The sequence below is a fragment of the Tachyglossus aculeatus genome, chromosome 18, assembly GCF_015852505.1.
Source record: "Tachyglossus aculeatus isolate mTacAcu1 chromosome 18, mTacAcu1.pri, whole genome shotgun sequence".
NCBI classification, from domain to species: domain Eukaryota; kingdom Metazoa; phylum Chordata; class Mammalia; order Monotremata; family Tachyglossidae; genus Tachyglossus; species Tachyglossus aculeatus.
Genome location: NC_052083.1, coordinates 34,118,829 through 34,226,739, shown reverse-complemented (window position 1 = coordinate 34,226,739; position 107,911 = coordinate 34,118,829). Strand labels below are relative to the sequence as shown.

General features: G+C 41.5%; 2 protein-coding genes and 1 long non-coding RNA gene across 3 annotated transcripts; 1 reads left to right on the top strand and 2 right to left on the bottom strand.

The window, feature by feature from the left end:
* Positions 1 to 804: 804 nt before the first annotated feature.
* Positions 805 to 13,281, bottom strand: PSMG1 (proteasome assembly chaperone 1). The gene is made up of 7 exons (XM_038760245.1): positions 13,065 to 13,281; positions 8,618 to 8,727; positions 6,349 to 6,500; positions 5,391 to 5,453; positions 4,467 to 4,665; positions 3,513 to 3,649; positions 805 to 1,034 (listed from the first exon to the last, which is right to left on the bottom strand). Exons 1-7 carry the CDS (start codon positions 13,244 to 13,246, stop codon positions 960 to 962), a joined length of 918 nt encoding a protein of 305 aa, XP_038616173.1. The 5' UTR covers positions 13,247 to 13,281; the 3' UTR covers positions 805 to 959.
* Positions 13,282 to 16,768: 3,487 nt separating this feature from the next.
* On the bottom strand, positions 16,769 to 102,186 carry BRWD1 (bromodomain and WD repeat domain containing 1). The gene is made up of 42 exons (XM_038760134.1): positions 101,798 to 102,186; positions 101,618 to 101,753; positions 101,426 to 101,455; positions 97,532 to 97,591; positions 81,617 to 81,767; positions 81,354 to 81,452; positions 80,872 to 81,032; positions 79,974 to 80,195; positions 76,355 to 76,455; positions 74,309 to 74,379; positions 73,063 to 73,163; positions 72,214 to 72,254; positions 71,456 to 71,554; positions 70,704 to 70,851; positions 70,278 to 70,412; positions 69,716 to 69,844; positions 69,217 to 69,442; positions 67,311 to 67,496; positions 65,959 to 66,142; positions 65,048 to 65,141; positions 64,240 to 64,380; positions 62,979 to 63,076; positions 61,703 to 61,889; positions 60,696 to 60,821; positions 60,462 to 60,569; positions 60,049 to 60,173; positions 59,822 to 59,904; positions 55,315 to 55,426; positions 53,145 to 53,206; positions 52,208 to 52,363; positions 51,387 to 51,507; positions 50,066 to 50,191; positions 48,593 to 48,668; positions 47,177 to 47,218; positions 46,448 to 46,594; positions 44,486 to 44,638; positions 43,311 to 43,477; positions 41,141 to 41,367; positions 40,214 to 40,390; positions 38,019 to 38,972; positions 35,195 to 36,166; positions 16,769 to 19,363 (listed from the first exon to the last, which is right to left on the bottom strand). The coding sequence occupies exons 1-42, from the start codon at positions 102,184 to 102,186 to the stop codon at positions 18,246 to 18,248; spliced, it is 8,241 nt and encodes a 2,746-aa protein (XP_038616062.1). The 3' UTR covers positions 16,769 to 18,245.
* A 4,457-nt stretch (positions 102,187 to 106,643) lies between these two features.
* Positions 106,644 to 107,583, top strand: LOC119940241. Its single transcript, XR_005454898.1, has 2 exons — positions 106,644 to 106,814; positions 107,355 to 107,583. It is a non-coding gene; the product is annotated as an uncharacterized LOC119940241 (long non-coding RNA).
* The last annotated feature ends 328 nt before the right edge of the window (positions 107,584 to 107,911 follow it).

Sequence of the window (107,911 nt, the reverse complement as noted above, 5' to 3'; positions counted from 1 at the left end):
CGGGGTGAGAATGGAGGGGATGTAAAGGAGGGAAACAGGACCTTTGCTGGATATTTCCTGGAGGGGGCAAGAATTTATGAAGGAGTAGGTCTGTAGGGGGATGGACATACATGGTTAAATGAAAAGGGGGAAAAAAGTGCCACCTTATAGGGCATTTATCCACAAAATGTGTAAAATGTGATGTGTCTCAGTGGAATCCTCCCACAAGAGTGACCATACCCTCTCTTTAGAAAGCTGAAGTTCATTAAACGTACTCCCGAAAATGATGTTCCTGGTGTGCAAGGACTGGACAAAGAAAAAATGAAGACCACGCAAAAAAGGTTCCCACAAAAGTGAACTACTGGGTGAAACGGAATGGAAGAAAGAAAATTGTACTGGAAGATGTGGAAAAATCCTTTGGAACATGTTTAACTGACCTTTTCACTATCTGATTCAGATAGAACAAAGTGAGGTTAGATTTTTTTGCTTGAACAACATGTGGCAAGTGTGCTGGTGAATTTAAAACAGATGGCTATACAGCAGTACTTTAATTCTGGTGCTTTGAGTCACAATTATACAAAGTGATCTCCAAATTTCACTCCCTTCGTCTTCAAATTTAAACATATCTGCTGATGAAAATGTGTTATATTAACGAAGATTTCACAGAATGATGTAGCTCTTTACTATTCAAAGTGTATTTAATGAAATTCAGTCAGTCATGGAAAACTCCCATGAAACAGTTCATTGATTTTAAGGAATTTGATCAGAGTAGAAGAGACCCTGTGATCCCAGTTCTACTCAGAAACAAATGAAGAAAACTAAACATTTAAAAAAAACCACAGCATTTATTCTGCTTTCTCTCACCAAGTACAGTAGTTACAACTATTTTCAACAAAAATCCATTTTTTAAAAGTGCAAACTGTCACGCTTGAGTGGGTGGAGGCTTGGCAGATATCGCCCGTAAACACTGTATACCTGGATCACGTATAGATGTTATTCTGAATTTCATTGGTGGTCATCAATTTCTTCAGCATTTCTGTGCTTTTAGAGATATTCTAGTTTAAAAAGAAAAATGGATTAAAACAGTGGGACTAATATAAACTTCTAGAAAAGATCTCCCAGGCGCTTAGTAGAGTGCTCTGCACATACTAAGCGCTCAATAAATACCAGCGATTGATTGACTGATTTCCCCCAAGAGGCCAGTAAATTTTTCATACACTCTCCTTAATAATTATGGTATTTGTCAAGTACCATGTACTAAACACTGGGGTGGATACAAGTAAATCATGCTGGACGCAGTCCCAGTCCTGCATGGGGCTCACAGTCTTAATCCCCATTTACAGATGAGGTGACTGAGGCCCAGAGAAGTGACCTGTCCAAGGCCACACAGCAGACAAGTGGCAGTACCAGGATTAGAATCCGTGATCTTTGGACTCTCAGGCCCTTGCTCTACCCGTCTGACCTGAAGAGTGGAGCAGGGGTGGGAAGGGAGAGTCAGAGAGATGCAACAGTAGTTGTGGTTCTGTCTACTCAAGGCTCCTGGGCAGTAACAGGGCTGGTCAATTCTTCCCCTGAAATGCTAAGCTGGCTGCATCCTCAACCCTCACGCCACCCTCAAAGCACAGGTTGACAAAGCCAAGCAACAACGGCAATCAATCAACACCCTTCGCGGTGCTTTGTTTTTGTCTCTTGGAGAAACATGACGAAAGACACTTGGTGGAGACGTCTGTAATGCTCACTTTCCAAACTAAGTCCTTTCTTTAATAAGAGTCAACTCCCCAGTAATAATCTCCAGCTCCCATGGTATGGTTACAGCTTTTTTCTGTCAGTCTCCCCCTTACACACGCTCTTTTTAAGCTGGGACTGTGTCTTTCACTTCTACTATACTCTCCCATGCAGGTAGCGCAGTGCTGTGCACACAGTAGATGCTCAAAGTGAGTAAACCCTGACCTTCATCACCTTGTCCAAGGTAAGAGACAATGGAGTGAAATGAAAAACGGACCAACCCAACATTTTTTTTTTTTTAATTCCTCCTTCAGAGAGCATTCTTGAGCCCAGACTTTTTCTGAATCCATTAGCCCTTGAGGGTGCAATAGGGGTACCTGTGGCTACCTGGCAAAAGCCAGGATTAATAGCTCAAAAAAGATGAAACCCATACAGCTGATTTTCTGACAAAGCAGAAATCAATTTTAAGTAGGCACTGGTAACTTTGATGACAAAACACTGCAAAATAATGTCTCAGTTTTATTCTGAAATGAACAATTACTCTGTTGGGGATAATGCTTGGAGCATACTGATGTCAGTTCATGCTTCTGGATAAACAGATGGCAAATGCCAGTTTTTAATACTATAGCTCCAAAACTCTATTTATTGCTGAAAACGTTATTTAGGTTAATTTAAGAAAAGAATCCCTGGAAATTACAACACTAAAAAAGGAATATTACTCCGTCCCCTTCCTAGGAAGTCTCCTCTCTGGTCTCCTTGAGGGCCTCCACAGCTTTAAATTACTGCCAAAATTTTCCCAGTCAGGCGATAGCATTTACTGAGTGCCTACTGTGAACGAAACACTTCTACTAAGCCCTTGGGAAGAGTATAATAGGAACAAGACAAACTAACTGGGGGGGCGGGGGAACGAGGACAGGGAAGAAAGAAAATTGACTTTCCAATAGCAAGAGGAAGTCTAGGAGCCTCTAATTCTGACCTTTCTGGAAAAGGCAAGAAAAGAGGTCTGAGATGAAAGCCTTGCACTAGATAGACATGAGAACAGAAGCAGGAGAGAGTAGGCAAGCAAGGGCATCTGAGGTTCGAAGAGTGAAGCCATGGTGGAGAAGCCCAAGGAGGGAGCTGCCACCTTTCCTTCCTTGGTCTGGTCCCCATGAGACTGTTTCAATCAATCAATCAATCAATTGTATTTACTGAGCGCTTACTGTGTGCAGAGCACTGTACTAAGCACTTGGGAAGTACAAGCCTCAGCAGGAGAGGTGACAGTCGGCTTCACAGAGAAGACGACAGGAAGACACCAATTGAATGATGGTAATCTAGGAATAGCTTGCGTGGCAAGGTTGTCTAGTAATGGCCTGCAAAGGCAAGGTTGAATGTAATCAAAGCCACTGCCTCAGTCATCTACTCAGTGGTTTTGTTTTTTCGTCCCCCCTCCATCCCCAAATAAAAGGTGCTGGATGGGCAATGCCTAAAATACTTGACTAAACCAGGAACAACTTCGTTTTGGGAGTTGTGGATTATCTGGACTAAAACCATTACATTTAAAATAAATGGCAAATAAGTGAAAAACAGAGCTCCTAAGATGTTCTGGAAAAACAATGAGCAAAATCAGGTTCTAAAATACGATGATTCTCTTTGGAATGAAAATTGGATAGAGGTTATTACTGCTAGTGAAATGGCTGGAAGAAAAGTCATTATCCTAAGCAAATTCAATTCTTACCTTGGCTAAGCTTTTCAAGCTTCTGGAGGTTATTACTGCTAGTGAAATGGCTGGGAGAAAAGCCATTATCCTAAGCAAATTCAATTCTTACCTTGGCTAAGCTTTTCAAGCTTCTGGAAGACAGCACGGGCTTGAAAGCTTCAACTGTGACAGGATCTAACTTCATAACATCACTATAACACTGGTACAGAACTGCAGGAATCTGCCACACTTGACAGTAACTCAGAACTAGAAACAAGGAAATAGAGATGTTAGCTCACAAAAAACGTAATAGTGAGTCCACCACCTTTAAATTCAGCCCCTTTCCTTACACCAGTCAACTTAACATTAAAAAGAGGAGGATTGATTTCTTTGAACAAAACACTTAAAGATGATTAACAGATATTTGAAAGATAAATATCAATCAACACACAGTTAGGAGCAACTAGCAGGCGCAATGTGCAAGCTTCTGAAAATGTAAATACTGATTTACGTTGCAACCATTATTCCAAACTAATAAAAATTTAAAAGTACTTTGTGAACAGAAGAGCAATTACCTAAATTTCAACCCTGACCACTATTCTTCTAATGGGCTCCATCACTGCAGTTCCAAGCAGACAGGCAACCGAACAGATCTCAACACTATTCTACCGGGCATCTAGCCCTAGCTCCCACAGAGAAGTCACATACAAAACTGGAAATTGGTGGCAGAGGTGAAGCACATTAGTGGAACATGGAAAAGTCAGCTACATTTGAAGAAAGAGATGACTTCCAGTGAAATCATCCTGGAAACTGAAAACGGGTATTCATACAGCACATTTCTGGTTAATAGTTATCTTATTAGGGATTTTCTGCAATTAGGCCTTCAGGGAATAAACATCGCCATGAACTGTTTATTCTTGGCTACCTCATTATTACCTAGATTAGTGAGGCACATTACCAATTTAGTGCTTGCTGATTCCAATAGCCAGCAATTACAGGCCAAGAGCAATAATGCAATGCTATCCCTCAGATATCAATACTGAACGAACAAAAACAAAGCCAAAACAACATATTTTAACAATACCTGCAGCAGGGAGACCGTGTACAATGTTTGGCTGCTCTAACAATGGGCAACAGGCAGGACCGTTGAATGCTTTTGTCTTTAGGGCTTTCAGGAAAGGAGAAGGAAGGTTGAGAGTGGATTCTGTAGTTTTGTAGTCGGTTACGTGGCAAGTTGTGAGGATCGTTATTTGCAAATCCTTCTTCTGCAGAGAACCTAAAACCTGAAAGAAGTGTGCTATTTCAGTCTGCATAAGCAGCATGTCTCCAGCGCGTGGTTAGGTTCTGTGAGGCTGGGGAGGGAGAGAAGGGGTTAGGGCTGTGGAGCTGGGCAGTAGTGAAGGATGGGAAATTTAGATTGATTCTACTCCCTAACCGCCAGCCTTAATGCGTTCTTAACCGGTCCCTCACCTGTGGAGGCTGGGAGAGAAGGGGCTGCTATACCTGGGCGTAGGAGACATGTGCAGCTCCGGAGGCCCCCCGAGGCCAGGCTCCCTGCCGCTTAGCCAGGCAGTCAACCGATCCATGGGCCTGAAGCCCCCCGGGATGGCGGGTGAGCCGATCCAAATTCCTGGAGCTGGTATCCCAGGTGGTTTACTAAGGCCCACTTTCCTTTCTACGTGTGTCTGGATCTACGCCTCAACCTTGCGAGATATAAATCATTTACCCAGATTCATTTCTTACTTGCCCCTCTACCCTCCGGTGGTTCCTTATGCAAAGCATAAATCAAAAGCATAAATCGTCCCCCCTGAAGCTTGAAGGAAAGGCTGTTCAGAAGGCTGGGTCATCAAATTATGTGAAGACTAATCACGGAACAAATATGTTTGGAAATGGAGTGGAGATTTTTCTTCACTCAGAGATCTGATGAAAGCAAAGGACAAATGATAAAGGAGGCGATGTAAATCGGGGGCCTTGTGAAATCTGATAAAATAATTCACTGCCATTTTACCTTCTCGAGCCACTGGTACTGTTGATCCTCAGCAACATAGCAATTGCACTGGCAGAGGAAAACCTGAAAAATAAAATTTTAATTGGATTTTCAAAGCCCTTTTGTATTACAGAATATCACATACTGCTGCACAGTGATTAGTGTTCTTAATTGGCTCCTTGAAAATAAATGGTAGACTGCTAAATGAAGTATAGTTTCCCATAAGGACGCATCACTGTATTCCCAAGACCTAGAAATCGACCAAAACAATATAAATATTTTAAAAACAGAGATAAGAAATACAAGACAGCCACATGATGATAGAAATAGGCAACAATGACAGAGTTGGCTTTTTTGTGAACTCATTTAAATACACGGTTGAATTTTCCAAATATTATCTTTTACCCTGTTCAGAAGAAAGACATCTTGTGCTAACAGCCCTGCCTTTGCTATGCAATTTTTCAATGGGGTTTAATCTCTATCAAATCAGCCAGGATGTTTCTGTCAATCTGAAGAGATCCTTATACATCCCAGTTCTCCCATCAAACTGCAAATGAGGTTCCTATTCCCTATGTACCTCATCACAGAGCCTCTTCCTTGTTGTACCTGCAAAGAACACTAAAATGTTGAATGCCACTTCCCTTATTCACCTAATAGTCCAAGGGCTCCATGGGATAATAAGAGGAGGGAAGGTGCAGCAGAAGCAGCAAGAAAGGCAGCAGGGGAGAGACCAGTGGCCCAAGGAAACTTGAGAGAGGAGAGACGGGAGGGCCAGTGAAAGATTTAGCCATGGCGAACCCCGGTGGGTGTCCAGCCGGGAGCTCAGAAAATAAACATTCCCAAAGACTCTTTCCCTTTACACCTTTGTCCAGGAGTAAATATGGGTGGATGCAAAATCCGAGAATATACAAGCCAAATAATTCAACACATTTCTGCTTTACTGCCTGGGTTAAATCCACTTAAATGTAACCTCACTTACTGTGGGATCTGACTTTAGGCAGTAGAATTTGCAGAAGGAATCTGTCGGGGAAGGGTTGGGTGAATTTGTTGTCTTACACCATTCATTCCACAGCTTAACTGAACCAGCTACTTTCCAGGTTTCTGAATTCAAAACAAATGAGGACAGGAATGCTGCAAAGAAAAATGGAAGAATTTGGTTATTACAATCACTCCAGCATTTAGCTGAATGGAAAAATGATAACAGTAAACTTGATAATTACTAAGAACCCATAAACTTTTTCCAATAGAGTAACCAGACAATAAGACCAGTACATTTCATTTCTCAGCAAGACACCATTTGATTGATTGAATACGACTGATTGATTTGGTTAGCAACCCTGTACACTGACATCTATTTAGAAATCGGGTTCCAACTTTTAAAATGTGGGCATCTCAAGAAGCTTCGTATTTTTCAGCTCCTACCAAAACTTCACACTAAAGAGCTAATATCATACTGGACCTATGTGCCCAGCTGGGAAGGGCTGTCAATCGTGTGCTGTTCTTTTCTGTGATACTCAAAAATTTAATCATTAGCACGTCATTTATGAACAAGAAGTGGCAGGGCCTCCCGTCAAGAACAACCAATGAACTTTAGTCCTGACACCTCAAACCTGGGAATATGCATGGAGAAATTGATTATAGAGTCCAAGCACTTTGGGCAGAACCACCTGCCCTCCCTCATCTCTGATCACTGTGTTCCCACTAGGGCATGGAGTGCAATGAGTAAACGGGTGGGCTGAGATGCAGCACATGTACAAATGCACTCAAAGGTGTCTTTCTAGGCAGGACCCACTTCTGGCCTAAGGGTCCAGATCACATTTTTCAGGATTGCTGCAGGCCCTGGGTGCCTTGTGGAATACTCTGGGTGGTCCTGCAGGCATTCCCCACCTTTGTGGAGCTGAGGCTGGGAACCCAGATCTCCCGATTCCCTGAGCCATGCTCTTTCTGCTGGACCAACAGAAAGGTGCAAATCTGGTAATCAGTTTTATAGCCTGAATATCAATCAATCGCATTTATTGAGCGCTTACTGTGTGCAGAGCACCATACTAAGCGCTTGGGAAGTACAAGTTGGCAACATATAGATAGAGACGGTCCCAACAGTGGGCTCACAGTCTAAAAGGGGGAGACAGAGAACAAAACCAAACATATTAACAAAATAAAATAAATAGAATAGATATGTACAAGTAAAATAAACAGAGTAATAAATATGTACAAACATATATACATATATACAGGTGCTGTGGGGAAGTGAAGGAGGTAAGGCAGGGGGGATGAAGAGGGGGAAGAGGGGGAGAGAAAGGAGGGGGCTCACTCTGGGAAGGCCTCCTGGAGTATATTTTGTAATAAGAAATGGAAATCCACACGTTTCTGTGGAGTGTACATTTGTTGTGGCTAGGGACTGCGTCTACCAACTTTATTGTATTGTACTTTCCCACGTGCTCTGCACCCAGTAAGCACTCAATAAATACCACCGATTGATTACACAGAATATTTTAAAATGTGAATTTTTACATTTTTTGAAATGCAGTGGTCTGTACTCCCACCCTTTCCCGCATCACACAGAAACTCCTTACCAAAGACTTAAAAAAGCGCTCAATCCCCTTGCCCCCTCCTACCTTACGTCACCTCACTGATTTCGTCCTACAACACAGGCCACATACTTCGCTCCTCTAAAGCCAACCTCTCTCTGGACCTCAATCATGACTATTTCACCGCTGACCCCTTTCCTGCATCCAACGTCTGGCCTGGACGCCTGTCTATATGTTTTGTTTTGTTGTCCGTCTCCCCCTTCTAGACTGTGAGCCCATTGTTGAGTAGGGACCGTCTCTATATGCTGCCAACTTGTACTTCCCAAGCGCTTAGTACAGTGCTCTGCTTTCAATAAATACGACTGAATGAATGAATACCCTCCCTCCTCATATCCAACACTCTCCCCACCATCAAAGCCTTATTAAAAGCCCATCTCCTCCAAGAGGCCTTGCCTAACTTAGCCCTCATTTCCTCTTTTCCTATTCCCTTCTGCCCTTGAATCTGCACCCTTTATTCACCCCTACCTCAGCACTAATGCACATGTCTGTAATTTATTTACTTATATTAATGCCTGTCTTCCTCTCCAGGCTATAAGTTCATTGTGGGCAGGGAATGTGTCCGTTAATTCTTTTGTACTGTCCTCTCTCAAGTGCTTAGCAGAGTGCAGTGCACAGAATAAGCACTCAACAAATACAACTGATTAATTACCATTTACTTACCTACAGGACTCTGTCCTACAGCCAGTATAAATTGAGAGCACGGAAATTGTTTTAATGCAGGGCCTTCTGAAACAGCGGCTGGCTTTAGATCCCAAAAGACCTCGACCTCTCTAGTAGGAGAAAAAAAAAAGGATGAAATTTGTATAGTTGTACAGATAATCATCAGCAACAAATATTATTCATGACCTTGGGCTAATTTAATGCAAAAATGTAAGATGTCTTTTCAAATAAATAATAATAATTAATTATAGTATTTGTTAAGTGCAAATACTTAATACATTGTGTCAGACACCGTTCTAAGCGCTGAGGTAGATCCAAACTAATCGGGTTGGACACAGTCCCTGTCCCATACAGGATTCGCAGTCTTAATCCCCATTTTTACAAATGAGGTAACTGAGGCACAGAGAAGTGAAGTGACTTGCTCAAAGTCATAGATCAGGCGAGTAGCAGAGCTGTAATTAGAACCCAGGTCCTTCTGACTTCCAAATCCCTTGCTCTACCCACTAGGCCACGTTGCTTGAGGGGGGCGACTGGCTCCTGGGCTGGTCATGGGTGGGTGGGGGGATTCATTCACTCGTATTTATTGAGCACTCACTGTGTGCAGAGCACTATACTAAGCACTTGGAAAGTACAATTTAGCAACTGACAGAGACAACCCCTGTCAATCAATCAATCAATCGTATTTATTGAGCGCTTACTATGTGCAGAGCACTGTACTAAGCGCTTGGGAAGTACAAATTGGCAACATATAGAGACAGTCCCTACCCAACAGGGGGCTCACAGTCTAAAAGGGGGAGACAGAGAACAAAACCAAACATACTAACAAAATAAAATAAATAGAATAGATATGTACAAGTAAAATAGAGTAATAAATATGTACAAACATATATACATATATACAGGTGCTGTGGGGAAGGTAAGGAGGTAAGAAGGGGGGGATGGAGAGGGGGACGAGGGGGAGAGGAAAGAAGGGGCTCAGTCTGGGAAGGCCTCCTGGAGGAGGTGAGCTCTCAGTAGGGCCTTGAAGGGAGGAAGAGAGTGAGCTTGGCGGATGGGCAGAGGGATTGGGGGCATTCCAGGCCGGGGGTCGATGGCGGGACAGGCGGGTTGACATTTCCTGGCTCTCCAAGAGAGAGAAGCACCGTGGCTTGGTGGCAAGAGCCCAGGTTCGGGAGACGGGTGTCCTGGGTTCTAATCCCACCTCCGCCACTTGTCAGCTGGGTGACTTTGGGCAAGTCGCTTCACTTCTCTGGGCCTCAGTTCCCTCATCTCTAAAATGAGGATGAAGACTGTGAGCCCCGCGTGGGACAACCAGATTATCTTGTAATGATGATAATAATAATAATGATGATGGTTTTTGTTAAGCACTTACTATGTGCCAAGCTCCCCGTGCTTAGAACAGCGCTTAGCACGTACTAAGCGCTTAACAAATACCAGCATTACTATCATTAGAGAAGCAGCGTGGCTCAGTGGAAAGACCACGGGCTTTTGGAGTCCAAGGTCATGGGTTCATATCCCGGCTCTGCCAATTGTCAGCTGGGTGACTTTGGGCAAGTCACTTACCTTCTCTGGGCCTCAGTTCCCTCATCTCTAAAATGGGGATGAAGACTGTGAGCCCCCTGTGGGACAACCTGTTCACTTTGTAATGATGATGATAATAATAATGATGATGGCCTTTGTTAAGCACTTACTATGTGCCAAGCTCCCCGTGCTTAGAACAGCGCTTAGCACATAGTAAGTGCTTAACAAATACCAGCATTACTATTATTAGAGAAGCAGCGTGGCTCAGTGGAAAGATCACAGGCTTTGGAGTCCAAGGTCATGGGTTCATATCCCGGCTCCGCCAATTGTCAGCTGGGTGACTTTGGGCAAGTCACTTCACTTCTCTGGGCCTCACTTCCCTCATCTCTAAAATGAGGATGAAGACTGTGAGCCCCACGTGGGACAACCAGATTATCTTGTAATGATGACGATAATAATAATGATGATGGCCTTTGTTAAGCACTTACTATGTGCCAAGCTCCCCGTGCTTAGAACAGCGCTTAGCACATAGTAAGCGCTTAACAAATACCAGCATTATTATTATTAGAGAAGCAGCGTGGCTCAGTGGAAAGATCATGGGCTTTGGAGTCCAAGGTCATGGGTTCATATCCTGGCTCCGCCAATTGTCGGCTGTGTGACTTTGGGCAAGTCACTTCACTTCTCTGGGCCTCACTTCCCTCATCTCTAAAATGAGGATGAAGACTGTGAGCCCCACGTGGGACAACCAGATTATCTTGTAATGATGATAATAATAATAATGATGATGGCCTTTGTTAAGCACTTACTATGTGCCAAGCTCCCCATGCTTAAAACAGCGCTTAGCACGTAGTAAGCGCTTAACAAATACCAGCATTACTATTATTAGAGAAGCAGCGTGGCTCAGTGGAAAGATCACGGGCTTTTGGAGTCCAAGGTCATGGGTTCATATCCCGGCTCCGCCAACTGTCAGCTGTGTGACTTCGGGCAAGTCACTTAACTTCTCTGGGCCTCAGTTCCCTCATCTCTAAAATGGGGATGAAGACTGTGAGCCCCGCGTGGGACAACCAGATTATGTTGTAATGATGATGATAATAATAATGATGATGGCCTTTGTTAAGCACTTACTATGTGCCAAGCTCCCCGTGCTTAGAACAGCGCTTAGCACGTACTAAGCGCTTAACAAATACCAGCATTACTATCATTAGAGAAGCAGCGTGGCTCAGTGGAAAGACCACGGGCTTTTGGAGTCCAAGGTCATGGGTTCATATCCCGGCTCCGCCAACTGTCAGCTGGGTGACTTTGGGCAAGTCACTTAACTTCTCTGGGCCTCAGTTCCCTCATCTCTAAAATGAGGATGAAGACTGTGAGCCCCCTGTGGGACAACCTGTTCACCTTGTAATGATGATGATAATAATAATGATGATGGCCTTTGTTAAGCACTTACTATGTGCCAAGCTCCCCGTGCTTAGAACAGCGCTTAGCACATAGTAAGCGCTTAACAAATACCAGCATTACTATTATTAGAGAAGCAGCGTGGCTCAGTGGAAAGATCACAGGCTTTGGAGTCCAAGGTCATGGGTTCATATCCCGGCTCCGCCAATTGTCGGCTGTGTGACTTTGGGCAAGTCACTTCACTTCTCTGGGCCTCACTTCCCTCATCTCTAAAATGAGGATGAAGACTGTGAGCCCCACGTGGGACAACCTGATTACCTTGTAATGATGATAATAATAATAATGATGATGGCCTTTGTTAAGCACTTACTATGTGCCAAGCTCCCCGTGCTTAGAACAGCGCTTAGCACATAGTAAGCGCTTAACAAATACCAGCATTACTATTATTAGAGAAGCAGCGTGGCTCAGTGGAAAGATCACGGGCTTTGGAGTCCAAGGTCTTGGGTTCATATCCCGGCTCCGCCAATTGTCAGCTGGGTGACTTTGGGCAAGTCACTTAACTTCTCTGGGCCTCAGTTCCCTCATCTCTAAAATGGGGATGAAGACTGTAAGCCCCCTGTGGGACAACCTGTTCACCTTGTAATGATGATGATAATAATAATGATGATGGCCTTTGTTAAGCACTTACTATGTGCCAAGCTCCCCGTGCTTAGAACAGCGCTTAGCACGTAGTAAGCGCTTAACAAATACCAGCATTACTATTATTAGAGAAGCAGCGTGGCTCAGTGGAAAGATCACGGGCTTTGGAGTCCAAGGTCATGGGTTCATATCCCGGCTCCGCCAATTGTCAGCTGTGTGCCTTTGGGCAAGTCACTTAACTTCTCTGGGCCTCACTTCCCTCATCTCTAAAATGAGAATGAAGACTGTGAGCCCCGCGTGGGACAACCAGATTATCTTGTAATGATGATAATAATAATAATGATGATAATAATAATAATAATAATGGCATTTGTTAAGCGCTTACTATGTGGAAAGCACTGTTCTAAGCGCTGGGGGGATACAATGTGATCAATGATGGCCTTCGTTAAGCACTTACTATGTGCCAAGCTCCCCGTGCTTCTCTGGGCCTCAGTTATCATCATCAATCGCATTTACTGAGCGCTTACTATGTGCAGAGCACTGTACTAAGCGCTTGGGAAGTACAAATTGGCAACATATAGAGACAGTCCCTACCCAACAGTGGGCTCACAGTCTAAATCTCATCTGTAAAATGGGGATGAAGACTGCGAGCCCCCTGTGGGACAACCTGTTCACCTTGTAACCTCCCCGGCGCTTAGAACAGTGCTTTGCACATAGTAAGCGCTTAATAAATGCCATTATTATTATTATTTTACATATGAGGTCGCTGAGGCACAGATAAAAAGTGTATCCCCCCCCCAGTGCTTAGAACAGTGCTTGGCACATAGTAAGCGCTTAACAAGCTTGAATGAATGAATGAAAGAGCCGGGGGCGGGGGGGGGGGCCGGTGGGTCACCTCTTCCTCTGGAGGCCTCGGCGGATCTCCGCGTCCTCGGCGGCCTCCGCCTGCCAGGAGCACTTGTTGAGCAGGTTTTCCTCCTCCTCCTCCTCCCCATCGTCGTCGTCGTCGTCGTCCTCCTCATCCAGCCCGGCGCGGGACGACACCTCCATCACCTCACCGAAGAACGTGGCCGCCATGACGGTTCTCCTCAGCGACCGCCGGCCGTCTCCTCACGGCCCGAGGGCGCGCGCATGCGCCGTCCCCGCCCGAGCGCTCGCGCGGGCGCATGCGCCGTCCCTGCTTGAGCGCGCGCGAGCGCGAGCGCCCTCCCCGCCCGAGCTCAAGCGCGCGCGCGAGCGCATGCGCCCTCCCCGCCCGAGCGCAAGCGCCCTCCCCGCCCGAGCTCGCGCGAGCGCATGCGCCCTCCCCGCCCGAGAGCAAGCGCCCTCCCCGCCCGAGCTCGCGCGAGCGCATGCGCCCTCCCCGCCCGAGCGCAACCGCCCTCCCCGCCCGAGCTCGCGCGAGCGCATGCGCCCTCCCCGCCCGAGAGCAAGCGCCCTCCCCGCCCGAGCTCGCGCGAGCGCATGCGCCCTCCCCGCCCGAGCGCAAGCGCGCGCGCGAGCGCATACGCCCTCCCCGCCCGAGCGCATGCGCCCTCCCCGCCCGAGCGCATGCGCCCTCCCCGCCCGAGAGCAAGCGCCCTCCCCGCCCGAGCTCGCGCGACCGCATGCGCCCTCCCCCTCCGAGCGCGCGCGCGCGGCTCAGTCAGTCACGCGCTTGCAGGGCGCGTGGGCGGGGGGGGCCCGAGGCCAAGGCCGCCGCACCAACGAGTCCGGACGGGCGGCTAGAGAGGCGGCGGAAGGGTCGCCGCGTCCGGGCGTGGCGCCCCCCCCCCGGCACCGAAGCGCTCCGGTTGTTTTTAGACTGTGAGCCCACTGTTGGGTAGGGACCGTCTCTATAGTCATTCATTCAATCGTATTTATTGAGCGCTTACTGTGTGCGAAGCACTGGACTAAGCGGTTGGGAAGGACAAGTTGGCAACATATATTCATTCATTCATTCAATCATATTTATTGAGCGCTTACTGGGTGCAGAGCACTGGACTAAGCGCTTGGGAAGGACAAGTTGGCAACATATATTCATTCATTCATTCAATCATATTTATTGAGCGCTTACTGGGTGCGGAGCACTGTACTAAGCGCTTGGGAAGGACAAGTTGGCAACATGTATTCATTCATTCATTCAATCATATTTATTGAGCGCTAACTGCGTGCAGAGCACTGGACTAAGTGCTTGGGAAGGACAAGTTGGCAACATATATTCATTCATTCATTCAATCATATTTATTGAGCGCTTACTGTGTGCGAAGCACTGGACTAAGCGCTTGGGAAGGACAAGTTGGCAACATATATTCATTCACTCATTCAATCATATTTATTGAGCGCTTACTGCGTGCAGAGCACTGGACTAAGCGCTTGGGAAGGACAAGTTAGCAACATATATTCATTCATTCATTCAATCATATTTATTGAGCGCTTACTGGGTGCGGAGCACTGGACTAAGCGGTTGGGAAGGACAAGTTGGCAACATATATTCATTCATTCAATCAATCATATTTATTGAGCGCATACTGTGTGCAGAGCACTGGACTAAGCGCTTGGGAAGGACAAGTTGGCAACATATATTCATTCATTCATTCAATCATATTTATTGAGCGCAAACTGTGTGCAGAGCACTGGACTAAGCGCTTGGGAAGGACAAGTTGGCAACATATATTCATTCATTCATTCAATCATACTTATTGAGCGCTTACTGCGTGCGGAGCACTGGACTAAGCGCTTGGGAAGGACAAGTTGGCAACATATATTCACTCATTCAATCTTATTTATTGAGCGCTTACTGTGTGCAGAGCACTGGACTAAGCGCTTGGGAAGGACAAGTTGGCAACATATATTCATTCATTCATTCAATCATATTTATTGAGCGCTAAGTGTGTGCGGAGCACTGGACTAAGTGCTTGGGAAGGACAAGTTGGCAACATATATTCATTCATTCAATCTTATTTATTGAGCGCTTACTGTGTGCGGAGCACTGGACTAAGCAGTTGGGAAGGACAAGTTGGCAACATATATTCATTCATTCATTCAATCGTATTTATTGAGCGCTTACTGCGTGCGGAGCACTGGACTAAGCGCTTGGGAAGGACAAGTTGGCAACATATATTCATTCATTCATTCAATCATACTTATTGAGCGCTTACTGCGTGCGGAGCACTGGACTAAGCGCTTGGGAAGTACAAGTTGGCAACAGGTTGTCACGCTGTAACCTTCCCAGCGCTTAGAACAGTGCTTTGCACATAGTAAGCGCTTAACAAATACTACCATCATCAATAATGATAACAATAATCAATCAATCGTATTTATTGAGCGCTTACTGTGTGCAGAACACTGTACTAAGCGCTTGGGAAGTCCAAGTTGGCAACATATAGAGACAGTCCCTACCCAACAGTGGGCTCACAGTCTAAAAGGGGGAGACAGAGAACAAAACCAAACATACTAAATAATAAACAATACAATAGCAATAATAATAATGGCATTTATTAAGCGCTTACTATGCGCAAAGCACTGTTCTAAGCGCTGGGAAGGTTACAGCGTGACAGTTGAAAGAGCCTGGACTTTGGAGTCAGAAGTCATGGGTTCAAATTCCGACTCCGCCAATTGTCAGCTGAGTGACTTTGGGCAAGTCACTTAACTTCTCTGTGCCTCAGTTCCCTCATCTGTAAAATGGGGGTTAAAACCGTGGGACAACCTGATCAACCTGTAACCTCCCTAGCGCTGTCAGGCTGTAAGGAGGTCACTGACCGCTATGTAAACTTGGGCAACTCTCTAAACCTCCTCTGTCTCCTAATCTAATAATAATTATTGACATTCGTTAAGGGCTTCTGATGAGAGTCTGCCTCAAGGGATCTGTCTATCAAATGGGTAGAAGCGATGAAAAGTTTTGCAAATAGTTATCGCTGCGGACACCATAGGCCGTAAGGCTCAGTGGGCAATGAACGTTTTACCAACTCCGTTGTATCGTACTCTCCCAAGCAGCGTGGCTCAGTGGAAAGAGCCCGGGCTTTGGAGTCCGAGGTCATGGGTTCGAATCCCGACTCCGCCACATGTCTGCTGTGTGATCTTGGGCAAGTCACTTAACTTCTTTGGGCCTCAGTTCATCTGTAAAAATGGGGATTAAGACTGTGAGCACCACGTGGGCCAACCTGATCACCCTGTATCCTCCCCAGCGCTTAGAACGGTGCTTTGCACATAGTAAGCGCTTAACAAATGCCAATTATTATTATTAATATTATTATTTACGACGGTGCTTCTCTCCATACAGTAAAGAGCTCAATGAATACCATTGATTGAACTGTCTCGGATTATTTCTGGGCAATCTTGAGTGATTTTTTATTTTGGATACTACACCTCCTAGGGAGACCCAGGGCTCTGGCCGGACACAAGTGGTCTTAGGTCTTGCCGTTGTTGGGGTATTTGGCTAAATTCTCATTACTGGAAGGGCAACTTTAAGAGATAGGGCAATCAAATTTTACATTATAGCGTTTCAAATCCTCTGTTGGATCGCCTAATTTACGCCGTTCTGTCTAAACCACCTCCTGAAGGTTTCAGCATGTGACATCTTAAAACGTGTCTTTTCAGAAACTCTGCATGAAATCCGGCTTATCTTGGAAATGTGTTTTTATTAGGGATTTATATATTAGGTCAGGATAAATTCAACAGAAATCTCATAGGGGAGCAAGTCATTGCACAAATTTACATAAGCCTAATATAAGCATGTTAATCTTTCAACTAAACAGAAATATATAAGGCATTCAAGTTGACAGACAATTTAAGGCTCAGCACTTAATCAAGACATGAATGATATATCTGTTCAAATCAGAGTCTGTAACATACTAAAATCAGAGGGAAGACTTGGGAGAGAGGCTGATGAGTGCAGAAAAAAATATATATACGTAACTTTCTTCCTGAGATTCCTGATGCATCCAATCTAAAACGTATTAATTCTTGTTCAAAAAAGGGTAAACTCTTTCACCCCTTCCCACAAAAAGAACCATAAACTGAAAAAATTCAAATACAAGTGCCAAAAAATTAGCACTTTTGGAAGAGTTTATCGATCATTCTTTTTCTCTCTCGGATGCCACCAATCCACACCTACCTTCATTTTAGGTGGAATTCTGCCGAGTGAAAACAAACATAAATCCTCCTTGAGGGGGATTATTTTGTAAGAGCGTTGATGAGAATTAATGTACCATCCTCACTGATAGTTATGCAACGTATCCTCAAACATGAGATCTTGGAAGAAGCGACAATGAAAAACCGTTCTGGAATGTTGGCCTCCTAGGGCTAAGAAAGTCGTAACTTTTCATTTTAAATAAGCATTGACCCCAAAATTTCTGAACTGGATTTCAAGTGAAAAAACCAAGTCCCACAGTGTAGGGCCTGCATTTTCTGTTGTGAATTTCCAGGATATAAATCAAAATGGAGATGATAGTAATTCCTTACAGCAAAATACCTAACCTGAACCACTGGGTGTCTTTTGTTTTTGTTTTTTAAGAATAGTACACGTCATCTTTCAGCTCGATCACCAGCAGCTAGCTACTTAAATTAATCTTGGTTGGAGAAAGCCAAGTAATGGGTTTCATAATCTTAGATATTTTCCAGTGATCTTAATGGCCAACCACTAGTCACCTTTTAATACCTTATATAAGATGTCTGCTGTGTGCACATCTAAGTTACTGCTGAATAAAGTTTTGTAACATTTACTGTACTAGAATTCACTTCCTAAAAGCACTAAAAATGGATGACCTAGGTAGTATTCAATGTAGCACCCATGGCAATAATGTCTGCTGTTCGATGTTAGCGGATTTGTAAATTTCAAATTAGCAAAGACTAAATCTTGTCCCCCAAAGAGCCGTATCTTGACATCTCACTAACTGCTGCTCCGGGAGGGACACAAGTGCAAGTAGAAACAAGAAAAGGACAGTTATGATTCAGTCACACTCATAACTTTTTCATAGAAAAATAGAAATATATTCCCTGAATTGGAGGACAGATCAAGCAGCCAGCATTCAGCACAAATTCCAATGCCGTTACTGTCAAGTACATAACTGGCTCAATAACTAGTTTTCAAAATCATCTACTTCCAACACACTACCTCTAGACCTCTGTCGTCATCATCCCCATCATTGTACCTCACAGTCCTTCTACCTTGATTTCTAGTTCTTATTTTTGATCGTCGGGGAACTCTTCTGTATTTGATATAGTCCAGATCCTCCCAATGGTTATTGTCCTGGTTGAATCTGGGCCGTCTCTTTCGCCTAGAACGCCGAGTAGGCTTAAGTGCCTTCTTCGCAACACCGGCTTGAGCCCTTCTTTTCCTCTTGCTTATTCCTCCAGGATTACCACAGTTATTGATGGTGTCCGAATTATTTCCAGATTCCAACTGGGAACAGCACTTAGCCTCGGGCTGAGAGCTGGAAGTCCTTGCGGTAGCTTTCTTCCGCGTGCGCCAGGAATACCTTCTGTCTTTGAAATTGGTGGAGTCCAAACATTTATTCAAGGCTTTTGCTCTTCTCCTGGAAGGAGTAGCAGCCTTCCGTCGGGGCATTCGCCTTGTTTTCCTGTCACTCCAGATCTCTGGTCCACACTCGTCCTCTCCAGAATTGGTTTCCAGGGTAGATTTTTGCGCCGAAGTGGACTGGCAGGGGGCTTTCTTCCCACTTTCGTCCTCTGAAGGGTAGTTTTTGGCCGCTGGCTCTTTCACCTGAGCACTCGGTGACTTCTGACCATTAGCGGGCCAACTCTTCTGGGTCCCCTTCAAAGCGCTTTTAGAGTCAGACCTTTCCCTCTCAGAGCCACTACTGCATCTTTTGCTTCCAGGATCGGAAGCAGACAGAGAATGCATTTCCCTATTAGTGTCCTCTTGTTCTCGTTCACTGTCGTATCTAAAGGCGGAGTCATTCTCCTCTGAGATAGTCAGGAGTCTTCTCCTCGCTGCCGCAGAGGCAGTGCGATGGGGCAGTTTTCGGCTACTCCTTTTCACGCAGATGCTTTCTGGGCTCGAGTTCTCTTCCTTCACGTCGCTCATTTTTCTGATTTTATTTGCCGCGATAGTAGCACATCTTCGAGGAACTTTCTCAGTAAACGTTCTGGCTTTCAATCTTTCATTAGTCATTTGCACACTGGCCTCCTGGTTCAGCACACATTTTCTTTTCCTCATTTTTCTAGGGACTGCCTTTTCTTCAACACCAGATTCTGAGAAGTGGAGAGTAAAAATTGCTGTTAGTACAAGGGCTAAATTCTCCAGAAGTGAAAGGACATTTACTAGTTATTTACATACCCCACCGTGAATCCTAAAATTCCTATACATAAGCGATGCTTATGTCAGTGTTTGGCTTTTTTTGCAGGCAGAACACAGAAAGTGTTTCCACTTAAATCCAGATGGAATTCTTTTGTGCAAAGAATACACGGATTGCTCTTCTAGAATAGTATAACATAAAAGGATATTTGAACTTAAAACTCAGCCTGTCTTTTATGCTAATATTCAAAGGTGAAGGAGTCCCAAATTTTAAGCCATTAAAAAATAGCAGTACAGTTGGAAATGGCATTCCTAGTATAGCTAAACCAGGAAAAGTAAAAGCATAAGTGATCAAATCCTCTCCAGAGAAATAGGCATTCCAATACCACCAACCATGATTTCAGCCTCTATGTACAGGACCAGGAGAAAGATAACCAATACTTGAAACAATGGTTATTTCTCTATTACCCTTCAAGGATTAGGGTATTCCTGGATATTGGGATTCTTTGGCAGGTATCCCTTGAAAGCATATCGAACGTAGTTCAAAGTTTCCTACCTACACAACTCAACCCTCCCATTATATTACCGGTCAGTGAGTGTTAGCGGCAAATGATACTAATATTAAAAGGGGAAAATCAGGCCAAAACAGTCTGGCTTTTGAGACTCACTCATTGCTTGTGTTACATTTAGGCAGCTGTTTTTTTTTTTAATAGAAATATAATTGAAGTGTGTCCCATGTCAGCTATGGTAATACATCATCCCCTCCAGACCATAACCTCTTTGAGGTCAGGGAATGTGTTTGTTGTATCATACGTACCCGAGTCCTTGGAACAGTGCTCTGCACACAGTAAGAACTCAAATACCACTGATTGATTGATCAACTAGCATATCCCGTAGTAAGCCAGCAAGGATGTTCATCAGTTACCATGGAATTCTAACCAATCAACACCTATCCTGCAGCCCTCTGATGTGTAGCTGAAGGATTGAGGAGGGAGGCGGTTTAAGAGTAGCAGGGATATGGGGTGAAGGCTAACACTGGAGAGTTTGGGAAAAGGCTGGCAGTCATATTCTTCAGGATCCCCCCCGCCTCAAACAGCCAACTCTCTCAGGTTTCTTCTCCTACTCTGGCCCTTGCCCCTGCCACCACGATTCCTTGTGGGCAGAGATGGTAAAATGGAGATTCAATCCATTCTCCCTCTTAACAAATATTAATCAATCAATGGTACTTATTGAGTGCTTACTCTTCATTCAGTCAGCCGTATTTATTGAGCGCTTACTATGTGTGAGCCCACTGTTGGGTAGGGACTGTCTCTATATGTTGCCAATTTGTACTTCCCAAGCGCTTAGTACAGTGCTCTGCACATAGTAAGCGCTCAATAAATACGATTGATGATGATGTGCAGCGCACTGTTCTAAGTGCCTAGGAGAGAGAGTACAGTACAAAGAATTAGTAGACACGTTCCCTCTCCGTAATGAACCTAAAGTCTAAAGGGGGAGACAGACATTAATATGAGTGATTTATAATAATTTAAAGATACAAACATAAGTGTGGTGGGGTTGGGGCGAATAAATACCATCGTTTGACTGATATCCCCTCTACCATGCTATCTCCCCTAATGCTATGGGGTCCATAGCGTACATACACATGAAAGGGCTAGCTCTCAATTGAAAGACTAAATATAATACTCCATGTATAAATCCAAGAACAGGTTGAAAAACAGCTCCTGGGAGACAGACATATTGGGGTAGCTGGGATTGCAGACACTAAGATGAAGCCTAAAAGCATTTCTGTTCCTGGTCTTTGTTACACTTTAGGGCAATGAAAATAATCACTGTTCCACAAAGGTGAGGTATTGTAAACGTGCACACCCACACAATGATGGTAAAGAACCTTAAATTGAGGGAGGAGCTGACAGAGGTAGGAAAAAAGGCCAATCATCTACTTGGCAATTAAGGTTTGGGGATAGTCCAAACGCTTTAAAGTATCTGAGACCTTCCCACTCTACTTATTCATCCTACCCACAACCCCACAACACTTAGCAATCTATCCTTATAATCTATGTCCCCTACCTGTAATTTATTTTAATGAGTCTTCCGCTCTAGACGGTTAAGCTCCTTAAGGGCAGGGATCCTGTATACCAACTCTATTGGATTGAACTCTAAGTATGCACTCGATAAGTAGCATTGATTAGGAAGGTGGAATTTCCAGACCCCTGTCACATAAGCAGTTTTTTTTTTTAAATTTCACCAGTAGTTACATTGTATTTGGCAAACATTCCCATTACTAAAGAACAGATTCGACTGAAAAATAAAGATACGGTACAAATGAGTCCAACCCGCTCATTACTACAGCATAAGACCTCCGAGACCCTACGTGGACAATAAGCTCCCTCCTCTCAACCCCAGCTCCCCAGATTCCCTCCTCGAAGCAGTCAATCAGTGACCAGGCACTCAGCTAAGTGCCTTAAAGTCTTTTTGCTCAGGGATCAAAAGGGCACAGAAGTTCGTTGGCTGCACACAGAAGCCCATGAGTCCACGAACAGATTGCAAATACATTCGGTCCCATTTTCCCACCCCTCCTCTGCCAGCCCGTGGAGATGTCCCTTTGTGTTTTCTTCAGCTCACCCGCCTTTCTGGGGAGAAAGGGCTGGATTCATCCCACCACCGTAGATTTTTGTAACATGTCCCATTTTCTTCTCATTACTAGGGGAGAAAGGCAAAGGCCACAGGGGTTGTGTTACCCAGACAACAGCAGGGCAGGAACAAGAACACTAGGCCGCCAGCACTTCGGGGCCCTGCTCAGCTGCCTCTTCCGTCAAAGAGCCGTTGACGTCCCATTCTATATTTCAACTGATTTGATTCCTCCCTATTGTGGAAAGTGGGTACTCAGCTCTGAATAGACAGAGGCAAGGATGTTACAAGTGTGCACGGATCGCCACCACAGTCTAGTTGAGATCATTCTCCTGCTCTTTAAAACCGTACACAAAATAGGGTGAGTTACGGCACTCAAGTGGCAGCCCTCCTGAGGGTTTCTTCAGAGAGGACCAGAACATAAACTGGAGATAGGACTTAGGGACATGCAATAGTAGGTAAGTAGGCTGTTGGTAATAACAATAATGATGGTATTTAAGCCCTTACTATGTGCAAAGCACTGTTCTAAGCGCCGGGGAGCTTACAAGGTGATCAGATTGTCCCAGGGGGGGGCTCACAGTTTAATCCCCATTTTACAGATGAGGTAATTGAGGCACAGAGAAGTTAAGTGACTTGCTCAAAGACACAGCTGACAGTTGGCGGAGCCGGGATTTGAACCCATGACCTCTGACTCCAAAGCCCATGCTCTTTCCACTGAGCCACGCTGCTTCTGGTAGTTCCGGTAGCCACGCTGGCAGTTGAAGCTTCTCTTTCAAATAAACTTGTTACGAAGGTGGAGAGATGGCATTACTAATGCTAGTATCCCCACCATACCCAAAGTCATTATTAATGTAAAATGTTGTTACATTAATTGCCAGAGCCTTTTTCATAAATTAAGCAGTTACGCTATATCTCCATTCTCTTGTGAGGTATGGATATCTGGCAAGTCTTCTGTGTCACCCACATTCCCTTCATAAAATTGATCTTAAAGAGAGCCACAAAAAACTATGTTTATTTAGAATTTATTTAGAACGTCAGTCCTAGCTCAAGTCCCCAAGAAGCAGTACTAACTTTCAGTCTTTTAGGGGGAGAGAATGGGTATAATACTGAACTGAATTTATGACCCATCCTCCTCAGTGTTGAAAAAGCAGTGTTGAGAAGCAGCACGGCAATACTAACTTTAGGGGGAGAGAATGGGTATAATACTGCACTGAATTTATGACCCATTCTCCTCAGTATTGAAAAAGCAGTGTTGAGAAGCAGCATGGCCTAGTGGACAGTGGACCTGGGATTCATGGATTCAATCGTATTTATTGAGTGCTTACTGTATGTAGAGCACTGTACTAACCCCTTGGGAGAATATAATAGTCTGCTCTGTGACTGTGACCTCGGGCAAGTCATTTAGCTTCTCTCTGCCCAATTTACCTCATCTGTAAAATGGGGATTAAGTATGAGCCCCATGTGGGACATGGCCTGTATCCAACCTGATTAGCTTGTATCGACCCCAGCGCTTAGTACAATGCCTGACACAGGGTAAGCGCCTAATACCATAAAATGTGTAAATACATAGAAATATTAGGAAAAGCTGCAAATTGCGTTTAAATCTTGGTGTTGATTTAGGAAATGTAAACCCAACTGGCTGTAGAAAAAAAATGCTTTGTGAAAATAAACTCCCTTGCAAGATGTGAAGACCTACTGGTAAAATCTAAGGGATTCCTGAATGTTTTGTTTCTTCCATAGGCTTTTTCTCCCTGACTTCCAACCCTTCAGTAGTCCTCAAGTTTCTCCAGTCACAATTTCCTCTCCTTCCAATTTCACTTTTGGGGAGGCATATAAGAGAAGAGGTGAGGCTTTTTCTCCCTGCCTTCCAACCCTTCAGAAGTTCTCAAGTTTCTCCAGTCACAATTTCCTCTCCTTCCAGTTTCACTTTTGGGGAGGCATATAAGAGAAGAGGTGAGGCTTTTTCTCCCTGCCTTCCAACCCTTCAGTAGTTCTCAAGTTTCTCCAGTCACAATTTCCTCTCCTCCCAGTATCACTTTTGGGGAGGCATATAAGAGAAGAGGTGAGGCTTTTTCTCCCTGCCTTCCAACCCTTCAGTAGTTCTCAAGTTTCTCCAGTCACAATTTCCTCTCCTCCCAGTTTCACTTTTGGGGAGGCATATAAGAGAAGAGGTGAGGCTTTTTCTCCCTGCCTTCCAACCCTTCAGTAGTTCTCAAGTTTCTCCAGTCACAACTTCCTCTCCTTCCAATTTCACTTTTGGGGAGGCATTTAAGAGAAGAGGTGAGGCTTTTTCTCCCTGCCTTCCAACCCTTCAGTAGTTCTCAAGTTTCTCCAGTCACAATTTCCTCTCCTTCCAGTTTCACTTTTGGGGAGGCATGTAAGAGAAGAGGTGAGGCTTTTTCTCCCTGCCTTCCCACCCTTCAGTAGTTCTCAAGTTTCTCCAGTCACAGTTTCCTCTCCTTCCAATTTCACTTTTGGGGAGGCATACAAGAGAAGAGGTGCCATTAGCACCCCCAGTTCCCTGACCCTTGCCTTTCGAGGTAGTCGGCCCCAGCCCCACTCTAAAAGGCAGCAGACCAGCCCTAAAGCTGGTTCAGGTTCAGCGAAGAGGCCAACATCAATCACCAGCAGGGATCTTGGGAACTTGCAGAAACCCCAAACCAAATTTGATAAAAGCGCTGCAGCTATTCAGCCTTCCATATTTCCTACATTCAGGCCTGTTACTGTGCTTTTGCCAGTTTTCATTTCACTGTACTTATTATTTTGGAAACCACTTCCATTCAGTGTCTACACATGTAAAATAAACGAATTCATTTTCCCTATTTCTTCAGGGAAAACGGACGATTCATTTGCCCTGCTTAATACGGAATACTTCCACTTTCCTTCCACTGTTTAAGACACACACCTAAAATACTAAATATGGTCCTTTATGGCACTGCAGTACATCTTTGGAAGAATCACAAGCAGGAAAATGTAGGAATCCACTAGATTATAAAATCCTTTATTGTGTCTAACTACTGAACTCAACCAACCTTTTAATAGAGTGCTCTATACAGAGTACGTGCCCAATAAATACTATTGATTGACTATAGGAAAGGTGGTCTAGAAGGCTCTCATTTCAGTTTAAGATGAGTCTGTGAAGGGGACATAAGATATTCATGCTTAATTAGCAAGGACATTCTCTCTCCCTCTCCAATATGCATGTCTTTTTACTACAATATTTATCCAAGTATTCCATATCTGAGTAAAACCTGTATGTCTGGAAACTCAAATCTGGAAAAAGAAAATCAGCTGAGGCTTAATTATTATTATAAAGCCTCAACAGTGCTTGGTACATAGTAAATACCTAAATAACACCTCAACTGCCATAATAGTGATATTAAGTACTTGCTATGTGCCAAGCATTGTACTATGTGCTGGGGTAGATATGCTAATCCGATCAGACAGGCCCTGTCCCAGATGGAGTTTGCAGTCTGAGGGAATAACAGGTTTGATCCTCATTTTATATTTGAAGAAACTGAGGCACAAAGAATTTTTAAATAACTTGCCCAAGATCATAGCACATAAGCAGAGGTGACAGGATTAGAATCCCGATATCTCGGGGTAGTTACCACGCCCATGCTCTTTCCATTAGGCAGCACTGTTTCTTATAAAACCCTAAAACTAGTGTGTATGGCTTGGAATGAGATAGACTGATGGAAGCCAAGGTGGTGGGGTGCTGGGGGTGATATTGAGACCCGAATGGATCCTGATTCACCTGGAGTCCCAGACTGTGTGAGTTTTCCCTCATCTTGGCTTGGCTTGGCTCCTGTTCCCTCCCTTCAACCCATCCCTACAGTGAAAATGGTTACCCCTCAAACTCTACGCGCACCCTAGTTTTCCAAACAAATGGGACTCATAGTGCACTTGACATTCAAATAGATATGCCTAGAACATCTCATATGATCAAAGTGGACACAATTTCAGATCTGAAATTCCTCCACCTCTCCAATCTATAGACAACTCTCAATGTTTTCGTTAATACAGAGTAAGGACAGCATGCAAACACCCAAATGGAATCACTACTACAGTTTCAACCTCATTTCCAAAATAAACAAACAGCAAGTCTCGACTAATAGACATATCATCTTGTATGTGTTCAGAAGATGCCACAATGAGCAAAAGCCCACAAACTAAAAACACTAATTTTTTTGTTGCTGTTTCTCAGAGCTGGATAAATATAATCAGGATGGACACAACCCATGTTCCACATGGGGCTCACAGCCTGAATCTCTATTTTACAGATGAGGTTACTGAGTCCCAGAGAAGTTAAGTGACTTACCCAAGGTCACACGGCAGTAAGTGGAGTCAGGATTATAACCCTGGTCCTTTTGATGCCCAGGCCCACGCTCTATCCACTAGGCCATACTGCTTCACTGAAAAGTTGTTTTTTTTCATTGGTGGGGTTAAGGCAGCTAAATGCATTTACTCCGTATTTTCAAAATATAAGGAGGATGAAAAACTGAAGTTCAGGTGTGAATATGGAGCTAGCCCTGTCAGTTGAGAGAGATGTCATTACATTGTAAAAGGTAACTCTCATCATTTAGAAACATGACCAAAATCTGCAGGAGAGTATTAAAAGAGCTGAAATTTTTCAAGATGAAAATGACAATTTCAGTAAAGTGTCAATGTAGGTGGCTAACAATGTAATGGCAAGAATAGAACCATAAGCTTATTATGCACTTATTGCTTAAAATTAAATTCTCCTGGTAGACTGGGTCTTGCAAAGATCAGTTCATTTTTGGCCAAGCTTCCAACTTGGTGGTGGCAAGAGACGTCTGCAGGTGTTTCATTGAAGCAGTGTGTCTTGTGCACATAAGCGAGAGAGGCAGCAGAGATGTGTCCTCCTTTATGGCAGCAAGAATGGGGTGTAGCCAACGATCCCAAAGGATAAGCTAATAGTGGCATATCACAACAATCCATTCTATGTGAGTTTCCTCACCTGTATTTTGGGGGATGATATACATCTCCCTACTTGTTAGACTGTGAGCTCAGTATGGGACAGAGACCAAGTCTAATCTGATTATCTTTTACCTACCTTGATGTTTAGCATGCTACTTAGCACCTTGTAAGCACTCAATGCCCTCATGATTATTACTAAGACTACTATTAAGACTTGGGAAAATACAACAGAAACCCCAGAAAAATTCCTCTGCCCTTGGGTTTACACTCTTTAACAGGATGATTTGTGTTCTCCCATTTAGAAGAGTTATAGGGGTTCTCTGGAGGCAAATTTTGTGAGCCAGAAAAGTGGCGCTATTTTAAAAATAATGACAATGATAATAGTAATTATTGTTAAGTGCTATGTTCCAAGCACTAGGATAGACACGAGATAATCAGATACGACAGTCCCTGTCCCACTTGGGGCTTACAATCCTAAGTATGAGGGAGAAAAGGAATTTGCACCACCTTTACCTAGAACTTAGAACAGTGCTCTGCACATAGTAAGTGCTTAACAAATGCCATCATTATTATTATCCAATACAATTTAATTAAAACAAAGTTCTACATCTCCAGCCTGAGCTAACTCCGCCAGCCTTGTTAGTAAAATTCAGCCCATTTTCCTGGCATCCAAGATCACCCCCCAACTAGTCACAATTCAGACAAGTTGGACCCCTAGCAAATTAAAAGATTTAATATTCCTCCCATTTACTGCACTGCCCTATTCATTATTCACACATGGATGCAATGTATAAACTAGTGCCCTGGTGGCCTGAAATAATTCACGCTTATCCTGAAATACTTAACTTCTATCAAGGGCAAACATGGGGCCTGGGAAATTGATCCTATTGTTTGAATCTACCAGAAATCCTATTCCATCTCAAGTACTCTAAAACCTACAGTGTTTTCATCACTTGGTGAAGATAAAGAAAAATATTTGGGAAATTGTTTTAGGATTCATGGCATTTACACTTTTATTAGCTTTGATGGTATTTAGAAGCAGCATGGACTAGTGGGTAGAGCACAGACTTGGGAGTCCAAAGGATAATCCCAGTTCTGCCACTTGTCTGCTGTGACCTTGGGCAACTCACTTTTCTGCCTCAGTTACCTCATTTGTAAAATGGGGATTAAGACTGTGAGCCCTATGTTCAACCTGATTAGCTTGTATCTGCCCCAGCACTTAGTATTGTGCACGGTCCATGGTAAGAGCTTAAATACCATGGAAAACAAATCAAGAAAAAGAAACATAATGGAAAGAGCACAGGCCTAAAAGTCCAAGTGGCTCTGCCACTTGCCATTCATTCAATCGTATTTATTGAGCACTTACTGTGTGCAGAGCACTGTACTAAGTGCTTGGGAAGTACAAGTCGACAACATATGGAGACAGTCCCTACCTAACAATGGGCTCACAATCTAGAGGGGCTCTTGCCTGCTGTGTGAGCAAACTACTTAACTCCTCTGTGGAATTTGGAAGACAGATTGTGTCCGATCTCATTACTTTGTATCCAGCCCAGCACTCGGTAAAGTGCATGGCCCAAAGGAATTGCGGTAGTTACGGAGAGGACGCTCAGTAATCCCAAACTTGCCTCCCATAATGCAAACAGTCTATTGCTATACACGTGAAAATTGCTAACAGTTACCCGTCAGACTTGGCTCTTGCATATGCTTAGTATTTATAGCCTTACTAGATTTGCTAATTACACCTAAGTTTAATCACTCGGCCACCTTGCCTTCTTACCGTATTGACGGGTAGGCAAGTGTGCTGGTGGCTTTTCAGTCATAACAGAAACAGCCATCAATTGTGGTGCAGGGGGGTGCTTTTTGTACGGCTGCTTCAGGAGACCCTTCACGTTTCACTGGACATTGACTCGATGGGCAATTGCATATTTCCGCACATAGTGCTTCACCAGTGGCAGCAACTTCAGCCACAGTGACCGTGGCTACTAGGTTTGAACAACCCCTCTCTGAGCCCATGCAAATATCATTTGGTTTGCTACTTCAATTGCCACTTGTAGAGGTCTCTGTTTTCAGCCCTGCCCCATCTCACAATGCAGCTGGAGCCTCTGTTCAAAAAGCACTGCCCTACTTCTGCCAAACTATGGCTGCTCTATTCACCACTACCGGCTCCTAGAAGCCCACATCCATAGCCCTGTGAATCAGCAGTTCTCTCATAATAATAATAATAATAATAATGGCATTTCTTAAGCGCTTACTATGTGCAAAGCACTGTTCTAAGCGCTGGGGAGGTTACAAGGGGATCAGGTTGTCCCACAGGGGGCTCACAGTCTCAATCCTCATTTTACAGACGAGGGAACTGAGGCACAGAGAAGTGACTTGCGCAAAGTCACACAGCTGACAACTGGCAGAGTCGGCATTTGAACCCATGACCTCTGACTCCAAAGCCCGTGCTCTTTCAACTGAGATGCGAGCTGCTGGACAGAATGGGGGCCGCGGCATTGGTGACCGCAACGTGAACAGGTTTGGAAGCAGCTGAAGCACTGCCCTTTTCAGTTTTTATATTCCCCAATTGCATTTCAGCTGGATGATCTGTGAAATGGGGATTCAATATCCGTTCTCCCTCCTTACCGGCTCTCCAGGACTGGATCTGACCTGATTACCTTTAATCTCCCCTAGTCCTTTGTAATAATAATAATGATGGCATTTGTTAAGCGCTTACTATGTGCAAAGCACTGTTCTAAGCGCTGGGGAGGATACAAGGTGATCAGGTTGTCCCACATGGGGCTCACAGTCCTAATCCCCATTTTACAAATGAGGTAACTAAGGCACAGAGAAGTTAAATGACTTGCCCAAAATCACACAGCTTTATAGAACTTGGCACATAGGTTCTTAAATCCCACAGTTATGATGACGAATAAAAGTTTGAGACTGCTATTCAGGAGCTCCTCTACCATTTATTAAGTGTTTATTATAGGCAGAACACTGCACTAATTGCTTGAGGGAGAACGGAAAGAGCAGGAGCCTATGAGTCAGACGACCTGGGTTCTCATCTCATCTCCACCACTGGCCTGTTGGGCAAATCACTTTATTTCCCTGTGCCTCAGCTTCCTCATCTGTAAAATGGGGACTAAATCCTACTCCCTCCTAATTAGGCTGTGAGCCTCAAATGGGACAGGGACTATGTCTGACCTAATTACCTTGTATAAAATGGGGACTAAATCCTACTCCCTCCTAATTAGGCTGTGAGCCCCAAATGGGACAGGGACAAATGGGTCAGACTATGTCTGACCTAATCACCTTGTATCAACCCCAGTGCTTAGCACATAGAAAATGCTTAATACCATTATTATTCAACAAGCTAACCAGCCCCAAAAGCCACCATGTGGAGTCTTTCAGCCCAGATCAGACAAGTCAAAATTTGTCAGAGACCTGGGAATCCCAACTCCTCAAGCCAGGGAGGACCCTTGATTTCACCCACCCCACTCCCCAGAGTGAGCCTACCTACGAGCCCCTGTTGCCAAGAGAAACAGCACAAACTTCATTCATCCATCTCCCCTAGACTCTACACTGGAATGGTGTGATGTGGTCAGAGAGGGACAAGCAGAAAACTTGAAAGACTGTTTCAGAGAGAACTAGAGTCTTTGAGAACAACGACTTTACCAATCTCAGCTGATTTCCAAGATATCAATAGTATTATCCAAGAATAATGATCCAGTTCTCAGAAACAGACTTAGGTGTTACTTCAAGCTTTTAAGGAGTCATACGAGTTGTCAGCAGCTAAGGCTTGTATTATTTTCTGGCATTTTTGAATATAGCGCCTGACATTTATTATAGGGAAGGGTGGGACCAAAGAGAAACAGCACAAACTTCATTCATCCATCTCCCCTAGACTCTACACTGGAATGGTGTGATGTGGTCAGAGAGGGACAAGCAGAAAACTTGAAAGACTGTTTCAGAGAGAACTAGAGTCTTTGAGAACAAAGACTTCACCAATCTCAGCTGATTTCCAAGATATCAATAGTATTATCCAAGAATAATGATCCAGTTCAGACTCAGGTGTTACTTCAAACTTTAAAGGAGTCATATGAGTTGTCAGCAGCTAGCTAAGGCCTGTATTATTTTCTGGCATTTTTGAATATAGCGCCTGACATTTATTATAGGGAAGGGTGGGACCAAAGAGAAACAGCACAAACTTCATTCATCCATCTCCCCTAGACTCTACACTGGAATGGTGTGACGTGGTCAGAGAGGGACAAGCAGAAAACTTGAAAGACTGTTTCAGAGAGAACTAGAGTCTTTGAGAACAACGACTTTACCAATCTCAGCTGATTTCCAAGATATCAATAGTATTATCCAAGAATAATGATCCAGTTCTCAGAAACAGACTTAGGTGTTACTTCAAACTTTTAAGGAGTCATATGAGTTGTCAGCAGCTAGCTAAGGCTTGTATTATTTTCTGGCATTTTTGAATATAGCGCCTGACATTTATTATAGGGAAGGGTGGGACCAAAGAGAAACAGCACAAACTTCATTCATCCATCTCCCCTAGACTCTACACTGGAATGGTGTGACGTGGTCAGAGAGGGACAAGCAGAAAACTTGAAAGACTGTTTCAGAGAGAACTAGAGTCTTTGAGAACAACGACTTTACCAATCTCAGCTGATTTCCAAGATATCAATAGTATTATCCAAGAATAATGATCCAGTTCTCAGAAACAGACTTAGGTGTTACTTCAAACTTTTAAGGAGTCATATGAGTTGTCAGCAGCTAGCTAAGGCTTGTATTATTTTCTGGCATTTTTGAATATAGCGTCTGACGTTTATTATAGGGAAGGGTGGGACCAAATAGCTTGCGAAGATAAAAAAAAAAAGTATGGAATTCAAGAAGTCACACAGCAATGCCCTGATCATGAATCTTCCTCTCTAGATTGTGATCATGTGGGCTGGGTCTGCCTTCAATTTATATCTTCTCAATTGCTTTATTAAGCACTCGTAATGGGCCTAGAAGTCAGTACAGTACTAGGCCCACTACAAGTGCTTAACAAACTTTAGCAATAATAACAACAAAAACAACACCTGAAATACTGTCTGTAAACACTAATACTTATACTACAATACAAGGAATGAAGTGAATCTTTCCAGGAATGGGTATAAAATTCACATGACACTGTGTTAAGCTCTACCAGAAGTTGACTTTCCACAGCACAACCCACCAGTCTACGTCTGGGACGGGGCATGATCACAGCTCCTTCTGGAAGCCTGGGATGTTAGGCCACTTTCCTGAGCCCGTTTGTTATTTGGCCTGGCACCTACTTCTGGGTGTTGGAACCTAATCCAGATCACGTTCACTGCAGCCAACCCTAGGAAAGTTTCCATTTTTATCTTTCTTAAGGAGAAGACTTAACAATGAAACTTTCTGGGAAAGCTTCGAGCTAAACAGCTTGGACCTCACGGATGAAAATGAAACAATCCTCAAACCGTTATTTTGCATTTGACGTTTATGATTTCAATCACTTGAAACAAAGCAAATTACGGTCCTCACATAGAAAAGTCAAGTTTGGGGGGAAAAAAAAAAAAGCCACACAACATTTTTTTTTAAAGTTAGAAAAAAAATAAAATTAAAGCCTGAACCTGTTCATAGCACCATTTTCTTCTCTTTTCAATTACAACAGTTTAGTCTGCAATTTCAAGTTTACAGTACTGTTGCTCTTGGATCACTTCATGTCTGACACACCACATTCGTTTATTTCTTTTTTTAAAAAAAGGAAAACCTAAAAACCAAGAATACACAATCCTGCTTAGTTTAAATTTCAAGTTTCACGTAAAAAGAGGTTGGGGTGGTATAAGATAATGTACGGGAATTCAAGTCTGCTCTACAAGAACAATTTTTTTTTAAAATCTCTACTTTAGAGATCTGATCAACAAAGCAGTGTGTGCAACTCGCCTAAAGTTTAAAATAGAACAGTAACAGAAAGACTAAACCAAGCCCTGAGTATTAACTCCACAGTGGTTTAGAACTGATACTTCTTGGCTATCATTTTGTTCAACTTAACTATGTACTTCATAACTTACCTTTGCCAGACACATCTGCATGATCACAGAATGAAATAAAACACAGTTTAGTGCTTCTTACTACAGCATTCTTCTAGTTAAAACCTTTAAGAGGTAGTAAGAAACATTTTGGTTTGTAAAGGAATCTGAGTCCACAGAACATTTAATTCGGAATATTGTCTGGGAGAGTCCTTATTTGCATTTGCAAATAAGCACTCTTGATGCAGTGGTAACGAAAGCTAGGAAGTGAGATGGTGCCTAGCTTAGGTTGGTGGACACCAGGAGATGCAACCCCTTCGACCCGCAGTGGTGTTGGCTGGAGGTAAGTGACCCAAATGGTATCCGGGAATCCGGAAGATCTAAAATAGAATGCTCTTCCCTTTTTTCAGCTCCTGGTTATTAATTACTCTCATTAGGCCCTCGCTCCCCCTCAGCTGTCATCCCTCATGCACAGTGAGAAGACTACCCCCTTCTAGCTCCTCAGGAGAAATTTAAAAGCCCAGAGCTGAAGAGACAAATATTTTTGGACAGCTTGTGAGGCCCCATGAGAGCCTCTGAAACAGGAAGAGCTCAGGAAAAACTCTGCCAAAGGACCCAAACCATGTGGAGCAGAGAAAAAAATACATTTAGGATGCTCACCTTGAAGACTCAGGTCTTTAATAATGCACACCGATAGCAACCTTTGGATCTAAAGATTAATCTGTCTGAGGGTGCTTGGAGCAGTTACCAAATTAATCTCATCAGCGTACGGTGACTGGCATTTGTCTTGGGTCCAAATGAGTGTCAGACACCACTTCTCCTGCCAACACCAAAACTAGGATGTCACCACAGGTGAACCACCCGTTCATTAGATGTAGCACTACTAAGAGGTTGCCAAGAGAGTTCTGGGGAGACACCTCAGAGACCGATAGTGGAGAGTGCCGTTTTCCGAAAGCAAAGTCACCCAGAGTTTTCTGCGTGCTGGATAATTACCTTAAAGTCAACTACCAGAAGATCTCGTGTGGCTAAGACACGCTATATAGCATTTGGTTGGGTACCCAAAGGAAGCTGCATAATAATCGAGGATTGTTTCAGAATGAAAACATCCAACAGGCTCAACAAATACGTTTAAACAAAACAGACTACGACCAATAATTTACTAGTATTTTATAAGTTCAAGTTCAAAGCATGGATGTGATAATGTAGCTCTTAAAAATGCCAACACCATTAAAGGAAAATGGAAACTAATTTCTTCAACTATATTACTGGAGCTGATCTTATGTATCAGCTGTGATAGCATCAGGTTTTCAACGGAAACCAAAACGAAAGGTTAAATGACTTGCCAACAGCCTTTAGGTTAGTCACCTCTTGATCTTAACGTCCATATGTATCTACTAACCAGTTATGGAGTTATTTGTAAACATAAAGTCAGTCATATGAAATAGCTAGGCTATTAAACATCAGGTGTTAAGACAACCACCTCCCTTAAAATTTTTGAAAACAGTAACCGAAGAACATGGGTAGCAACTGCCAGGCTACTGTGAAAATAATGCTCGTGATAGAGCATCAGATGCCTAGTGTTTAAAATAGGGATTTTTTTTGTTTTGTTTTGTTGTTGTGGTTAAAATAAAAATCTGACTACGTGTGGCCAAAAGCCAATCGAGACTGAAATCTGGCCCCCCGCCCTCCCTCACCCCACCCCTTTCCCACCCCGGATGAAGCGCATTTTGGCACCTGTGCTAAATGCTTCTACTCGGGCAAGTGAGTGCAACTTGAAACAAGAAAAGGACAGTCATGATTTAGTCACATTCAAAACTTTTTCATAGAAAAATATAAATATATTCCCTGAATTGAAGGACACAAGATAGATTCGGAACAGCCAGCATTCACCATGAATTCCAGCCCCGTTACTTATAGAAATGGACTGGTTTTTCTCTCAAGGTCATAAGGTGCAATCACCCGGATCTAATTCGTTATCTACCTCCAGACATCTATCATCATCCCCCTCATTATCGTATCTCACGGTCCTTCTACCCTGATTTCTAGTTCTTATTTTTGAACGTCGAGGAGCTCTCTTATATTTTGCATAGTCCAAATCCTCCCAGTCATTATCATCCAGACTTAACCTAGGTCGCTTTTTCTGTCTAGGCAGTCTCACGGGTTTAGATAGGTTAGCTTTAAAAGTTTTACCTTTTCTAACTACTTTTGCTTTTCCTCTTATTTTCCTCTTTTTTGCTTTCGTGTTATCACTAGAGTTAGTGTCTGAATCAGTGGCTGATTCCACAACTGAAATGCCCTTGGGACTAGTATCGGGTCCAGACTTGGAGCTCCCTGCTGTTTCAGACACTTCCACGCTTTCTGATTCAGAAGGTCTCTTCTCTCTCTCCCCTTTCTCAGAATCGGCCGGGGCCGGCAGATCGCCGGCAACCTTGGCTTTTCTTAAAGTCACCGCCGCCTTCCGCCGAGCCATCTTTTTGATTCTTCTACCTCGCCACCTGCTTGGCCCAGGAACCGCTCCCTCCTCCTCCTTGCTGTTCTTTGCAGCAGGTTTCTTCCCAGAAGTGCCCGGGCAGGAAGCCCCATTCTCATTTTCGTCTCCAGGGGCATGGCTTTTGGAATCTTCCTCAGAAGACGCAATGGAGAAGTGTTTGGCTTTAAAGGACACGGGAGTACACTTGGGACCGCTGGCATGCCGATTCTTCCGTCGGGTCCCTTTCAAATGACTTTCAGAGTCTGAGTCTTCATTTTCAGACTCACGAACGCTTTTCTTTTCGACCTCTGAACCAGCCTCGGATGCCCGATCTCGGGAGGCAGACTGTTCTACCGGCTCTTTTTCACTTTCACCTTCAAAGTTTGTGTCACCCTCAGAATCATACAGTATCATCTTCTTCGGGATCGTGGCGGCCCCGCGAGGAAGCGGTTTCCGGCCCTTCCTACCCCTGGGGCCCACGTTTCCAGAGCTGGAGTTTTCTTCTTCCTCCACATCGCTCATCAACTTAATCTTACTTGCAGCCACGGTAGCGCACCTACGTGGGATTCTCAAGCCACCACGTTTGGGCCTTAACGGTCTGCTAACCACTTCTGAGTTGCTGTCTGAGTCACTTGCATGAACCCTTTTCCTGGCAGTTTTTCTGATGAGTCCATTTTCTTGAGAGGCAGTGCCTGGGTGGAGGGGGCGGAAAAACAAAAGGGAGTTTAATACGTTTCCAACAGTAATAATACGCAGAATGCAGAAATGTCTGTGTTAAAAAAAAAAGATATATAAACTGAAATTAAATGATTTTCGGACCATCTTCAAGCATGGGTAGGACTATGCTGTCCTGATCAGAGTCCTGGACTTCCCTCTTACTGAAATATGACAGAGAATCAGGTTCTGAAGTACCAACTACGATATAAACCATAACTAGGATGAACCCAGTTACAGTATCGTTTAAGACAAACACTCTGGGCTGCCATTAGAGTGGGACTAATGAGGGCCCCTGCCCTGGACCTCTCTATTAGCGGGACTTGGGAGTGCTGCTGCTGTTGCAGCATAGAAACTTTTAAAGAATAATCAAATTTGAACCCGTACGATTCTGGTGGGAGTTGAATTTTAAAATGAGTAACACAGAGATTTAAATACTTCTGGTCTGAACTCACTCATATACAGGGTGGGATTAACTCTGTGAGCCTGAGCCTACTTCATTCAGGGGCACCACAAATATCTAAATCTTTCCCCCACAACAAAACATTTGTGATTCTGCTATGGAAGCTGTTAACACTACATTACACATACCTTTTCATTAAAATAAAACAGGCCCGTGATTACACTTCAGTCTTAAAACACCCCCGGGATTGGTGTGGAGATCCAACAGAAGCAACAAGAATTAGCTCATGATTAGATTTTAATCAAGCGATAATTACGATCAGGAAACTCTTTCAAAGACTGGAGCAGACAAGAGGTTTGAAAGCCATGTGGATGATGGAGGAAGGGGGAAGGAGGGGAAGAACAGAGACAATCCCCTTACTAAATTCACCTTTTCTATCACGGGTCACTACATTATTTAGAGCAGTGACATCTATAAAAGATTATTCTCCTGAGATAAATACAGAAGCAGCGTGGCTCAGTGGAAAGAGCACAGGCTTTGGAGTCACAGGTTGTGGGTTCAAATCCCAACTCCACCAATTGTCAGTTGTGTGACTTTGGGCAAGTCACTTGACTTCTCTGGGCCTCAGTTACCTCATCTGTAAAATGGGGATTAAGATTGTGAGCCCCTGTGGGACAACCTGATCACCTTGTAACCTCCCCAGTGCTTAGAACAATGCTTTGCACACAGTAAGCACGTAATAAATGCCATCATTATAATGATTATTATTAAATAAACCATAACTCTCCTTTATTTAGTTATCAAAAAATTTTAACAAGATGTACTTGGCTCTGAGTATTTTTTTTTAACTTGGGAGAAAAACATATATGAGCTATACCATCTCTTCTGGGAAGGAGCCCGGTTGAAGTGTCAACAAAATGGAATCCGAAGTCAAGAGACCTGGATGCTAGTTTCAATCAATCAGTTGTATTCATTGAGTACTTCATTTAGTACAGTGCTCTGCACACACTCTTAGGAGAGTACAACAGAGTTGGTCAACACATTTCCTGCCCATAACGAACTGTCAGTCTAGAGGGGAAGAAGGACATTAAATAAATATTTTAAAATAGAAATAGATATTCATTCAATCGTATTTATTGAGCTCTTATTGTGTGCAGAGCACTGTATTAAACGCTTAGCACTGTACTAAGTGTTGTGGTCCTCTTTTTGCCATTGGCCAGCTGGGTGATGAGGGCAAGTCATTTATTCCCGTTTACAGAGGAAGAAACTGAAGTGCAGTGAGGTTAATATCTACCTCTCCGTACCTCACAGGGATGTGTCCCTTCCCCACCACCGAAAAAATGAGATTAGTGAAGTGAAAGCACTTTGGAAAGTGAAAAAAGGATGCCAGAAATTCATGGAAATTCATGTTACATACTATAGTTTACCTTTTACGACCTTCTTTTTCCTCTTATTTGGTTTTGTGTTATTACAGTTCGAATCAGAATCCAAATCTGTTTCAGACACATATTTCAAAGTGCACTCGGAGGCAGCGTCAGAACCAGATTTTGAACACTTTGGCGCCTGTGCAGATGCTTCTCTTTTGACCAAATGTCTTCCAGTCCCACTCTCTTCCTCTTCAGACTCTGCTGAGTCATCTGAATCGCTCAAGACCTTTGCTTTTCTAGAGAGTGTGGCAACCTTACGACAGGTGGTTCTCATGGGTTTTCTACCATTCCACTTGCCTGGCCCTGAGTCTCCTTCCTCCTCAGACCTGTTCCTTACTGGAGGCTCTTGCATAGAAGTTGACAGGCAAGAAGACTGCCTTTTGCTCTCATCCTCTGAATTATGGCTTTTTGACTCTTCCTCAGAGGATTCTATTGAGGGAAATTTTGCCTTAAAAGATGCAGCAGTGCACAGCTTGTGCCCATTTGCGCGCCAGTTCTTCCGGACCACTTTCAGGTCACCTTCTGATTCCGAGCCGCCGTTGTCAGACTCGCTAACGCTTGTCCCACGAGCGTAGGAACAGGTCTCGGACGGGTGATTTCCACTAGTAGATTGTTCTTTTTCATCTTTGTCGCTTCCTGACTTCAGACTCTTCTCATCCTCCGAGTTGTACAACAGCTTTTTTCTAGCTGCAGCGGAGGCATTCCGATGAGGCAGCTTCCTGCTGTTTCGGCTTCCAGAGCACACACTTTCCGAGCTTGAGCGCTCTTCCGCATCACTCATCAGCTTGATCTTATTGGCAGCCGCAGTCGCGCACTTGCGTGGGATTTTGCGGGCACATCCGGTTTGGGCTATCAGTTTGTCACCTGCCCCTGTCGAATTGTTGTCAGAGTCGCTTAGATAAACCCTTTTCCTGACAGCTTTCCGGATATATCCATTTTCTTGAGAGGTAGAACCTACGAGTAATAAGAAAGAATGAGGTCGGCAAGGAATCTGTAACACTGCCACTTCTGAAAAATCTCAAATGACAAGGTACTCTTCTCCGGCACGTGTGCCAGGTCCTTACTGCCACTTCCATTCTGCGATCTTTTCTATCTTGTCGGGGTGATGTAAAGTTGTTCTGGCATGGCGTCAGCTTGGTAATCCTTCCTAGTCTCAAATCCTGCAGCCAGTCCCTCACTCACAATAAACAAAGGAGCCAGCTAAGAAGATTAATCAATCAGGCCATGAGGATTTTAAGAACTCACTGACTGGCTCAAGTCAATGGCATAAGTTACCATTTGTACCTTTAGATGTCACAAGGAAGAATGAGGTAGGAAATCCAACAAATGCAAAGAGTAGCAATGGGTCAAAGACTGGCGAGGGAGTCCATGGGAGCTTCTGCACTGGCTAGGTCAAGGTGATGCCACCTCCGGGAGGATCCACCATGAGGACTACAAGCAGGCCCATAAAGGAATCAAACTGTTAACTTACCCAAGAGACATGAACGGAAAAGAAAGGGCTAGCGACAACCTTAGTCAACAACCACGTGGGCCAAGAACCTCACAGTTTGATTAACCTGTCCCATTAACTTGTACTATAATTGATTGCTTTGTGCAGATTCTCAGCCTTGAAGCCTCAGGACTACGGCTCATCCACCATGCCCAGTGGGAAACTCTGTCATCACCATCACCACATCAGCATCTCTTGCTTAACTTCTTGTAGTTAGGTAAATTCACGTAAAGCTAGTCTACGAAAATTTTGGTGTTTTTTTTTTTCTTGAATCAATATAATGACTTGGGACAATTTTTCGTTGTTCACTTCTCTCAAATCTGGAGTTTACATTAAATATTCTGTATCCAGGGCCGTCAAAGTACTTCTTTTCATGAGAGAATGAAGCACACTAAAACAGTGGCAGAACTTTCTGCGTTCAAAGGAAAGAGACAGGTTAAGATGTGCTGAAGAAACACAAAGGGGATAGGAAGGTGGGTCATGCCATTGAACAACCATGGGATGTTTGGGATCCAACTCTTGCGCTAGAGTTACTCCTCTGTATTAAAGAAAACTAAGTGTAACACATTTCTACCTATAAATCATTAGCTCAATTTCTGCCTTAGACAATAAGTTTGTAGAATGAAAATTACAGAATGACACTGTTTACTTTTAATGTAATGCGGGCAACTACACATTTCTCACAAAGTACACAATCAGCTCTTACCTGCTTTTCTCTGAGCAGCTCTATTTCTAGTAACCCTGAAGTTGTCATTGTTGCCTCTGAAGATCCCGTTGCGTAATGAGGATTCAGTCACTACAGAACTCTCTCTACTTTCCTCTGAACTACTTGAAGAAGCTGAAGAGGAGGAAGAGGAAGCTGAGGAATCTTCCATTTCACTCTCTGACAAAAATTAGAATGTTGAATTGTTAAATATAGTTAACTAAAATCAATGCTTTACTCTGTGAACATACATGGGTTGTTCTATAAGGATATATACATACCTTTACAACACTGTAAACTATATTTGATTTCAAGAGCAAAGTGTGCTTGTAAGATATGTTGATTCCAAAGCAAATATTTTTCTGGGTGCACTTTAAAGCTTTGGATAATAGTTGCAGTACTTACTGAGCACCCCCTTGAACTGAACTTGACTTCCCTAGTACTTCTGGGAAGTACAGAACAATGAAGTGACGTGTTCCCAGCCCACAAGGGGATCAGCTTGTCAGGACATGTTAAACTTTGTTGAAGCAGTAAAAAAATTCCAATTAGCCCTACCCCTTTTCAACCTTGGAAACAACTGTTTAGTGTGAGAAAGACAGAGAATGCTAGAATCGCTTTGAAAAAAAAAAACTTCAAATTTTCTATTAGTTAAGTCTTTTCCCTATGAGAAATTTCCACCCAAGACTCCAATCCCAAATTATTTTAATGCGTGCGTGCATTTGCAATAATCAGAAAAAGAAATGAACATATTTAACCAAAGTTTCTGTACAAATACTTTTTACCTAGTGGAAATCTTAGCAACGTTACTTCTTACGGTGGCAGTCACTTATTAATAGCATTGCTTCCGAAGAATTCTGAAGACCACTACTTCTATATTACACAGTTCAATATGACACAGACATTCCTTTTTATAAAGGCACCATTTCTCACCAGATAATGGAGAACGCTTTGCTAGTGTTAAAGGTCTAGCCCGTCCAATCTTTCTAGATGATGCTGCCGAATCTGACGATTCACCAGAAGTTGCGTTGGCAGAGATGTCCACACTGACTTTATGGCTTGTCACAAAAGTTGCCCTGCTTGAGGTAGACTGTTGAGGAGAATCTTCCACTTCGGGTAAGACTCTGGCCTGAGATTTTAACTGTTTCTGCTTCACGTGTCTAAATGAGCGAGAAATATCAGAGGAAATCATGGGTAATTCGACAGAATAAATTTTAGCATAACTGGGCTCTGCTTCATTATCATCATCAATCGTATTTATTGAGCGCTTACTATGTGCAGAGCACTGTACTAAGCGCTTGGGAAGTACAAATTGGCAACATATAGAGACAGTCCCTACCCAACAGTGGGCTCACAGTCTAAAAGGGGGAGACAGAGAACAAAACCAAACATACTAACAAAATACAATAAATAGAATAGATATGTACAAATAAATAAATAGAGTAAAAAATATGTACAAACATATATACAGGTGTTGTGGGGAAGGGAAGGAGGTAAGACGGGGGGATGGAGGGGGGACGAGGGGGAGAGGAAGGAAGGGGCTCAGTCTGGGAAGGCCTCCTGGAGGAGGTGAGCTCTCAGCAGGGCTTCAGTTGTTCTCAAATTTAAAATGTAACTATACTTGGAATCAGATTACCAATATTTCAGAATAAGTGTGGAAACCTAAGTTTACATGAACAAAACCATATTCAAATGCTAATTCTACCCTATTTTTCCTCTCCCTTTCATCTGCATTTGATGTTCGCCAAATGCTATGCCTCACTGTCAGTCCAGAGTCCGATGGGACCAAAGCCTGCAGGGCTGGCTGGGCCAATAGCAACCTAAAGCCAGCTGGACTAAGGCAGCCTACATTTCCCCCAAACCAATCCAAAATAAAACCAACAACAATAAACCCGAAAAACCCACAATTATTTACACCAGTTCTGGTTGTCCAGTGCAGCTGCACTGGCCAGTAAAGAGCAGTTTGCAGTTCTCAATGGTGGCAAGGCACTTCAGTGCTCCTCAATGGGCATATAAGACTATACAATCCCCAGTGAGCTCAGTTTCAGCTGGGCATGCTGCTAGGATCCACATATCTAGAGGTGCCTCAGAGCCACTCAACACTGTTTAGAACAGTACTTGGCATATAGTAGTCTTAACAAACACCAGGATTGTGTTATTAGGTGTCCAATCCCTTTAAGGAGCTGATCACTTGATGGGAATTGAACTCGTAAAAACACTGCCAGTACGCATCTGGACCAGGCTCCCCAAAACCCAGCCTATGTAGCGCTTCTGTTCAAATACATTTATCGTTTTAAATATCAGGGTTCTAACATTTACTGAATACACAGTTAGGTAACAGACTAGATGAAGGTAAAGATTAAAAGTATATTTTAGTTCCAAAATACTCTGCCTTTATTTACTTTTGAGATTTTTAAGTGGAGGGTTAGTTTGCTGCCCTCTACTCATTTAAACAACCTGGATATTAAGTGTATTAAAATATATGAAGAATGAAGCAAATTCTAAGTGTACAATGATTTTCAAGGTGCAAGTTATGGACCACAGGAAAAGAATCCTGACTGCCTAAATTTTCCTCAACTTAGTTTTCTTTGCTGAAGAAAGTACCTCGCCCTTTAACAATTTTATAAAAATTCCTCAAGGTGCCCTGAAACCTCAATGCCATAATTCGACCATCCAAATCAATCAATGGTACTGAGAGCTTACCTTTTAGACTGTGAGCCCACTGTTGGGTAGGGACCGTCTCTATATGTTGCCAACTTGTACTTCCCAAGCGCTTAGTACAGTGCTCTGCACACAGTAAGCACTCAATAAATATGATTGATTGATTGATTGATTACTGTGTGCAGGGCACTGTCTTAAGCACTTGGGAGAGTACAACAACAGAATTGGTAGGCATAACTCCCTCCCCTCAAGGAGTTTACAATCTAGTGGAATTGAACAGACAACATTCTGATCTGATAGCAGTATTCCTATTGTTCTCACCTTGATTTTAGAGTTACTTAAGAGAATGAATGAAAATTATATGGATGTTCGATTGGGGGGCGGGGTACGCCTGAGAAACAAGAAAAGTTACGAATGCAACTCATCACCCCAGTCAATTTACCTGAACTGTTTCTCAGATTGGTGGGCTTGGTTAGAATTCTGCCGCCTCTTATACCTCTGACTTCTTCGGAGTCGCTCTTGGTATTTTTGGCTAATTCTAAAATCAGAAGAGATTCTCCTCATTTTTTCCTCAAATAGAGCAGACAACCTCAAGGTCATGCTGTATATCTGTGTTAAAAAGAAAAACAAAGGGGTTACATTACAATCCTTCAAGATACACATCTTTCCCTCAAAGAACTCCGAACAGGCATCAGGCACGGTTCTTCAGAACAGGCTCATGTGGTTACGTGTCGGGCCAGATATTATCTATTAAGTCACTTTATAAGTGCATTCTGCCTTTTTCTCTGGAAGATAGTGAATTACTGTTTTAACAGTAGGCAACCATAGATTTGTGTCCCAGTCTCGAATAGGCTCATTTATGGTTAGGGTCACGTTCAAACACTAAAATGTTGTAATACCAAAACGTTTGCTGTTGCAAGGACAAAAATGAGGGCTCTTGTTCCTATATATTCTCATACTTCACTCAATCTGAAATGTATTAATCCCTATTTATACTCTGATTCCCCTAGACCATCTTCTTAAAAATAAATGTGGTTTGGTAACTGGTATGTGCCAAGCACTCACTCTACTAAGCACTTGGCTAGAGACAAGATCATCAGGTAGGGCAGTCCCTGTCCCACACAGGGCTCCCAGTCCAAGTAGGTGGAAGAACATGTATTTAATTTCCATTTTATAGATGAGGAAATTGAGGCCCAGGCAAGTCAAGTCAAGTGACTTGCCTAAGGTCAACCTACAGGCCAGTGGTAGATCTGGGAAAAGTCCATTATTATTATTATTAATAGAACCTAATAGTCTAAACTCCCAAGCCTGTACTCTTTCCACTGCACCATGCTGCTTCTCCACTGTTTTCTGGTTGTTGTTTTTCAAATGCTATTTATTAAGCTTACTGTGTGCCAAGTACTATACTAAGAACTGGATTTACAACAACCTTTATGTTCACCAGGGCCTGGGACACAGATTAGTGGTTTGAGCAGCATCAGCTCTTGACTCACTTCCCTGTCCCCCAATTTTTTTCTTCATTAGAGATACTTCATACTACCCCAATCAATGGGGCACAGCTAACCTGTAGGCATGATGCATACATACCTGTGTGTGTACAGATTTACAATAACCTACCTTTGACCTTTTGTTCGGTGTATAAGCTTTTGCATTGCTAAATATTAAACGGATATCTTTGCACAACTCCAATGGGCTGTCGTAATTTCCAGCTTCTAGAGTTTCTCTCACTGTTCCAAAATCCATTGGAGTATCTATAATGTCTCGATAGTCCTAGGTAAAAGATGTTACGCAAACATGCTTAGCAGTGTGAAAGAAGAAAATTACAACAATAATAATAACAGTGTTGTGTCAAGCACTTTACTAAGCAATGGGGTAGAGCAAAATAATCAGGTCATACATTCACTGCAGAGAAGTATTAGAGTAATAGGCCTGGGAAGAAATCAATTAGTCCATTCATCCATTCAATAGTATTTATTGAGCGCTTACTGTGTGCACAGCACTGTACTAAGCGCTTGGAAAGTACAAGTTGGCAACATATAGAGATGGTCCCTACCCAACAACAGACTCACAGTCTAGAAGGGGGAGACAGACAACAAAACAAAACATGTATACAGGTGTCAAAACTATCAGAATAAATAGACATCATCGATAAAATAGAGTAGGAAATATGTACAAGTAAAATACGGTAATAAATATGTACAAATGCATATATCCCTTTGCTCCTAGGGCAGGACAACATCTAAGTCATTCTAAACAAAGGATTATCTGCATCAGGCCCGTGCAACCCTGTGACCGACTTTATCATATGTCTGTGGCTTGTTTAGCGTTCACAACAAGCAGCTAGAGTATAGAAATTGGGAAACTGCCAAGGGACTGTGTGCTACGGCAGTGTTGTGACAATCCATCCCTCAGCACTACTTTTAATGGGTCCCCAAAACAAAAGGCTCCCACCTCCCCCAAAGGCTGAGAAAAAGTCTTCCTCCCATGTCCAAGAAAGGCAATAACAAAAGGGAGGCTCATTGTCAAGACCAAACCCTTCTCCTTTACCATTACCATTTCTATGGCAGCTTCATCATCATCATCAATCGTATTTACTGAGCGCTTACTATGTGCAGAGAACTGTACTAAGCGCTTGGGAAGTACAAATTGGCAACATATACAGTCCCTACCCAACAGTGGGCTCACAGTCTAAAAGGGGGAGACAGAGACCAAAACCAAACATACTAACAAAATAAAATAAATAGAATAGATATGTAGAAGTAAAATAAATAAATAAATAAATAAATAAATAAATAAATAAATAAATAAATAAATAAATAAATAAATAGAGTAATAAATATGTACAAAGGGGCCAAATAGCCTGATTTGCTTGTCCTTTGCTCCCAGTAGGCCAGGCTTCTTCTCCACCTCCCCTCTCTAGGGGGAGGGTGCCAAATGGGTAGACCAAGACTCTTCTTCTAGGGTCAACTCCCTAGGCGTTGCTGTCACTACTGCCAAAATAAAAAGCCCTGTCTCCTGAGGGAGGAGGGGGGGGGTCAGATAGAGGACATTTGGGAGCCTGCCAGATGTAGTCCCTTGGTCCCTGCTGCTGCCCTTTCAGGAACTCCCACTGACTTGGGAGAGACAGGCCCCAATGGGGCCTGGAGAGACTGGCCTACCTCACCTTCCCAGATCCAACTTTCCCTCCTGCTTCCAGGGTGGCAGAGACCCTGCTCCCAGTGATGGGATGGGAAAACTTTCACCCAAGCAATGCTTTCCTCCAGTCAAACCATCCATACAAAGCCACAGCCTTGAAAAGCCATGAGCAAGCAAGAATGCTGAGACCTGTCTCTTTCAGTAGCATGGCTCCCTGGCTTCCCTTTTAACTCGGGTTCAGCTAGAACTCAGTGGGAGTAACAGGGAGAGTGAGAAGACGAATCTTACCTATATTAGAGGGGAAATAGTGAACTTAAGCAGCTATAAAATACGAAACATTGAAGAGGCATATTGTGCATTAAACAGATGCATTAAAAGCTCTTTGCTCTCTCCTCCCACCAAACAAAAACCAAAGGAAGAAATGATTAATGGCAATGGACTTACGGGATACTCAACCAAATCAACAGGTTGTCTAAATGGCTCAGAATCTTCACACTGGAAAATTAAGTTCATGAGTTCCTTACACTGCTTTTTCCAGTTATTCTCATATTTAGAAGCTACATTACTGTTGCTTTTCTTCCAATGATGAACCTACCAAAAAAAAATTTAAACAAAAACGTTTATATATTAAGTAAATTGTGTCCCCCATGCTTCTTCTGCATTTCCCTAACTTAGCATTTTCTTGATCACTAAGGCAGTCACTGTCTACCAACTTTGTCATATTTTACTCTCCCAAGTGCTTAGTACAGTGCTCTTCATATAGTAAACGCTCAATTCAATTGATAGCACCACTTCATCTAAAAAGGCTGATTCTGCTTCAGTTTGATTAAAGCACCTGATAAAAGAGTTAAAATAAATCTATTTTTTGACATTATGTTACAAGAACTTGGAGGGAAGAAAAAACATTTACCAGCACTAATTGAAGATTAAGTCATCTAATTACACTTGGAACAATAAGGAAATTGTCATACAAGAGATTTTTAAAACATCTCCCTTTTCTGGCTGTCAAACATCTGAGCTTCAATAGTTCATGACTGTCCAAATCAATGTTGAAAACAAAGATGAGTAATTGTTGTTTGTTTTTTTTTTAAGTACCTATTTTAAAGTTAGGTGATCTTTACAAAATGTCAAGCATAAGTTACACATAGGCAATGGACAAATAGCTTGACTTACTTTAGCTTTTCTTCCAGAAGTTCTGGGACGATCACTGTCATCCTACAAAACCAGAGCAAATCCCTTTAACAATGCAGGTGAAAACATAATTCTCACTTACAAGCTATGCTAATTTATCATTTGAAGCCAATGGTTAGAAGTCTGGACCTGACAATCAAAAATTAAGTTGGCTCTCAATTCCTCTCAATTTTTAATTGAGCATCAACACTGACAATGGTGGTTTTTGAACCCTCCCTATGACAATTGGATCAGCTCACAAATACAGAGGAAAGCTCTTCATTACAACCATTTATGGGAAAACAACTAGATTCCATAAACTCTTCACACAAGAGTACAGGCTTACCGTTCAAAGGCAAGATTTATGGTTGAAAGTATGACAGAGAATGCTGATTTACTTTACTACTGTAGACCCAACCTGGGGCAAGGATGGGCTGGTGATTGTATTTCATTCGTATAGCTGATTTTCCTCAAAGATATGCGTTTTGATGAATCAGTCCATAATGAAAGACTATACTATGGGGCGGAGGATAATTCAAGCAACAAGTCAACAGCAGTGAGGCACAATCACATCTCTACGAGGACTTCCCTTACTAAACCCTCATTTCCCCTACTCCCTCTCCGTTCTGCATCACCTATGCACCGGGAACTGTACCCTTTAAGCACTTAATAGTCACCCCACCTTCAGCCCCACAGAACATTTTCAAAGTTCTGTGATTTTTAAAAAAATTATACGGCATTTTTTAAGCAGTTTAAGTGTTGTGGTAGATACAAGTAAATCAGGTCAGACCCAGTCCCTGTCCCACTTGGGGCTCACAGTCTGAGTGGGAGGGAGAACAGGTACTGAATCCCCATTTTACAGATGATGAAACTGAGGCACCAAGAAGTTAAGTGACTTGGCCAGTATCACACAGCAGAAGTGGAAGAACCAAGATTAAAACCCAGGTTCATATTTTTCCCTTTAAGTTTCCCTCTAGTCTCTGTAACCACCTTGTGGGATGGGAATATGCCTACCAACTCTTACTGTATTCTCTTAATCAATCAATCATATTTATTGAGCGCCTACTGTGTGCAGAGCACTGTACTAAGCGCTTGGGAAGTACAAGCTGGCAACATAAGAAGTTAGTATAGTGCACAGAGTAAGTGCTCAATTAATATCACTGATTGATGCTATGAAACCACATCTAATTAAAAACCTTTTTAAAAATTGGTTTTCTGGCAAATGTGACAAATACGACTGCATGAATGACTGCATGAATGTTGCCAACTTGTACTTCCCAAGCGCTTAGTACAGTGCTCTGCACACAGTAAGTGCTCAATAAATACAATTGATTGACTGATTGATTGAATGAATGAATAATGTTTGATAACTGAGTTTTCCCCAAAGTAACTGCAACAACTACTATTAAGGTTTCATACCTTATCAGCAGAAAAGAAATCTTGCTCATCATCCGTAGTACAACACAGCTCAGACATATTAGTACAGTTTTGATCGCTGAAAAACAATTTTGAAATTTTTTTCAGTGAACATGCTATCACACACAGAACACTAACTCAACTTTAGCACAGATGGGCTTGTGAGATTCTCTACAACGATTTTGAAAAGAAGCTTTAAAATGAAAAACACTATTTGAAGATCTGTGCGACCAAAAGGAAAATGCCTTTAATCTTCAAATAATGTATCTAACTTGGTAGGAAATTCAGACCTATGAAGAACAAAGTGAATCATCAATCATCATTCCTTTGTTACATTAATAATGACAGTCAGTGTCAACCCATGAGTGAAAAGAAGCTTAAAAAAAGTCAACCTGGACACCGAGGTAGGCAGTAGGAATAGCCCTCCGAGAGGCTGGAATTGGGGTGGAGGAGAAAAGGACAGGGAGAAAGAAAGAGGAGAAGAGAGCTGGTGAAGACAAGGAGAATAGAGAAGATGTGCTGGGACCTTTTGGGGTTAATGGAGAAGATAAACTGGGGAAGAGAAATTGCAGAAAAGATGGGAGAAAATGAGGAAGAGAGACTAGAGTGATGAGGTAAAAAAAAATCTGTTAATGATTTCTTAGGTCTCGGTATTTAATCTAAAGCCTGCCAGTTAAAATAAATGAAATACATCTTTTTCCCCCCTCCTTTCAATCCCCTTCTTCACTGATTTAACACAAACCACATGGGACACAGAGAAATACAGTTCAATCATGACAAAGCACAATCATGACAGACAGAGGCCTACCTAGCTCTTGAACTGGCAGTAGCCCTGAAGAAATATTTATAAGGGCATCTGGTCTAATTGAAAAATGGCTACTTAAGAAAAGTATAAAAATCTTTATGCAAATTTTAATCCATTTTAAAATACACAAACCCAATTATTTAAAACTTACCAGGGATGGAGAGACAGATTACCTTTGGTAGTTTCACCCTCATTCTAAAATTCAACTTCGCACTTTTCATATGGCAAAGAAGCATTAGCAAGCTTAACAAGGAATAGATTTCCTTATGGAGATTTTTCTGGGTAATCAGATACAGTTTCAAAAGTATACAAAAACTGCTGTTTTCATCTGTATTTTTGGCTCTGGCAAACGACCCACAGAATGGACCCAAGCATTCCTGCCCCATACAGATACACTTTTGTCCCACAATTACAGAAAGTAGCATATGCCCAGTACAGTGCTATGTTCCTCTCCAATACTAGGTGACATTGAGGAAGTTGGAAAGGACTGAAAATGAATGAGCAGACTGGACAGGGAAAGGTCCAGGAATTGGGAGAGTTTGGTAAGGAGACCCAGATGCCAATAACCTACAGACTGATGAAAATTTCCCGTACAAGTCACTGAGCAAAATGAAACAAGCAGCAGCTGAACAAAAGGTATATTACAGCATGAATACTAAGACAATACATACTTAATATACTTTAAAAGCTGGTCCGTGATCTTCTTTGCTGACCTAGCAATCACACTCTCAGGTTCGTTAAAGGTTCTGGCGTTGTTTTCTATATACCTGACTTCCCAAACCAATGCAGAGATCCTCCTGCAAATTAGGCAAGAAATGAACTGGTCTTAAACATTAGTGGAATAAAAGGTCAAGAATGTGACGGAGGAAAAGCAGCACAAAAAGCAAAAAGATCTTTATCTGAATGCAGCAATGTTACCTAGAATGTAAAGACCCACTGAGCACGGTGGAATAGGTGTTAGGAATACCTGGTTCACGTGCCACTAAGAATGGCTTTAACTCCAGCCTTCATGAAACATGCGGAGACCTGGCACATAGAAAACACTTAACACGAACCATAATTATAATTATTATTAGTTCCGTTGCTGCTGCTTGCTACTGCTCCCTCTCCCATCTGTGTTGCCTATGCACTTGGATTTGTTTCTTTTGAGCATGTAATATTCTCCCTACTCACAGCTTCATAGCACTTGTGTACATATTTCCGTGTCTCCCCCTCTAGATTGGGTGTTCCCCCTTGTAGTCAGGGAATGTGCCTACCAACTCTGTTGTATTCTCCCCAGCACTTAGCACAGTGCTCTGCACACAGTAGAGTGGTATTCAGTAAATACCACTGATCAGATTTCTTGCCATCGCTCTGCCTTGTCCATATATTTTCTTCCCCTCTCCAGCCTCTCTCCTTCATTTTCCCTTCTCCGCTTGTCTACTAGGAGGTTTACAAAGCTTCATATCTTGCCTCAGATTCAAACAGATGCAGCAATACCTCAAATCTCTTACATTTACCTAGGCATAAATATCATGAATATGACTGACATCTCCCTCATTATCCTTTCATAACAAAGTCATGCACAAGTAATAATTGAAGGTATCTGAAAAAGTGAGTATACTTGACCAGTTCTCAAAACTGACCAAAAACCCAGACTGAGGTGAGGATTATGGGAAAAAGTCTTCTATTCTGCAGGAATTGATGCCTGAAAGCATGATTAATCCCTAATCAAAGGAATAACTGCCTATCACTGAACAGCAAGGCAAAACTATCTGAATATTTTCACGCCAAATCTTCTTGTGCTATTTGACAAAACACATAAACACAGGATTTTCCTACACTGAAATCTACTTGTACCAATTTGGAGATTGGATTCAGGGTAGAAGAACTGGGAAACATTCTTCCTCCACTGTCTGCTACACAAATCAAGTAATGATTGTGTAAGGTGAAAAGTGAGGATTAATAAAAATAATATGCAGAAGAGCCAATCCTTTTTTTGGCCTGATTTACCTGTAGAATCGGTTGATGAGTCTCATCCGAATTGTGTAAAGGTCGGTTGGATAAGCTACCACTGTACAGTACTTGGGATAGGTGCATAGATCAACGGGGCCCGCAAAGGCTGCTGCAATATCTGTTAGAAAAAAATCAAAATATTTCACCAAAGCTAAAAATCTCAGTTGCAAGATTTTTTTCCTAAAATTATTATTTCAAGGAGATGGCCAGATGAACAAATGGACTAGCTACATCGAGCCTAGCAGAAGTGCTTGGGCAGTGGAGGAAGCTGGAATTGTCCAGATGAAATCTGGCCCATATCAGCTTTAACAGGAACTTAAAGAGAAAAGAACAGAGACTTTATCTTATTAAATTATTTTATAATATGAGCAATGACCTATTGGATTAGCTCACACGTCTATCTAGTCTAGTTCTGGCTGACACGGTGGAAACCACCACAAAAAAATACAATAGAAAAGCAAATACTTGGAGAAATAATGGGGGTGATTGGCTCTCATCTTCATTATTACAGTCAGACCAAATAACCCTAAATCTGCTTCTCTAGTGTCCCCTACATTCCCTTTAGCATTTACAAACCCAGGAGTTCAAAACCTTTAACATATTGACATTTCCCACCTCCTCTTTGTGGAAGTATCATTTATTGGTTCTGAAACTTCAAATTTCAAGGTATATCCCTAGGTCTAAGCATTTGGGGATTTGGAAGAGCAAATTATGTTTGCAATGTCCACATCACACCTCTCATGATTTTGCAAGTGTTCATCATGTCCTTACTCAGCCTTCACCTTTCCAATGAAAACGTTTTGAATAAACTTTCTTACCAAGATTCAGAAGTTGGTCAATACCATTAATAATTCGCTCACATTCTTCATCGCGGGATTTTTGCCCCCATTCACCCTTCTGGGGTTTATATAGCAACTTCTCAAGTTCGTCTGAAGTCACAGAAATGCTAGCCCCCAATTCTTCGGGTGGATCAACTACGTATTCCATAATGACACAAAGGGGGAAAAAAGGATGAACAGAAAAGAATAATTAAGACTACTAAATGTCCATTGCTTTTTCAAACTGCTCATCTTCCAAATACTAGACTAAAGTACTGCATATATTTTCTTGTTATTTAACTTATTTATATCTATTTTCATTAAACTAATGCATTTTTGTGAAATTTTTCTTATCTTCTCCTGGATTATAAACTCTAAGGGCAGGTCCATTCCTTAAAAACCTCTTTAAGCCACCAAACGCAGTGATCTTCACACAGTAATCTATCAGTGTGGTGACACGGCTTTTAGTTTTCAGAGATGTACTTTCCGATATTAAACTCTTTTGGCAATAAGCAGACTTTCCAAAGGTGGAAAAGTAGATCAACTCAGACATGCGTTGCTTCAAAACTTTTTTGTCTTGAAAAAATTACATCTTTGAAGAGGCTATATTACATGAGAAACAACGAGCCATTTGACAACAGAAAGCAAAGTAAGGAAGATCACACAAACCAAAACCAATACGACCGCTGCTTTATGAAAAACGGAATGGCTACCAATGTAAAACATCGGGTGGTGACCAAGTTAGCGCACCAATTTAATGTTCTTTTGCTGACAATTGGATTCTTACAAAATTAGTTCTGCTTTAATTTTGGTCACTGAGATACACATTAATAATACATTTGATATTTATGCCAAAGCAAAGCTGCTTCTAATCCTCTTCTACACCTTAAGTGACTGGTGCACGAGGAGTAAAGTTGTCAAAGGGCTCTCCACATACCATTTTCAGGAATTGGCTCCATGTCCCATGGGCTCAGTTTTTCTACTTCGGTATTGTCCCATCTGTGTAATCAGTAGGCCGAAGGAAAGGGCATGGTTAAACTTTAGTACAATCTAATTTTGGCTTATGGTAATAACCATTTACTAGCAAGAATAAGAGAGAAACAGGATAGTTACAACTTAAGATACACTAACCATTTATTTTTTTCTAACAAATTTTAATCCCATCTCCTCCAGGAGGCATTCCCCAATTCCCTTCCCCCCCAGAAACATCTTGCTAATAGCCACTCAGCATGCATGTACTCAGTCAGCGGGTGCATTTACGTACTTAGTGTGTTATGCACTTATTTACTCACCTGTTTTCCCTCCAATCTGTAAATAATCATGTATGCCTGACTTCCTTGTTAGAGAACTGCAAGCACTACAAAGGGCAGGGGCACGTCTTTTACTTCTATTGTACTCTCCGAAGAGTTTACAACAGTTCTCTGTCCATAGGAAGTGCCTATCGAATACTACTGATTGAACATTAATGGGTGTTGTTATATTTGAGACCAGTAATCTGCTTACAAATCTTTTCTGAAAGATGAAGGCTTGTGAACATTTCAAGTGTTTTGCTTGGCCTGGAGTGAGCACCACCAGGTAGACTTCAATTCCAAAGTAATAATAATAATAACAACTGTGTTATTTGTTAAGCGCTTCCTCCGTGCCAAGCACTGTTCTAAGTACTGGGGTAGATACAAGGTAATCAGTTGGACAGAGTTCCTGTCCTATATTGGGCTCACATTGTTAATCCTCATTTTACAGATGAGGTAACCTAGGCCCAGAGAAGTTAAGTGACATGCCCAAGTTCACACATCAGACATGTGGCAGAGCTGGGATTAGAACCCATGTCCTCTGATTCTCAGGACTGTGCTCTTTCCACTAGGCCAAGCTGACCCTACCTAGTCTGGAAATTGGCTCCAACATCTCCACCTCCTTACTTCCCCAAGCTTCTCACACAAGGTATAATCCACCATGAGCAATGGGCTGGTGAGATTGCAGGGCCTCTGCTCTCACGTGAACACCGCACACATGAGTAGTAGTCTCCCCACCAACCTCCGAAAGCAAGCTGGAGTCCCTTCCAGGTCCAGTTAGACCCAGGCAGAGCTGAGTTTCAGCACTCAATGTGGATCAGTGCTAAACTGAAATATTTTGAACCTGAGTGTCATACTACAACAAGCAACACACTGTGGTTGTGGTTTCTGCAGGTGAGGGCAGGAACCAGCTTTGCATGCCTCAGTCTCTTGAGTCCCGACTTGTTAATGCTTCCTCTATTCTAGCCAGGTGGGCAACCGTGAGGGGTGTTAAAATGGCTAATTCTGGTTATTTGCATTTTGCAGGAGGGGACGCACTGGAGAGAGGTTCGTTTGGCAATGTACCAGTTTTCTGCCCAGGGGACTTTATTGAAAGTTTATAATTACGCAGGATGATGGCAGTGATGTATTTTAAAATGAAAATACACCAGCCCAAAACAACTGGATTGTTGTACACCGAGAGTCATAGAAAGTTCTACCTTTGCCACAAATTGGAACAGAAGTCAATACATGGAAAGCCACTTTCTCCTCGATATCCTTTCCCAACAATATTCCTTAACAACTGCTCTGTGGGCTGCCCTACGCAGAGCAGATGGCAGGGCTTGTCAGAATATAACATACATTATAGGAGAAACGAGTGTTCATTTAAAGAATCAAATGTCCAAAGCAAATCATGAAAACCCATATTGAAGTGTTACTCTAGTGGGAGATGGGACATGTTTTTACTGAATGATTTAACATGAGGCCACATTCTAAATAAGGGAAACCAAATCCCTGAGATCTAGATTCACTAAGTGACCTGCTGTGTGATTATACGAAAAGTCACTGCTATTAAATATCTGCAAAGGGATGAAAGAGAGATACTACAGAAAAGACTCGGAGAGGAGAAAAAAGACTTGGATATTCTCAGAAAAAAGGTGTTTAAAAATAAATTCAAAGTACCACTTCAGGATATTAGGAAAATATGTTGCTAAACTGACAGCAAGCCTAAGTTTAATGATTATTTTAAAACACACTTTTACACGCTAAGGTCTAGCACATTTCTTGGTGTCAACTTTAAATTATCAAAATTGAAAAAATATATATATTTGTACATACTTAACACTGTAACACTGAAAATGACTATCTGGATACTGGGGCTGATACGGCTCTTGACTTAATACTGTTCCAAACCACCAAGCATCATCAATTATGGATCGAAATCTGTCACCTGCAACAGAAACAGTCATCTCTTAGATTCACTCTCCTCATTTGGCAGTAATTGATAATTTTGAAGAAACTGACAAGAGAAAAGTACGAACGACTAATACTTTGATTACTGGAGAAAATGACAGAGTAAAATCTTGAACTTGGAAGTTCAAATCAGAGTTCCCTAAACACTGGATACAAAGTAAACATTCAAAGTGTAAAATAATACCATATAAAACCACCTAATGAGGAAGGAGGGCACCGCAAAGTTTACACAATACTCCAGTCACTTGGAGGGTCTGAGTCATAGTGGTCTCAGTCATGAGTATATACAAGTATCAGGAACCTCTAAAACTGTATATTTTCATTGAAAAATGAAATGTTAATATTACTACATGTTTGGGCCTAAACTTTGTCACTAATACACCATCACCCATTCCTAGGCTCAAACACATGATAAGCCAAAAGAAAAAGCATTGTTAAAAACATGATATTTCATGTAGCCTACCTATTTCCTCCATGGCATCTTTCTCTAGTCTAGTTACCAAATTTTTTGGTACCTGAAATTAGCAATGGAAAAATGCACCTCTGCTCAGGACACTAGATGTCAGGACCAATCACGCCAAAACAGAGTGTGATTAGACACACAAAAGTGTGATTACTCAAATTTCAATCAAATGTTAAAGAACCAAACGCAGGAGTTATGCACAGGACAAAGCTGACTGAACTTTGATACATGGTTCAAACTGCTCTCCCTGGAAAACACAGGTGGAGGAAAAGGAGAAACGAAGTAAGAGTTTAATTACAGTGCTAAAAGAAATGAACTTTTGTTGGGTCAGATTTCTCACGAGTTTATACGAGGAATTGAATTACCTGTGATTTTTCTATTACGGAGACAACTTTTATCTACCAGTGGGTATGATAAGTTCTGATAAACTACATGGAATAAATACTGAGAGAACTCGTCCCTCAAAAACAAACAAAAAAGTTACTGCTAAAACATTCCTACAGCAATCCAAATTTTACTTTGAAAAATTGCCACCAAAAACTACAAGAAAAGATGATCTTCTGGATCCTGTGCTTCCAGAATCAGATGCATTACCTATCCACAATTCATGGAAAAGTGGGAAAAAGCACAGAAATCAGACTAATGTGAACAGGGAAGGTAGATCACGCATCAAGGCGGCTTGGCCTAGATTTTCACCAAATAGTCTTCCTGGAGGAAAAAAATTAGATAATTATACCTCATTCATTCATTCAATCGCATTTATTGAGCGCTTACTGTGTGCAGAGCACTACTAGGCACTTGGGAAGTACAAGTCAGCAACATATAGAGACAGTCCCTACCCAACAACGGGCTCACAGTCTAGAAGGGGGAGACAGACAACAAAACAAGACATTTAGACGGGTGTCAAAACCATCAGGATAAATAGAATTATACATTTTCAGTCCTTGTAACATCCCCAAATTCTGGGTCTGCTTCAGCATTCATATGTGTGTGTGCACACAACTATACTAGATTCTATATATCATTCTGTTCACTGTTAATATATTTATATCAATCTCCCCCATTAGAATGCTAACTTGTTGCAGGCAGGGAATGCAACTCTTGTTTCGGGTGTACCCAGGGCAATCGATGCACCCACTAGGAGCTCAATGGATATTCTTATAATGATTCTTAAAAAGCTTGTTTCTCTCCAGGGCTAATCTAAATAATCAGAAACCAAGCCACACTCTGCTGAGTAGCGATCCTTTAGCTTCGCACTTAACAAAAACTCTACTTATATTTTATAGATCATTTGAACTAAGTACAGAATTGTCAAACACCAAATCCCCAGTCATACCTATAACCAAAAGGAAGAAAAAATGGCACAACTGAATGTATAACAAACATTTTTCCAGTACTTGGTACAGTGCTCTGCACACACATTAATAAATACTATTACTACCACTAATTTTAATTGCATTTATTAAGAACTTACTATGTGCCAGGCAATGTACTAAGTACTGGAGTACAGACAAGTTAATCAGATTGGACACAGTCCATGGCCCACCTGGGGCTCACATTCTTAATCCCTATTTTACCGATGGAGGAACTGAAGCCCAGTGAAGTTAAGTGACTTGCCCAAGGTCACACAGCAAGTACGTGGTGGAGCTGGGATCAGAACCCAGGTCCTGACTCTCAGGCCCATCATATCCACTACGTTATGATGCTTCTTGGAACAATGAAAGATGACATTTCTAATGTACTGACACTAGGTCAATTCAAACTACTCCACTACTTTCCTACACTAATCCTAATAAAGCCCTAAGTGTACACTTTTTGTGACTTCTAAAGAAAAAATTTGCTGACAGCATACTATGGATGAGATGGTACCCTAAAAGTGCTGAAAGCTTTGGAAATCACCACTTCTGAGGCACAGACTTAATCAAAAAGGTTCAAGCTGAGGAAAAAACTACTCTTTCAATATTTGTCACCTCCTTTAATTTGTGCATGACAGGAGAGCAATACCCAGGATGAGAATCATCATCATCATCAATCGTATTTATTGAGCGCTTACTGTGTGCAGAGCACTGTACTAAGCGCATGGGAAGTACAAGTTGGCAACATATAGAGACAGTCCCTACCCAATAGTGGGCTCACAGTCTAAAAGTCAGGCAAGAGTGGCTCTTCAACCAACACAGGAAAAGTGCCTTTCCACTTTGGTCATGTGCCTGTTGGCCTGGTCTTTATTTACCACTTGGATTTTTGATAACTCAGGTCCTTCAATGGGGATTGTAAAAAAAATGAGAACCACCCAATTAGGACAGGAAAGCAAAATGGCTCAGGACTTTTCTCAAGCCACAGGTGACAGTGCATGACAGCTATCACTTCTCTGAACCCCAGACAGCTGGCCTTTAGGGAATAAAAAGATCCAAAATTTGAATTTTAATCTTCAGAAAAGTCATGTGGTACAAGAATCTCAACCACAGAGAGTAGTTTCGGTTTAAAATTTCAAGGGAGTGGAAACAAATGCAATATAAGATTGGGAAACAGTCTCCACATGCTTAGCTGTAGTTTCAAAAAGTAAAATGGACACATTGGGAGAATAAAAATGAGAGCTTCTAACTTACGTCTTGTTGGGGTTCCCAAAAGCATAAGAGGACGGAAGCCTTAAAGTTCTTTGAGACTTGGCTGTGTGACTGGTTAAACACCCCACATAGTCCAGCTGCCTCAGTTTCTCTCCTTCTGGCCCGACGCTTTCCTTCAAGAAAAACTTCCTCTACCTCTAGTCCCAGAATAATCCTGATTACCTGTACGGACATTACCGTTAAGAATAGTATATTAAGAGCAGCCAGGCTCTTGGATAATTTTGCATTTCAGAGGATGCTGATCAAGGGTTTCTCCAGATTGTCCATCCACTTAGTGCCAAAGTGTTTGCAGAAATGGGGAAGATTTGCTAGAATAGAGGACTGACAATTATGGAATAGGTAAAAGCGCAGGACATTCATGTTTACAATAAGAACAGACCAAGACTTGAGGCCAAAAAGGATGGACTGTCCCATGAGCCAACAGACTTACTGTAGAATGAACTTTTAAACTGTCTATTTCATGAAAATGCAGAATTTGACCTTGACAGAAAAAAAATTTCAGAGGACGTAGCTTGAAACTAAATATACTCAATGCTCTTTTTCTGATTACACTTTGGGTGTCAGATCAAATTACAAGACTTGTTTACGTTAAAGTTCCACCTACACAGAGTAGAAAAGAGAGAAGCGAGCAATACACAAAAAATGAGAAAGTGGATTGTGCAAAGCTGGACACATTTCAACCTCTAATTTAGGGAAAAGCGACTCCTAAATTGTTTGCAAGAAGAATCTAATAAAGGCATTTCCAGCCCCCTGGCCCAACTTTAGTGACTATTTAAATATGTTGTTCACCACACATTGCTGCTTTCTAGACCAGAAAGTTTTTATTTAAAAAACTTTTCCCCCCAGTCTTTTCTGAATTTAAATTAATAAAGATAGCACACAGCTTGAAAAAATTTAGAGTATTCTGGATTTTGTTGGACAGGAATTTTTTGGCCTTCTGATGTGAAGTAGAAGTCTGGGGCTTCAGCTATGATGCTCTTTATGTACAGTAAAGCAAGTAGGGGGGAAAATGTGTATGGAAACAAGAGATCCAACCCTCAGAAAATGAGTCAAAAATAATTCAACCTTACAAGTCACAATCTAAATTATGAGAAGAAAATTGGAGCCATTACTTTACAATCAGGTAAATCAGAATATGTATCCACTTAAGGCTAAAACCTATGCCACCTATGAAAAGACTTCTTAAGTTTAATTTGCAATTTTTAAAATAATGTTTAATACCTAGGCTAATGTGATCATGTTAATTTGAGATTACTTGAAAAAATTCATAAAGGTGGCAACTTACGAGCTTGCCAATTCCTCTGTCGTGCTTCATCATAAAACTGACGCAACACCAGAAAGTCGATAACATCTGGCATATCATGGTATCTAAACAAAGAATAAAATGTCTTCAATTCCTTTAATATTCAGAATATACCACCACCTAGAATATTTTTTGGCCACCACACCCAAAAATATGAACTGGTATAAAATTTACTTAGGTCAAAATTTTATAAGGAGAGAATTACATACTTAAGAGAGAAGGACTTGTCCATGATTTTTCCAGTTGCAGGATCTATAAAAGCGAGCTTGAGGCAACAGAGTGTAGGGGGACCAACCTCATACCGCAAACCAACTATCTTTACCAGTTCTTGATCCTTGAATAAATGTTTAAAAAGAGTTACAGAAAAATCAGTTCTCATATACCAGATAAGAGTGTCTTGAAGAGTCTTATACATGGTGCCACTTCCCTGGAAATCCAACCCGCTCTTACCGAACTAGATTTTACATTGTTTTAAATGTCTTTTTAAATAAAGGTCAGTAACCATTGAAATCACACGTTGAAGGGTTAGGAAATTTTCTAATCCATTTTAAAAATGCCTTTTAAAATAGAACCAAAAATGACAATTCCAAACATTCTAAAATGTAAAATGATCACATCTTACCCTAAGATCCATTTTTTTCCATGGTTCTTTACTGGGGTTCAGTTCATATATATTGTTTCTTTTGACTGCCTCAACATAAGCTTCATGGCCCTGTCGAAAATATATTACCTACCAAAAAAAAAAAAAAAACAGTCAATCTACTTGAAAAATGTACTTGAAAGGTAGTAGGGAATGATCTATATGGCTTTAATACTTAGTTTCAAAGTATTCCACATTAAAAAAAAGTAATCTCACCTCATCACCCATTTGAGGAACAAATGGAGATTTTCTAAGTGTAGTATCAGTTATCCAAACAGGAGGATGGAATTCATATAAAAATTCTATATTTGCCAATTCTGCTGTAGACAGTCTCTGTAAATTCTGTTAGGAAAGAGACAAGTTCCATATGTAAGTGCGCTGAATGAGTCAAACAACATTTCACCTGGTAGGGTGGCCAGCTCCTTGAGGGCAGAGATTGTGTCTGCTTACTCTCCTAAGAGCTTAATTCAGGGTTCTGCACCGAATAAGGTCTCAAAGAGTACCACTTATTGATTTTTAGGTGGCTACAGGTATCCTTAGTGAGCTAAATCTTATTTGATAAATTATACCATGACCAGGTATCATTAGGAGAACCGGTTCTCCTAATTTATTCTCCCCAGGGCCCAGTTCAATATACACTAATCTTGTACTCTCTATGTCCCTAATTTACATGTTCCAGTGCCTCTGTAGGAGCAAGTCTTATTAAAAAGGCTTTCTTTTTGGTACTCTGTATATACAGTTAAGCCTTTTTCCAGTAAAATTAAAACACGAACTCCTTGCCTGCTGGATATTGTTAGGCATATCAAACAGCGCCTATCTGTACTGGGGACCTAAAATATAGAACCTGAGCAGGTGGATTAACACTTGTAAATATTGGCGGGGTGGGCAGTTGGCAATTTTAAAATATAAGAATGGAACCAGGGACAATTTCCTCAAGGAGCACCTGCAGCTTCTGGATATCAAGGGAAATAGCTGCCCTGCAATTTAAAGCTTAGCCCCAGTTCCAAGATCATTTACATATAAAGAGTCTAGCAACTGCAGCTAGAAAGAAAAGACCTATATAAGAAGAGGGCAAGGTGGTGTGTGGGTTTGTTTTTGTTTTAATATTCTAAACAATTTTTTTAAAATCCAAAAGAAATAAAAACTGAGTGCAGTAAGTGGAGAAAGCTAGAGAAAGTTTAACAAAAGGTATAGACAGAATTAATCTTTAAAATTTTTAGTACCTCCTTCTTAGGTTTACGTTTTTTTCTCCGCTTCCTTCTTCTCTTTGGAGCAGATGACTTTGCAGCAGATACTTCATCTTCTGAACTACTGCAATATCGAATAGCTCTACGCCGAGAAGTCCGTAAAGGAGGCTGAAGATTAATTCCTGCATTAGCTGTCCAATCAGAATATCTATTGGAAGTGTCACTGCATTAGAGGAAAGGGGAAAAAAAGAATTTAACATAATGAAGCCTACGAATCAAAACATTCACTGCAAGAATGCATAGAAAAAGAAAACTAGAGGTAATTTATACAAGATTAATTTCATTCAGGACAACACTTTCTTATATAGAGTTCTCTGCTGAGTGCTTTCAATTAGAAGGGCAGGGAAGAAAAATAAGTAAATCCACCAAGCCATATTATGAAAGAAAAAAAATAGTAAAGCAATCTTACATTTTTATAACAATCTTATCTGGTTACAAGTATTAGATTATTTTTGCAGAAAGAACTATGAAATAAATTGGAAGGCAAAGTAATTCATTCATTCAGTCAATCGTATTTATTGAGCGCTTACTGTGTGCAGAGCACTGTACTAAGCGCTTGGGAAGTACAAGTTGGCAACATAAAGAGACAGTCCCTACCCAAAAGCGGGCTCACAGTCTAGGAGGGGGAGACAGAGAACAAAATGAAACATATTAACAAAATAATATAAATAGAATAGTAAATATGTACAAGTAAAATAGAGTAATAAATCTGTACAAGCATATATACAGGTGTTGTGGGGAGGGGAAGGAGGTAGGGTGGGGGGGATGGGGAGGGGGAGAGGAAGGAGGGGGCTCAGTCTGGGAAGGCCTCCTGGAGGAGGTGAGCTCTCAATAGGGCTTTGAAGGGAGGAAGAGAGCTAGCTTGGCGGATGTGCGGAGGGAGGCCATTCCAGGCCAGGGGGAGGACGTGGGCCGGGGGTCAACGGCGGGACAGGCGAGAAACGAGGCACAGTGAGGAGGTTAGCGGCAGAGGAGCAGAGGGTGCGGGATGAGCTGTAGAAGTAATTGCCAGGAGTTTTAATTAACCTGAACTATATTTTCAGGCTCATCTCCCTATTAGTAAAGTAAACATGCATTTACTGTTTTTGGACCCAAGTGATCTTAAAAGAACCAAAATGTTTCCTTCCCCTCAACTACTATGAAATGATCTGAGCTGGAACTTTTATCAGATTTTTAAAGAATTCTTTCTTACTCAGGCTTACAATAATGCTAAAGTATACGTGGTATCCTTTAAAATGTAATCTGCACACACCTGGAACTATCACTATCGCTTTCACTTTTTCGGTCACTTTTCCATTCTTCCTCATCTGAGGAGCAAGAACCTTCACTTTGATCTGGCGTTGAACTCTCCTGTATTTGATGGAAGGGGGGAAAAAGAAGGCTTACTCTTTAAGGAAGCAAACTGAAAGCCTGAAGAATCCAATACACAGAGTACTTGTTCAATTGTAAAGTGATGTGTGAAATCAAGCAAACCCCCTCCCCCTCAGCAAAAAAAGGTACATGCAAGTCGCAGTATGACAAAAAAATTACAAGTACACTGGGTTACTTTTGTGAAGTATCCCAATAATTCATTAAAATGCCTTGAAAGTTGTCCTCTTCCCATACTTTTTGAAATACCACTTTAAACATGCCACAAGCTTAGTACAGTGATCCACATCCAGGAAGCCCTGAATAAATGCCAATGATTGACAAGAACAAGTTTAAGTTGATGCAAGATGGTCAGTCAGAAAATAGGATGCACTTCTCATGTTCCCCTTGGCTGCTGACCAGACTTAAGTGGGACTGAAACCCCAGTTCAGTTCATCCATCGAACCCTGATTCCAATCAGCAGGTGGAAGTTGAAAATCCCCACAAATGCTCTGGGAATTATTAGTGGTTTGAGTGTTTACTTTTTGCAGAGCACTGTACTAAGTGCTTGGGAGAGTACAATACGAGAGAGTTGGCAGACATGTTCCCTGCCCATAACAAGCTCACAGTCTAGAAAATGCCAATACTCTGACCCTATCACCTCTTCCAAGCAGGAAAATCATGAACTTAAGCCCAAAAACCTCTAGGCAGGAGTGAGAAAGAAGTCTGCTTCTGGTTCCTAGTTCAAAGCCAGCCAGGCCCTTCAATTTCCCAACCCATTTAACCAGTAGTATTTCTTGAGCAACTACTTGGCACAAAGCTCTGGTACTAAGCTCTTGGGTGTTCAACAGAAAATGTGATATCCACCTGCATGGAGCTTACATAGCTAGCAGCCCATCACTCTTTGCTGCCAGATTCATTATAGTATTTTAAAAAGTATTCTAAAAGGCAAAATAAAAGGTAGTTCAGCACAGGAAAATCTTTATATGGACACAGTATGGAAGGGATTATTATCTTCAGATACAAATGCTGTTCACTTTCTGTGGCATCATCTTCAGGAATGAAGCAAATAAGAGGCAAAACGTGTCCATTAAAGACAACAGTACTCAAACTTATTCCTAACATTTTAGTACATGTCCATGTTTTGGACAAATTGCAATGCTCACCGGTTTTATTAAGCTAACAGATTCATCTTCCTCCTCACAAGATGACTCAAGCGGCTCTAAATTCTTCCGTGTTCCATAAATTGGGTATTTACGTCTTTTCATTCTTTGTTTGCACCGTGCCTCTGAAGCTTCAGAGTCAGCCTGTACATATATGGAAGAAGAAATAGCCCAGGGTTAACAATTAATGCCAAATATTATACTGAGAAGTCATCATTTACCTAAAAACATTTCTGCCACGGTGTTCGAGTAGAACTTTTGATTCCCAACTAAAAATTTCTGGAAACCAATTAACCTTTTATAAGACAATTACTTTGGGGATTTGGGAAGTATCTTTTCAAGTGATTTGAGAAATGGCAGAACTTTTATAGTCATTTGTTTATCAATTCAAAACAGTCCCACCTGAAATGAAATTTGCCAATTTCCATCCTTAAAGTCAAATAAAAATCAATTTGCTACCATTTTCTCAAAAATGACGTGAATTACTGGGGAGTGGGGGAGATGTGGTTACTGGAAACAGAACAGAGACTCAAAAAGTTAAAGCCTCTGTGCACAATTTAGAATATATATAACATCTTTGTAGTTGAAAAAAATTCCAGGAGTTTCCAAGCTGTCCCATCTCCCACAAACTCCTTAACAAGAAAAATACGAAAGAAGAAGATGAAATGGTAGCAAGACAGCTCCACCATACTAATAGCTGCATTTTACTGAGCTTCTATTTCTTTAATATTAAATATAACTTTCTAAGAAATTACCAGATGTCTGTCTCCTTTCTCCCACAAAAATGCTATTCGATTATTTCCTTTAATACCTTTGGTGCTGGTTGACTAGGCTTCCTTTTCCTTTCTTTGATGTAAAGATTTCTCTCCTCCTCACCTTTTTCGATTCTAAAGTTTTCCATATTTCTGTGGAGTTTTTGAAAATGTGGTTAAAATCACAAGTAAGAATATTGTAATTATGTAGCACAATCGCAATTCAATTTGCTTAGGCTCAACACATACACGGCTTTAAATATACATGATGCTTAGGAGTTACAGAATTTTTAAAAACTATTTTAAACAATTTTAGTTCCTTAGATTTTCCAGTTCCAAGTCAGCAGAAAATTATTTTTAACTTCCAGGTTATTACAAGAAATACCCTTTCATTCCATCATCCTAATGCCACAACAACCTTCCCAACAATCTCGAAGATGTGATACTATACAACCAGATACCTACCACTATCAATCGTATTTATTAAGCACTTAGTGTGTGCAGCGCACTGTACTAAGTTCTTAGGAGAGTATAACAAAATATAGCTATTTTGATGCTATTTATGCCTGCCTACTTGTTTTATGTTCTTGTCTGTCTCCCCCTTCTAGTCTGTGAGCCCGCTGTGGGTACGGATTGTCTCTATCTGTTGCCAAATTGTACTTTCCAAGTGCTTAGTGCAGTGCTTTGCACACAATAAGCGCTGAATAAAGATTGAATGAATGAATAGCAGACATTCCCTGCCCACAACAATTTTACACCATATAATTACAAAATTAAGAAACGCTTCAAAGATTCAAATGAATTAAAGACCAGTTCCAAGGCGACTGAATTTATTTTTATACAAAACTCATTCATTTTGAAGTTACAAATTCTAGCTATGCTCTAAAATTTAGTTATTGGGGCCATTCAATGTAGAAAAAGTGCATGAGCGTGTGCCAACTCTTGTCATCAAATTGCTTTCAAGACCAACCTGAAAATGCTGGGCGGAACTTCTGGTACAACCACTCTTCGTTTCCAAGCTTGCAAGTCACGCTCTGTAGCTATTTGACTTCTTGGAGCATTCTGATGCATCTGGCGAACTCCTTCAACTTGCCCACTGCGGCGTAAGCCAATGTTTGGGGGGGACTGAATTTCTAAACTCAATCTTCTAAATCCTGAACAAGAACATTAACAACAGAATTGAAATTTCCATTCTAAAAATCAGTGATAGTCAAATGAAGGTAAGAGGGGAAGAAAACTAAAAAGCCTCAGCAAAACTAAATGGGAAATGAAGGTGTATAATTGGCCTTTCTTAAGTCTATTAAAGAGGCTTTATTAAAAGAGTGGATTTTTAGGTTAAAATGGCAGCTTTTGAACTAAAAATTTAGAAAAATCATCTTTTTCCAAGCCAGAATAAAAAAGATTATTTTGAATTCTAATGAACTTCTTCTGGAAACTAAAATTAAATCCAGGCACAAGTCCTCAGAGATTTGGTTAACATGACGCATCAAAAAAAAACTTGTCTTTTTTAAAAAGTTATATGCTTAACTGATCATTCCATTCTACAGACTTCAAATATTTGACCACCGAAATCTTATATAAGAGACTGAATGGTGCAATTTTTAACTTATAAAGGAGGCCCTGTAAGTGGATATTCAGAATAGATAGACCCTGAAATGGAGACGTTTCACCACCTCCATGGATGTGAACAGTAAAAACCCCTTTGCTAAACCCAGTTATCTAAAGCCAATGGATCAATTGTACTCTCTGCATTGTAGGGAGGCAGTGGGGTAGTGGAAAGATCATGGGAACCAGTTCCAGCCTCACTTCTGCCACTGGTCTAGCTACCATATGACCATAAAAGTCATAACTTATCTGGGCCTCGATTTCCTCATCTGTAAAATGGGAAGAGGATATTGAGACCAAGTGGGACAGGGACTCAATCTTGAATTTATCACAGGGCTCACCATATAGTTAAGCGCATATTAAATGCCATAAATTATATTCCCTCCGCAAGGCAAACTGCTTCAGCACTTTGTTTAAAGACCATGGGCCAGGTACCCTCTGAACTATTAGTGAAGGTAGTAGCCACAAATAAGAACTAGATTAAACCACAGCTAAAGTGCATCTTTTTTTTTATCAGTTTGAGGGTTTGCAGACAGAAGTACTGGCTCATTAATTTTCATCCCTACTCCTATATATAAAATTCAAAACACTCAGAAATTTGTATTTTCACTAAAACTAAATTTTGATTTGCTGTGAGTGGTCCGAAGTCATACAACCGCAAATACTACAATCAATAGTGCTATAAAGAGCAACTCCTCTTATACCACACAGAATTACCTCTTCTTGGTGTTCCTTCCTCATTTGGAATTCCATTTGAAACAGCTTCCTGATCTATTCCCATTCTTTGGTCCTGCTGTTGCTGCAACTGTCTTATCATTCCATCAAGAATGCTGGCTTCTGGGTTTTGTTCCTCGTGATCATTGGTTTGTTGGCTTATGATCTGTTCAACTACTTCTCCATCACCTTAGAAATGAACAGGACATACAAGTGTTATTTTTGAACCCAGAACCAAAGATGATCGGAAGTCTCCTGATTAAACAAAAAACAATAAAACCCCACTCCTACCATTCCCCCAAATTAATAGGAGCACATTATTTTACTTTTTATCAGTTTCAAATGCATGATAATTTCAATCAATCGCATTTGTTGAGCACTTACTGTATGCAGAGCACTACACTGAGGGACTTGAAAGTGCTCAATTAAGATTGTTATATTGTACTCTCAATATAGCGCAGAGTTGGTAGATCTGCTCCATGCCCATAAGGAGCAATAATTCAATCCCTTTCTTTCTTTTCTACTATAAAAGACAGGTTTTGATCTAAAACTAAGGAAACGTTTTTGCTACCTTGTGGTTAAGAAAGCTCAGTGAAACTGCAAAGGACAAAAATATTTGGCAGAAGCAGAGGAGAGCATGAAGAGAGACCTAAATCTCCACATGTTGTAGGCAGATGGAAAGGGAGTAATATAAAGGAGACAGACCAGTTCATCAGTGTAGAACCGTATTATTCTAAAAAAGTGGTTGCAATCTGAGCCTATCCTCCCCCATTTACAAATTCATTTAAACTAGTGAGGTTTCACTATATTTGGAAGAAAGCTCTTGAGCTGAAGTTGTGAGCAATAACTACTTTCCCCAAAAAGGGCACTCCAGATGGTAGTCACTAGCACTCATATGTCCATCCTGACAGCTCTTCTCTGTGGGACTTTACCGGTCACCCAGAAGGGAGCTCAGGCAGACCACTTCGACACTCATTCGCAAGCAGGACACTTGACAGTGAAGAGACGAAGACCTGGGGAAAAGCATTGCCCTTGGGATCAAGGACGACTTTTAGCTGAGTTACATCAAGGTCACCAGCCTAAAATTTAAAATCCACCGCAAAATGATTTGTGAATGACTGGTTCCCTCCTATATTTGCTTTTCCTTTGGCACTGCTACTGTCACACAGATTTCATGGCAGGCAGCTGGAGTCTGTAAGTGCTGATTTTCTGCTTTGTCAATCTGGGTCACCTAGGAAGAACCTTTCTGTTTAGAAAGTGAGAGGTGCCAATATGTCAAAAGTAACAAAGGTAGAAAATGACTCGACTATTTCTCCATCAAACTTTGTTCAATATTCCCTTTATGCCTTCCAGAAACACATTCAAGAAGAGACTTGAGCCAGGGGTCTATGCTTTAAGTCATCAAAGATCACTACAGAGATCTTTCAACTACTCCTTATGAAAAATAAGGAAAGTCAAAATTGGAAATTTGAGCTAATCAATTTCCAGAGTCGCTTTTACTGAGTTGGGATTTAACATGGAAGTAATACAGCTGGAAAGCTGGAAGTGGTACTTTATCAGCACTACAAAAGTACCTTGGCTCAAGCTTAAGAGCTGCAAAATCATTTGTCAGCAAAACTAGACAAACTTCGGAGTGTTTCCTCTGTTTAACGTCATACCTTATGAGTCAGTTCTCAAGAACAAGACAATCAGTTTTATGGAATTAGGCATACTACTGCATGCATATGCAAGCTTAAATGCTAAATATATTGAGTAACATTACTCTGGATCATTTTGCCACATAATAAAAATAAAAGATAAAAATACAATGATTTCCTGCAACCGATTGGAGAGAGAACTAGAGGAGGAAGAGGGAGGGAAATGGACAAAAATGTGTGCTGATTTAAGTGTGAAAATTTGCTTTCCTTACTTGTGGCCACATATCCTAGCTGTGGGATCAAATGTTCATCTGCAGAATTCTCTCGGCCTGGAACTAGTCTCTGGTACTTAGTTGGATGAGGGTTTCCATCTACATCCACCAAGAATGGTGGGGGCATAAGATGAGGTGCTTGCTGCGTCTGTTCATCCAGTACATAGTTGTTTGAATCGCGAATCAATGGGCGGTAGTCAGTGTGGAAGAACATCTGATCAGGAATCTAGAAAACCAAGTTTAAAAGTTGGCATTCTGAAAGTTATACAAGATCACAGACAGAAACAATCATGCTAATAAAAATATCCTCTAGAATCAAAGAAAATGCATTTTCATAAGGAAAATGAGGAAAATTTACCTCTTCCCACCAAGAAGGAACTTCAAAAATTCAAGAGTTAAAAGCTTATATTAGGAAGTAGGAGGGCCAAGAAATCAAAGCCTATATCTCTACTGCAATGCTACTTAGCTTACAAGTGTCAAATACAAAGTTAAAAATGACCTTTTCATAAGGTTTATTGCAGCCAAAACCAAATATCAGTAGATGCCCATGAGAATCTGTACAGGCAAAATGCTGTCCATCCGATGAAAACTTACAATCAAACACAGCTCCGTGTCCTTGCCCTTCAATCTAAAATACAAAAACAGAGGAGGGAATTTTACTAACTGTACTAGTAAATGAAACCAGGGCTCCTTTGCCAGGAATCTTCAAGAAGCAACCAAATCACCCTAGGAACTCTGCGCCCACAACAAGCAAGTATACCCCCTCCATTAGGATGGCTGCAAACCAAGGGTACTGAGGTAGATGGTCCACCCACTTGAATCTGGGAAGACCCCATTTCTGCTGGGTAAATTTACAGTTTCACCAGGAAGGACCAAACGGACCTCTTCGAAGTCTACTCTAGAACTGACACCTTCACATACATCAGAAAGTTGTTTTGAACAGAACATTTCAATTTGTACAAATATAATTTGACATCCCACAGCCACACGTTTCTTTTATCATTTTAAAAAAATGTAGACTTTTGTACTTGGTTCATGTTAAAAAATGATTTTGTACTCACCATATTAAAATAATGCTTTGTTCTTGTGCCTTTTGTAATATCCCATATAAAGATGTTACCATCATGCCCAGCAGACAACATAATTCTGGAATCAAAAGGATGTGTCTCCAAAACAAATACTTCATCTGCATGTCCCTTTTACAAAGGCAAAAAATGACATTAGGCAGCAGTTTTGCAGCATTAGATGTAAAAGATACTCAAATAGTAACATATGCTAGCCATTCAAAAGTGAATGCAAAAGCTGAAGTTTGTCATTTGGTAAGCCTTTCATCTAAACAAAAATCCAGAGTATGCGGCTGACCACACCGGTAACAGTCAGTTTAACAAAGAGTATTTTGAAAACCTTTGAACTTATTTTAACATTTAAAGAATTAAAACCAACTACACAAAATGCATTTTCTGGGTTTCTTCAGACGTTCCACCTACCACCAAGTTGTGAAGGAGTTGTCCAGTATGAGAATTCCACACTTTAAGGAGGTGATCATTCACGGCTGTGACTACGAGGCTATCATTTTGATTCCAAGCGATCATTGTTACCTTGGGCTTCATAAATTTCTCCTCCTCTGACTGGTCGCTAACAAAATGTTAAAGTGTTATATGTAATAACAGCAAAGGCATTTATTAAGCCCTTTCTATGCACTAGACACTGGGGGAGATACAAGCTCTTGAGAACAGAAAATAAGGTTCACAATCTGTACTGTCCCCATTTACAAATGGGGAAACCAAGGTCTAGAGTGGTAAAGTGACTTGGCCAGGGTCACATGGCAGATCAGTGGCAAAGCTAGGCCTTGAACCCTGAGTCTTCTGACTCCCATTCCCATGTCCATTACAGTAAACCATGCTCATATACCTCATCCTCTAGAGAAAATTCATAAAATCTCAGGTCAAAACAAAAATTAAATTGAAATCTGTCACCTGGGTGCAGACAGCTGCACAGCCACCTGCACAGAGGCTTTGCTATTACTTGTCGACTGAGATGAGGCACTGAGTCCTTTTTAAAAAAACATTACATAAGTCCCTTGGTGATCAGACAGGACAGAAGAAGTGGAGAGGATACTAACTGAAGTGAAGACTAGACTGCCATGCTCTCCTACCCTCTCGCTTCCTCTTCACTGTTTTTCTACCACTCTTTTCCACCTGTTATTCCCAAGTTAAAAAGAAACATGCTCTGAACTTACTCTGACAGTCTAGTAGCCATATCCAGTAAAATGCTCCTCCATTCGGGTTGCTCGAATCTCCAGATCCGGGCTGTTCCATCTCTGCTACCACTTAAGAATCTTAAAATAAGCGTTAAGAAAGAACACTCACATATCCACTGAATAGTCAGTTCACCTTAATTTTATTTTTCAACAAATTAAAGCAGCCCTTGTCAATTGGTTGCTTGCTCACATCAAGAAGAAAAATAATTCCTGTTTGTGTATTTTCTGCAGGGAAGGGTAACAGGTAATAGTTTAACTCGCTTGCAAAACTAAAGCTAGTCAAAAAAAATGTGCAGAATGGTTTTAAGAATTGGAATACTGATATTTTATTACTGATATGCCATCATGATACCCTTACAAGGCGCTAGCTTTTCATTTTGAGCATGGGAGTGAAAAGGGATCAAGGATTTACGGAGGCTGAGGACAGCGAGGAAATAAAGTCTTTGAAACCTAACGGGCCAGATGATGGCTATTTGGGGTTTTTTTTTCAGTTTTAAGTCTCAGATACTTTCAGAAATAAGCAAATGAGGGAGTTCAACTCAAAAAAGCTGTGAGGAGGCAGGCGATCACTCCCGTGGAGGGGAGTCTCATGGTCTCAACTTTAAAATACTATTTTCTTCATGGCTATTCTATAAGATTCTACCTATTTAGGTTTTAATGCAACCCAGCAATTAAGTTAGCTGGGACTTAAAGTGTAGAACAGATTACATTAATACAATAATTAGAGTTTCACATACCGATCACCGGTGTTGGAAAATTGGATGCTGTCAACTTTGTCCTATTATTTAAAAAAAAGAAACAACAACACTAAGTTTTAAATATTAGATTTTTAGTTTTCACTATACAGAGAAATTAAATTGCCGGAAGAAAGACTTCTAGCTAAGCCTCGAGGTCTTTACGCAAAATCTTGTTTTCGTTGTTCACTTAGGAAGATGAGTGGCTGTACAAGTTAGCTAAGGCCACCAGGAGACTTGCCCGTGCTCAGGTAGACATGAACTTTTTCAGTTTTTCCTTTAGACCCAGTAAATCAAAGTAGGCTAAGAATGATCAACATATGCGTATTTGCTTATAGATTTATCTGAATATGCCGTTATTTGTTCAACCATTTCATCCCGATATACATGCACTGGTACTATTCTTCCTCCTGCTTCTACTGTTTGTAAATAATTATTGTCTGACATCTTACACATTAGGTGGTAATGCATATTTTGATAAAATACAAAAATCTGAATTCTCCCCCTCTAGACTGTAAGCTCGTTATGGGCAAGGAACGTGCCTGCTAATTCTGTTGTATTGTAGTCTCCCAAACACTTAGTACAGTGCTCTGCACACAGTAAGTACTCAATAAATATGACTGACTGATTTTACAAAAATATCCATTAGAAGGCAAAAATTGTTACTGAACACCTATTTTAATAAAGTGAATTAAGGAAATGTCACAAGAAAGTTTTCATCCTATTGAATATCCTCAAATCATAAAGTAAAAAGCACACATATTGACAAATGTCCCGAAGCCAATCCTTTGAGTCTATACTACTGTGAATTATGTCAACATTTAGGTTTTTAAACATTTTAACATTACTTACTGTGTGACTTTCAAGTTCTGCTATTTTTTCAGGGGTCTCAAAGCCAAAAAAATACATCCTGATTACATGATCTGTACTTCCTGTTGCTAAAAACATGCCACCTGCAAATTTGAATAAGTAGTTGAAATAATGCACTGCAAAAACTGAATATATAAGTTACCACATTAAGGTTAAAAGAAACCCCAAACTTCGCTGTTTTAAAGTTACTTTCAAAATGTGTACTTTCCTGATAGTGTGGGCTCTCTGCTTCCACTTAAAATAATTGGGTCCAGAACAGAAATATTCAACAGTATCCATAAATACTTGCTTGCTCGCAATTCAGCTAATGCTTCAAAGCCCTTTACCAAGGCTTGTTTCTCCTACAACTCTAGCAGCATCCTCTATTTCAAGAGGAATTTCCTCGCCTGGACCAGAAAGTGTCCTTAACCTCCACTTTTGGAACGTGGTTGCCCTATGCTTGAATGGTAGCCCATTTCCCTAACTGGAAGAGCATTCTATCAGAGGCAAAGAGGATACAACATTCCACCCGTCCTCTTTCTTCATTCCCACCTCAAATCTAGTTTAAAGCAAGGGGAGGAAGAGAAAAATGAAGCAAAAGGACATAGCTATAGCAAAAGAGGTGTGCTAAGGCAAAGGTCTTGAGATACATTTTAGTCAAAATGTCAGTCTGTATGACAAAACAAAATTTGGAACAAAATCTTACCAGGCTAAAGACAGTCTCCAAGACCTAACCTATTAAGGCAACTGAGCTTACTGGTTAACAAAACCTGAATTTTTGAGAATAATGGAGCAGAGCCCAGGAGAGGGAATAAAACTACTAAAATATTCTTAAGAGTGGAGGAAAAACTTTAACTATACTGCTAGTTATATCTTTCACAACCATAAGATAAAACTGAAATTCTGCACTCTGTTTAAATTCACATTTTGTTGAGCCCTTGGTCTATTTCTCTAAACTCCCAACTGAGGGAAACCCAGGCTCACCCACCCTTTTCTAAAGACAGAAAAGGTAACATGCTTTATTCGAGTCTGCCATATCCTTCATCACCCCCGTTCAGATTCTTCTGAGTAGCTGTCAGCACGCAAGCACAAAAAAGTCAAGCACATTAGGTAGCTTCAATGAACTCTCTCCAAAAAAGCATAAATTATGTGCTGACAACATATTGCAGGCATTCAAGAACGGTTAATAACAAAGCCAGACACTGATTATCTTGAGACAAAACAACTACATGATCCAAAGTTAGCTTACCAACACTAAATGAAGAACAAAGCATTTGCACCCCAGGTCTAGGTTTTTCTGTGAACTTCAAAGGGCGATTGCTTTAAAAATCAAAAGAGAGATGATATATAAGATCACTAGCGTAAAGATATTGGTGAAGTTTACAAAATAAAAGGCCTACTCTGGATGTTGCCATCTATATGTCTATCCTAAATATTTCCAGGGTACCTCCAAAACATTCCAGGCTCAGTGATTTTTCAAAATAAAGATATCCAGTTTTGCCCACCACTATTTTTAGTCAGCAATCAAGTGCAATTTTAGAAGTGAAAGAAAGGGTTACAGTATGTTAAAAAAAAAATCTACATATATACAAGTTCCCCAAGAGATGGACCATTACTTATTATCATAAACACACTTATGGGTATTTTCCCTTGTTCTTGTCCTCACTGCAAGAACAGTCTTGTGCTCTAGTTTTCTCCCTTTCTCATCTTTTGGCTACAAAAGTTTTTCATGTTAGAGTCACACACACTCCCTTTGATCCTCTCCATATCACTTACTCTCGCTATTTCCACCCAGTATCAATTGCCTCCCCACTCAACCCTACAGATGACAGCAGTAACAACTGTCACTGTTGTCACTGTTGCAGGTACCAACCAGCAATCATCGGCCTGAGCCAGGAAAGCGGGCTTGTCGAAGAGGTGGCAGAAACTCCATCTACTGCCCAGGCAGAGAGGGGTGGGAAATGTGGGGCTACCACGCAGGTTTTGTCCAAAAGGAAGTAGCGGGCGTCTCTGAGCAATCTAGCCAGCCCGCAACGTTGCCGGGTGCGGTACGGCAAAAAGAGGGCAAGGAGATGGGGAGCAAGAGAAGCAAGCAGTATCAGAGAATCACATGCAGATTCTCTGGTTGTTCTGCCACCCCTAGTCTAACCCTGGTCACCGGGACACATCCATCTCCATCTCTCTCTCGCTTTTAAACTTGTTCCAACTTCTTGGTTACAATTTGTGGCTTCCCTATCCCCTCCATTAGACTGTAAACACGAGGGAAGGGATGAGCATTCGTCTTCTGATTTTGTTATATCCCCAAGCATGCAGGGGACTGTTTTATATGCAGTGCTCATACAGTGCACAAAGATGACGACGGTGGGGTAATGCTCTAGCCAGGATAGTGTCTTTTTTTTTTTTTTAATGGTATTTGCTAAGCCCCTACTATGTGCCAGGCACTGTTCTAAGCACTGGGGTAGATACAGAGTAATCAGGTTGGAAACAGTCCAGGTCCCGCATGGGGCTCACAGTCTTAAGCCCCATTTTACAGATGAGGTAACTGAGGCCAGAAAAGTGAAGTGACTTGCCCAAAGGCACACAGCAGACAGTGGCAGAGCAGAGATTAGAACCCAGGTCCCCTAACTCCCAGGCTTGTGCTCTATCCATTAAGCCACACGTCAGATCATAAATTACGCTGTACTTTGGAACAGGAAAAAATGATTTGCTGAAATGCCTACTACCTTAACACACTGTTTTCAAATTTGGTTAAAATGCCAGCATATTTTATGGGACTAATAGAGGATTTTAAAAAGGAATTTTTTTAAACCCTCATCAGTAATATTATTAATATTATGCCTCTCAAAGCAACCATTTCTCCTAAGTCAGTTTAGCTACAGACAGATCAATTGTACTGGCTAAGGAGGATCTGCCTGCTTCTTCCAGGCAGTGACCATGTTTCCTTTTTCTATTGTACATTCTCAAGCATTTGGTACCATGAGTACTCTTCACCCAGTAGACTGTTCAAACCCAGATAAAGTAAAGCCTTCAGGTTTTTAGATGAGTTTTTGAAAGCACAAAAGTAAGAGCATTTACTTAAACTTTCAAGTTTTACTGTTGGGTGAAAAAAAATCTAACACTCATTAAAGGTTCCTTAAGGTCAGGGATTAGGTCATTCTATTTTATGTTTCCCAAATTACCTACTACAATGCTCTGCCATGAGAGGCACTCAAATACAACTGGCATTTATATTTCCAGGTTATAGACGAAAAACTGGCCCCAGGCTACAGCAAAGCAAACTAAATTAGCCACATACCTGAATTTCATGGAATCCAAATCCCACTGCCAAAAGCAAACTGTTCCGTCTGCCCCCGTGGACACCATGTATCTTTCCGAACCTTTGGCCAATGGGCTAAACTAAGAGTTAAAAGATACAAAAGAAAGAGGAGGCATTATATTAACTGGGGGGGTGGGAGGGGAAGAGTTTTGTAGAGATTAAGTTCAAGGCTGACCTCGACTGGAATTCCAGACAACCAAAAATGAACTTATTAAAAAAAAAGTAAAGCACAATGGAAACTCTATGGAAGTATAACAGTGAAACACCAGATGGGCTAAAACTTGAGTGGAAAAGTCAGCTGCCCGAGGAGATGGAGAGGATGAATAGAAAAGACTGACTCGGTGTTTTAAAACTGTGTATATTGCAGGGAATCAAGAAAGGAGCCGCTCTCTCTGGGAAACTCTGAGAGACTCATGAGACAAGGAGGCAAAATAAAGCAGTGCTACGCATTGCAAGCACAAACACACACAGCACAATATAGTGTTGCTGATTCTTCAGATTCCACACTGGCCTTTTCAATCACACATCTGTGACACTCACTAACGGGTGTGACAGTCAGAATCTTATGTAGATGCATTCACATACATAAACATATGTAAATCACATATTAAAAAGGAATATCTGGTTCCTATTTTCTGACACCGGGGGGAATCAAATGGGACCCAGGAGTTCCTGCCTGCCTCTGTAGCCCCCGCCCCCTCTGTACTGGAAAGGGGCTATATTTAACCTGACACCAGTTCCAAGACGGGTCCCACTTCCAACACATTGACCCTCAGAAATAGGACTCTGGCACCCACTGCTGCAATCCTTGGAGTTGAAGGCAAGCTAAAAATAGTCCCCTGCAACTAGGCTGAGGGGGCAGAGGAAACTCCTAACTCCCATTTCAGCATCTTGCCCTATTACCAAGGGTGATACTAACAAAGTTTGTTGAGATCTAAACTTTTAGGTGGCTTAAAAATACTTCCCAAACTCTTTTATTTCTTCCATTATGTTCCAAGTAAAAATTCTAAATTTGTCCATCAGATTCCATAAGAGCAGAAAGAATAAAATAACTTTTGAGAGCATTGACCATTTCACTACTAGTTACAACATGCAACCATACCAGTTATCAAAGGCTAACTAATGTAATGATAATGCAACTGCATCAAAGTTATTTTCCATCGTAAAAGTACCGTCAACTGCTCCTAAAATCCGCTATGTAAGGTGCAGGGTTCAGAAGTGAAATTGGGATATTCCTACAGTCCCCTCCAACAGCCTGGACAAATAACATGAATCCCCAACATTCCTTGGCCACGGGAAGAGGCACCCAAGGATTTAAGTAGTGTCTGTGGTGGCCGGTTCCCCTTGTGCAATGAAATGTACTGTGCTTTGTTTAACAATAGGCAAGTCCAAATAATTGTTATTCTTATCTGGGTTAACAGAAACAACTCAGAGGTAATGCAAGGAGCTGTGGGCTTTGGTAAATGAAAGGGAAAGGAGATACACTGAGAAAGAAGGGAAGTGGAGATCTATTGTGCTGTGAACTTGGCAGAGGGAAAGATATTCAAGTTCTTAGTACAGTGCTCTGCAGACAGTAAGTGCTCAATAAATACGATTAAATAAATATTCTTTAGGAGTCAGTCATCCTTTCATTATTCCCACTCTAGATTTTCACCATTAAAGTTCTGGCTGCTTGTGCTGTCTTCCAAAAGATGATGTGAGCAGCTTCATGTACATATCACATAATAATAATAATAATAATAATAATAATAATGATAATAATGGTATTTGTTAAGCACTTTGTTCTAGTCACTGTTCTAAGTGCTGGGGTGGATACAAGCCAATAGGGTTGGACACGGTCCTTGTCCCAGGTGGGGCTCACAGTCTCAATCCCCATTTTAAAAGATGAGGTAAAAGGCAGAGAAGTTAAGTGACTTGCCCAAGATCACACAGCAGACAAGTGGGAGAGCTGGGATTAGAACCCATGACCTTCTAACTTCCAAGCCCGTGCTCTATCCACTATGCCACGCTGCTTCTCTAAAAGATAGGAGAGTCTCACTTCTTTCTTGCTTGCTGCCTCAGCTCACCCTTTGTAAGCTTGAAGCAAACTATGAATAACTCTCAACTGCAAGCTCCCTGTAGGCAGGGAATGTCTTCCAACTGTTATACTGTACTTTCCCAAGTGCTTAATACAGTGCTTTGCACACAGTAAATGCTCAATAAATACGACTGACTGAACTCAGCAATTAAGAATGCTAAAAACTACTTAACGATTAATTGAAAAAAGGATGCAGCGGAAAATGTCTACTGGTATTTAAATGAATGCTAGTAAGCATTTGTTTAAATTCTACCATCTCAATATTTTTCTCCCATGCTTTTACAATTACTTTCATTATAATTTTATCATTAGATTCCTGTCACAGTTAACAGAACTCAAATTTTCTTGGAGTCCTTTTAAGTTACAACCTTCGGTGTGGGAAAACTGGAGAATGCAGCTGAAATATTTTCAAAGTCTTCCCTTTTTATGGTATTTGTTAAACGCTGTGTGCCAGGCATCATCATCATCATCAATTGTATTTATTGAGAGCTTACTGTGTGCAGAGCACTGTACTAAGCGCTTGGGAAGTACAAATTGGCAACATATAGAGACAGTCCCTACCCAACAGTGGGCTCACAGTCTAAAAGGGGGAGACAAAACCAAACATACTAACAAAATAAAATTAATAGAATAGATATGTACAAGTAAAATAAATAGAGTAATAAATATGTACAAACATATATACATATATACAGGTGCTGTGGGGAAGGGAAGGAGGTAAGATGGGAGGATGGAGAGGGGGACAAGGGGGAGAGGAAGGAAGGGGCATCGTACTAAGCACTGGGGCAGATACACGCTAATGAGGTTAGATGCAATCCCTGTCTCACAGTCTAAATCCCTATTTTACAGATGAAGCAACTGAGGCCCAGAGAAGTGAAGTGACTTGCCCAAGGTCACAGAGCAGGCAGCAGACAAGTGGCGGAGCCGGGATCAGAACCTAGGTCCTTCGTACTCCTAGGCCCATGTTCTATCCACTATGCCATGCCGCTTCCTGCTACATTACGCCAATACCGGCCTCCATCCTTGAAAAATGGAGAAGCTGGAAGTGCTGCAGGCCTCTAGACATTCTTGGTGAGGGAGAGCAAAGGGTCCCTTGAATTGGCACCCTCCGATTTCCTGAGCAACAGAAAAAGGTGGGTTCAGGCCCAGCTTCTATCCTGGGCTGCTCCTTTCTCCCTCCCCACCTCCCCTGCCCCAGGACAACTTCTGACATGTGTGGCTCTGAGAATATAAGAACCTTATCCTCTGCCATTTCCTCTACTTGTAATTTATTTTAATGTCTGTCTCCCAGCCTAGACCATAAACTCCTTGAAGGCTGGGACCGTGTTTACCAAATCTATTGTACTTATACCTTTCAAGAGCTTAGGCACAGTAATTGCTCAACACCACTGAACAACTGACAGCTTGACAGGTTGCTTCTTGCAGGTCTCCAACCTCCAGAGAAGGCTTGTGAGCTCTTTTTTGAGGGGCAGAGGAAACTGACTGAAGAAGATGAGGAATGTGCAAGCCCACCCACTGTACCTGTAAAGATGTAATTGACCCAGTGTGTCCCTGGAGCACAGCAACGGGCGCGCAAGTTCTCAAGCACCATACTCGGATTATTTTATCACAACTTCCTGCAGCAATCATAGTGTTTTCAAAGTTCACTGCCATGTCAGAAATTTCTGCTGAGTGGCCTCTTAATGTGGACAGTAGTCGGCCGTTGTAGGTACACCAAATCTTCACCAAGCAATCATCCGAGCCCTTTTAATTAAAATAAAAATAATAATAAAATAATAAATTTACACCTTTTCATAGCAAGGTATGTTGGGGTATTCCCCCCCTCAAGAATTTTAAAAGTCCTTTGGTAAGTTAAACATATATTTTTTTCCAGTATATCTACAATTGATGTGTTTACATGAGTAGCAATTTTACAAGTTCAAGGTTGTTCACTTTTCATATACATACTGCAGATGTCCAGAGAGCCCACAGCATTTAAGAACATTAGCACTTCACATTTCTAGGTGTCTAAAGCAGGGAGCATGGGCTTCATTTTCATAATGGGGAAACCGAGATTCTGAATGGTTTTCAGTTCCTTCCCATCATTACACAGTGAATCAGTGGTAACAAATGGGATCAGTATCAATATCTCAATGTTCTAGAACTAGACAACATTTCTCCTATTTATAGTACTAGCAGCCAGTTCAGTATAGTTCCAACCTGTTATCTTATTTCAGTAACAGCCTGCCCCACTCTCCAAAAAAAGACACCAAGTTACGTCATTACACCCACCCTAGCGTCCCTCTACCCCCAATATGTTGACAGGACAGGAGACTGAATTCAAACCCTTATACCACAGTTAAAAACAAAATCTCTTATTTTCTTCTGTTCAGTAAACCTTCTTAAAGAGTACGGTATTAGTTTTAAGATATTTACTCACAGTAAATATTCTGTGCCCTGTCCTGTCAAACGCAACACAGTACACAGCAGAAAGATGGCCAAGAATCCTCCTGTGCATTTTTATGTGTTGATACATACTTCCTGGAAATGCAGTGCTAAAAGATGCATATCCTGTCAGTTGTTTCCCACGATTTATCTCCACTAGAGGAAAAAAAAGGGAGAGATTAAATTAGGATTAAATTAAACTACGGAAACACAACAAACTCAAGAGCTGGAACAGCTTAACCTCATTCCAAACTATTTTTAAATGAAGTGCTAGGCACCCTTTCAAATTTTTCAGTTTTATTAATGTCACCAATATACTGTCCTTCCTCTTCCCTTGCATAATTCCTTTTTACAACTAAGGCACTGGGCAAAAAATGCAAACAGTTCACACAAGGGACTCACATCTAAATTCAGTATGGGAAGAAATGTACCCAGCGGTTTAGAGGATTTAAAAAAGAAAAAAAGAAATCAGTTTACCAAGGCTTGGAGGACAACCGTAATTCACGGGCATTTCCGGAGGTCTTCCTCTATGAAGAGCAGCAAAGGCAGAGCCTTTCCAAACAGTATTCCTGCAATCTTTAAAATGAATTAAGAATCTGTTTGAGGCCAATTAATAATGACAAACTATGGCTGCTTTATATCTCAGCAAATAAATGTACCATTTTTCACATATGTCGTTTACATCACTTTCCAACTATGAACCCCACTAAACAAAAGGTTAAAATATTTCCCACAGGTACCTTTTGCTGTTCGAAGCAGAGACTGTCTCCCTGCACCAAGTAAGGAGGTGACTTTCAAAATGCTGGGTGGAATTTCTTTATCCAGCATAGGCCCAATACGTTGGCAAATTTGCAACAAGTGATCTGGAGCCACATGTTTATTAGACAAGACCTGTACAAAAACAAAGGTTTACATAAATGTTTGAGGGAATAGTGTAAGGTCAGGTCACAAATTTATTCATGCTAAGCATTATTAAAGTTCCTCAAAAGTTTAAGGAAACAATAGGTTCTTAAATAGTATATATGCATTACTATTTTTTAGAGTGAATTACTAAAAGATGGATAGGAAAGGGTACATAAGCCTTGCCACACGGACGTAGACCTAAAAATTAAACATTCAGGCTGTAATCTTTCTAAAAATCAACCCAATAGCTTTTACATAACGTACACAGTTAATCTTCACAGGAGGTGTTATTATTTCCAAAATAGGTTTCCTGTAGAAATCTGTTTTTGCCTTATTTTTATACAGGGTGTTGGGCATGACGTTTGCAAATGTAACACTTAGTTGTCTTCAGAGTGAAAAGATGCAAGTGCAAACCACAGTCTCCCATCTTAAAAATCTTAATGTCACCATCACGCTGATTGACAGGGCATTTCAACTGTACCACTTATGCATCCTGGTCCCTCTGAACCGTTCCCCTACATCACTGTCACCTTAGGTAACCTCAAGAAAGTCCTTGAAGTCCATCAGGAGTTATACCTAAGTAACTACACAACACAACAACGCTGCCTAATCACCACAAGTCTAATCTGACATTATTGAAGATGAACTGCAGGAGGTTTGGGTGGGGGGGTGTTAATGGGGCAAGGAGAAGGGCAGGACGAGAACCCCTGGATAAAAAAAATCAAAAAAAAAAAGCTAGGAACACCACATGCAAACTACAAAACAAATCCATCCAGATTCTCCTCTCCCCAACCCACAAATTCCAGTACAATTCATCTCTTGAAAATATACCACAACTCTCAACTAAAGACATTTCCCGGGAAAAACAGTATTTTGCTTCACAAAGGAAAACTGAGTTCAAGATGCTCTGGCATCTGCTGTAATGCACTGTAAACCCGCCACCAACTATGTGGTGTCTTAAAAATAGTTTTTCTGGAATTTTAATATTTCTTCACCACAAAGTATTTTTTTCCAGTAAACAACATTACTCAAAATTTTATAAGTTGAATTATCTTAACCTTGTAAAGAGTTAACAAAGATTGCCACTACAGGATTAGACTGCATTTCTGTCTTCAACAGTGCACCCAAAAGATGCTCGAAAGTACAGTGTGACTCATAGCTTCCTCCCGTGGCATCTATCTTCATGGTTATGCATGTATCACAAACCATGCTAAAGATTTCCACTTGGTAACTCATTATAAGCTTCTCATTCACAAGTTTATCCAACTTTCCCTCAAACTATTGATAGTTTTTACATGCATATCTTTGTATTCAAGAATTCCATATATTTACCATCCACTGAGTGATGTTTGGACCCAACACCTTCAAGGCTCAATGGTTGACCCCTTATCCTCTTGTTGGGAGTCTGTGAACAATCTCATATTCACCCTTCATGATTCGGTAATTGTTCAATCAGGCCCCATTCTTAGCCTTTATTTTCCCAGACTGAAGAGTCAAGAGGATGTTACTCAATCTCCCCGATTATTTTGGTCACCACCCTTTCCCAGCTATGTTCTTCCTAAGAAGCAGTGAACAGATAGAACAGTGCTTTGCACATAGTAAGCTCTTAATAAATGCCATTATTATTATTATTATTCCAGGTGTGGGCATGTTTCCTTTTCACTTAGTGGCAAAACCATAACTTTTTTTTTTGGTCTGGTGAGACCCAAAATTTTCTTGGTGTTTTTGCCTGACGGTTTGAGGGAACTGTTGCCTAAAACTACAAGATCTTTCCTGAGCCACGACTGAGGGTGGGGTGAAAAAAAAATCAGATGTCAAGGGTCACAGATCCAGGTGCGTAGATGATGTAGAAGGGAGAGGAAGCCGGTGAAAAGAGGGCTTAGAAGAGGAGATGTAACCTCAATAAGGCTCAATAATCTCGTAAAGGACATGTAGCCTCAAAAAGGCTTTGAAGGTGGAGCGATTGGTGATCTGGTATATATGAAGGGGGAGAGAGTACCAAGCCGGAGGGAAGACGTGGAAAAAGAGAGTCAGCAGCAAAAGAGATGAGATCAGGGTACAGTGAGCAAGGTGGTACTAGAAGAGCAAAGTATGCAGGTTGGCTACATTTCTGCCTACTCTGCTTTGCAGATTTTCCAACTGTTTTTTTCCCCATCTGCCTGAACCGGAGAAGTTTAGTGTCACTTCCAAGGTTGGAGCTTTCATTAGGCCAGTTCTCCTCCACATCACTAATGAAAAAGATGTAAAAGTGATCTCAGCATCAATTCAGAAGGTTGCCACTATTTACACATCTCCATCCCAAGACAGGCAGTTAACCCTACCTTTTCCACCTACTACCTGGACAGTTTGGGTCCACAATAGAATAAAAACAATAATAACTATTATTACTATTATTGTCATTATCCTCTTATGGGACTAAACACTTGGGAGAGTGAATTATCGTTAATATTATCCGTGGTATTTTACTCTCCCAACTGCTTAGTAGTACAGTGCTCTGAAACAGGCAAAGTTCATTAAATGCAACTGATGGACTGACTGTTAAAGCCCTATGTGCCAATCTCAATACTAAGAGTTTGAGTAGATACAAGATAGTCATGTCAGACCCAATCCCTGTCCCACATGAGGCTCACAGTTCGACGGGGAGGGAGAACAGGTATTTAAATCCCCATTTTACAAATGAGGAAGGAGGCACCAAGACGTTACGCTACTTGTCTGAGATCACAAAATAGGCAACTAGTAGAGATGGGATTACAACTCCAACTCCCAGGCCCATGGTCTTTCCCCAAGATGACACTGCTTCTGTTCCCTTCAGTTCTTTGACTATCCTGTTGGAGAGGTCTTTGGAGTGGAATTGTAATCAAAAGAAGTTTGAAAACTTTAATTTGTTTAATGATCTGATTCCCCTCTCAAATTATAATTATTATAATAATAGCTACATGCTGACTATGTGCCAAAAACTGTATTAAGTGCTATGACAGATTAATATTGGATGGAGTTTGGTCCTATCACACACCAAGGTATTGAAACTTCAATTTGCAGATTAGGAAAGCATCAAGAAGCAGCACTGGCCTAGTGGAAAGAACACATGCCTGGGAGTCAGAGGACCTGTGTTCTAATTCCTACTCTGGCACTTGTCTGTTGTGTGACAACTTCTCTGTGCCTCAGTTACCTCTTCTGTAAATGGAATTAAGCCTGTGAGCCCCATGTGGGAAAGGGACTGTGTCCAAACTGAATGGCTTTTATCTACCCCACTATTTAATACGGCCTGACACACAGAAGCCCTTAACAAATACCGTTAAAAAAAATAAAAAAAACCCATAAAAATGGAAACTGAAGCACAGAGAAGTTAAGAGACTTGCTCAAGGCCACACAGAAGGCAAGTGGCAGAGCCTGGATTAGAACCCAGGTCCTTTGACTTCCAAGCCTATGCTGTTTTTTCCAGGCCACGATGCTTTTTGACCATTCAAAGAATTACAGATCTTCATTAATTAGGATAGCACTTCTCCATACAGAAAATATAGTGTGTTTCAAGGATCCTTAACCTCACTATCTGCTTAACCAGTCTCCTTTCTTCAGAACTCTGATAGCTGCCACCCAGTTTTTTTGATTTGTTTACATTCAGTTTATTAACTGGGACGAAACTTATGAAGGCGTCAATCTGATCCCCCACTTTGCTTGAACTCCCCTCTACAAAAACAATTTGGATGTGGAATCCCACTAATTTTCCTTGGAAATTAAAAAAAGAAACACACTAAAACATTCACTGGGATTCTTTCATAATCTCTGTGGAAATCATTTTCATATGTATGTGTTACTTTACATCATTACCATCAAGTAATGGTAAATCACTAATTTCCCAGCTGGCTTTCTGCTTTTGAGAGAATCTTTTCATTTTTATTATAAGCTTTGATATCTGCAAGATGCTATTCCAATTTTGTTAGCCTCTTACTTTGCCACTTAGATGATCAAACAAAGCTTACAAGGCAGTTTTGAGGCAACTCATTTTACTTTTTTTTTTTATCAAGTCCCAAGGCTCTTCTGTTCTTAAAAAGGTTTCTAGATTACAAACTTTTCACCAGCCCACCCTATATTTTATTAAAAAAAAACTTTGTTTCTCAGAATAGATTAAGAGCTTCTTGTGGGAAGGGGTCATATCTATCACCTATACTGTATTGTTCCCCCCTACACACTTAAAACAGAGTTCTGCACACTGAAGTGCTCGATAAATACCACTGACTGATTGATTGATAACCTCTTAGTCAATCTAATTTCTTCAGGATTTAGGCCAAAGGGAAACAGCTATTTCCAGCTGAGAACCTTACACGACTACCCTAGTAATATACAAATCCACCTTATCACAAAGAGCAAAAGATACAATTTGCCGTAACTTTTGCAATGGACGAGGGGTAATTTATATATGCTTAAGGAATTATTTTCTCAACATAAGAGGGAGCCTTCAACCAAAATATCAAAAATATTCACAGCAAAACACTTCTCCTTTTCTAAATTAAATATATGAGGGAAAAGTGCCAGGTTAGAAATAGATATAAAGCTCCTGTCTACCAGTAGTATGTGGGCAAGTTCTAAAAATCAACTTTCAGGTCTTCTGCTGCATCCTGGAACAATGGTGCATAAATAGACTAAAAAAGAACATTCACTCATTCATTCAATCGTATTTACTGAGCGCTTACTGTGTGCAGAGCACTGTACTAAGCGCTTGGGAAGTACAAGTTGGCAACATATAGAGACGGTACCTACCCAACTGTGGGCTCACAGTCTAGAAGGGGGAGATAGAGAACAAGAACCCATCAAGTAAATCTGCTTCATGTCACCGATGGAGAATGTGTCAGGGTCATCAATTTACACTTGATCAGTTGTGTGCTTTGAATAACCTGAAAAATTCAAAGCTACTTCCATTAAACAGAGTAAACGTGTACCTTGTAAGTGAGCATAAATCATTTTGCATTAGAAACAGAGGCATGGACCTCCAAACGAGGGGGGGAGGGAGGCAGTATTCATTCATTCAATCATATTTATTGAGCGTTTACTGTGTGCAGAGCACAGTACTAAGCGCTTGGGAGATTACAACAATAGATGCATTCCCTGCCCACAATGAGCTTAAAGTCGAGAGGGGGAGACAGACATAAATATAAACTACAGATACGTACATAAGTGCTTTGGTGCTGGGAGGGGAGATGAACACATGGCACATGTCAGGGCAATGCCAAAAAGAGTGGGAAAAGACAGCCAAGGCCAAAACAAAGAGGCTGCACAATTTGGACTTGGAATACACAGCATAACCCATTTCTGAAAGTTTGATCAGGTTCACCTAAAAGCCATGCAAATGAGATCTCTCACTACACCTAGCCGGTCAGCACTGAGGTAAAGTTGGGAACATCTATAATTTATTATATCTGCAGTTTTAGGTATTTATAGTAATGTCTACCTCCCCCTCTAGACTGTAAACTCGTTGTGGGCAGGGAATGTGTCTACTGTTCTACTGAACTCTCACAAGAGCTTAGTGCAGTGCTCTGTCTGGAGTAAGCACTCAAATATGACTGACGATCATAATTCTGCTGATATCATGTACAAAAAATGGACAGCAGGAGAGATAAGTCATTGATGAGCTGAAGCAGGACAATAATAATAATAATAATGTTGGTATTTGTTAAGCGCTTACTATGTGCAAGGCACTGTTCTAAGCGCTGGGGTAGATACAAGGTAATCAGGTTGTCCCACATGGGACTCACAGTCTTCATCCCCATTTTACAGATGAGGGAACTGAGGCCCAGAGAAGTTAAGTGACTTGCCCAAAGTCACACAGCTGACAAGTGGCGGAGCCGGCATTTGAACCCACGACCTCTGACTCCAAAGCCCGTGCTCTTTCCACTGAGCCATGCTGCTTCCAATCACAAGCAAGATCTGCTGAAGAAATATTTGGAGGACAGAGGGAAGGGCAACTTCTACTGGGGGGAACTAGGAAGCACTAGCATTCAAATAATAATAATGATAATAATACTAATAATGGTATTTGTTTAGTGCTTACTGTGTGCCAGGCAGTGTACTAAGTGCTGGGGTGATCACAAGCAAATCGGGTTGGATACAGTCCCTCTCCCAAATGGGGCTCACAGTCTTAATGCCCATTTTACAGATAAGGTAACAGGCGCAGAGAAGTGAAGTGACTCGGCCAAGGCCACACAGCAGACAAATGGGGGAGCAGGGATTAGAACCCATGACCTTCCGACTCTCAGGCCCAGGCTCTATCCACTACACCCTCACCTTCAGCAAAGCGTTAGGTCACAGCTTTTGGACCAGTACACTATGAAACGATGAATCACAAGCAGGGTTCAGTTTTTTTTAAAGGACTTGAGTCACAAGCTAGTCAGTCTTTTCACATACACTTTTTCTTTTCCTAAACAGACAGCAGGAGACAAGACACCCAATCGAATCAGTAACATCATTCATTCATTCATTCAATTGTATTTATTGAATGAATAAATCTAAGTAGTTGAATTACAGTACGGCACTAAAAGACGTTGCGAGTTTCCCCAGCTGAAGGCAGGTACCTAACATTAGTTTTTATTTATTTATTTTACTTGTACATATCTATTCTATTTATTTTATTTTGTTAGTATGTTTGGTTTTGTTCTCTGTCTCCCCCTTTTAGACTGTGAGCCCACTGCTGGGTAGGGACTGTCTCTAGATGTTGCCAATTTGTACTTCCCAAGCACTTAGTACAGTGCTCTGCACATAGTAAGCGCTCAATAAATACGATTGATGATGATGATTGAGTGCTTACTGTGTGCAGAGCGTTGTACTAAGCGCTTAAGCATTGAAGGGTATAGATATACATTCAAATATAACCCAATACCATTTTAAGATTTCTCTCTGACCAAGAGGCCTTCAGTTCAATGATTATATGGTTGTCTAAAGCAAAACTGAACATATTAAAACTGTAAAAAAAAAAACCCAAAACACCACATTAAAAAAAAAAAAAAAAACCCAATCCCCACTGGTCTCTGGCCCCCTGATGCTCAATCCCTAAATATCCAGAGGCCAGCTCCCCTCAGCCTTGAGCAGCATGATGCAGATTGGACAGAAACTTTTTTATTTGTATAGAGGTTTCCAATACCCAATATCTCCAACTGTACCTTACGTTAAAACTACTCGTCTGTACCAACCAACCCAAAGATACAACCAACACTGTTTGCTACCTTACCCCGGTGTTCTAATCCCACTCTGCCACTTGCCCGGTATGTGACCTTGAGCAAATCTCTTAACTACTCCGTGCCTCAGTTTCCTCATGGTCATAAAATGGGGATTAAATCCTACTCTTCCCTACTTAGGCTGTGAGTCCTACAGCGGCAAGGAGCTGTGACCAACCTCATTGTCTTACCTCTACCCCACGCTCAATACAGTGCTTGGCACAAATAAATGCCATAATTAGCAGTAGTAGCAGTAGCAAAGCCACCCCAGAAATGCGAACTGTATTATTTGAGGTCTTATTCTTCATCTGCCCTAACCTTCGCCCTTCCATCTATGGAAACCTTGACCTGCCGCATCCATCTGGGCTCAGATTAAAGAATTAACAATAAACAGATCTTGGAGAAAGCTCTGCCCACAGAGACACCGAGGAGACCCCTAAGGAGACAACCAAAGACATTGTTGAAAAGTTGGGTGGCGATTTAGTTTAGAAATGGACAAGGGAGATGTGGAGTCAATTACATCTCATTTAGAGAAATCACTGTTCAACAAGGACCTCAGATTTACCCAATCTAATCACTGCTAGGCAGTGAAACAGATGAAGTACTTGTTATGGATTTATCTACCATCTGTTAAACTTATGGGATTTTAAAAAAATCTCGCATCAGCTTTCAAGAAAAGATGAATTTATAAATATGACTGAACTCTCCCCATTAGGGTCACCTTCAAAGGTGCACAAGTATTTCAAAGGAGTTTGCCTGTTAATTAGCCTAAATTGGACAAACTGATCACTGAAGTTGCAAAACCACTACCAGCAGAACAAGTTCTGCTTTTGCAGCCACCAAAGGCTCATAAATCACGCTATAACTCCCCTTGTAATATTAAATGGTGCTTTGAATTACTTTATGATTAAGCAATAGTTTATATGACATATATTGGCCATAACCAATCAATGTTTTCTATTGACCATGTACTGTGTACAGAGCACTGAACTAGGTGTTTGGAGAGTACAACAGCCCATTAATTAATTTAATATTACTTTTCCACAGGCTCCTGAATGACATCTAAATCTATGGGAAGATATACTTCAGTCACATTCAGTTCAACAGGAACCAACATTTTAAATCAATTTTCCATACCTAGAAGTGGGCAATTATTTTGGTTCATGGGCCACTAAACTAGTTTTAGCTTATTTGTTAAAAAAGGGAAGCAACATTTTGAAAAGAGTCTAGGAGTCAGATAACCTGGGTTCTGATCCCAGCTCCCCATTTGTCACAACTTCTCTGGGTCCCAGTTACTTTATCTGTCAGATGGAGATTAAATCTTTTTCTCCCTCCGACAGACCGTGAGCCCCATGTAGGACAGGGGCTGTACCCAACCTGATGATCTTGCATCAACCCCAGAATATACTGCAGTGCTTGGCACATAGTAAGTGCTTAACAAGTACCATTAAAAATCAAAAACAGAACAGTACAGAATGTTTTCATTTCATGGTCAGATGGCCCTACCCCTGATGAGGCTGTTTTATACCCACTTTCTGTCCAAACTGTCACAGTAGTGGGGGTTGGGGGAGGAGAACCATCACTGGTTCTCCCACTTTCTGTTCTTGAAGCCCCAGAACCACCAGCCTATAAGGACCAGGCAGGGTGGAGGTGGCCACAATGGTCTCTTCCCTCCTCCTCTCTCCTGGCCGGTTCAGCCCAATCCAAATAATAATAATAATGGTATTTGTTAAGCGCTTACCATGTGCCAGGCACTGCACTAAGCACTGGGGTGGACACAAGTAGAGTTGGACATAGTCCCTGTCCTACATGGGGCTCACAGTCTCAGTCCCCATTTTACAGATGAGGTAACTGAGGCCCAGAGAAGTGAAGTGAGAGGCCCAAGGTCACACAGCACACAAGTGTCGGAGCTGGGATTAGAACTCGTGACTTTCTGACTCCCAGGCTGCTTCAGGGAGAATTGCTGCTGCCAGGGGGAAGCCAACTGCACTCACAACCACCCACAGCACTCTTGGACATATCGACTTACACACCCTACTACATAATCAATCATATTTGTTGAGCACTCATGTGCACAGCACTGAGCTAAACGCTTGGGAGAGTATAACAGAATTGGTAGATCCATTCTACGCCCACACCAAGCTTACAATTTAAAGGACTTAGAAGCATTTATCACTATACGCAATTTACGTTTCTCCTCAATTATTTTGTGTGCCTCTCCCTGCTCAACTTTAAGCTCTTCAAGGAAGGGAATGTGCTAATTTCTACTGTACTGCAGTGCTCTGCAAATACTATCAATTGATTAAGAGATCTTATGCAAGCCACAATTACTGGCTGATTTGCTGAAGAGCAGAGAATGGGTGGGGCGGGTGGCCCCTGGGGAGAGAGGAGGGGGGAAAGGAGGGAGAGAGGAGGGGGAGAGTCTGCTGGGGGTGCAAATAAGCAGCCTGCACTGCTACAACTCCAGAACCATGACTGCTGGTTAGAAGCTGCTACAGGCAGAAATGGTGGCTTGGGTCAAATTCAACTTTCCAGATGGTGGTCCATTTGGCTGTACTTTGCCCATCCCTGACTTCAATTTCACAGCTGGCATGACCACTTTCCAGATCTATACTGGCCATTTTTCCTTATAATCTGCTATATTTTTTTCCAGTAAATTACCCTCCATAATTGAGGAAGCTACGTGGTTGTTCACCTTTAAATTATGAATGCCTCTGTTTCCACCAACATTTGCTAAATTCAAGTGATTATCAACAGATTTACACAATTCTTGTATCTTCCAGGGTATCTCGGAGGGTTCTGTAAAATGTTTTGGAAGCAACTTTTCCCACAATATTTTGTTTCCATTTCTCGCAATTTTAAATCTCAAACTGGATTTTTTTTGTCACATCATTTAGTTAGGTTTCTCAGCGTTGCAGTATTGACACATTGACACACATTGACACATTGACTTTTTCCTCTTTTGTTGGCACTGATTTGGTATTTGAGAAAATAAAAACTCTTTATTTTCCATGGCTCACAAAAATCAATCACTCTAAACCTGAACTGCCTCTAAACTTTGAGTTTGATTTCTTCACAAGCACGGCTTTAATTACACACTAGTATTTTTCACAGGAGTGTGGGAGAGAGAGACAGACAGAGGGTATTCTTGCTTTGTTCCCTTTTATTGTGGTGGGACCACTACTGTTTCAAGTCACAAGATTTCAGGTGTTGAGACTAACTGAAGAATCAAACTGCATTTTGAAATTCAAAATGTCAATTCCAAATGCACACCAGTTCAAGAACTCAAACATTTATACTTGCTCTGGGGCATTCCATTTCTTATTTTTATTTATAAACTATACATTTGAGTTCAATCTTACTTATTAATGCATTTATGTGATAAAAAGCAAAGGGAAGGAGAGGTCTGAACTCTGCAGGTGCCCTTAGCTGAACTGAATTAAAGGACCGGGGAACCAGAAATCAGACCTTACCTCTTGAGATAAAATTAACCAATCACTAAAAGCCAGAAATAACCAACGAAGGGAAAGTTGCTTGCATAATGAGGTAGTACTAAAGCCTCTCTAGAAGGCTTGCTGGACCTGAATTGGCCCTAGGCACCTCCCACTGACTAATGGGTTGATTATGTACAGTGAGTGGGTGTGCAGCAGAGAACAGGAAAAAAACAGCTGTAAAATTTACTTGAAAGTTACAAGACTATAGTGTCTCCAAAAAGTACATGCAGGTCTTAGGCACATTCACTGTGGCCCATAGCATACATGGCTCGCAGCCCTCAGGAAAATCCAATACCTTATTCATGTAAGGCCCTACATTGCCCCCTAATTAGGCTCAGCAACCAGGAGTGTAATTTGAGGTAAGGAACATTGCAATATGTGATCCCTCCAATGTAAGGACCAATTAAGACAGACTTTCTGAAAAATAGAGAGGGTTTCTTGGTTCACTTTGGAGAGGGATAAAACCCGAAAGCATAGCAATAAAACCCAGGGAAAAGAGAGCCTGGGATCTCAAGATAGGCAAAAGACTGAATCCCAGCAACAGACAAGGATAAGATGATGCTGGTTTCACTTCATTTGGTTACCATTTTGGACTTGGCCATCGTCTTTTATTGTTCCTGCTCCATTCCAAGATTTAGAAGGCATAGAAATAATATCAAATGAGCAGGTCAATCCTGTTCACATAGGATAAGAGTAATTCCACTAGTTTGATTTATTTCCTGAAGAGTTGTTTTCTGAACCAATAACCCACATTTTGGGACAAGTTTGGGGGTAAGAAGGTTCTAAGGGAACTTTCCAAGGATTACCTTGCTGAGTGCCTAACATGAGCTATGCACAAACACACAATAAAGACAATATATATACCACTAGTTCTACATGCAACCCAACCACTCTCCTCTAAACCTTGTTGCACTGTATTGGCGGTCTCAGGGCGGCTTCCAGATTCCAGGCAAGCTGGAGGAGCGGGTTGAAGGAGGGGCCCCAGAACCAATCCCCCTGCCAAATCCCTCCTCTCTGCACTCATCCAAGTACATTTTTCACCTCTATCCCACGGGAAGTAGAATGATCTAACTGATAGCTATAAAATGAACAGATTTGTTAATAGGCAGATTCCAAATTCTTTTCAACTTGGCCCCAGGTACTCTGTGAAGTCCCTCATCAATGGATGAAGCACGATCCTTTCAGCTCCAGAAGAAACAGGTCTCATCTCCCCAACTTTCCAGCCTCGTTGGTAAATACCGCACATTTTCCTACCAAGACCCACCGCTATGGATGCACCACTCTACTTGAAGCATACTTCAATACTTGAATTTCATTTCCCCGGCCTTGACCGAAGGAAGACATGAAGCAGGTAGGTCTTATTTGACAAGAGTGGTTTCAGTGCCAAAATTTTCCTAGTGTTCCTTAATCTTCCTTCTTCCTACAAGGCGCAGGATCTTTTCTGGTTCAAGCCTTCTGACTTCCTTCCAGGCTCCATCTCTGCCTTCACTCAAACTCCTACGTATTCTAGCCGCAGCCTGTATCCTGTTCATTTGGGCCCTGAAATGGTAAAGCTTAAATACTCTTCTTCCAGCAGGTCACTATAAAGTAAGAAGCCACCTGAGGCAAGAAATTCTTTCTAGAGGAGTCCCAGAGTATGCCATTTAAAGCAACATAGCAGAATCAGAGAGCACGTAATTTGTATCTGAGTCCCATCCAAGACAGAATCACTACTTCAAAAACAAGCAGCTTAAAGAGGGGATTGAGGAGGGCAGAAGACCAACAAAACAAAACCAAAAAGGCAACAAAAAGAAAAAAAAGCTAGGCGTAGGTATGCCAAACCTGGGGCGGGGGACGACGGCATGAAAAAAAGTTAGAGAGCATCCCTCTGAATTAAGTCTTACAGAATTCTTGCTACTCTAAGGGCAACAGAGACCCAGATACTGCCTGACCTCACTATAAACTGTAATCATGAGTTCCTGAAGAAAAAGGCTGCTTAACACATTGACTTTTTAGGTACTCACTGGGATTACAATGTATGAACATTTTTTCACTATGCACGACAAAACTGCATTTAGCCACATTTACTACGGATAAGCTTTCACTAGAAGGGATGAATTACCTCAATTCTAACCAAGGAGTCACAAAAAAGTGTCTGTGTGACGTGACGGAATCGGAAGAACAAGAAAACCAAACAGTAGTAGTACCAATTTCTGTGTAAAAATTCTCATAATATTCAAATCTCAGTGTCTACAGTGACTTTCCCAAATGTTTACCTTCTGGAAGAATCAATTTTAGCCAACTTTCTCCACAAAATAATTCATTCATTCAATGGTATTTATTGAGTGCTTACTGTGTGCAAAGCACTGTACTAAGCACTTGGGAGAGGACACTAAAACAACAGACACATTCCTGCCCACAACGAGCTGAAAACAAAGCCTGAGACAATGCCCATTAAGTTTGATTTAGTTTTATTTTTAAATGCCATTTTTTCTGAATTGAGGAAAAATTAAAAGGAATCTCAGTATTCAGAGATTTAGCACAGAAGCCTGAATATAGGACTCAACTTCTGAGTTGTAAACGATGCAAATAAGATAAAGACAGTAGACAAACACAGCCTTCCACACTGCTGTTCTTCTGCCAGAGTGCTACTGAATTTCAGTGCACTTCCTTTTCCCTCCCTTTGAAACACTTTGATAGTGATTAAAGTTAATTTTGATTCACTATCAGATAATGCTGATATTATAGTATAAAATTTACATTGATAGTCTGTGAAAGACAATATTTGGTGTGTTGTATCTACATTATATACACAAAAGTTTAATTCAAAATGTTATTATTGACTACATTTTATTTGATCACGTAGCTGCTGTTTAATTTGTATTGTTTGTCCATTTTTTGTACCTTGGGAAAGTAATGAAGTGCATTACAAGTATTTCCTACGGGAAATTATAGGCCATTTAGCTCTTTGATGTTAAATTGATAAAACCAATCAAAAGTGCTAACCTGAGCACAGAGAAGGGACAAAATGGGATGTTTCAATATATCAAACATGGCCCAAGGTCCTAAATAGAAAGGTGGCTTTGCAAAAAACATTAAAAACTTTTGAGTCGGCTAACATACAGCTATTGATATCTTTAAAATGATAATACTTTTCTCCCACTGCACCTCGATTACAAGATTTGACATTACCTAATAAAAAAGAGCCTTCTTTAGAAATACTTCTTTAAACATCCCTTTCAAAATTACTTTTTCTTGGTGAGGGGAGAACAAACTTCATGGAAATTTCTGAATTTCACCTGCATTACCTTCAAATAGGCCAAACCGAACACAAACACTGCTAACTATAATTATAGCTTGAGTTCATATGCTTCCTAGTCACAGTAGTCAAGTCCTTTCAAAATTCCTTTCAACACCCCTTTCAAAATTACTTTTTCTTGGTGAGGGGAGAACAAATTTCATGGAAATTTCTGAATTTCACCTGCATTACCTTCAAATAGGCCAAACTGAACACAAACACTGATAACTATAATTATAGCTTGAGTTCATATGTTTCCTAGTCACAATAGTCAAGTCCTACTTCCAAGGGCTTAAAACTGGAGTTATTTGTAACTACTGAGAAAGGATATAAATAGTCTAAGTAGGATTTTTCATTTGCGAAAAACTGCAAGAGTTCTGCAACAAAGAATTCACAGACCTAGTTATATAGGGGTACAGAGATGTTTGAGAAACCAAGACCAAAGAATGTTTCAGAAGATATTTTGTTGAATTAAATGATTACCTTAAGCGTTTATTACGGGAGTAGTCGCCCCCACACCATTTAAAAAAAAAGGGGAGGGGGTAATGTATGGAAGAGGGAAGATTTTCATCAAGTGTATTCCATCTGCATATAACCGTGCTGAGGAAAGAGGGTCTTGTCCGGTTGTCAGCAAGACTTTTCACAAACCTATCTGCTATTCAGTTTGTTTTCTGACAATGTACGGTCAATATTTCTAACCGCCGTTTTTAAAAAAAATGCAACTGCCATTCAAAAACATAAATCAAGCTTATCGCACCCACACAAGCAGAGAAACGCAACAACGACGGGCTAACTCCCCTTAAAATAGTTCAGACCAAAGTTATTTTCCTTCCGCAACAATTGTCGGCGTGACTTGACCGCGCTTGTCACCCAAATCTGACATAAAGGACTGGACGTCAAAGGGTTAGTTCACAAAAAAAAAAAGGCGTTTGAGAACCCAATGGGGAATAAAATTCATTCATTCATATTTATTGAGCAATTACTGTGTGCAGAGCACCGTACTAAGCGCTTGGGAAGTACAAGTTGGCAACATGCTCCACAAATCAGAAATGTTAACTCTTACCCCCCACGGCCCAGCCTTCAGATTTCAAAGATTTCAATTCATTCAAGAGAAGCAGCGTGGCTCAGTGGAAAGAGCACGGGCTTTGGAGTCAGAGGTTGTGGGTTCAAATCCCGATTCCACCCATTGTCAGGCTTTGGGCAAGTCTCCTCACTTCTGTGCTTTAGTTCCCTCATCTGTAAAATGGGGATTACGACCGTGAGCCCCCCTCGTGGGGCAACCTGATCACCTTGTAACCTCCCCAGCGCTTCGCACCTAGTAAGCGCTTAATAAATGCCATTATTATTGTTATTATTTCCTGAGGAACAGAAGCAACCAACAAAGGGGAAGTCGGAAGAGGAGATCCCGTCCAATCAACGCTTGATTCACAAATCGGCTACTGTTGGGATGAAACCTGCTCTCTGAGTGGTTGGCATGTAAAAGACGCTATAGGCCCGCCCCGTTCTCCAACCATCTCCCCATTAAAACTCCCCCCACCGAGCATCTCGCTTGCGTTTTTTTTTTTTTTACCAAAACAAACCCTCCCCCCTTATTAAAATAAATAAATAAAAAACACCCCCCGACGACGGAAAAAAGATCATTTCTCTCCCACGATCCCTCCCTCCGTTGAGAAACAAAACAGTCACACCACACACGCCCTGATGTGACGCTCTCGGGATACTTAGGACCGTTTTCCCCCCCTCGCCGATATTAAAAAATAAAGTGAAAAATCTCACCAACTCCTCGTAGCTCCTGTCATGTTCGTTGCCCTCCCAGTCCAACCTCTTGGGCAGCAGCTGGAGGGGGCAGAAGCGGGAGGGCGTAAGTAAATCCGGTCACTTTGCAACCTCCCCGGCGCTTAGAACAGTGCTTTGCGCATAGTAAGCGCTCAATCGATGCCATCATCATCATTATTAATATAAAAGTGTAGATTTGGCAGCAGCAGGCCAAGGGGTGGGTCGGAGGGTGATCCCGAGGGGGGCAAGTTGGGAAGGAGGCGGGGGGTGGGAGCGTGGAGAAGGGAAGGAAGTGGGAAGAGCCCGGGCTTTGGAGTCAGGGGTTCAAATTCCAGCTCCGCCAACGGTCAGCTGGGTGACTTTGGGCAAGCCACTTCACTTCTCAGGGCCTCAGTTCCCTCATCTGGAAAATGGGGATGAGGACTGGAAGCCCCCCGTGGGACAACCTGATCAGCCTGCATCGCCCCCGGCGCTTAGAACAGTGCTTTGCACATAGTAAGCGCTTAATAAATGCCATTATTATTAAGTCATTTCTCAAGGCCTCAGATCCCTCAATCTGGAAACTGGGGATGAAGACTGGGAGCCCCCCGTGGGACAACCTAATCCCCCTGTAACCTCCCCAGCGTTTAGAACAGTGCTTTGCACATAGTAAGCGCTCAATCAATGCCATTATTAAGTCACTTCTCAGGGCCTCAGTTCCCTCATTTGGACAATGGGGATGAAGACTGGGAGCCCCCACGTGGGACAACCTAATCAGCCTGTATCACCCCCAGCTCTTAGAACAGTGCTTTGCACATAGTAAGCGCTTAGTAAGTGCCAGTATTATTATTATTATTATTAAGTCACTTCTCAGGGCCTCAGTTCCCTTATCTGGAAAATGGGGATGAAGACTGGGAGCCCCCCCCGTGGGACAACCTAATCAGCCTGTGTCACCCCCAGCGCTTAGAACGGTGCTTTGCACATAGTAAGCGCTTAATAAATGCCATTATTATTATTATTAAGTCACTACTCAGGGCCTCGGTGACCTCATCTGGAAAATGGGGATGAAGACTGGGAGCCCCCCACTTAGAATGGTGCTTCGCCCATAGTAATCGCTTAACAAATGCCATTATTATTAAGTCACTTCTCAGGGCCTCGGTGACCTCACCTGGAAAATGGGGATGAAGACTGGGGGCCCCCCACTTAGAACGGTGTTTCGCACATAGAAAGCGCTTAATAAGTGCCTCGGTGACCTCATCTGGAAAATGGGGATGAAGACTGGGAGCCCCCCACTTAGAACGGTGCTTCGCCCATAGTAAGCGCTTAATAAATGCCATTCTTATTAAGTCACTTCTCAAGGCCTCGGTGACCTCATCTGTTAAATGGGGATGAAGACAGAACGGCGCTTCGCACATAGTAAGCGCTTAATAAATGCCATTATTATTAAGTCACTTCTCAGGGCCTCGGTGACCTCATCTGTTAAACGGGGATGAAGACTTGGAACGGCGCTTCGCACATAGTAGGCGCTTAGTAAATGCCGGCATTATTATTATTATTTAGACTGCGAGCCCACTGTTGGGTAGGGACTGTATATGTTGCCAATTTGTCCTTCCCAAGCGCTTAGTCCAGTGCTCTGCACAGAGTAAGCGCTCAATAAATACGATTGATGATGATGATGATTGAGGAAGAGGAGAGATGCCGGCATTATTCTCGCCTGTCCCGCCGTCGACCCCCGGCCCACGTCATCCCCCGGGCCTGGAATGCCCTCCCTCTGCCCATCCGCCAAGCTCGCTCTCTTCCTCCCTTCAAGGCCCTGCTGAGAGCTCACCTCCTCCAGGAGGCCTTCCCAGACTGAGCCCCTTCCTTCCTCTCCCCCTCGTCCCCCTCTCCATCGCCCCCCCGTCTTACCTCCTTCCCTTCCCCACAGCACCTGTCTATATGGATATATGGTTGTACATATTTATTACTCTATTTATTTATTTATTTATCAATCAATCAATCAATCAATCGTATTTATTGAGCGCTTACTATGTGCAGAGCACTGTACTAAGCGCTTGGGAAGTACAAATTGGCAACACATAGAGACAGTCCCTACCCAACAGTGGGCTCACAGTCTAAAAGGGGGAGACAGAGAACAAAACCAAACATACCAACAAAATAAAATAAATAGGATAGAAATGTACAAGTAAAATAAATAAATAAATAGAGTAATAAATATGTGCAACCATATATACATATATACAGGTGCTGTGGGGAAGGGAAGGAGGTAAGATGGGGGGATGGAGAGGGGGACGAGGGGGAGAGGAAGGAAGGGGCTCAGTCTGGGAAGGCCTCCTGGAGCAGGTGAGCTCTCAGCAGGGCCTTGAACATTATTTCACCTTATTTCACTTGTACCTATCTATCCTATTTATTTCATTTTGTTAGTATGTTTGGTTTTGTTCTCTGTCTCCCCCTTTAAGACTGTGAGCCCGCTGTTGGGTAGGGACTGTCTCTGTATGTTGCCAATTTGTCCTTCCCAGGCGCTTAGTCCAGTGCTCTGCACATAGTAAGCGCTCAATAAATACGATTGATGATGATGATGATTATTTAGACTGCGAGCCCACTGTTGGGTAGGGACTGTCTCTATATGTTGCCAATTTGTCCTTCCCAAGCGCTTAGTCCAGTGCTCTGCACAGAGTAAGCGCTCAATAAATACGATTGATGATGATGATGATGATGATTATTTAGACTGCGAGCCCACTGTTGGGTAGGGACGGTCTCTATATGTTGCCAATCTGTACTTCCCAAGCGCTTAGTCCAGTGCTCTGCACAGAGTAAGCGCTCAATAAATACGATTGATGATGATTGAGGAAGAGGAGAGATGCCGGCATTATTATTATTGTTTAGACTGCGAGCCCACTGTTGGGTAGGGCCTGTCTATGTTGCCAATTTGCCCTTCCCAAGCGCTTAGTCCAGCGCTCTGCACATAGTAAGCGCTCAATAAATACGATTGATGATGATTGAGGAAGAGGAGAGATGGCGGCGTTATTATTATTACTATTTAGACTGCGAGCCCGCTGTTGGGTAGGGCCTGTCTATGTTGCCAATCTGTCCTTCCCAAGCGCTTAGTCCAGTGCTCTGCACATAGTAAGCGCTCAATAAATACGATTGATGATGATTGAGGAAGAGGAGAGATGCCGGCATTATTATTATTGTTTAGACTGCGAGCCCACTGTTGGGTAGGGCCTGTCTATGTTGCCAATTTGCCCTTCCCAAGCGCTTAGTCCAGTGCTCTGCACATAGTAAGCGCTCAATAAATATGATTGATGATGATTGAGGAAGAGGAGAGATGGCGGCGTTATTATTATTACTATTTAGACTGCGAGCCCGCTGTTGGGTAGGGCCTGTCTATGTTGCCAATCTGTCCTTCCCAAGCGCTTAGTCCAGTGCTCTGCACATAGTAAGCGCTCAATACGATTGATGATGATGATGATGATTATTATTATTATTATTTAGACTGCGAGCCCACTGTTGGGTAGGGCCTGTCTATGTTGCCAATCTGTCCTTCCCAAGCGCTTAGTCCAGTGCTCTGCACATAGTAAGCGCTCAATAAATACGATTGATGATGATGATCATTATTATTTAGACTGCGAGCCCACTGTTGGGTAGGGCCTGTCTATGTTGCCAATCTGTCCTTCCCAAGCGCTTAGTCCAGTGCTCTGCACAGAGTAAGCGCTCAATAAATACGACTGATGATGATGATTTAGACTGTGAGCCCACTGTTGGGTAGGGACGGTCTCTCTATGCTGCCAATCTGTATTTCCCAAGCGCTTAGTCCAGGGCTCAGCACATAGTAATTGCTCAATAAACACGATTGATGATGATGATGATTGAGGAAGAGGGAGGGAGGGGGGAAAAGAGAGGAGCTGCACAGACCTGGTACTGCTCCAACTCCTGCACCAGCGCCTGCAGCGGACAGACAACCCGGTTAGAAGGTGTTCGGTCATTCCGAGCCCGCGGACCCCGGATCCCGGGGGGAGGAGGAGGAGGAGGAAGGGGAGGAAGAAGAGGAGGAGGAGGAGGAGGAGGAGGGGGAAGGGGTCGCCCCCCACCTCACCCCACACTCACCTGCGTCGCCCTCCGACAGGGCCCCGCCGACAGGAACCGTGCGATGAGGAAGTAGAGCTCTGACGGCGGGGAACAAGAGCAGAGAAGACGGGTGAGGAATGGGGAACGCGAGGGACGAAGAAGAAGAAGAAGAAGAAGAAGCGCCTCTTCCTCCTCCTCTTACCTGATTCAATAACGGGCACGGAACGGCGGCTGAGCGAAGGTTCGGCCATGACCGGGGGGGGGGGGGCCCCACTTGGAGGCCGCGCCGGAGCCACTCGCTTTCCCCCCTCCCTCCCCCCTTCTACCTCCGGCTTCTCCCCGCCGCCATTGCCGTCCTGCCGCGCGGCCCCGCCGCCTCCGCGGAGGGGCCGGGAGAAGAAATAGTCCCTCCGCTCGGCGCGCGCGCCCGGGTTGGGGGCTCCCCGGGACGGCGCGCGCGCCCTTTTGGAATTAGGCGCGTGCTGGAGGGAGGGGGCGCGGGGGGGGGGGCGTCCTGTCTCGCGCCGCCGGCCGGGGGGGGGGGGGGGGGAGGGAGAGGCGACGCGCGTGAGGGCGGGTATTCGTGCGCGCGGTGAAGCGGCCCCCATTGTGAGGCCGGAACTGCTTTCTTCCCTCAGACGTCGCGGAGGGAGCGGGCGCCGGCCCCCCTGAGGTAATCGTAAGGACGGGAAGGGGGGGGGGGGGTCAGAATAATGATGATGGTGGTATTTGTTAATAATAATAATATTTGTTCATGATAATAATGGTATCTGCACATAGTAAGCGCTTAATAAATACGATTGTTGATGATGATGGTGTTTCTTCATAATAATGGTATTTGTGAATGATCGGGGTGATGGTATTTGTGAATGCTAATAATGGTATTTGTTAATAACGACGATGATGGCATGTGCTCGTGATGATAATGGTATCTGCTAATGACGATGATATTTGTTAATGCTAATAATGGTATTTGTTAATAATAATGGCATTTGTTGATGACAACGATGATGGCATGTGCTAGTGATGATGATGGTATCTGTTAATGATGATGATATTTGTTAATGCTAATAATGGTATTTGTTAACGATGATGGCATTTGCTAGTGATGATAACGGTATCTGTTGATGATGATGATATTTGTTAATGCTAATAATGGTATTTGTTAACGACGATGATGGCATTTGCTAGTGATGATAATGGTATCTGTTAATGATGATGATATTTGTTAATGCTAATAATGGTATTTGTTAATAATAATGGGATTTGTTAATAACAACGATGATGGCATTTCCTAGTGATGATAATGGTATCTGTTAATGACGATGATATTTGTTAATGCTAATAATGGTATTTGTTAGTAATAATGGTATTTGTTGATAACAACGATGATGGCATTTGCTAGTGATGATAATGGTATCTGTTAATGACGATGATATTTGTTAATGCTAATAATGGTATTTGTTAGTAATAATGGGATTTGTTGATAACAACGATGATGGCATTTGCTAGTGATGATAATGGTATCTGTTAATGACGATGATATTTGTTAATGCTAATAATGGTGTTTGTTAATAATAATGGGATTTGTTAATAACAACGATGATGGCATTTGCTAGTGATGATAATGGTATCTGTTAATGATGATATTTGTTAATGCTAATAATGGTATTTGTTAGTAATAATGGCATTTGTTAATAACAACGACGATGGCATTTGCTAGTGATGATAACGGTATCTGTTAATGATGATGATATTTGTTAATGCTTATAATGGTATTTGTTAGTAATAATGGCATTTGTTAATAACAACGACGATGGCATTTGCTAGTGATGATAATGGTATCTGTTAATGACGATGATATTTGTTAATGCTAATAATGGTATTTGTTGATAACAACGATGATGGCATTTGCTAGTGATGATAATGGTATCTGTTAATGACGATGATATTTGTTAATGCTAATAATGGTATTTGTTAGTAATAATGGTATTTGTTGATAACAACGATGATGGCATTTGCTAGTGATGATAATGGTATCTGTTAATGACGATGATATTTGTTAATGCTAATAATGGTATTTGTTAGTAATAATGGGATTTGTTAATAACAACGATGATGGCATTTGCTAGTGATGATAATGGTATCTGTTAATGATGATGGTATTTGTTAATGCTAATAATGGTATTTGTTAGTAATAATGGTATTTGTTAATAACAACGATGATGGCATTTGCTAGTGATGATAACGGTATCTGTTAATGACGATGATATTTGTTAATGCTAATAATGGTATTTGTTAATAATAATGGGATTTGTTAATAACAACGATGATGGCATTTGCTAGTGATGATAATGGTATCTGTTAATGACGATGATATTTGTTAATGCTAATAATGGTATTTGTTAGTAATAATGGTATTTGTTGATAACAACGATGATGGCATTTGCTAGTGATGATAATGGTATCTGTTAATGACGATGATATTTGTTAATGCTAATAATGGTGTTTGTTAATAATAATGGGATTTGTTAATAACAACGATGATGGCATTTGCTAGTGATGATAATGGTATCTGTTAATGATGATATTTGTTAATGCTAATAATGGTATTTGTTAGTAATAATGCGATTTATTAATAACAACGATGATGGCATTTGCTAGTGATGATAATGGTATCTGTTAATGATGATATTTGTTAATGCTAATAATGGTATTTGTTAGTAATAATGGTATTTGTTAATAACAACGACGATGGCATTTGCTAGTGATGATAACGGTATCTGTTAATGATGATGATATTTGTTAATGCTAATAATGGTATTTGTTAGTAATAATGGGATTTGTTAATAACAACGACGATGGCATTTGCTAGTGATGATAACGGTATCTGTTGATGATAATGATGATGATGGTATTTGTTAATAATAAAAGTGATGGTGGGGTTTCCTGATAATAATAATGGTATCCGGTAATGATAATGACGGTTATGGTGTCTGTTGATAATCATGGTATTTGTTAATATTGATGATGGGATTTCTTAATCATAATGGTATTTGTTAATGATGATGATGATGGTTATGGTATTTGTTGATAATAATGATGGGATTTCTTAATCATAATGGTATTTGTTAATGATCATGATGATCAGTAAGCGCTCAATAAATACGATTGATTGATTGGTGAGTTAAGACCTGAGTTAAGACCTGTATATATGTATATATGTTTGTGGATATTTATTGCTCTACTTATTTATTTATTTATCTTACTTGTACATATCTATTCTATTTATTTTATTTTGTTAGTATGTTTGGTTTTGTTCTCTGTCTCCCCCTTTTAGACTGTGAGCCCACTGTTGGGTAGGGACTGTCTCTATATGTTGCCAATTTGTCCTTCCCAAGCGCTTAGTACAGTGCTGTGCACATAGTAAGCGCTCAATAAATACGATTGATGATGATGATGATGATGATGGTTATGGTATTTGTTGATAACAATGATGGGATTTCTTAATCATAATAGTATTTGTTAATGATCATGATGATGGTTATGGTATTTGTTAACGATGGCGATAAGGGTATTTGTTAATAATGATGGTATTTGTTAATAATAGCGATGGTGGTATTTGCTAGTAATGATAATGGTATCTGTTAATGATAACGATGATTATGGTATTTGTGAATAATAATGACGATGGTGTTTGCTGATAATAATAATGGTATCTGTTAATAATAATGATGGTTGTGGTATTTGTTGATAATAATGGTAGTTGTTAATAATGATGAGGATGATGGTATTTGCTAATAATAATGGTATTTGTTAATAATAATGCTGTTTGTTAATAATAATGATGGTATTTGCTAGTAATAATAATGGTATCTGTTAGTGATAATGATGATTATGGTATTTGTTAATAATAATGGTATTTGTTGTTAATAATGATGGTATTTGCTAATAATAATGATGATTATGGTATTTGTTAATAATAATAATGGTATTTGTTAATAATAATGATGTTGGTACTTTCTAATAATGATGGTATCTGTTAATAGTAGTGATGATTATGGTATTTGTTAATAATAATGGTATTTGTTAATAATGATAATGGTATTTCTTAATAATAATGGTATTTGTTAATAATAATGATGATGGTATTTGCTAATAATAATAATGATGATGATTATGGTATTTGTTAATAATAATGGTATTTGCTAATAATAATGGTGATGGTATATTCTAATAATAATAATGATTAAGGTATTTGTTAATAATAATAATGGTATATGTTAATGATGATGGATGGTATTTGCTAATAATGATGATGATGATTATGGTATTTGTTAATAATAATAATGGTATTTGTTAATGATGATGGTATTTGCGAGTAATGATAATGATGATTATGGTATTTGTTAATAATAATAATGATGGTATTTGCTAATAATAATGGTATTTGTTAATGATGATGGTGGTGGTATTTTTTAAATGACATTTATTAAGCGCTTACTGTGTGCAAAGCACTGTTCTAAGCGCTGGGGAGGTTACAGGGTGATCAGGTTGTCCCACGGGGGGCTCACAGTCTTAATCCCCGTTTTACAGACAAGGTCACTGAGACACGGAGAAGTGAAGTGACTTGCCCAAAGTCACACAGCTGACAATTGGCAGAGCTGGGATTTGAACCCATGACCTCTGAACTCCAAAGCCCGGGCTCTTTCCACTGAGCCACACTGCTTCTAAGGCAGGAAGCCACACCCGACGCCGGCTTCTCTGGAGCCCCCAGGTCCCCGGCCTGTAAGTGTTTTGATGCCGGAGACGAGAGGTGTGAAACGAGCGTTTTGGCCATTCCGATCGTTGGGGGCCAAGATTTTTGGAATCGGTGTCCTGATGGCGTTGTAGGAAGAGACCACCGACCGACATACCCTTATATCAAGTGGTCCCCGCTTTGTATCCATATTAAGATGCAGCGTGGCTCAGTGGAAAGAGCATGGGCTTGGGAGCCCAGAGGTCGTGGGTTCTAATCCCACCTCTGCCACTTGACAGCTGTGTGACTTTGGGCACATAGTAAGCGCTTAACAAATACCATCATTATTATTATTCAACCATTTATTTGTTTTGATTTTTGTAGGTGAAAGTGTTTTTATGTTCATTTCCCCCATGGGAATGTGGCCACTATTCAAGTACTTAGTACAGTACATTACACCAGAGGGTGCTCAATAAGTGCTACGCTCAATCAATCAAGGTATTTATTGACTGCTTACTCTGTATACTTCAGTGCTTGGGAGAGTGTAGTACAATAGAGGTGGTAGATACATTCCCTGTCTAAAGGAGCTTACAGTTTAGAGGGGGAGACAGAAATTAAAATAAATTATGGCTGTGTACATCAGTGCTGTAGGGTGGAGGGTAAAGTGAATTTCAGGTGCTTTAAGGGTACAGATCCCAGTGCATAAGTGATGCAGAAGGGAGAGGGAGTAGTGGAATTGAGGGTTTAGTTGGGGAAGGCCTCCTGGAGGAGATGTGATTTTTAAAAGTGGGGCTTTGAAGGGGGGGAGAATGATGGTCTGTTGTATATGAAGAAAGAAGGAGTTCCAGCCCAGAGGGAGGCCTTGGGCAAGGGGTCAGCAGCAAAGTACACGAGATTAAGGTACAATGAGTAGATGGGTACTTTTGTTCCTTTTTACTAAAATCTCTATTTCTATGCTGCATTGCATGCATAAATTAACCCTCCTCATTTATTCAGTCCTTTTCTCAAAACCCACTTCTTTTGTGAAATCTTCACCAGGAATGAAGTTGTTCCAGTAGGGATAAGGAAGACGAAATTTGCAAGGGGGTGTCTCTCGTGAACCGTTCATGGCTTCTAACGTTACACGGTGCTGTTTCTTCTTCACTCACGACTGTGACTTCCAGGGCAAGGTGTGCAGTCTGAACCATCGAGACTGTATTCCACATTCCAAGTGAAATTATGGATTTATGGATGCTATCAAATTTGCAATAAAAGGTTCTAAAAGATTTTCCCGTCTGATTTCTAGTAGATTGTGATTCATGGAACAGTACTGCAATTCGGTGTATTGCTGAGGTGCAGTAAATTCTACTGTAATGGCCTAAAAGGATTTATCCACCACCCAAAATCCTTCTGCGTTGGGAATACCTTCTGTCCCTGCCTATAATAACCATCTTAAAAAAAAGAACTCTAAAATGTCGATAAAATAAGAAGAGAGTAAGAGCTATAAATTTAATTTAATCATTTCATTTTTTTGTTTTTCATTAAAGACAAACCCTAAGCATCCTTAAATAACTTAAAGCAGCATACATTAAAACAGAATGTTACATTTAAAAAAG

Excerpts from the sequence above, each read along its gene's own strand:
- BRWD1 (XM_038760134.1), bottom strand. The coding sequence starts at position 102,186 with ATGGGGGCCGCTTCACCGCGCGCACGAATACCCGCCCTCACGCGCGTC. Across the intron at positions 97,592-101,425 it reads AGGAGTTGGAGCAGTACCAG|CTGCTGCCCAAGAGGTTGGA; the intron begins GTCTGTGCAGCT and ends TGCCCCCTCCAG. Across the intron at positions 66,143-67,310 it reads GGAAGGAACACCAAGAAGAG|GATTTAGAAGATTGAGTTTA; the intron begins GTAATTCTGTGT and ends GTTCTTGTTCAG.
- PSMG1 (XM_038760245.1), bottom strand. The coding sequence starts at position 13,246 with ATGGCGGCCACGTTCTTCGGTGAGGTGATGGAGGTGTCGTCCCGCGCC. Across the intron at positions 6,501-8,617 it reads TGTAGGACAGAGTCCTGTAG|CATTCCTGTCCTCATTTGTT; the intron begins GTAAGTAAATGG and ends TTTTCTTTGCAG. Across the intron at positions 5,454-6,348 it reads GCCTAAAGTCAGATCCCACA|GTTTTCCTCTGCCAGTGCAA; the intron begins GTAAGTGAGGTT and ends TTTATTTTTCAG.